This window comes from Camarhynchus parvulus, chromosome 7 (genome assembly GCF_901933205.1).
Source record: "Camarhynchus parvulus chromosome 7, STF_HiC, whole genome shotgun sequence".
Classification (NCBI taxonomy): domain Eukaryota; kingdom Metazoa; phylum Chordata; class Aves; order Passeriformes; family Thraupidae; genus Camarhynchus; species Camarhynchus parvulus.
In genome coordinates this window covers 2,312,233-2,431,007 of record NC_044577.1, presented here as the reverse complement: position 1 = coordinate 2,431,007, position 118,775 = coordinate 2,312,233, and the positions used below count along the sequence as shown (strand labels likewise).

At 44.2% G+C, this 118,775-nt stretch overlaps 2 protein-coding genes across 12 annotated transcripts; both read right to left on the bottom strand.

The window, feature by feature from the left end:
* Window positions 1–2,057: 2,057 nt before the first annotated feature.
* Window positions 2,058–8,109, bottom strand: RBM44 (RNA binding motif protein 44). The gene is made up of 11 exons (XM_030951946.1): window positions 7,366–8,109; window positions 7,222–7,250; window positions 6,506–6,682; window positions 5,959–6,133; window positions 5,846–5,871; window positions 4,905–4,977; window positions 4,510–4,600; window positions 4,021–4,152; window positions 3,316–3,389; window positions 2,320–2,465; window positions 2,058–2,199 (listed from the first exon to the last, which is right to left on the bottom strand). The coding sequence occupies exons 1-11, from the start codon at window positions 8,107–8,109 to the stop codon at window positions 2,058–2,060; spliced, it is 1,809 nt and encodes a 602-aa protein (XP_030807806.1).
* A 3,313-nt stretch (window positions 8,110–11,422) lies between these two features.
* On the bottom strand, window positions 11,423–115,564 carry LRRFIP1 (LRR binding FLII interacting protein 1). Of its 11 annotated transcripts, XM_030951848.1 has the most exons (25): window positions 115,368–115,564; window positions 70,691–70,777; window positions 64,083–64,100; window positions 60,800–60,847; window positions 59,512–59,556; window positions 58,950–59,000; window positions 55,606–55,638; window positions 54,097–54,144; window positions 50,783–50,839; window positions 46,730–46,774; window positions 45,783–45,848; window positions 42,657–42,734; window positions 35,061–35,093; window positions 34,036–34,161; window positions 33,515–33,586; window positions 31,093–31,263; window positions 30,103–30,195; window positions 29,536–29,628; window positions 28,342–28,434; window positions 27,732–27,873; window positions 17,346–17,392; window positions 16,421–16,538; window positions 15,912–15,991; window positions 15,182–15,286; window positions 11,423–14,191 (listed from the first exon to the last, which is right to left on the bottom strand). In XM_030951848.1, exons 1-25 carry the CDS (start codon window positions 115,455–115,457, stop codon window positions 14,081–14,083), a joined length of 1,950 nt encoding a protein of 649 aa, XP_030807708.1. In that variant the 5' UTR covers window positions 115,458–115,564; the 3' UTR covers window positions 11,423–14,080. The 11 variants fall into 11 exon arrangements, with proteins under 11 accessions (XP_030807708.1, XP_030807709.1, XP_030807698.1 ...); XM_030951838.1 differs by lacking the exons at window positions 11,423–14,191; window positions 15,182–15,286; window positions 15,912–15,991; ... (1 more) ...; window positions 17,346–17,392; window positions 46,730–46,774 and adding exons at window positions 21,962–26,103; window positions 47,907–47,987; XM_030951840.1 differs by lacking the exons at window positions 11,423–14,191; window positions 15,182–15,286; window positions 15,912–15,991; ... (2 more) ...; window positions 28,342–28,434; window positions 29,536–29,628 and adding exons at window positions 21,962–26,103; window positions 47,907–47,987.
* Between the last annotated feature and the right edge of the window lie 3,211 nt (window positions 115,565–118,775).

The window sequence follows — 118,775 nt, the reverse complement described above, 5'->3', positions numbered from 1 at the left end:
AGCGAGGTCACTGCCCCACAACCCGCTTCTCTCACGCCTCGAGTCAGCTCCTCCTTTCAAAGATCAATAAAAAAGGGAACATGGAGGAACACAGAGTGTGCTGACTCGAGTCTTTCACATCGTGCACGCTTCTGCTTTCCCAGGAGGAACAGAGCAGGCCAGAGAGCCAGCTCTTCCTGAACTATTAGCACCTGTCTGATCACAGAGCCGAGCTCGGGAAACAGAAACAGCAGCAGCTGCTGGGAATGAGGTGGAAAAGCAAAACCTGGGATGGCTCCCATCTTGAACAAAGCAGGAGATGCCAAAGCTGAGGCCTCACCTGCAGCACCAGGACCAAGGGAGCTGCCCAAAGCCACAGCTCTGCAGCAGCAGCAGAGGTCTGCAAACAGCACAACACTGGCCCAACTTTTTTGAAGAACAAATTTTAACCTTTATTGACAGTAAACAAGGCTGTTCTTTCCAGCAACAATTGCAGCACGGTCTAGAACAAAAAGTACAACAGAGACTGAGTTACTGTAGGTGAGCTCTGAGCAGAATCACCTTCTCTTAAACATACTACATACTTGTTCCTTACTATGGAAAATGGAGATTCTTTTTCTCCCCATTATTTACTAATGACTTGGCCATTTCATACCTCCCTCATGAGGAAAATAAAATTATTATAAGTCATCATCTCCCACACAAAACACCAGGAAAAAAATACTGTAATAGGAACAACTAGAACTGCAGAGCTCACGCACCACTGGAAAACCAAATAATCACTCCACAAGGAAAGCACAACACATTTCAAGGCTGTTAAAACCATACTGACTGAAAATGCTTCCAAACAAAAGCATTTTTAACGTTTAGGGATGAGTTTCTGTCCCTATCTACAGTCCTGTGAAAGTCAGACAGGAGATTCACAGGAAGACTTTTCCTTTTCACAGGAAAACTGGCAGTGGCACTGCTAGGAGGTACCCAAAGCAAGCAGAGTACCAAGCTGAGTAGGAGACTAAAAGCAAGGATGGATGGACACATTTTTGGGATTCTGGGCTGTGGTTTCAGCACCTTCAGCTTGCTGCAGCTTCATGCAGTGCCATAAGATCGTTCAAAGGGGTTGGTGTGAGAAAAAGGCAAGGCACAGTCTGGTTGTGTCAGGTTTCCAGCCCAGAGCTGGCCCCCAGACAGAAACCATCAGTGTTGGGATGCAGAAGGGAGCCCCCAGACAGAAACCATCCGTGCTGGGATGCAGAAGGGAGCCAGGGCTGGGAATTCTGGATGGATCAGAGGCTACACAAGGCCTGGCCGTTAGGTGTCAGCTGTGCACCGAATGTGTGTGACAGTGCCCTCCACACAGCTCAGCGGCGAAGCACTCCAGATGCTGGAATCCAAGATACAGGGAGTTCTCAGAACTTTGGGCCTGTAAGCCAAAGCTTAGAATTAAATACAGCATTTGATTTGAGACCTTGGAAAAGGCTTCCAAACTTAGGTGATAGAATCGAGAATGAGGATTTATAGTTTAAAGCAGAGACATGTTAAGAGGAGAAAATATTAGAGTTTAAGAAGCAGAAAAAATAAAAGTAGTTAGTTTAGAATGCAGTACTCTATGTTTGTGTGTCATAACATGACTGGCTAAGAAAGCTCACACTGCAGCATGAGTCCATAAGACAAAGTATTTTAAAATTGGGTCAAAACCATAAATATCCTTGCTAACAGTGTTTTATTGGTCAATAAAGCCTTAAAAGGTCTTATAATTGAAGGTCTTGTGACATTCTGAACCATGCAATAAAGATATGAGCCAAACTCACCCTTCCTATCTATATAGAAGAAAAATAAACCACATCATCTAAAAACTCAGAGGGGTCCCGTCTCTAAATCATTCAAAATTCCTTCCAAAATCCCCACATTCAGGAATTAACCACCAGTGATATACAATGCACCCTGTTTTACAGCTCCCAGTGCTTATAATGCACTGCTCCAGTGGATTCACCCTGGCACCTCCTGCAGGGCTTTAGGCTGCATTAACCTAGTCAGGCTGCAGGGTTGGTTATTCCCTCAGGCTGGAATATTCACCTTTCTCAGTGCTTCTCCTGCTGAGAGCAGGGTGTGGAACTCCTCAGAATGGCAGAGGCTTTCTCCTCAATAGAACTGATGGCCAAGCCACTCAGCACTCCTTTGTTCATTTTCCTCACTTCCTGCACAGCCCCCACAATTTCACCTCTGTGGGAATTGAGCAAATAAATGTTAACATCACATTTTGTGCCACACATTTAGTGATTAGTTAGCGTGGATGTTGTCTCCATTACAAATCAGGGCTGAAAACAACACCAAATATCTGACCTGCTAAACCCAGGATGCTTTTCTTGAAGTCTTCTTATTAACTTGGTAAAGCTGCTCAAGTTCAGTGCATAAGGAGAAACAAAGATACCAGATGACTTCACAGAGGAACAAGTGGATGTTTTCTGCAGGGAATTTTCCCCAGGATCCTAGAATTGCATCAAAATAAGGGAAAAAATGCATGGGTTAAGCATCATACAGGTAATACAACACCTCTTTCCTATGAATAAATATAAAATCCTAGACTCAGAGAATGGTTTGGGTTGGAAGGCACCTTAAAGCTCATCTTACTCCTGCTTTACTCTAATAAAGTAAAATAATTGGATCTAATTTATTTTAGCTTAGATCCAATTACCATTTCCCCAAGGACCAGCATGTTTAAAGGGAAATCCCCAAGGACAGCAAATCTGTGTGGTTTATGTGAGCAACACCAGCAATTACTGATTTGCCCTTTACTCTCCAAGGACCAGGCTTGGAGCCAACACAAAACACTGTTTGTATGTAGAGGTTTCTTAGATTTATGCCAGAAAATCCAAGAGTTTCCTTCCCATCCATTACCTCAAAATCTTTCCTGTATAAAGCCACATGACATTTACAGTAAAAAAACTGCTGGTACAAGATGAAAAATCTAGTGCAAATGAGGAAATTCCAAACTGTCCTGGGATTAAGAAAAAACAGCTGGACTGTCATAGTTTGATGCAGGGACAAAAGAATGGTGCTTTCACTCTTTTGCCACAAATTTATTACAAATTAATGTATTTTCCTATCCTGACATAACATTTAATGGATACAAAATTATGTGGCAAGACTTAAAGCTCTTAGTCTGCCACACAAAGGAGTGTTAGTAATCATTATTTCCTTTTTTATTATCTCCAAGTAAAGAATGTGCCAGCTGTTGAGTAAGTGATTTCAGATCAGGGCACTTGGTAGTAAATGCAGAGTATGAAAGAAGCCTTAAAGAGGGAAGAAATTCCCACTAATAATTAAGAACAGACCTACCTCGGGCACTGAGGGCTTTGGGCCACCAACAGGAACAGAGGAACGTTCCTTCCCACTCACCACTATCTTCACTTCTAACAATAAATGTAAGAAAGCAAAGAGTTACTAACTGTTCTCGGGCTGACATCTTCTCTGCAGATTGTGGACAGCCCAGAGAGAAAACCGTAGAACAAACTAAAGGAAAGAAGAGAAACTTCTAACAGAAAGTGAGTGTCCTGAGAAGCACAGCAGCTCAGTTTGTGGAACATCCTTTCCCTGAGTGTTTCCTGAGATTTTAACAGGAAACATAGCTCTGAATTAACAGTACCAGTGCTGAAGGCTGGTACAGAGAACCCCCAAGCTCTCTGCCTTCAACACCCTGGCACTTCTCACGACACCTATCACTCAAGTCTCCAAACACAAACCATTTGTGTCTGAAAAGTCCAGCATGGGAAGGAAACACAAAAAGAAGGAGGAGAATAAAAAATGGAAGATTTCCATCTATTTACTAATTTGAGTTCAAGCAGTGCAGGTGAAATTTTCAAGGAAAAACATGGATGGATGAAGACAGCTGAGTACAAGGATTCCACTGCCAGAGAAGGAGAAAATAAATCTGAAAACCCAGGTGGCATTTATTCCCAGTTTCCTTATGCTTGGAGAAGGAACAGAGCACTCCAATAATAAACACCATTATCTGGTTTATCACCTTAAAGCACACAACTTTACCTCTTGAGTCAATCGAGTCTTGCTTTCCTTGTTGCTTTTTCATTTCTTTGCACATTACTGAAATATCTGCCACTGACAAGTCTTCCTTAGCATCAAACCAATACTCACTTCCTTCCTCATTTTTTACACAGCCTTGGCAGTTGGGATAAAATTCAAGTGTTAAAGTTTAAATCATGGTATGCTACATGAATGAGTATCAAATTTCTGTGCTGAAGAGGATTTCAGCTACTTACATCTCTTGGTGCTACATTTCAAAGAGGTGACATTACTAGTTTGGAATTCTAATTTAAGTAGAAACTGTTTTTTAAGATGTACGTAATTAATATAGAGCTGTTATTACTTATCAATAATTTTTGATAGCTGATATATAAACATTCCATCACAGAAAGGGCAGCTGTGTTACCACACACACGTTTTACACAGGGTTTCCTTCCTCCCCTGAGAACTTAGCTCACAAATGAAGGATTATTTTACAAGGACATCACTCACCACGTTCCAGAGCCTGATCTTTAAGCAGTTCTTCCCACCTCTCAGCAGAAGCAGAGTCACTGGGCTGATCACCATCAGTCTGTGAGTTGTCCTACAAACACATTTCAGTTATATCACAGCACTCCCAGCTGATTATAAGTTATTTTTCAGAATATCAGCCCATGAAGTGGGTGAATTTAAAAAAGTTAAATCTGCCAATCGTCCCTAAGAACCCCCAAGTTATTCTATTTTGAAAGGGCAATTAAAATTGCGAACATATGAGCTGCATTTGCCATCAGTGGCAGAGGATCCCAGGCTGAGAGCCCTGAAGACTGATCACATTTGCAGGCACCTAAAAGGAGAAAATCTTTCTCAACATTACCATCTCCAAAACCCAGGAGTGAAGAATTCCCTACCATATTGACAGAAATCCCCTTTTCTTGCCGTTTTGGTTCTTCAAAGTCAGCTTTCCCTTCACCTGAAAGATCACTAAAACACATCCCAGAATTTAATATAAAATATGGGACAACAATTTAAAGTTCTACAGTAATTTAAATATTTCCAGAAGCTCACAGTAAAGTTAACATAATTAATAAATCTTGGCTTTTTTCATAACATCTTAATAGTTTTCTGTGTGATGTTCAGATGTATTCCTTACAATCTGAAATACCTGTGCAACTTTTACTAATTATTTACATAACAAAACAACTGCCTTTGCTTTTTCTTGATTAACTTCACTCATACTTAACAGGAAACTTCAAGCAGTCTCTAGTAGTTAACCCAATTCAGTAAAAACTTATTGCCAAATTTGTTTTCATCTCCACTTACAGAGAGTCACTGGATGGGGTCCCTGAACGTGTTCTGTCATGTACCTGCCTGAAATAAGAAGTTATTTTCTATCATTCTTCATATCTGAATGATAATCCTAGCAAAACAGCTTCATATTTTCCCTTAATGTTATCTATATGCTTGATATTATCTCTGCTGGCAGCAAAGTCTTTTTGGGGTTTTGTGGTGTGGGATTTTTTGGGGAGTTTTTTGTTGCTTAGTGCCATTGTAACTGTAGACAAAGATTTTTAGAAGTGAAAGCAGGGAACCAGGAAAATGACCTGCAAATTGGTAATTTTTACTATAAAGATAGTAAAGACACTCCCTGCTTTGCATACTAGACCACCACAGAGAAAAAAATGCCCTTAAAATAAAACTATTGTAACCACGGGGCAATGCTGATCGTTCAACTAAACAGCCTGAAACAACAAGATGCATCCTGAAATTAAGAAATTATAGGTTTAACATCTTATAAACTCATTCCTCAGTTAACTCGTTGTAAGTACAACAACAAATGAAAACTACTTACTCAGAGTAAAGACTCTTTCTGAAAAACTGTCAAAAAAAGGAGAAAGATTTTACTATAATTATCTTAATTATAAAACAATTTCTATTAAAAACATAAAACAGTTAAGAAGTTACCTTGGAGGGGATGTAAAAGGAAGAGAGTGGGGGAAACCTCAGCTCAACTGACAGTGGTGGAAGTTCATTTAAAGGTGTGCCCATGTTTATTTCCTTTCTCATATTGCTGTAATTATTGTCCAGTTCATCCAAAGCCAACTGCAGAGACGAATATAGCTCAGCCTTTTTCTCACAGCTATTAAAATATGGGTAAGAAAGCAACATCAGGTTAGACATTTCACTGATTTTACAGCTTCTGGAGGTGCCCAAAGATTTTACAAGGTTTAAAGATTCCTCTCTAAGATTACAGTATATACAACATGAATTAACAACTGTATTGTGCATCACTTTAGTTTTATTCCTGGAAAAAAACCCAGGATTTTGGGATTGTGAATGCTACAAAAAAAAAAAAATTAAGGCTGGAAATAAGGCTTGGGGGTCCCTCTGGATAACATCACTAATTATAAACACTCCTAGAAGCTATGGATGGAATCTACCAGCAGCATTTAGCAATTTTTGCTTGCTAACCAGTCACCCATTTTATTTTAAAGGACATTACAGCACGTGCCTTCCAAGACAGGTGTTTTCCTCCAAAGCCAGCTCATAAACCTTCAAGCAGTGCTGGTAGCACATTTCATAATGGATGGCCAGGAGCTGCAGCTCTGCTTCAGTTGCTCTCTGCAGGACATTCTGACAGCAGCTTGACGCAGAATTCTTCCCAGTTTGCTTATTAGGATGTTCTGGCCTTTGAAATAATAACAGTAACAGAATATTTATTCCAGGGCTTCAAGATTTTGTTTGTAATGTTTTATTTTGAAGCAAGGAGCTTGCCAGAAGCTATTTCTGATATGATTTAAGGAAAATCCTGTTAAGCCCACAATAATGATTGCAGCATTACAGTCAGTTTTATCTGAGAGGTGGGAACTGCTCAAGCACCATCATAATTTCTATCCAAAAAGTGAAGCCTTAAGAACAAAAAGAAACTTAGCAATGCTGTGGATCTGAAAACACAACTTATTTTGTTTCCAAAGCCATGGGATAGTTTAGGTTGTAAAGGATCTCTGGAGGTCTACAATTGCAGAACAAGGCTGCTTTGGTCTTTGTTCAACTTCAGGAAGTCTGCAGCTCACTATTCTCACCTGTCCAGGCCCCTGCAGCAGAAATTCTGCCCAGCATGCTTTCAATACCATCAGTTTTGCCAAGCCACAGACAACCTTTCAATCATGAAAAAAACCTCTGATCCAGGATCTCAAATTCCAAAACCAAGAACAACTCCTGACTCACCTGTCAGACAGATGATCTTTGGATTCCTCCTTTTCAAAAAAAAAAAAAAAAAAAGGTTAGATAAACACCCGTGCAGACAAGTTAAAAATAAACAAAAGTTCTATCAAGCTGGTCTGGTGGTCCTTCTTGTTTTGTGTCAATTACCTGCAGGTGTGAGCTGAGAGCTCCCAAGGACCATTCCGTGTTGGAAGCAGCATCCACAGAGGTCTGACCCAGCCACCCCATGGGCTGAGCTTTGCTCATCATGGTCACCTCTGTGCTCACTGCCCTGGAGCACAGACGGACCTGGGCACTGCTGCTTCTGCTCGTTGGGAATCCAGCTCTGGGATTAGAGCCAGCATCCACAGTGCCACTGGGGACACTGCTCAGGGCTTCACTACGCTCTGACTTCCCAGCCCTGGGGTTCCCAGCACAGGATTGATCTGCAGCTTCCATGCCAGCCACAGGGTTCTTGCCAGGGAGGATTGCAGGGCCTGGGAGCTGGGTTTCAGCATCCTCTGCAGTGCTGCTGGTCCCACGAGTGCACACTGCAGGCTCTTCACAGCTGCTGAAGTAGGAGGGCTCCCCGTGTTTGCAGAGCTGGGCCTCCTCCCTGGGAGGCAGGAAAGGAACGTCTGGCTCCACTGCCACGCTCTGGGTGGGCCTCTGGCTCTTTCCAGAATCTTCTTCCCCTGCTGTGATTTGGGGTGGCACCTTGTCACAAATCAGTGGCACGGCCTTCACCTCTCCAACGTCCTCCTGCTCAGAAAACTCACTCCAGTTGCTCTTCTCCTCGTCGTACTCCTCGTGAGCACTGAGATACTCCAGCTGTGAGTCTTCCCCTAAATCTGCACCCAGGCAGGAGGTCTGAGTGGAGCAGCTCCTTCTGCTGCCCTTTTCCACTTCCATGGCACCAACAGGCTCTCCCCTCCTCCTCCTCAGAGGGAATCACACAACTCACTGCCACTGCAACCTCTCAAAGTCACTGGTTTGGCTCTTCCTACCTTAATAAAAATGAAAAGAAGTTCAAGATGCCCCGTAGTATACAGAAAGACAAAAAGCATACATTAAATTAACCATCCTGTTTTCACCTACTGCATGCTACTAGAGCAGGTAGGAATTCTACAGCACCTCCCTAAAGAAATCCTAAGAGCTGATTTCTGAATTGGTGGAATCCCTGTGACATCATACAGCACACAAAGGGTTAAAATAAAGGTATTATATTAAGGAAGAGGTGAACTTTGAGCTCTGTGCCTCTCAAAAACGAAAACCCCTTGGGTGTTGGACAAGGGAGAAATCAAAGCATATTCCTCTTAATTCTGGGGAAGCAAGAAGAAACTTACCAGGGACAAAATCCTAAGAAAACCTGAGAATCTTTACAATCAGAAAGTTGTAAAGGAACACAGGAAGGTCATTTAGCAATAGAAGGAAGCTGGGCAATTCACCAGACTAAAGCAATAAACCTGCTCTGAACTTGCAGCAAACCCAGTTTGGTAACACACACCAACAAAAAGCAGAGAGAAAGCATGCAGGGATGGAAGATGCTCTTTGTGAAGCTTGTTTCTTAGAAATATTGTCAATTCTCCTCTTCCTTCCCTCAGAAGCTTCTAACAAAGATAGGAATACATAAAAACATAAGCCACGTTTCTCAATTATGTCTGCTTTCTAAACTACTTAAGTGACACATCCCAGTTCCAGTCACTGTCTCTGACAGCCCTTCTCCAGGGGGTGGGGAGGGATAAGGATTAATATTCAAATGTTCAAATATTCAAGCCTTCCACGAGCCCAGGTTGCTCCAAGCCCTCTCCAGCCTGGTATTGAACACTTCCACGGTTTAATTATACACTTCTACAGTTATTTTTGCCTCAGAAACGTTGTCCTTTTTTACTACACTAACTCTACTTTCACTCCCTAACTGAATGAAACTTGAGCACCTCTGTGGAATTAAAAAGCCAAACACTGCCAAAGCACATCCCAGATGCCTATACAGAAATCTCAACATTATTGCTACATAGAAGTGACTTTTCCCTTGACAACAAGAACCAAAACACCTCTACGCCCCAGATAAGGTACAATAACCCCCCCCTTGTCACTGCTAGTGATACAACCAAAGGCTGAACCACAGCCAAGCCCGCCCCGGCCGCAGCGCCGGCTGAGGGCGGGGGAGCCCTGACGGCAGCCCGGTGCTCCCGCTCGCCTGGGGGAACCCTCAGACCGGAGAACGGCGTCTCACCGCAGCTCCAGGGGAGGCTGAGGCGCGGTCCCGCCGCCCGCACGAAGCTCCGGGCCCGCTCCGGTCACCGCCCGCACGAAGCTCCGGGCCCACTCCGGTCACACACCACACGAAAACCCCCGGGCCCGCTCCGGTCACCGCCCGCATAAAGCCCCAGACCGCTCCGGTCACTGCCCACCCACCCGCAGCCCTCACGGCCCCGCCACACGCGCACCCAACGCCCGCCGCCGCGCCCCGCGCTCATTGGCTGCAGCGCGCAGCGCTCCGACGCCTGATTGGCCGGCGCGGAGCCCGCTCTCGCCGCGTGCACCTCCTCCCCCCTTCCCTCAGAAAGTGGGGCCGCCATATTCCCTCAAAAGCGGTACCGCTGTATTCCCTCAAAGGCGGTACCGTCATATTCCGCCAGTATCGGTACAGCTGTATCCCCTCAAAGGTGGTGCCGCCATATCCCCTCAGAGACAGTACTGCTGCATCCCCTCAAAGGCGGGGCCCCTGTGTCCCCTCACGGCTCTCCCTTCACGGACCCTTTTCTCCTCCCACGGTCCCTTATATCCCCTCACGGGACCCCTCTCTCTCCTCACGGACCCTTTTGTCCCCTCATGATCCCTTATCTCCCCTCGCAAACCCTTCTCTCTCCTCACGGTCCTTTCTCTCCCTTCATGGTCCCTTCTGTCCCCTCACGGACCGTTCTCTCCCCTCACGGTCCCTTCTCTCCCCTCACAAACCCTTCTCTCTCCTCACGGACCCTTCTCTCCCCTCACGGACCTTTCCCCTCACGGTCCCTTCTCTCTCTCCTCACGGTTCCTTCTCTCCCCCTACAGACTCTTTTGTCCCCTCACGGTCTCCTCTCTCCTCACGGTCTCTTCTCTCTCCTCATGGTCCCTTCTCTCCCCTCACGGCTCTCCCACCGCCGAGCGCTGACTGACCCAAGCGCGGCCGGCGGGGAGGGAGCACAGCAGCTCTTGTGCGGCTACTACAGACTCACAGAATTATCCTGTGCTGCAAGGGACCCACGAGGATCATGGAGCGCAACCCCCGGCCTTGCACAGGACACCCCACTAATCCCACCCTGTGCCTCAGAGCTTTGAACAAACTCTGGCAGCTCCTTGAAATCTGCTTTGGGGCCGTGAATATTCACTGGGGAGCCTGTTCAGTGCCCGACTCACACTTTGAGGGAAGAACTCCTGATATCCAGCTCTAACCTCCTCTGCCACACATTCAAACCTACCTGAAAGTTTCCAGCCTGAAGGAGCGCAGAGAAACCTACCTGCCACACAGGTCCATGTTACTTGCGCAAGGGGCTTTGCTTCTTCATTTGAACATGTGTAAAGGTTGTAATGAAGTGTGTAAAACATCACTCAGTTGCCTAAAATTAACCTTCAGAGACATACGATGGTTTAGAGCATCTAAAGTGATGACGAGCACTACCCTCCTGCTTAGTCTCTTTCATGTAAGTGACAGCTCTGGCAACACATCAGGGCAAGAGGACATTTAATACTAAAATAACATATTTTTGATGAACCAAGCTGCCTCCTGTTGTGAAGGAGTCTTCATGAAGGATTCTTCCAGGGAAAGCTACTATGTGGGTTACCTCTGTGTTCACCATAAATAAAACTGGAGAATGAATCCAATTAGCAACACCATTCAGATTTCTCCTGATTGGGGACTGTCCCTGTCCTCCCCATGCCCAAGAGCACCTGGTCATTAATATGCCAAAATTTGGAGGTGTATGTGCACTCTGCCACTAAAAATGTTGATATTTGGAGGTACATCTCATACCACATCTCATACCACATCTCATACCCTCAGTCACACAAGCCCCCGAATTTGTACATTTCCCAACCAGTGTTGCCCATGTTTTGTGTGATCCTGCAGCAATGTTTTGAAAAGGAAAATGAGCTGTTACACCCATATCACCCTGAATTTTCTGTATTTTCCAAGAGAACCTGTACTGGTAACATCAGCATGGACAGACCACTCCATAAAAACTACCCAAACAAGTGACATTTTATTGGCGAGTTCTGCTCATAATGAATTTCCTTTTCCACGCTCACATTTCCTAACAGAGCGACTGGGGGGAAAAAAAAACCCAACAAAAACAAAACTGAAAACATTTCGGGTAACATTCCATTTGCAAGCGATAAAAATCATGTAACATTTAAAAATAAAACAGAGGATAACAAATTGAAACAGAAGTTGTAGGAAAACCCGTCCTGGTTCCCCCAGGAGCTGTTCCTCGCCCGGTTGCCGCCACCTCAGCCCCACTCTCAGGGTACTGAGGTGCTCTCGTTTGGTGCTCAAATTTTAGGACTGGGACATGTGCTATTATCACCATTCAAAGCCCTGTTGTTGTACATTCTTCACAGAAAAACATAGAACAGTTTGCAGTAAACCAACCAGTTCTTTTTCTTCCCTTATTCTAATGCTAAGTCATACTGAAAGTTTGGGGGAGGGGGGGAAAATGTGGCTTCAACATTCACCTACTTTATCACACACAAAGGTTTCTACTAAGAGCATATCCAGGTTGAAATACACATCTGATTTCCGTCATGAGGTTGATGCTTATGGGGTGCGAGATGAAATCTACTTCAAAATGATAAACACATCCCTTTTTGATGAACAAAGTGTTATTTTTTGCCTTTTGGACCAACGCTGGGTTGCTGGGTTGTTTCTCCTGAGCCTTGCCAGGAGAGGCAGCTTGCACTGCTGCCACAAATGAAATGATGACTGGTGGCAATCACACACCTTACCATTGGTAAGATGTCGTATTTAGCATCTTTGTTTGCATTCTGAAAATCCCTTTCCTTGTTTTTTAGGCCCCCAAGGCTTTGTACACCAGAAATTACACAAGTCATGCACAGAAAATTGTAAATTGGTATCCACAGCCATTTTGAGGTATTCCACAAGAAACCTGGCTCTGCACCTGAATGTTCTTCTCAAAAATAATTTAAAAAAAACCCCCAAAACCAAAGCCCTAACTGGAGTGGAAATTTAATTTAAAAGGATTCCTTCCAACCCCATGTTTCACCACATTTCATCAACAAGGACATACTTAATTCCCCAGGGGCACAAAAAAAGCCTTCTTCATCCTTTTCCTGGAATAATAATTTCAGTACTTCATTCCTAAATTTTCCTTGGAAGAGATGAAGACGAGGATGTTGTTTCCTAGCCAAACCAGAGAAACACATTCAGACAGCGGTTTTGGTTTACTGAATTCTTGAAGGTGCTCGAGGAAGATACCAGAGATCCCCTTGTGTTGGAAATATCAGCGATTCCTGCTCTAACCTCCCATCTGCAAGGAGGAGGCTGGGGAAAGACCTGGATTGCAGGGTCTGATGACCAAGTTAGGAAGAAATGTGATCTCCTGGGCGTGGATTTGGCTTGGTAGAAGCTCTTGAGGCAGCCACAAGGGGACAGGAGACACTGCTCCACCACGTGAGCGGATCGCAGAGGGACCGGCTTTCCTGTTAGGGCTGAGGTGGGATGGGCAGCTTTGTTCCTGGGCTAGCTGCTGCTCTCCTTTGAGTAGTACATTCAGAATGAGTTCTGATGAACCAGAGCTGTAGTGCCGGCCGTGTGCCATTTTTACACACGCAAGGATCGCCTGCAGCATCTCACCGGGTTACGCTGCTCTGCGTGAGAAGTGGGAAACCTCCGCAGTGATCCTAGAAGAAAATAACTCGCTACTTCCGTAGCTGTAGAAAACCCATAGGCAGTAATATTTTCTAAAGTGCTTCTTTACTTAGCAGTTATTCTTTTAAAAATCAGACTTGTATTTTGTAGCGGCATCGTTTCCTAGTAGGTCATGGACCGGTAGATAGTTTCTGATGTAAAAAACCCATTACATATTTTGTTTAAGCAAATGACACTTGCTTTGATAAATGCACCAAAGAGAGTGACCCAAGTGCAAACCCCACCATTTCTGAAAACACGGCCTTATGCTGGTTTATTAATGCAACCTTACATCTTTTAAAAGTCATTTACTTCGACTCCAAGAGCAGGGATTAAATAATACAAATAAAAATTGAAAATCCAATGAAGCTATTGCCTATTTACCCTGAAATAAAAGAGTCTCATGATTCTACTGGTGCAAAAATCCCTCCAAACACATTTGTTTTATTGGCAAAGTCATTTAAGGTCACTTTTGCTTCCAAGACCATCTTCTTCCATGGTTTCCACTGAAGGAGTTTTGCTTTGTAATGGCTTGTGGTTCCACAGTGATTTGTAAATGAAAAACCTACTATGAATAACTCTACCGTAGTCACTAAATTACAGATACTGTCATGAGAAAAGTCTCAAAACTTACAGTGTTCGTTTTAAAATTTTCAGCAAGACACAAAAATTCCAGTCAAAGTGTTTTCTTTGAGTGCCATTTTAAACGGCAATAAATGGCTGCTGTGCCGTCAGGATGGAGAATTCCATGTGCTTCTTATGCGTTGTACTTCGAACGCCCCCGGAGCTCGGCGTGGGAGGGCTCCCGCGGGCACAGCCACGTGGATCGCTCCTCCTATGGATGTAGTGCAGCAGGCTGGGATCTGCGCGGGGAGGCACGGAGCAGGAGTTGGGGCGGCCTGGTCTCAGGAGGCGATGGCACCAAGCGTCCCGGGCTGCGGCGGCGTTCCGCTTCCGAGCAGCGGGAAGGGGTGGCTATTGCTGGGACAGCAGAGCGCTCCGGTTGGCCTTCATCTTCTCCAGCCTCTTCACCAGGTGGCCGTTGCTGACCTCCAGCTCCTCGGTTTTGTCCAGTGCTGAACGGAGCTGAAGGAAGGAAGGAAGCAGAAAAACACCGTGACTTTCACCGTGTTATCCCTTTGCAAAGGTACAGCAAGGTTTGTGCTTGCCAAGGCTAACTGACCATATTAACTTGGAACATAAAGCAGTTGAAAATTCCTTTAACAGAGTTAAACTGCTTTGCAGGCCACAAACACAGCTGTTTAAGCACACTGCCAAAACCCCAGAGTGTTTACAGAATGCTGAACAAAGAAGGCCAAGGTAAGAAGAAATGCGGTCTCCCAAGTCTGGATTTGGCTTGATAGAGCCATGTGTCTTGAGGCAGTCAGCATGGACAGAAGGTTACTCCTGTGGAGCAGGAGATTCCCAGAGAATCAGAGAATTTCCCTCAATCTAGAGGCATGAGGCTCTGGGTGATGTACACCTGTCTCACTGCCCAGCTTTTGTGTTTCTGGTTCCTAGAACTCTATCCACAGCCTCAGTTTCCTGTAAAACCCACCACGGGATCAGGGTAGGGAGAGAGAGCTGGACTGCACAGAACAATATTTATAGGCAGCAAAGCAGAAGGATATTTAGAACAAGCAAGGAGCCATACTGAAAAAAACAAATCAAAGAAGCACCTCTGGAGGCAGTGAGAGAGGAGCTGATAAAGGTATTCAGGCTCTAAGGAGACAGAGGCACAGTCAGAGCCTGTGCACAGCCACACTACCCCAAACAGACCTGAACAGATTGGCAGGGCAAGGCAAACAGGCTCACAAAAAACAACTCACATCCCTTTAGCAAGTCAGGTTGGGAAGGAACAGTGAAAAGGCAGTGGGAGTTCACAGCCATGGCTCTTACTCCAGTTCGAGTGCTGAAAACTTGGTTGCACATTTAGATGGAGTAACTAGAGCACTAAAGCAACTAGATGCTTATCCTTGCTGTGCCAAGAAGGGTTGTTCCTCCCCTAAAGACCCAGGGAAGCAGGTTTCCCCCACAGGAGCAGGCTGACCTGTGACAGCTCGCAGGGGGAGTTACCTCTCTCTGCAGTTTGCGTTTCTCTGCCTTCAGTTCATCTTCTATTCGCTCAGCATTCTCAGCAGCAGTTTTGTATCGGGCTACCTGGCCTTCCAGTCGTATTACCTGAGGTGAAGGCAAAGGCTGGCAGTTAGAAGCTGTGCCAAGAAGTTACTGTGAAGCTTTACTCTTCCACTAGTACTCAAGGAATAACCAGAGAGATGCTAACTCCTCTTTGATAAAATAAAGGCATATTTTCAGGGAAGAAAACAACACCAAGGAAGCCTGGCAACAGTAATTTACTGCTGACCTTTTGTACACATTCATATTTAACATGCTTCCAGCAACAAAAAATACAGTCCATTGACTAAATTTGTCTTAGCAAGAGCATTGCTGATGTACCCTGGACAAGAGCAAACAATCAAAATGGAACAGCTGTGTATAAACTCCATCTCTACCACATCATATGCTGGGAACCATTTAAAACCTGTTGACAGCTAGGCATAAGGAAATGTTCAGCAGAGTTCATCAGGTACTTTTGTTTTTGACCATTCTTCCCTCAGTACAGAGGAATAATATATTCCTTCTTCCCCATACATAAATGTCATAGTGGCCCTCAAGCTCCAACACTCCCGTTTCTTATTTTAAGGGAAAACCACAGTAAACATAATTTCATTTATCATTTATCAAAGTACACTTTCTCTTTGTATTCTCACAGTGCCTGAACAAACAGAACAAGCCAAAAACTTACATTCTGCTCCAATGCTGTTATCTCTTGCTCAGACTTTGCTAGTTTAAATTTGAGATCACTGATCTGTCTGTTGGCATCTCCTAAAAGAATCGCAGATTTATCAGAGATGTCAGAACAAGTGTGAACAGTTTCTAACAAGTCTGTGGTAAAATTTCCATGCATCAGGGATCTATGTGGGGCAGGAGAAGAGTACTTAACTCAGAAAGTGCCCAGCAGAGAGGCACCATCCCAATCCTGCCTGATTTCCTGCCAACCACTCTGAAGGCAGAATTAATCTGAACTCCCCCCAGCTCTGCTGAGGAGCAATAACAGAGATTTCCAACTGTAATCCTAAACAAAGGCTACTAATTCCCTCACCTCTGCAGAGGTGCATGGCTGCTCCCAGGACAAAGCTCCACTGGAACTGAAGGCTCATTCTTACTCACAGCCATGTGCTTATGATTGTACTGATACATTTTCTCACTCACATGCAAGGCACAAAACTCTCTTAAAATCAAAATACAGCTCACTTTGGAGGTCAATCATGTGCATATCTGTCCCATTTTCCAGAACTTCATCTTCAGACTGTGTATTTTCTATCTTGCCATTCCTTTGCTTTTCTTCCAGTTGTCCCTTTAATTTTTTAATCTGAAGGACAGAAACTAGTTATTAAAATCACTAAGGGAAATTGTGGCTCAAATTCACTCCAGTATTATAAAACAAATTATCGATTTTTAAAACATAAATTCAAAAAAATATTCTGTTACTTTGTAACATCCTAGAAATTATTTTGGCAAATGATTCACTGTATTTTACACATCAGTGCTTATATACAAGTTCAGGATTGAAACAATGAGTGAAAAATTACTGGTTTATCAGAAAAGCCATAAATCTTCTGCAGGCACATCCATATAAGTCATTCTTAAAAACTCCCAAAGCTGTGTTTGGTTGCGTGCCAAGGTCACTGAGCATAAATGAAAGCACAGAGTGTCCTGCAGGGCAACAGATCAGCTGAAGTTTTTTTTAATAAGCTTTATAGTTACTATGAAATACCATGGTACCAGCAGTAATTCCTTTAATTGCTCTTTACCCATGTGCAGTTCCTCCAACAAACCTTTCCAAAAGGCCCATTCACCCAGAAACCCAGCAAAGGGGAGGGCTTACTCTTGGAGAGAAAATTTGCTTCTACAATTTCTGAGCCATGCCCCTTTTCCCCTTGGGCTTGGCCAAGGACTATTGAAGGACTATTATTGAGAAGGACTGAAGGACTATTATTCAGAAATAAGAGGCTCATATCTTCCATGTATCCTGAGTTAACACATGGGAGGAATGTTTTGGAGGAAGAACAGAGTGGCCAGCAAGGCAGCAAGAGGAACCAGACCACAGCGCTGCTGATCTATACCTTGTGTTCCGGCTATTTTTGTTTTCTTGAGCCTTCCCTTGCCCTGTGATTACCTGGTCTAGCAAGGACTCCCGTTCATCAATGAGCTTTTTCAGCCTGTCTGGAAGAGAAAAGGGAGAGGTCAGTGCTGACCGAGCCAGGGCGCATCGGGGAGCGCATCTGAGACACGAGGCTGGCCCGCTCAGGTTAGTGACTACTGATGGGGAGTTAGGGCACGTACCACAGGACACGAGGCCCAGCGGGGCTGGGAAGGGGCTGCAGCCAGGGCACTTATGGCATTCTCACACAACATGCTTGTCCCAGCAGTAGCAGCAGCCAGCTGCATGCAAAGAGGCTAATCTTCTACGTTAGGTTAGCATGCAAGAACTCTAGGGTCAAGCACAACTGCAACACAAAATCTCACAGGTCTTGACAGTTTAACACAATGACAATACTGCAAACACCTATAATCACATTCTCAGCACTTTTAACTCTTCCCTTCTTTTACATGGCAGTGACATTTTAGCTCCAGTATTATGACCAGAAAAAAAAACAAACAAAACCATTTGCCCATCAAATGATTTGTGTTTCAAACGCAGCAGTCTGGTAAAACTCTGTTTTCTCTTCAGAGTCAGTTCTCCAGGTCAAACATCAAGAGGCAATGGACAACCTGCACCAACTGCTGTGCTACATTTAGACTTGGAAGTGCTACAGATCAGCACGTGGGTATGTGCAGCCTTCATTAATAAAGTGCACTCTACAGAACAAGACAGCTGGAAAAAAGAACTACAAAGTAAGCAAACAAATCATTTTTTTCTGTCCCCATTAAGGGCTGCAAAATGTGAAAGGACATTTTCTTACCACCCAAATGACCTAAATGATTAATTAACAAGCTCAGTTTGTTCAGGTACACCTCAGGCAGGAGTGCACTGCAACACCACATGGAAATACACTCATTAGGAGAGGATCTGTTGACCTCAGCTGGGTCTCACTGCAGGTTTGTTCAGCTGGCCTCCCTTGCCAGCAGTGCAGAGCTCAGGCTGCTCAGAGCTCAACTCCACAGCTGAGGTCTGGCCTGCTGATTAAGTGGTTAAAATCCACAGGTCACTCAAGAAAAAGATCTTTTTGTAAACTTCAGGAAAGCAAGGTAAATTACACCTAAGAGCCTGCTGGGCTTTTACCAGGTAAATTCTGTTGACAGACAGAGTTAAATATTTTTAAGAGCTTTAAAAATACAATTTCTTCTTTGTTGACAACTCCTGAACAGGCCAAAGTCTTGTAGTTCTCCATTTTTCTTGTTAGCACATGCACTTAAAGGGAATCAAGAGTCTGTATTGAATCAAATCATGGTGAAAACTGTTCTCCCAATGGAAATCCCTCTGTACAGCAGACATGTGGAGTCCATTAATGTGGTATGTCATTCCCCTGCTGGGAATACACACCCCCACACAGTCCCATTCCAGAGCATGGAATAAAATCTTTACCTTGGCTTTTGATGCAATACTCAAATACAGATCTAAGTGTGACATCCCAGTTCAGCAGATCTATGGATTGATTTTGAACCTCCTGAAGTCCTATTCTTTTTTCATCCATTTGTAACACACCCAACATTGCTACACCTGAGCACTGATATGAAAAAACAAAAGCAACCCCAAATTCTTTTGTAAATACCACCCACAAACAAAATTTCCTAGTGCAAACCCCTTTAAAGTAATAAAACAATTTCACAGATCTATATGGGAAGAAAAGAAAACTTAAGACAGAAATTCTGCAAAAGATGGAAGATATGGCAGAAAAATAAAGGTCAGTGAAGAAAGCAAGAACAGCAAACATATTGGAGATACTCGGACTCAAGAGATTGTTTTGGGATTTACAGGCCAGCAAAGACTGAGAAATGGAGTTCCAAGGATTGGAAAGAGAATGAGGACTGGTGCAGCAGGAAACCTTTAGTCTGCTTCAAAATTAGCCCAAACTTACTGAGTCCAAAAGGGCCAAGTAACACATTTTGATCCTGAAAACAATGTAATTGTGGTTTTCATTAACACAACCCCTGCTGTGGGGTGAAACCTGCCTGCCTGAAGAAAGGACGCCTCTGCCAGCTTCCACTGAGGAAGCACACTGGCTTCCCCAAAGCCCTTTTCCTGCAAAGACGATGCATTTTGGGGTGAACCTTCCAAGTTTGGTCTCACCTCCAGTTCTCTCTGCCCTCATTACAGACAGCTGTGCACCCCATTGGGACATGCAGACAGCAGGGTTTACCAGGTCAGGGAACAAATGAGTTTGCTAAAATTGCCATTCACATAGAAGAAAAGTTCTCTGCCTGTAGAGATGGGGGTCTCTTGGGTTTCACTTATCTTAAACCCCCACATTAACACAGAAACTTGCTCTGTAGGGTCACCTTAATTTTGCATTTAGGAGATATTTTCCCAACAAATCTGAGGACCTTGAGAACAGATGAGCAGGAAAGAACAGCTTATTGAATCAGGACAGGAAGCAGCTAATTAAAATTCTCATCTGTAACAGTCATTATCCTTATTCCACACAGAAAGACACTACAGTGAATAATGAGAGTGTGACATTCACCTCAGTTAACTCTGGAAAGGTGATTCCCAGGGTACTCACTGCACCAGTTCATGGCCTTCCCACACCAGAGTTTAACAGAGGGCTGAGGAGGAGATGGGGCCTGTGAGGGAGCAGGACACAGAGGGTGAGCATGGTGCTGACCAATGCCTTCTGCCACACTTTCTACATCCAGTGACTGATCTCACTGCCTTGGCACTGCAGGTGACTCTCGAGGCATTGCTTACTCAGGTGCTGCTCCAAACGTTCCCAAATCAGCCACAGATCCTCCAGGTCTCTTTCCACTTGGAGGGGAGCATGGGATGGGAAGCAGCTGGTTTTACCTGCAGGATCTACATGATGTGTGGCCCAGGAAGTAACTAACATTGATGTAAATGAAAGGGGTAAACTGCTCTTGGAAGGTGGAAAGACACCCCATGGAATCCCCGCCCCAAGCAGCTACTCAGAACAGCCTGCAAGAATCCAGCTGTCAGAGCAGCTTGGGCAATACTCCCTTGTCACAGACATATTTTATGAAAAATCCTTTTGCTAGGATTTTTCTCCTGAGAAGCTGAGAGGCCTCAGAAACCAAATGTAACCAATAATTATCTGCTGCTGTAATGCAACAGGTGCATCTTTGATTGGTCTCATGTGATTGTTTTTAATTAATGGCCAATCACTGTCCAGCTGTCTCAGACTCTCTGGTCAGTCACAAGATTTTATTATCATTCCATTCCTTTCTATTCCTTGCTAGCCTTCTGAAGAAATTCTTTCTTCTATTCTTTTAGTATAGTTTTAATATATAATTTTCTTTTAATATAATATATATCATAAAATAATAAATCAGCCTTCTGAAACATGGAGTCAAGATTCTTGTCTCTTCTCTTGTCCTGGGGCCCCTGTGAACACCACCACACTCCCTCTCCAGATCTGTCAGTTTATTTGGGGTGATGAGAAAATGTTTTCCTGTCTTTCTCACAAGAGGGGCACTGCCAGGGACAGCACAGGATTTGGAAGACATTGGCTTGCAGTACTGATTTTGAGGGGGACAGGAGACTGTTTTTCTCTATAGTAAAGAAGATATTGACCAAGACCTTTTCACTATTTATTCGCCTTTTTTATCAAGAAAGTTTCTTGAGATATTGCTTTTGAAAGCATTTCAGGCTAGCTCTGATATGCACAAACCTGGGCTACAGCATTTATGTGCCACTAAGTGATGCCCAGAAAACCCAGTGAGCATTTGGGGTTATTCTGGAAGACAGAAGTTTCATACTTGGGTCACACACTCATTTTCAACATTCCAGGATGGATTTCTGGCACAGCAGCTACTCTGCACTGCCTCTCCATGTTCTTGCTCCCAGTTACACTGGGAGTGGGATCAAAGATGGTACTTGGACAGGTAAGACTGGAGGTGTTTCTGCTCCTGTGACTTAGCTTTAAAAAGGAATTCTCTTAAAGATGCTGTGTTTTCTGAAGTGGGAAAACTAGTTAAAATCAGAAATGAACTCATAAGAAATACAGGATATAATGCCTCACTTAACTCTGATAGATCCATCTACAGTACAGGTGAAGCAAGGTAAGAACATTTAATGATCTGTTGAAATCTATTTAACAATTAAAACCCACTTTCAACATTAAACCATAAATTACTGTTGAGAGTATGGCAGAGCCAAATCTTTAAATAAACACTGCTTTTCACTGAATTTATTCATTATTCAACAAACTATTTAGAATATTATATCAACTATTCAGAGCTAAATCTTTAAATAAACACTACTACATGCTAGTAAGAAATGCTTATAAGATCTATGACTTTTTGGATTAGCATCTAGTGTAAACCCTTAGGAACAACCGCCAATACTTACAGAAACCACGGTGGATCTGCTGTAAGTTGGAGAGAAGCCACATGAAAGGAGTTACAGGGTTACAGACCTGTTAGAGCTCTACAGTTAAGGTGCCATCACATTTTCAAGGTGCTCAAACCCCGAGGCTGCCCAGTCCTAGGGAGATGGCTCCTGTAGCTACGTGGCACAAGGCAATAAATTGAACAAAAGCTGCAGAAAAATGGTGTTGAAATGACACAGGTTTAAATAACTCCTTGTGCAGGTTTAGAAACAGTGCTCTGGACAGGTACTTTAAAGTATAAAATATGTTTATTTAAATTATATACAGCAGTACATTTGGATACACATCTTCAAATTTTGCAGTCTGTCTGTGCTCTGACAACTTTGTAACATCAACACAAATACAGCCTTCCACAGCCCACACCCCCCTCGATCTGCATTCTCTTGGGACATTCATTGCTCAACACTTCAAATGAATATTTATATATGCAAAACATGCTCTTCCTCCCAAGCACTAGCAGAGCTGCAAGAGGAAATACAGCAAGGGAGTCCAAGAGCCAAATTTATGCCAGCAATTCAAAGCAATCCAGCTTTTCCAAAAGGCACAGGGGGGCTAGTACACAAAACAACAGTCATCTTTGGTCTGATATCCAGCAAGAGTTAAGACATGCAAAGTTATCTTCTTTCCAGAAGGAAAGAGATAAGATTTGTTTCAGAGATAAAAACATTCTTTCAGAATCAGAGTTTGCAAAAAAAAAAAAATGCAGTAAGCAAATGCAATTTTAAACAAAAATCTTCTTGGAAAAATAGATATTTTATATATTCATATCTAGACAGTACTTGATAGCAAACCTAAGCACACATTACAGTGTGTATTGACACTTTCTCTGGAAAAAAATAAAAACCCCATGTGAGACATGGTGTAAAAGGCCTATTGTGGTGCAAAGTGCCTAAATGAAGTAAACATGTAGATATTTATTCCTTTCAGCAAACTAAGACCTGCATCTTGCACTTTCTCCAAACTGTGTATTGCTCTTCCGAAGTGCTCAGACTAAGCAGATTCACAGTGGTCTAACTATATTTTGGAATGTGACCATATAAGAAATACACACAAAGTGGAATGAAAAGATCTTTTTTCTTCATATTAAAAAAAAATAAGAGATTGGTTCATAGGCTTTAAGCATTCTGAAAGAAGTTTCACCATCAGTGATGGCTGATCTGCTGAGTTCCTTCATGAAGAGTTCATGTACTTGCTGTAGATCTAAGTACAAGTAACCATAATGTGCATAAGTTCACAAAGGCCCAATGTACATTCACGATATTGATCAACTAGGCTAGAATAAAAAAAAATTCCTATAGAAATTCCCCAGGAGCAGCTATCCACACTAGAGGTACTTTAATTGCATAATAGTTTCAATAGTCAAGTTGTGAAGCTTCATCATCAGGTGATAAGCTTTCAACCTGAGACACAGCAAAACCAAACCCACTCACAATTTCTTGTGGCTGGGTACAAGAGTGAATAACTTAAAACTTGCATCGTTACCACATCCGTGCTTTATGCTGAGTTACCTACAAAGACAAAGCTCTAAGAGTATTCCAAGGTCTGATGTCTTGTGCAAAGTGCATGTTTGTGTCCTGGGACTGCTCACAGGGCATGGAACTCGTGCAGGTTAGAGATTCTGAACTCAGGAGATTGTACAGTCATCTCTGGATCTGCCCTTACTCCTTTTACCAACCTGCAAATCCTCCCTGCTTTCAGCCCTCTTAATGAAAGCACTTTCCAAATCCTGTTCCAAAACATCTCGATCCTGGAATTTTCCCACTTTGCTAGAATCTGACACTTTGATTTCATCTTCCTCCACATCAGCCTCCTCATCAGCTTTCCCCAGCGCTTCCCCTTGCGAGCACCCTGTTTCTTCAGGCTCATCTTTCTTATGCTGCAGGACTTCACCTTTGGCCAAGGCATCTTTGGTTTCCATTTTGTCTGTTCCCTCTCCAGCTTTGTCTGTGTGGGCAGTTTTTCCAACAGCACCATTTGCTCCATCACCCTCTTCTCCCTGTGCATCAGCTTTCTCTCCATCATATTTTTCATCGGATTCTAGTATTTGATTTGACTCTTCATCAAAATCAAATGCATCACCATCATCTTCCAGGCTTTCCTCTGCTTGGTCCTCCAATTTCACTTGTTCACTAATGTTTTCATCCTGCACAGGCTTCTGTGCAAGGGAATCATTTGCACCTTCCTCCAGTTTAACTTGTTCACTATTCTCTTTATCCTGCACAGCTTTCTGTGCCAGGGAATTATTTACACCTTCCTCCAATTTAACTTGCTCACCAATGTTTTCATCCTGCACAGGTTTCTGTAGCAGGGAATTACTTACATCTTCCTCCAATTTCACTTGTTCACTCATGTTTTCATCCTGCACAGGCTTCTGTTCCAGGAAATTATTTGCACCTTCCTCCAGTTTAACTTGTTCACTAATCTCTTCATCCTGCACAAGTTTCTGTGGCAGGGAGGTGTTTACACCTTCCTCCAATTTAACTTGCTCACCAATGTTTTCATCCTGCACAGCTTTCTGTTCCAGGGAATTATTTGCATCTTCCTCCATTTTCACTTGTTCACTAATGTTATCCTGCACAGGCTTCTGTGCCAGGGAACTATTTGCACCTTCCTCCAATTTAACTTGTTCACCAATGTTTTCATCCTGCATAAGTTTCTGTGCCAGGGAATTATTTGCATCTTCCTCCAGTTTAACTTGTTCACTGTTCTCTTCATCCTGCACAAGTTTCTGTGGCAGGGAAGTGTTTACACCTTCCTCCAGTTTAACTTGCTCACTAATGTTTTCATCCTGCACAGGCTCCTGTTCCAGGGCATTATTTGCACCTTCCTCAGAAGCAGATTCCCCACCAGGGTGGTCTGCAAGCTCTACCTCTTGCTCATTTTCTTTCAGTGTTTCTTTACTGGCTTTGTTTTCAGTAGTTACATTAACACCTACACCTGACTCCTCTTTAGATTCACCTTCTACTTGTTTAACCACCCCCTGCTCTTCACCCTCTAAAGGAACATCTTTCTCTCCCTCTGTACCTTCTGCTGTTTCTTCACTACCCTGACTTGTTTGAACCTCTGCCTTTGGATTCAGATCTTCTACCCATTCTGTCCTACTTTCCTGTGCTTCCCCAGCCTCGCCCCCTGTTTCCAATTCTGACTCCTCAATTTCATCATCTAAAAGACTCGGGTCTGAATGGGTTTCCTGGGCGATCACCTCTCTCAGAACCTCTGTTCCTGGCTGTGCCTGCTGCAGCTCACCTCCCTTTCCCTGAGGAATGGAGCCTCCTGCCTCCACAGACACCACACCTTGCTTGTCTGTTTCAGCAGAACCTGAACACTTCCCCAGCTCTTCCATCAGCTCTTCCTTCTGTCCATCCTTCTCAGCTGTAGCAGTTTCATCTTCAGTTTTACCTTGTGTACCTGGTTCCTCTGGGGATGCTGAAGGACTGTCCTCTGAAGAAGCTGGTTGGATCAATGCCTGATGTTCTCCACCTTCCTTTTCAAGTGGCTCTGCTGGGACATCCCTTTCACATGGCTCTGTCCCCTCCAAACCCACAGACTCATCTTCCCTCAGCTGACCCTGAACTGTGTTCCCAACCTCATCTTTTTCTTCAGCTCTGTCACCTGCTGTTTGATCACTTCTCCCATCAGTGCAGTCAACAAACTTTTCCTCCAAGACATTTGCAACCTTGTTTTTAGCACCTTCTTCTGAGTGCTGAGGCTCCTCTGGAGTGGAACTCTCCACATTTCCCTCTTCCCTAAGCAAGCCTGCCACTGCTCCCTCAGGTAGCCCTGCCTGGTTAGAAACCAACTCACTGCCCTCACTTGTACTGTCAGACCCTTCATCCATTCCATCATCACTCAGGGCATGGCTGGTTTCAAGATCCTCTTGTTCTTCCTGGCTGGGTGCAGCTTCTCCCAGTTCCTGCTCTGTACCCGAGTCACAAAACATTTCCTGAGGAGTCTCAAAAATTGGGTGGCCTTGCAGAGAGCCCAGCTCCAGGTTCTCATTTGTCCTTGCACTCAAGTCATGGTGTTCAGCCTCTGTACTCTCAGGCTGCTGGGCTGCTGTGCCCCTGGGCTCTGTGACCTTTCTCAAGCCATCTGTGTCACTGTCACTGTTTGAAGAAGTGCTCCCTGACACAGGCTCTGGGAGGCTTTGGGCTTGCTCTGCAAACCTACTCTCTGGTAACATCACTGCTGGCAGGGCGTCCCGTTCTTCAACCATTTGTTCTGCCTTTGCATTTTCAGCAGCATGCAATGTCTGTACTTCCTCCTCAGACTCCTCTTTGTGTTCCTCATGCTCAGTATTCTGCAAGATTTCTCTTTTCCCCACATCCTCCAAAATCTCATTTTTCATCTCCACTTCCTTGGCTTTGCCTAAAAGACCATTGAGAAAGTTGAGGGGGCCACACCACAGCACTTACCTCCCCACTCAAAACCCGAAAGACAGAATGAGAAGAGCAGGTTAATAAAAGATCAGCTTTTGCCAATTTTGTGAGGCAAAGCAGCAATTGAATTAGTAAGGATCCAGGGGGTTTGATCAGTGAAACTCACCACCACCCTCTCAAAGCAAGAAGTCTCAGGTGCTGGCTCGTGTTTTTGTAAGGGAGGAGATTTTTGCTCTTGGCTGTGGGGATGACAGCTCTGGTAGAGGAGATCAGCTGGTTGAAGCAGTGCAATTTAACAGCAATATCTGCAGATGTACCTCTAAGGACTGCTTTTCCTCAGCAATTTTCTCTGCAACCTCAACCCTGACACCCCTCTATCCGTGCAGGAGTCTGATGCCATTACAATGGAATCATGAAGGACTATTCAGTAATATTTTGCTTTTAAAATCTCAAGACAGGCATCAGCAGTGCCTGATAACAGACACTGAATGTAAAATCTGATTGGCAAGTGAATAGTTTGGCTGTTCAGACCTCCCAACACAGATCCAAGCTCAGGTAATCTGTGCCCCTTGTTTCACCCACCCAAAGGGGTGGGGATTTCTGTGGTTTTTTGAAGGTTATTTTTGTTGTAACACTTTTCCTTCAGTTTATATTTAAAAGCAACAGATATTAAAACAATAGTGTTGTTAGTTTTTAGGTCTATGCTGTACCTATTCTGAAAAAAGAAACCCCTGGATTAGGAGATGTAGAAAACATATTACATTTAAAAATACACCCTTACCTTGGTTTTTGGTGTTCCACATTGTTTCCACACAGAAACTGAGTGAGGAAAAAGCAGCCAAAAGCTCAAAGCAAGAAAACCTGCACTTGCAACAATTGGCTGCCTGCAGCTATTTATTAGTATGTTCATTTAGAACAAAAAAAAATCCAACAAAGCAAAAATATTACTTTATTTCCTTACACTAGTACAATAGTTCTCTAATAAGTTCAATACATAAAAGCATAAAGAGGTTTTGCCAACCAGATTTCTCCTTCCTAATGCTGTCCACTTCAATTACATCCTTTGAATTTAAGTGTCAATGTAACAAGTAAAAACACAGAAATGTTAATTTTAAGTGTTCAATAGCACAGGAACAAAGAATTTATCCTTTGGTGTGCTTTGGCAGAGCCCAGCACTGTTGTTCAAGCAGACACAGTTCTCAGGGATATCAATGAACCAACATACAAGCTCTTGATAGAAAACTAAAATGCCTTTTTTTTCCTGAATATTTAAGGCATGTGCTGAAAAACACTGAGCAGCAGTAGGATTATCCTGGGACAATTTTCCAATTCAGAGTTTAAATGGCAATGTGAATGACTGCTACTTATCTGTAATGTCCTATTTGCATTCCCATCCTCTGCCACCTTGCAGGGGAGGTGAAGTCTGCTGCTGGAGGAGACTGCAGGACACACTGGGAGTGATAATCAACATGAAGCAGGGAGATGCACAGGGAGTGACTGGACAAGGAGCATGCTGCGTGCTGTTAATTGTCCCACTAACAACTGCCCCATCCAAGCAGAGGTGGATGAATGAAAGACAAACAGGCAGGAGGGGCTGAGAGGACACACAGCACTTACCTAGCATCCCCTCCCCTCCTGTCTTTAATGCCTGAGTGGTGCCTGGGGCAGTTCGGGAAGAATCCAAGTGTCCTTCGTTATCCATAATGTCTGATGTGTCCCCGTTGGTGGCTACATCAGAGTCTGGGATTATTCCATGTTTCTGTGGGAAGCAAAAGCAATGCTTTAGAGCCTGCTGCTCAGCAAGGGAAGGACTGTCAAGTGCTCTTGTCCAAGATACTCTGAATAAACAATTGCTTCAATCATTCCATTAAACGTGGCTGGGAGTCAGGAAGGAGAACAGATATTGCAGTTCTCAGTTCAGCCATTCTGACAGAAAGCATGTGATCCCAGCTCTTTTACTTTTTTTAAAACGTAAATCTGCTGCATAAGATGTTCCTCAGAGAAGTGACTCCTACAAAAACAACTTCTTTATACTCCAGTCTACACTAAGAACTCACAATCAATAGGAGGGGAAAGGACTTCATATAGAAAATCCCTGAAATGGCAATTTATAGGCAACATGAAAATTGAGTTATTGCTACGGAGCTAGACCTAATATTTGTGCCCAAATGTACAAGGGAAAAGGGTCAGCAGATGAATATAAATTTATTTTATTCCTCTTGCATACCTTCAGTTGCTCCTTCAGCACAAGCACTTCGTCTCTAAGGTCATCCCGCTCACTCCTTATGGAATCAAAGAAATCTTTCTGCCTCTCTAGTGCCTGAGTTCCCAACACAGACAGAGGAGATGTGAAGAAAGGAAGGGAGACAAGTAAAGGCCATGAAAAGCAAATGTAGACAAGAATGAGCAGATTTAAGATATTCAGGGGATGGAAAGGGCACAGATGAAAAAGGTCAAGTTTACAGATTATAGGACGGAGTTTGCATACAGAGAGAGAAACCTCAAATCCAAGAAAGCTTCCTCAGTAACCAAGAATTCCTGCCAAAGACATTCAGAGCCCAATTCTTCACTGGGGACCCTTCATATGAGGGTCCACTTTTTACTTTTATCTGCTAAACAAGCTGATCCAAACCCCCATTGCTTCAGCATGCACACTGAAGACTCCATGTCATTCCCACGTGTTAATGGAAGGTCATGGAAATATGCTCACTGGATTTCAGGAGTCTTTTTATTTAACATTTTAATTAATTTGAAAGCTGCCATTAAGCCATCCTTAGTCTGGGATGCACCATGTGCAAATGCATATTTTTCTACTGAACTCCTCCCTCCCAGTATTTCTATATAGAACAATTAAAAAAAATTAGACAATTTTCAGTTTCAAGCTGCTACAAATTATTGGACATCACAAACATGGGCAGACTGCCAGATTTCTTTCTCCTACTTTCTTCAGGAAGCCTTTCAGTGTTCAGCTGGAAAAGAAAACCAGAGTGGGTTTCCATGTGGCTTTGATAAGAGGTGGTGGGAAGCGATGAGAAGCAAGGGAGACTTTCATCCCAACCTCTTATAAATAGCTCCATTACCTCTTTATCCCACTCCAGTTTCTGCTCAGTCTGCAGACTGAATCTGAATAAGAGAAAACTCAGTGCTGATGGAATTGCATTATAAATAGCACTTCCTTTCCCCATATGGCAAATGCAAATGGTGCAGCACAGCAAATCAATTGCCCTTGGTTTGAAAGCAGAGCAGCTGCTAGGTTTTCCTTGGATTTTAAGGTACTACTGGCCAAAGACAACACTTGCTATTTGCTACTTCACTGGCAACATCATAGGACAGCCACAGCAAGCAAAGGCACTACACAGGGGTTTTACAAAAGCAGGATCAGTGTCACTTTGAACACATTGCAGGAGTTGACAAGTCCTACCCCTATTTTTTTGTCTTTCCACTCTATTGTCTCCTGAAGGTCTGAAATTTCCCTGACATAGCTCTGCTGTTTCTGTTGCAGCTGTTGGATTTCCTGAGGGGCAGGAGCAAAACAAGAAGACAGAAAGCAGGTAACAGGTTAACAAGGAAGGCCAAGATTGCAGTGATGCCAAAGAATGAAAAAAGTCAGGTGCTAAAGTAAATGAGTAACTCCAATGCACAGTTCCCGACATCCCAACTGAACCTGTGCTCCTGAAGACAATTTTATTATCCACAACATCACTTAAAACAAGTTACTGTTCTTGTATTTTCCAGTTCTGTTATTTTCCTCTGCATCTCCACAAACAGCTGTCCAAAATGCAATACTTAGGAAGAATAAGGTAATACTTAGGAAGGTACTATTTGCATTAGTCAGCTCTGAACCTGTTTGGTCTGCAGCGCTAATATTTCTTCCGGTGAGAAACTTGAATAGGGAATAAAATTCTCCATGCCTCACATTCTCCACTCTACTGCTGCTTGGGAATGTACCAATCAAAGAAGCCATTAAAAGAAAAAACCAGTTACTTACTGCAAGCATTTCTTCTCTCTGCTTCAAAGCCTCTTTGATTTCCATGAACTGAAACTGCAATATGCTATGAGCATGCTTCTCCCTCTCAAATTCCTGTGAATAACGAAATATTCACAAGATTAATATTAATCAAAAATAGCATCCCATCAAAAAGAGGAAAATAAGCCCAAACACAAAGAAAATGCTTACTGCAATGTAATTCATGAATATCCCTCTAATCACAATCCCACAAGAGTGCAATTTTTATCGAGTTTGTCCTTTTTCCAAGATGCTATTATTGCACTAAATATAGAAGTGGCAGACATCATTTAGCCCATTTGACAAGCTGAGCAGCAGGCTGAAGAGCTTTTGCACTCCAGTCCTTCAGACTGCACAGATGAATGGATGGGAATTTAACCCACTCTTCCCACATGGCCATGTACTGAAAGTTAGCTGGGCTTTTAAATAAAAAGAGAAAAAAACCACACAGTATCTTTCAGGAACTGTGTTTTGAAGGGGGGGTGTAGTCAAATGCCCCAAGCTACAAGAAGGCAGTTCTGAAAACATAAGCCCCAGTTTTATTATTTAACACCAAATCACTGTCAGCTGCTGAATTAATGTAAAACTTAATTCAACATTTAACCACAGAGCTGCCTGAACTGCACAACCCTCCCACAGGCTGCCTGGAGACACCTTTGTGTGTAAAATTGCTCCAGAAATCCCTATGGACAAACCCTAGGAATTTACTTTAGAGATGAAATATAAAAGGAGATGTGATAATATCAATATAGCCTTTACCAGCTACAACACTTCTCCCCTTCTTCAGAAATGGTTTAGGGAAAATTCTCATTTGTATGATCACAAGTACACAACAAATTGGCATTTCACTTAATACTAATTAAACCAGTAATTCAAAATATTGAAAAATAATTTAGCTGCCTCCTCCCAAAGATCTCTACCCCCCTCCAAATCTCTCCCTGTTTTTTCCCCATGCCAGAGCTCTTTACATACTTTACTTTTCTCTTCATATTGCCTCCTGGATTCTGCCAGCTGTTCCTCTAACTCTAAGAGTGCATCCTTCAGGGTGTCCACCTGGTACATGAAATTGGTTTTCTCATTGTCCAGCTGAGCATTTGACACCATAGCCTTCTTGTATTTCTCCTCAACTTCAGCCAGAGAGTCCTGCAGAGAATAAGCAACTCAGTCAGAGTCAGAAATAAAGGAGGACACTTTGCCAACCAAGACCTTCAGTGAGGAAATAAAGCACCAAAGTTTGCCTAGGAAAGCAGCACAAATGCTGTGCTGGAGGCTCCAAGCTGTCCCAAGGTGAGGAAAACCTGCCCAGTCCCCAGCAGGCTTGTGCTGCCAAGCAGACAGCCTTACCTCAGCACAGATCCAATCTGCTGCTGCAGCTCCTGCCTTCCTGCTCTCCCTCCTTCTGCCTCCTCCCCCTGCCCCTGCACACTGGCAGCTCAAAGCTGCTGCTCAAGATGGCAAGTTGGGATTTTTTTTTATTTTTAAAGGTGAACTGGCCTTGATTAAAATCACTTTGGATGATTTGAGCCTGAAATTCAGGCAGCTTGACAGCCACTTCACAGTAATTTCAGAGATCCTTGCAACGTGGGAACCCTTAAACACTAACTCGGGATTCACTGTGACAGAGAAAGCTGCAGTTTTTGTGACCTGATGTGTGATTTCCCATGTCACATCCCTTCTTTACAAATTTACTCTCTAAGATACAATTCCCAGTATCCTGAAAACCCCCTCTGTCAGTTTGACCTGAATATAAGATACTGAGATATTTAGAACAACAAATGATGGTAAAATAAAGATTAGCATAATTTTTCATTTATGCAGACAAACTATGCACTACTTGATTTTAATAAAGAAATAAAAGAGTTATATAAACAAAGAGGTATATAAACAAAGGAGTGTAAATGTGCAAACAAGGGAGGACACACATCTTAGTTTGCAGATCAAACAATTTCTCTTGGAACTTGAGTAAATTTAATTATTTCAACTGAAGTATGGGTGAGTTTCATATACTTCCTTTTTCAGCTGATAACAGAACTAAGGGTGACAGTGGCAAAGTCTAAATCAGTTTAACTGACATTTCTATTAACAAATAAGATAATTTTTCTTTTAGGATATGAATTTGTCCAGTTCCAAATGCTTAAGTGTGTTTTGGGGCACTTTCCAGCTCCAGATGAGGAATGGCAAGCACAGGAAAGGCACCAGGATTTGGAAAGCTCAGAAAGGAGCTGGAAAGGAAGTATATGCAAGGAAGAATTAAGGAAGTTCTGCTCCACTCCTTCAGCATGCAATGTTTTGGTGTCTTAGCATCAAACAGTGCAACTTAGGTCCAAAATCACCCCAAAAGGCAGTCTAAGGACATGGATGGAAACACTGATTATTTCGCTCTATCTGCTACTCAGTGACCACAAAGAAAACCAAAATTTTACCAAAAAAGGCCTAACTACTCTGTTTCGATTGAAAGCTCACTTAAAATGGCAACACCTTCATCTGTCAGCATTGAGCTGCTGACACAGTCAGCAATTAATTGGCAAATGTTGAATTTATCTGTTTGCTTTTTCCAAAAAGCCACAGCTCATGTCACTGCTCACTTAGGAGGTGGGGGGTACATGGATGTGCAAGCTGGTTGTTGTATTTATGTTGCATTCATAAACAAAACAAGATTTTGTTTATACAAAATATATTTATGGCTTCATGGAAGCAGTAAGAGCTTCAGCATTCCTTCTTCACATGACAGGTTTTGATAAATGGAGTTTTGTTGCAAGAATTGGTTAAGGGGAAACCCAAATGACACCTCCCATGGCCTTATAAAAATAAAAACAGACAAGGTTCTAAACTCATATTTGTTGTTAGAACTGTAGGAGATGAGTTCTAGTTCATCTCCCAATACTGGATTAGGAAACTATATAAAAAAAAACCAAATAATTTTAATTTGCTATATATATATTATATAGTATTGTTGTTAGAATTGTAGGAGATGAGTTCTAGTTCATCTCCCAATACTGGATTAGGAAACTATATTAAAAAAACCCAAATAATTTTAATTTGCTATATATATTTTACATAGTATATTTGCTATATATATTTTATTTATATATATATATATATATATTTTATAATTTGCTATGTATATTTTATATAGTTTCCTGGATTAGGAAACCATATTAAAAAAACCCAAATAATTTTCATTTGCTAGAAAAACAATGCAAACCAGCAAAGATAACGTGCAGTTGGCAACCAGCAGCCTTTCAGGGAACACTTGGAAGCATTTCCCAACACAACCCCCCAGTCAGAAAAGCTTGCTAGTTAATGAGACACTCTGCACCCAGTTCCCAGGAGAACAGCATGCAGGGGCAGCTCTGGGCTCACACTGGGTTAATGCTCACACACCAGTCAGTACCTTCAGCTCTTTCAGCCCCTGCATGTATTTGCCTTCTACATCCTGAATCTGGTCCTTTAACTCATAGATGTCCTGAGGGAGGTGAGAAAGGTCAGTGACAGCACTAAGGGCAGAGTGCAGCTGGGAGGGACCAGCAGGGCTCAAGGTGCTGCTCCCAACACCTCTCCCACACTCCTCAAGGGCTCTGACCCTAAGCTGAGGCCTTGCCACACCACCAGATTTCATGGTCAGGGGTTTGGGCTAATTCTGATTTTATTTTTCTGGCAAAACCAGAATCTGCAGTGTTAAGGAAGAGGCACAGACCCAGGTTCAAAGGCTCCAGCAATCCCAGCCCTCCTCTGTCCCTTTCAGTGATGATCACCCTCTGTGCCAGGCTCTCCCCTCTGTGTTATCTCCACCCTCCTCCCATTCCCTGTTCCAGGCTGGGAGGTCCCATCCGAGACACATCTCCAGCAAAGCTTCTCCTTCCAGCTGCCCCTGAAGGATACTCCCTGATTTATTCTGGGTTAAGCATTCCTCACCTTGATTTCCCTGATGGAAGCCTCTGTGTCAGCTGAGATGGAGGTGTCCCCACTGCCTCTCCGTGAAGAAGTGCCTCCCAGAGAGGCCAAGGTAGCTGCTGATAAACTTGAGACAGTTCGTGCTCCCTACAATCACACAAGGATAAACTGCTCAGAACTTTCTTTTCCACATAAATTATGGGTTTGTAGCTTTCTCCTTTTCTTTTTTTTTTTTTTTAATACACACATTACACTAATCCTTGCACTTCTAAATGATGTGCTTTTGATTGAAATCAAACTTTCCAAGAAGTAAAAAATCAAAATCAAGATTTAACAAGGGAAACTAATGAGAAAAGGCAGATCAGAAGTATTTAAATAATACTGCAATAGGAGTTTGCATAATTTAGCTTCTAACTGTTAATTCTTAATTGGAGAAAGTCTTTAGGGGTTGGTATCAGCCTGCCAGACATTTTCAAAACTTGTAAAAATACATTCTGTGGAAGCTTTGGAAGCTCCTCTCCTTTATGGATATTTATTTACTCTGCAGCAGTGGCCACATGAACTGTTTGACTGTACTCAGATGATATTTTTTTACATAAAGAACTTGGGTCTTAACTGTACTCAGGGTTAATGTAGCAGCCTCCTCTTTTATTATGATGATTTATTTATTTTTTCATAAAGAACTTGGGTCTTAACTGTACTCAGGGTTAATGTAGCAGCCTCCTCTTTTATTATGATGACTTATTTATTTTTACATAAAGAACTTGGGTCTCATAATTAAGATCTAATAAACACACACAGTGTTTGTGTGGCTTAGCCTAAAGCAGTTTCAGCCAACTGCTGTTGAAGGTCAGCTACTTAGCATTGAGTAAGCAGGGGCTGAAAAGTTCATCTTCAGAAGTGCTGCAGCAGAAGGCTCCAGAAATTCAAAATTTTGCCTCACAATGGATTTTATAGGAAATTTCTGTGCACTCATGGCAAGCTGTACCCATGGAAAAGAATGAACAAAGCACTATTGTCAGAATAATTGATAAGATCCTTCTTACCTTCTCAAAGTCTTTTTCTGGCCTTTCCTCAATCTGTAAAAGAGAGGTTGAGAAGGAATTATTAATAGAATCAATAAAGGGTAAGAGAAGACAGTAATATACCAGAAATGCCACCACATCCTCCCCATCCCAAAGAGCACAAGGTAGCAAGTTAGACTTGAAATCTAAAGCTTCAAACCTGTGGTTAATATTCCCCTCTCAAGACAAACAGGGACTGCAAAGATCCTAGACTACAAAACTGACCCTCAAATCAAAAATCAGGGACCAGTCCAAAGTCTAAATAAACTCTTTTAGGGTTTCAGTACTTCACTGCAATTTACTAATTTAAAGAGAGATCCTGTACCAAAACTAGCCTAGAAGAACCCAAACAGTGAGAAAGCAGCATTTAGGAGGACAGAAAATTACCATGGATGCAAACAGCTGAAGGGTTTAAAAGTTACAGAACATCTCCATCTAAGATGGAACTAAGTGTAAAAAGGACTGAATGAAATTAAAACTCAGCAGAACTCAAAAAAACCTGAATTCTTCTTGGGACATTCAGCACAGTCAAGCTGGTTTCCCAAAAGACTCCTAGAAAAATTAATGTCTTCCCCAGAGCAAGAAGAGCGTAACTGCCAAAGGGAATAGTGTTTTTGAAACTACTGGAAAAACAATCAGGACAGAGCTGATTCAGGGGAAGACAGGGCATAATTGAGGTTAAGTTGATAATTTCCATTGAAAACACACTCAAAACCTATATCTCTTCCCAATCAGTACACATTTGGCAGAGTTGTTTGGAGCTTTTTTCTTTTATTACACAGAACAATATATGGAGATAATCTCACTCATTATTCTTCAATTTACCTATGTAACCCTATTTAAAAAAAATCTCAGAACTGTAAGGTAGCTGTTACAAATCAGCTTTTCACACTGGCATCTCACAGCTAAAATTCCCTGTGAATTAGCATTAAGAAAACTTAAGTCTGAGGTTCCAAAGTAAAATAAGCCAGACTTAAAGCACTAGATCTAAACTTGCAAAGACACTGAATAGGTAAAATCTTTAGAAAAAAAACCTCAAATCTCTGAATTTGGAGGCAATAAGAGAGGGTCATTAATGAAGGCAGACAACTTAGCTCAGACCAAATGAACAAGATGGACTGAATTGTGCAAACAGCTTTTTATTTTCATGCCAGACAGCTCCAAGTGCTGGATTTGGCAGCCTTCTAGCCTGGCCAAACACTGTGGTGTTGTTGTTTATCAAGACAGCTGTGGCAGTGTCAATAAAGGCATGTGACAAAAGATTTGTGTGTCCACACACATGTGCCTCTGGAAATCTGTGTACAGCCTTTGCAAAATCTGTCCTCAACAGGGCACAACTCAAAATATTTATGTTCCTCCAGCCATTTGCCTCTATTTTCTGGAACAAAGTGCAATCTCAGTTTTTAGCAAAATAAAGAAGGGAACAAATATTGATATTGTTTTAATGATGCATCACGTGAGTAAAATAAAATAAAATAAAATAAAATAAAATAAAATAAAATAAAATAAATAAAATAAAATAGACTCATCACATGAGTCAAACAGAAGCTTGCATTTACAAAGGGGAATGTTGAAGACAATGTGGTGAGAGTCATGACTGCAGTGAGTGTTTCTACTCAGAGCATTCCTAACCACACCTGTGAAGCCTGCTACACCTTTATTGCAAAACTATCATAAATAATGACTCTGATGGGGCACAATCTCTAATAATGAAAGCTATTAAGTAACATCTAAAATTGAGCTGGTTAAGGAAACAAACCAGATTTCATCTTCATCTTTCATCCACTCAGTGCCAGGAGCGCCATACTCAGAGCAGCTTCTCCTCAAAACCAGCAACTATCCCTAACAATTTATTTAAAAATTAACACTTAAAAACTCAATTTCAAGAAAAGCCAGTTCTTCACACCAAAATAAGATCCTTACATTACCCAGGTGCCTCCTGCTACACGACACTTTTCTAAGCAAAAAGCCAGACTGAAACAAGCAGCATTTAATTTTATGGTTACAGGGCAGTGATACACCAAAATCTGTCTTGTACAAAGAGAGAAACCTACTTTAGATTAATATTTTATACAGCTTTCATCGTGCTCATGTTTAGATTAATGTATTCACGGCACCTTTTAAAAAGATAAATTTTTCTTAAAGGAATCAGCCACCAGAGGGACCTCCAGGTTTCCAGCTTTCCCCCAGTCCCTCCCAAGCCCTCTGGCAGTTGATTCAGCAATAAATGAAACAGAGAAAGGACAGGAGAGAAATGTTTATGTTTATTTGAAGTTGTACAGAATTCTTGCCCCAATCACTTGGCTCCTGTATTAGCATTCAGTCAAGAACACTGCAATTATTAAATAGGCTGAGAAGAACTTCTCCACCTTCACATGCACTCAAGCACAGACCTTCATAAAAATATCCTGGCTTTGGGACTTTTCCACACACAAACATAAAGGACTGACAGAATACTTGCCAGAAAAGGAGATTTAAAGAGGGATTCACCTAATGGTACCTTTAATTTACACAACACTACCATTTCTCATTTGCACATGGGTCTGTCTCTAAACACGGATTAACTTTCTCTCCACCAACAACTGGGGCAATTTGTACTTCAGTGCATAAAAAAAGCAGGAAAAGGAAGTAATTTTCCAAGGAACTCCAGCAATTTTCCGAGGAACTCCAGCATGCACATCTTTGTTTTGGCTGCTCTCTGCAAACTAAGCGCAGTGGGATCAGAGTTCAGCCTCCTCTGACAGCAATTTCAGAATAAATCCAGAGCCACATTACAAAAATGTCAGCAATATCAGAGCTCAGCATAGCTGGAAACACAACATGAGCAAGATCACCCCACAAGTCTTTTTATGGCTGAAATGCTTGTTTTCCATGGATTAAAAGGGTTATTAAACCCTTTTAGGGTGAAGCTCTTTGCCACCAGTGGAGTGTCCAAAATGAATTCCTGCAGCACTAGCACAGAGCATTCAACCAAACACCTACTGCAAGTACAGGGATCTTAAATTCAGTGAAAGGCCAGGACTGAGGCACAGCTTCCAGCTTCCAGGCTCCTGAACAATCAGGGAAGGGAAGCCTGGAATTCTTCTGCCTGTGCCATGTCCCCTGCTCAGGTACCAGAAGAGCTTCAGTGTTCAGTACGTGGCTGCCCCTGCTCAGCTCCAGCTCACATCTCGCACTTAGGATCAACTTTCTCACGAAAGCAAGGGGGATTTTTGGTGACAAATCAAATTAAGATCATTTCCTGCCCTTAAAGTAGCACAGCACAGCTTGAAATAGAAATATGGCCCACAGCAGAGAAAAATTGTTAGGCTAGAGTTTAACACAGCATGGTATCTAGAAAACCAGGAATTAAGAAGAAGAAAAGAGGTACTGACTGTCAGTACAACCCCTCCAAGAACCCCCATCTTACCAGTCTGATCAGCTGTAACAGAGTTCCTGCTGCTTCTCTGAGAGCCACCTGAACTCCAGCAATTAGCAACAGTCAGCAGGGGAAAACCACTGCTGAAATCTGTCAGGTCTGAGGAGGGCTTGTGAGAAGAATCCTCTCTCAGGAATGAGTGCTATGCCAAACGTCACTGCCTAAACAAACTTATCAGTGCCAGAAATGCAAGTTAGCACTGCAGCAAATCCTCACTCCAGAGAGGCCCAAAGCACATCCAGACTGTCAGAGGCAGGGCTAGGACACAAGCTACCCTAAACAGAGAGAAGGCAAAGCTCCCCAAGTGCTTCCACCACAATTAAGTCTGTCAGTGCCTTCATTTTCTTTCTCTAAGTCTCTGCCAGTGAGCAAAGGTGTTCACAGCTGGGCACTGAGGTATGCCCTGGAGGCAGGGACACACTGGGGAGTGAGAGAGCAGCAGGGATCTGGCAGTCCTGGTGGATGGCCAGTTGGATCTGAGTCAGCAGTGCCTGGAGCCAGGAGGGACATCCCTGCCCTGGGGGATCACCCCAGCAGTGCCAGCCAGGCCAGGGAGGGCATTGTCCTGTCTGCTCTGGGCTGGGGCAGCTTTAGATAAGATCTAAAGGTCTTAGAGAGCCTCCAAAGGAGGGACAGAAGATGGGGAAAGGGCTGCAGGGGCCACACAAGGAGCAGCTGAGGGCACTTGGATTGTTCAGCTGGAGCAGAGGAGACTGAGGGCAGAGCTCAGCATGGCTGGCACCTTCCATCCCTGGGGCAGCTCCAATCTCTGCTCCCTGTGACAGGGACAGGACCCAGGGAATGGCTGGAGCTGTGTCAGGGGATGTTTAGGCTGGATTTTAGGAAAAGGTTCTCCCCCCAGAGGGTGCTGGGCACTGCCCAGGCTCCCCAGGGAATGGGCACAGCCCCAGGCTGCCAGTGGACACCGCTCCCAGGGATGCACAGGGTGGGATTGCTGGGGGGTCTGTGCAGGGCCAAGGCTTGGATTGATGATCCCTGTGGGTCCCTTCCAGCTCAGGATATTCTCCAGCTCTGTGTATGCTCAGGTTGAACTCTGACTGCTTGTGCTGCTGCCTGAGCCTCCACAAGCCAGGATGAACCATCACCATCATCATCATCATCATCTCAGCACAGCCCTCTCCTCTTGTTTCACCTGCCTTGCCTTAGAGAGCCTTCAGACAAATACTACTGCATCCTGAGCCTGTTTCAGATTTAGAAATAATTGCTTTTCACTAGTAGCTTCTTGGTTTGGAAAAGAAAAATAACAAAACTCCTGCAATTCATGTCAAAAGTCCAGCTCTGCCAAAACATGCTGAGAGCTCAGGCCCATCTGTACAGAAATATTTGATGTTTGCTCTCAGTAGTGTTAAGATCTGCACTTTCTGTGAGGATGGTTTAATATTAAACAACGTATTTGCATATCTGCAGTAACTGCAAGGACAGCAGATAATCACCAGCGGGATAACATGAAAAATGTTAGAAGAAAAATAAACAAACAGCAAACTTCTTTCAGATATACTGAATTCTTAAAACAACTACAAAGACAAATATTCACACATTGTGCTGAAGTATCTTCCTGCCTTTGACTGTATCACCAACACGGTAACACAAATGAGAACACGAGCTAGCATAGCTGTGCACAGCAGGAAAACCACTGCAGGAAAACTATTGCTGCTTTTTGCTCACTGCTCAGTGAACAGTGATAGGAGAGGGAAACAAAACTCTGAGTAAAAAATTTCAGAGCTGCAGGGACAAGCTGTTGTATGCTTCAATTTATAAAGTTCCAAGGAATCATTCTCCACTCTCAAATACCTGACTGAAAACTCTAAAAGAACACTTTGAATCTTGTCAGTAAAAGTGATCCCTCCCCCTGAGCTACAGGAAAAGCAATGTCTGTTTAATGCAGGATAAAAATATTATAATCACAAGGTGTGCTGGATTGACCCTGTGTAGCAATGAGAACTTTTAGGATCAGCTGGACTCACTCTGACATTAACTCTGCTCTTCCTCGAGGTGACAGAGATAAGGGAAGCTCTTCACAGCAGGCAATAAACCACTAATTAAACCAAAAAATGGTAATTTCAGGAGTGCCTGCTGTCTCCCTGCAGAGCAGATTCAGCCTGGTGCTGACTCAGCACAGCATCTCCAGCCACTTGCACGCCACGGGGCCAAAGTGTAAGCAGGGAATTTAAAACCCAAAACCTCCCCTGCACCTCCCAGCATCCCGTGATTCCTGTAAGGAACTTGCAGGAGTGACTCAGCTGGCACAAAGGAAACACCAACTGCACAGTGTGGGTACCCGGTTTTTAGCGTCCCTTACAGAACTGTAATGGAATCCCTGTTTATTCTGGTTGGTTCTTGCTTTGGGGGTAATTGAAATTCAGTTTGCAAAGCCATTTAAGATGTATTACTAATATAAGTTATATTCTGCAAGAACTCATAGCTCAGGGACTCAGGTTCAGGGGCTAATTAAAACACTAATTTATTTATAGCTCACCAGCTGCCATACAGTATCCAATGAAAATCCCACTGTTTTTTAACAATTTAAAAAAGGGAATGTACCCTTAGAACTTGAATGTACCAAAACTTCAGAGCACACAGCTCTGTTGTATCAGTTTTCAAATGGCAGACTCCAAAACTCACTCTCTGTGGCAAATTAATGTTGTTATATCTTAGTTTACTGTAAGCTGCATGTTTCCTCTACCAGACATCCAGCTGCACTCAGCAGCTGTCCCCATGCTTGGAAATAAATCAGAAATACCCAGAGCTGGAAACAGCCACAGAGAGGAACAGAAACCCCCTAAAAGCAGGGGATGGCCAAGCCTTTAGTGATGCCCTGTGAAGGCTGACCTGGAACAGAGGCCAGACAGAGTTAAAGAATAAAGCAGGGATTTATTAGAGGCCTCCACGGATCCACCTTGGGCAGCACAAGAGCCCAGCCAGGGCTACACCCAAGATGGACCCAACATGGTGACAAAATGGACAACTGGTCACAGAGTCTCACACTTTTGTAAGTTCTGGTCCATTTGCATATTGGAGTTAATTGTCCAGTTACAGCTTTAGGTTATGAAGTCCCATCCTTCTTGTTTTTCTCTCTTCAGCCCACATTGTTTCTGCTCTTGGGCCTGAGATTTGGATCATTTGTCCTTGGTCCCCATAGAGAAGGAATTGTTTTGTCTCCTACTCTGTGAAGAGAGCTCACCATCCCCTAATGTGAAGCCCAGACCGACACACTAAAGCAACACAGAATCTGAAAAATACAAAACCTAAACCTGAGGCATCATTAGACTTGAGCATTGCTCAGCCACAGCTTGAGCTGGGTGCTCTTTATCCCTCTAGGACTTCACCATGCTAAAGACTGCAGTGCCTGGCACTCTGCAGTCCCACAATGATCAAATCCAGCCTCTGGAGAGCCCTGCAGCTCTGCACCAAAATACTGCTCACTGGAGAGAAACTGAACTGCTTGAATGCTGCAGGAGATTTAGGGTTTCCTGCTCCCCCAAAAGCACTTCCATCAACATCCCAGTCTTTTCCACAGTGACCTTGTTGGGCTTTTTTCCCCATTTAAAGCAAACTCTCATTGTCACGAGAGTTCAAGGTGCACTTTCTATTGTAAAAACATGCATCTGCATAGAAATCACTTCAGTTTTGCAATTTCATCCTCTGGTTTCTTTGTCTTAAGCACTGCCCAGAAGGTCCAATTAACACCCTAAGAAACTCACAGGAACTCCTTTAACTCATTTTCTCCATCACTGCATTTATAAATCCAGGGATACAAGCATTGATATTTAGAGGATTCATGCTCAGATGACTGACTAGTGGTTACTATTTAACAGTGCCACTAAGGGAAATGTCTGAGGTAGATGTACCTGAATTACTAAAAAAAAAAATCTTCCTACTGTTTTATGGACTACCAGCTTGCAAATAGAATTTTATAGCTGAAATTTCTGTGCTGCTGCCATTGCTACTACTAGGGAATTTTTCACTCTGAGGTTCCAAATATTTAGGCAGATTACAGGAGAAGTGTGACAGCACTTTTAAGCAAATAATACATCCCTTAAGAATTACTCAGAGACAGTGACCTCTCTGCACAAAAAAAAAAAAAGGCCTTGAAGGAGAGAGGAATGAAACAAAGGGCAAAGAGAAATAGAGGAGCTCACCACTGGACTGGCCCGAGCAGAGCTGGCTCTGGAGGATGCTCGAGATCCTGACCCAAGGTAGCAGCTGTACTCAGAAGGCTGCAGCAGGAAATCCAGGAACAGCAGGCAGAGAAAAGAGAAAGCCATTAGAACTGGCAAGGGAAGCAGGAGAGGATGTAGAGCATCACATCTGAAATTAGTTAAAGAGATGGTTACATGCAGCTGGACAAAGGAACGGCAGTGAAAAACAGAGAATTGTTAATTTGAAAATCAAGGCAAGCAGTAATTCCACTGGCAGTTCAAGAAGAGATTTGATTCAATTCTTAGAATACTCATTTATTTATATCTCTTCAGGTACCAGTGACAAGTAAACAATTCAGTTTCTCTACAAAAGCCTCCATCCTACTACTTTCCAAGAGTTCTGAGGCTCTCTGGTGAATCATTTTCCCATGTTCCCAACATTGCGCACATATAAAATAAATTCCTTTGTGCTCCACAGGCCAAAGGAAGAAACATCCATCTGTGTGGGGATTAAAGGTAAAACTGAGCCCAGCTCAGAGACTGAGTCTCTCTCCTGGTTTTCCAGCACCTGCAGTCCTCATCTCCTGCCAAAGAAAGTCTTGTAGCTTTTTTTGAAAGGAAACATTTGAGCAGAGATGCAGGACAGGGCTGGCTGGTTGCTGACAAGGACAAGGAATGTGTGTCCATGCTCTTTTATTTCCAGAGGTTTCAATGCAGTGGAAATGGAGCAGGGAAATAAAAGTTTAAAGCATCAGGGAAACAGAACTAGAACTTACCCTGGAAACAACGAGTTTATTTCAGAGGTGATTAGGATTTCTCAGATACAAACACACAGAAATCTGAAGAATTATTACACTTTGGAGATGCTGTGTGTTTTTTCAGGGCTTTTTAAATAAGTCACCTGGCCACTACAGGGCTGCTCCATCACCATTAGTCACAGCAACACAGCAGCACAGCATCACCTGCAAATTAAGCTTGCAGCACTAATGAATGGTGAGAGGGTAAGCTGGAAATAACCCCAGCTAGAGCACAAGCACAGGGTGAGCCCACAAAACATCCTGGGCAGGGTGCACAGCCCATGGGCAGGGCAGTGCCCTCGGATGCACCCCAAGGGAGGGCCTGGCACAGTGTCCAGAGCAGCTGGGGCTGCCCCATGCCGGCAATGGTCAGTGCTGGACAGGGCTTGGAGCACCCTGGAGAGTGGAAGGTGACCCTGCCCAGGTGGCCTTTGATGTCCCTTACAACCCCAACAGTTCTGGGACTCTGTCCTACACTGGCTTTGTGCAACTGATCTTTGTTTCAGAGGTGAGAACGTGCACAATACCAAACTCTGCTGCACACTGCTTCCAACTATTGCCAGACACACAATAATTCCTAAATTAAAGGTACAAAGCACTGAAGTAAAAACACAGATTTTGTTTGGGCACTGCAGTGTTTTATGCCTAACAAAAGAAGGGTTTAACACAAATTTTAAATGTGTGACAGGGAAAAAGGTGTAAGTACTGATGAGTCCCATATTAATGTTTCCAGGCCCTATTTATCCCACAGCTGCTCCCTGTGCATTGCAGGGCTGACTGTGGAAGTGGCTGTGACCAAGCAAGGCCACTTTCAGCCTCACCCCCTGCATCCACCTGCCCTTCCAAAAACATTTTTTGGGCAACAGCCACCTGAGCTGACACTCCCAGGTTAGAAGTGCTGCAAGGTCCAGAGGCATTAAAACAACCACAGGTGCTGTGACAAGGTCGCTGCCTCTGGGGCAAACCCCTCCTGCTCCAACTCTCTCATTACTCCAGGAACTGGAAAGGCTGGGTTACACACAAATAAATACCTGTGGCTCAGGGTGGGATGGGGATGGAGGGAGGGGAAAGCACCAGGGTTTCAGTCCTCACACCACTGACAGCCCCTGAAAGACTTTCAAACAGGTTTTGGGCTGAAAGGTTTGCTGTAAATGATGTGAATCAGTGGGCTGGCAAGAAGATGGCGCAGCCCTTGAAGGACTAACAAGTGCTCAGTAAGCATTCTTGAAAGTGTTTCCTCCTCCAAGCTAATAAAAATGGGATGTTTAAAGTTAACATCAGTGCTCTGTCTCCAGGCTTTTCACTCTTATGGCCTTAGATGACGGTTGTTTACTGGGTTTTTTTTGGTTGGTTGGGTTCTGCTATCATCAGTGAAGGGATGAGAGGCAGAATAAGCAGAGGGCCCACAGAGGAGGACTGAAGAATCTAAAGAGATTGGCTTTTTTCCTTTTTTTTTTTTTGTCCAGGTGGACACAACAGCAGCAGATGGACTGCCTGCCCCAAACACCCACAGAGGAGAAAAGGTGAAGGCATTTTCTGCCTTTTAATCTGTAAACCAACTCCTGGAGTTTCTTTTTTTGCAAATACACAATTTATATGGTCATTCTTTATATAGTTGCTCTCCATCCCCATGACAGAGCCCTCCACTCTCAGGAACACACATTTTGGAAGCACTGTCACACATATGACTGTAAAATATATTTGACCATAAATCCAAGAAACAAAACCAAGCCACCCATATATTCCCAAAAATCATCCACTTCACACTGCTTGTGTGGAACGGATTTTTACATTTTTGGCTGATTATTTTTTAAACTTGTATTTTTCTCAGTTTTGACAAGAAGAATTAAATTTTAGGGAGGGAAAGGATTTCAAGTATGGCTTTTCCAAGGTGTTTTATCTGTGTGAGGCACAAGTGGATTCCCTGTCCTACAGAGGGATGAGTTCCCATTGATCACTGCTCCATGGAAGTTCGTGGGAAATCCAAGAAACAAAACCAAGCCACCCATATATTCCCAAAAATCATTCACTTCACACTGCCTACGTGGAACTGATTTTTAAATTTTTGGCTGATTATTTTTCAAAATGATATTTGACAAGAAGAATTAAGTCTCAGGGAGGGAAAGGATTTCATGCATGGCCTTTCCAAGGTGTTTGATCTGTGTGAGGCACACTCATCCCACAGAGGGACGAGTTCCCATTGATCACTACTCCATGGAAGCTGGTGGGAATGGTGCTCCCACTCCTGGATGTCACACAGCCCAGGTGGGACGCTCCCCAGGCTGGCAGAGGACAGGGACAGAGCAGGGAAAAGCAGAAAAGCTCTTACAGCACGGGAACTGGGGGCACTATAGCGCCGGCTCCCGCTGTAAACGCTCTCGTCGTACACCGACGCCTACAATGAAACACAGAGTCAGCACATCACGGCACTCAGCCTCTCTGCACACTCACACACTCACCCAGAACAGGCAGCCAGCAGCAGGGACAGGGACACCTCCTGGGGGCAAGGACAGGGCCATCTCCTGGGTGCAAGCACAAGCAGCATGCAGGGGAAGAGCCGAGGCGAGCGTACGTGTAGGATCTGACGCACCCCGAGATGGAACACCAACCCTTCTCCCAGTTCAATTTTAATGTAATGCTTTGGCTGCCTACCCATGAAATGGCTACATCAATTCTTACACTGATCCCATCTGTTTCACCTTCGTTGCTGGTGCTGGCAGTGATGAGCTTCACTTACCTCCTAATAAGCTTCACTTACCAGCCAGTTTAGTAAATTAATAAAATAGGAGGAAAATGCATATTTTAAGACAGATTATGGTTTAGCAGAGAGATATATGGCTCAGGAAACACAAGGGGAGTAGGAAACTCTACCTTTAAGCTTTGAGAAAAAAATCTGAGAAGCTCATTTTAAAGAAGAAGGCAGGAATTTGCCTAAAAGAATTATATTTGTGAACAGATTTTTGTTAGTTGTTAAGCAACCAGCAAGAATTGATGTTGCCTCTCTGTCCTGCTCCTGGAAAGACACTGAGGAAGACAATTCCCTGGCAGCATCACAACCCCATGAGCACAATCCCAGCAGGAATTAAAGGAAGGCTCAGCAAACCCAGGTGTGCACAAACAGCATCACACACGTGGCATTCAGATGGATGGGACACCAGGGGGTGAGACAAATAAATGCACCCAAGGGGGAATTACAGACAGAGGCAGGGGACAAGATGTGCATGGCTGGGGGTGGGTGGCTCTGGTGTGGGTGCTCAGAGCATCAGCACAACAAACCCTGTAACTCCTGGCTGGCAGGGCATCGCTGTACAGCAGGGAGGGCTGGGGGAGACAAGCACAACACTTTTTGGTTCGGCACAGAAAATTCAACAGGGAAAAAAAGAAAAAAGGTGCCTACAGCAGAATGAACCCTCTTGGTGAGAGATTAGGATCACTACATGACAACAGAAGGAAGCCCATCACAGAGAATATTAGTCATGTGCTCCATGAAAGCATTAGATCTCTGCTCCCAAAGACTAAGAATACCAAGCAGGCACGTGCGTTTCCTACAGGAAGGGAGGACACAGACAGTATGCAAAAGCAAAACAGCAAAATTTAATTTTAGGTTGTTAAGCTGTTATTGTCTCCCACACGTTTGTGTACAGGAGCCAGAAATGGGGTTTGTCCTCATGAAAAAGAGCCACAAAGCACACACTGTTAGTGTTTCACACAGCTCTAAGATCATCTCCTGTGTGTTTCACTATTCACAAATGCAGAGAAAACACAACCAATTCAGGAAAAAATTACAAGTGCTTCAGTCAGAGCAGGCTGAAACAAGTGTTAGTAACCATCCCCCCCGAGATGCAGAACTCACACAAACCCAGAGCACTCTGTGTGTGGCAGAGCTGGGTGCAAGAGACTCCAGCAGGCACCCCCAGCCCAGGTCCCGCTGCCAGTGCCCCATCCACACCCCTGTGCTGTGCTGTGTCCCCTGGGGCACTGCTGGAGCTCTGCTGGCACCCAGCTCTGCCACACACAGGGGACAATGCAACCTCCCAGGGGTTTCACACTCGACTGATGCTCTCCCAGCACTCTGGGAGTTGCTTCCCTGTAATTTTGTGTGGTGCAGACTGGTTTGTCTCAAGCTCACCAGGCTGACACGCTAGGCAGAGGAGCTGCCTCAAACAGAGAACTTCAGGTAATTAAGATTTCCCTTATCTTTCCAGACCAACTGAGGCCAATGGCAGACAAGGAAAGGGAGGAGCAGCAAAGGAAAACTGACTGTGCTCATTTGAAAACAGTTTTCCATGACTCATTCCAATCTTAAAAGGTCTGATTTGTTCGGGGCTTTTTTTAAAGTTTCACTAAAAAAGGCTACAGAGACTCTTGTCAATTGGTCCAATTGATTCCTAACTACAAGAGGTTGTATTTTCCAAACAAAGTCCAGGCCAGGTGAAGCCAGAGGGCAACAGACCCAATTTCCATTTTGGGAAGAAAGTTGAGATGTGGAAGCATAGCTGCTGTTGGGGAGACCCAGGTCAGAGTAGTAGGAAGCCTGCATTAACAAACAAAGCAAAAAAAAAAAGGAAAAAAAAACTCCTTGAGAAATCAGCTTCATTCTTTATTCCTTTAAATGGGAAGCAAAAAGTAAATTGAGTGAATACAAACTGCAAAGCAGCCAAAGTGGCCACGGATGCAAAAAGAAGAGAGAACTGCATTAAAGCTGTGAGGATGTGTGAAAGCTGTGGGAGCTTTGAAGCACTGGAAAAATGCACTGGTCAGAGAGCTGGCCAGGTTCCTCCTGAGATCCTGGGGAGTTTATGTCCTGTAAGCTACACCCTGAGATGCTGGGAGATGGAGAGCAAAGCCAGGGACCAAAGCTGCTGGCTGTGCCCAGCAGGAGTGTGAGCAGCCCAGTCAGACATGGTAAGACTGAGTGGAAAGAAAACTGTTCTCTAAGAAGTGAGACTTCAAGCACCTTCTTTAAATTAAACACTTTCTCTCCCTGCTTTCTGCCCTGCATCCAGTCATCCCTGCACTTCTGGTCCACTCAGGGGATCTCAAGGAGGAATGGTTGTTCTGAAAGATGTCACACTTTCACCTTCTTTGCTGCTCTCCAGAGCTCTCCTTTCACACCTATTCCCTGACACCTTTCCTCTCCAAACATTTCTCAGGGGGTCCAGACAGCCAAAGCTCTCTGATTTCAGCAGTCAGCTCCTCACAAACCCTAACTTGCCTCACCAGAGGTCCATGGAGGTGTTAATTTCCTCACAAAGGAGGGAGATCTGTGGCAAATTAAAGGAATTTGTTTGCTTTCTTCTGTCACTGCAAGCAAACAGAAATTTAGATATGTCACAACACCCACAGGTACAGGCTGAGGGCAAAGCATTGTCCAACCTCAAAAAAAACCTAACCCAAGAAACAACCAAAACCAAAACCCCCCAAACAATGCCTGTACAAGGAGACTTCGTCTGAAAGGAAACCTGAACTGAACTTTAAGAAATTACTTTCATTCCTGCTTAGAGTTTGCAATCTGCACGTGGGCTGTTTGGCACATGGCATTAATCATATTTAAGGGATCAGCCTGTGACACTGCAAGTGCAGTGTGCACATGGAGATCAGCCCATTCTGTGACTTAAAACTGGACACCTATTTTGGAAACAGCCATTGCCAGCAGGTTCACTCATCATTTCCCTGCTGTCCTGAAGAATTTTCCTGTTTTTCATTCTTCCTTGTCACTTTGTGATTCAGCTTGGGCCTTTTGGAGAGAATATTCCTAAAAAGTGAATGCCAGCCAGGCTGGCATCAATTTGGTTTGAAGTTTCAGCTATTCTGAGTTACCCCCAAACATTCCTCCCCCTCCTAATTAATGATTAATCTAAACAGCAACAGAACTACAAGGAACTAACGATGTTGCTGTAATTAAGCCCTACTCAGACTAAACCCCCACGCTGCAAACGCTAATTCCAGCATGATTTTAAATTATTTAAATGGAAACCAAACAACCTCTTCCCCCTGGATGACTTTCTTGCAGATATTTTGCTCTCCCTGCAGTCCTTGGAGCACTGGAGTATGTCAGTAAAGAGTAAGAACATCATTTATCACCAGTGCTACAGAATAAAGCTCCTTGAACTCCTCAAATGGGCCAGCAACAGGACAGGCTGTTTTTTCAGCAGTTCATGCAACAGTATTTCATTGTCTCTTATCCACATAATGCCAGCTAAATTATATGGCAGCAACAATTTTAGATGGACGTGAAATATCAGATTTCACTGTTTATCCAGGCTCCTGCTTAACTTTGTGCCTACAGAGTCACCCCCTGAACTCCCTCTCATGTTCAGCGTGTTATTGCTCAAACACTTGGATAAATGGAGGCTTAAAAGAGTTTATTTTTGGCCTAAACACTGAGCTTAAGGCTGCACAGCACTAAATTTCTTTAGAAGCCTTGATAGCACAAAGATCAACAGGCTCTGAGCTTTTGTCTGGCTTTGTTAAAATAAAGGGGGAATAAAAAACCCCAAACAGTTCCCCCTCTGCCCCCAGGCTGTGCCTGGACAACCCCTTCAAATCATTTGCACAATCTCCAATATTTAACAAAGCAGGGCCAGGAGTTGCTGTAATTGACACACAACACTTGTGCTGGAACAGGAGGGAACATTGTGACCTGCATCCTCACAATTGCATTAATTATTAAGCTTTTCTGGACTGGAAATAAAAGTCCATCAATGTTAAGTAGTTAAGTGGGAACACTTGCACTGGTTCTTCAGCTCTGTAGGTGTTTCCAGAAACCCTAGGATATGGTTTATAAAGGGAAAAAAGAAAAAAAAACCCAAAAAACCAAAGGCATTTAGTTAAACAAACTTCAAATAAACAATGTGCGTTTGGGGAAAATTCAAAATCCATTTTAACTATGCAAATTCAAAATCCAAAGCCCATTTTAACTATGCAAATCTCAAGGCATGGACTAAATTAGGAGATTCAGTACTAGAGCACAGCATGAACACCTTGTAGAGGTTGAAAAGCACTCACTCTGTTTCCAGCATGTGGAAATCCTCCCTGCCAGCACTGCCACAATGTAATTTCTAACCAATTTTGTTTACAAGTCAAAGCAGTTCTGGCTCCCAAGATCTTTCTGTACCAATTTCTGAGACTCCCCAGCTCAGGGCTTGATTTTTGATTTTTTATTTCCCAGACAGCTTCTTGCTGCACCCCCAGTGCCTGACAAACTCCAAACCCACAACGTGCAAGGCAGGTAAAACCTGCTTCGCTGCCCAAAAGAATTTGCTAATTAGCTTTAATCCCATTAAATGGAGAGATAGAATTTTATAGCAATAGAAATCATCTACTAACCCTGCTAGATTTTCTACTCTGGGATGATCCATACACGTCTTCCTCATAACCATTGGTCTGTTTGGGAAGGAAAGGAAAAACAAAAAAAGGAAAGACAAAAAAGGAGAGAAGAAAAATTGACGTAGACCCCGAAGGGAATTTTTAAGCAAATGTCATCACTTATGAAAGGCAAAGGCAGAGACAGAACTTTTCAAAGGTACACCAGGAACAGGAGCAGTGCAGGATTAGGTCATGAATTCAAACACGAGGACACGAACATTTGTGTCACTGCCTCTGGAACAGCCAAAAATGTCAAGGATACTCCTGCTTGCCCTTTTTGATCCCCCTTTTTAAAAATTTTTTTTGCCTCCCCTATTATTACTGGTCTATATTCAAACACTGTGAAGGGAATAGGACACAAAATGGGGACAAAAAGGAGATCAGAGACTACAATAAAGGCCATAAATCACTAGAGCTGTTTATACCTCAGGCAGCCAAACACCTAAAAAGCTGCAAATTGTAGCAGAGGAATTAATTCTATTTGAGAAATCCAGCTTAACAAACATGCAGTGCTGTATAAATTCTCTTCTTTTTGATTTTGAGCCTCAGAATGAAACCCAGACAGTGGCCATCTGCCTCACCCCAGGATTCTGAGGGCTAGCAGGAGATTGGGGTGGGCTCAGCTGTCCTCCCGGGGGTCAGGAGGGAAAACAAACAAGCCCAGAAGGACTGCTCCTTAAACAAGGTGAGGTGCTTCAAATCCCTATGGCAGCAGCGCTGGGAATAAAACAAAACAATCAGTGACCCAGTCCTGAGTCTGGGAATGTGGTGGTGAAGAAGAGAACCCAAAAGTCTCCTCAATGGACAGCATTAAAAGCTCAGGTTTCCCCAGCAATTCACTGTTCAGGTATCACCTCACAACCAGCCCTGGTTTAACACTGAAAACAAGGTAGCACTCTGTGTATTTGGGGTGGGGGTTTGGTGGAAATTTAATTAGAATTTCTATTAAAATTAAGTTTTGAAGTCCATGTTTTAATGAGTTCCAAAATGAAAATCCACTAGAACGAATCTGAATCAATTTCCAAGAGAAATATTTATCATCTACTATACAGCAGCTTGCATGAAAAATTAAACAAATTAACTTAGAAACCAGTTCAGAGCCAAGCTGGGAAAGCTACTTCTGGGAAAAGCTTAGAATCTCTATTGAAATGCAATACTATCACCCCAAATGGAAGGCAAACTTCCAAGTTTCTTTTATTCAAGAACTGATTTGAAATACTGCTGTAGCCTTCTCACACAGCTTGGCTTCTTTCCAATTTTTATCAGGTTGTTGTTTGTTTGTTTTTTTCCAGGCTCCTTGAATTTCTCCAAGGCTTAAGAATGGTTAAAAGGAATCTCCAGCAGCTGAAGGCAGCGCTCTGTGCAGACCAATTATCTCCACCACCCCTTTTATTGCTACACTGAGGATTTGTTTGCCTTTTTCAGCTGTGCAATATTGACTAAATGTAACCTCAGATCACTATCTGAACCATCCTATTCCTCTGTAATGGCACCTTCATTTTTCCCAGATGTGGTATTCCCCATTTGTTTTTACTGTTATTCCAATTTGACAAGCTGTCTCCTGTTTATCATCAGTATTTTCACTCTAACCTTGTATGAAACTGCCTTCACTCCCTGCACTTAGCCAGCCAGGCAATACAGACTCCTGGGGAACTGCTTTTCCCTCCTTAAAAAACCCAGATGATGCTGTCTTAGCTGGGAACAGACCAGCTGAGATCCTTCCCAGCTGTCCTGTTCTCTAACCAAGTTATTTTCCAACTGTACATTCCTTTTGCAAGAACGAGATCTGGCCCAAGGTTTTGCTTCATGTCACGCAGAGACAGCCAGGAGCCTCACAGGCAATTTACAGTAACATCCTTTGTGCCCTGAAATAATTACCCTGCTTAGGACCTCCAGCTGAATTGGCATGATGGATTCTCCACAAGCCCAGGGTAACTGGTTATCACTTCACAGTTCAGGCCCTTCTAAAGGAATCTGCCTCATTTGCCCTGTGTCTCCCAGATTTGAGCCTGAAGCCCCAGAGCTGAGGCCATTTCCCCTGGCCCTCTGACCCATCCTCTCCAGAAACCTCTCCAGTGCATATTTTTGAAGGCAAATGCTCCAGGCAGCTCTTGGAGAGCAGGGTCAGTTTTACCAGACCTCACTGGCCTTTGTTCTAGGCTACATTTACATGCAAAGCATCTGACCCTCATGAAAACTGGAACAAATAAAACTGCATGCTTGAGAGGCAAAAAAGACTCCATTTTACTTTTCTCCCTTTTGTGACCCTAATTTTCTTCTTGCTTTTGACACAGGACACCATTTCACTGCCATTGTGTCCATTTCTGCTTGTAATGTTTTTTACCTCACGCTGCGACTTGTGCTGCTCCCTCAGGCTTTCTCAATCCCAGACCCAACTTCCAGCCCTCTGAAAACTTCTCTGCTTGTTTCCAGTGTGGCAAAGAACCCCAACCCAGCCTCCACCTGTGATGAGCTAAAGGATACAGCAGGGATTTATTAAAAGGCCTCAATGGATCCACCTTAGGCAGCACAAGAGCCCAGCCAGGGCTGCACCCAAGATGAACCAAAATGGTCACAAAAATGGATGACTGGTCATGGGGTCTCTCACTTTTATAAGTTCTGCTCCATCTGTGTATTGGAGTTAATTGTCCAGTTATAGCTTTAGGTTATGAAGTCCCATCCTTCTTGTTTTTCTCTCTTCAGCCAATGTTGTTTGTGCTCTTGGGTCTGAGATTTGGATCATTTGTCCTTGGTCCCCAGCTGGAGAAGGAATTGTTTTGTCTCCCTACTCTGTGCAGAGAGCTCACCATCCCCTAATATGAAGCCCAGACCCACACACTAAAGCAGAATAGAATCTGAAAAATAGAAAAGCTCAAACCTGAGGCATCAGTGTCTTCTTTGCCTGCCTGGAATTGCTCCCCATAAGATTCACTCCTGACAGGGGGTGGAATGAGATGGGCTTTAAGGGCCTTTCTAACCAAAACCATTTGGGATTCTATGACATTATCTCAATATTGCCTATTACAGCTCAAGTTATGTAGCTCCAGTAGAGTTTTGACTTTCCCCACATGCTCTTTATGCACAGCACTGAAATAAGAGTCTGGATTACCCCACATTTTGGAGATGAACTGATGCTCATTATTGCCTAGCAAGTGCTGATAGCTGTGGTGTATCCTTGACACTGGGCTGGCAGCTCTGCCACCTGCACACACCCCTTGTCCTGCCACAGTGGCTTTGGAGGCAGAACCCTCTCTGAGACACACAGAAATACATACTGCTTTGGAGTAGTTCTTCTTTTTGGTCCTCTCACTCTCTAATCCAGCCTGCAGTGGGATGAAGAACGTGGGGTGAGATCAGTGAGTGTGTGCACCCCCATGCAGGGCCAGGCATGCACATCCCCATGCAGGCAGAGGAGCAGAGCAGGGCCCAGGGAGCAGCCAATGGAATAAAATGCTCAGTTATTGGGAATATTGCTCGGTTATTGGGAATATTGCTCAAGTGCTGATGGCACTGGTAAATTTAGCAGCTGTGCTTCCAATCAGCCACGCTGGCTGGGCTCAGTCAATGCACAGCTGTCCATCCTGACTGTATCAACAGAGCCATGCAAACACCCAAACGTGCTGGAATTATTCTGGGATGTAGGTCAGGCACAAAGGGATGCGCTGCACTGCTGGTTGGAAACAGCGCCGGGAATGAAGGAGAGGGGAAAGCAGGAGAATCTACAGGACTGCACTGCCCAGTTTGCTTCCTGCAGAATGCAGCACACCTCCAGTTGTGGAAATGTTTTAAACTGAGCTTTAGTCCTCGTTGCCCCTTTCTGTTCTTTCAGGAGCTGCTTTATCTCAGTGTTCCCAGAGCAAATACTCGCTGTCAAAACATTATTAATAATGTGATTTTGTCCTCTCAAGTGAAGGTAACACAAGCTGCAGCTTTGGTAGGCAGTGTGCTTGTCCTGTCTGTCACTGTCACATTTTCTGGAAAAATCCTCTTTGCCCAGGATTTCTTCTCCTGGGAAGCTGAGAAGCCTTAGAGAAAAATGAAAATAATAATTATCTGATTTGCTTCTCCTGTGTTTTGCAGCTTTGGAATGTGTTTGGAGATTGTTTATCCAAGAGGTGGTTGTTTGATTGGTTTCATGTGAATTGTTTTGACTTAATGACCAATCACAGACAGCTGTGTTGAGGCTCTGGGGTGTCACGAGCTTTTCATTAGTATCTTGTTAAGCCTTCTGTCTGTATCCTTTCTCTATTCTTTAGCACAGTTTAGTATAGCATTGTTTAATAGAATATAAGTACATAAAATAATAAATCAGCCTTCTGAGAACATGGAGTCAGATTCTCAATTCCTCCTTCATTCTGGGGACCCTGAAAGTACCACATCCTGTCACCTTTGCTAGATCTATTTACAGTGAGTTTATGAGAGTTTTATTCCTTTCCAGACCTGTGCTGAAATAAATCCAGATGCAGCTGGTCCAACAATGGACAGGCTTTAACAGAGACAGTGTTTCAGGGGAAATCCATTCTGCTCTGCCTGTGGTAACTACTGAGCTAAACCCAGCTCAGATCTCACTAATCATCATTTGTCACTTCTCATCTGAACTGTGTCAGAGCAGGAGGAGAGGGAAGTGGCACCCTGACATCACAGACCACAAACTGCCTCAGGATGCTTCCTGATCACGCTGATCTCAGAGCAGTTATCACAACCTGTGTTAGCTTCTTCTTCGTGATTAGTTTTTGAACACACACACACACAAACACACTCTGCAACTGGCAGACTATTCTCACCACTGGGTAGGTGCTGGCATAATCCAAATGAGACTGTAAAGGCATGAGAGGAGAGGAAAATCAGAAAACAAAGGAAAACACAAGTTATGTCAATCAAAGGAACTCCCCAAAACAAAACAAACAAACACAAAAATAGGCAGGGAGATGGAAATCTCAACAAAAGAACTTTGATAAGGCAGGATTTCTTGCACAAAGGCACAAGTTTGGAAGCTGGGAGGATACAAAACAAGGATGCACAAATTAATCGGGAGTGATTGATAAAATAAGGATGCACAAATTAATCAGGAGTGATTGATACCACAACAATATTTCATGCTGATGGTGTTGGATTAGAGACAGCCAGCTGGGAAGTGGGAGAACCAGGACAAATGACATAGAAGGGACTGAAGAAAGGCTTGAGAGCCTCAACAAGCACAGGCTGATGTTACTGAGCTCCCCTATGAAAATCTGCATGATACAGAACTGAGCTTGCAGAACTCCTGGAACAGGAGTGGCAGGAGCTGTTGATGGGCTCAGGATTATCAGGGAAGCTGCTGAAGAAGCCTCTCCATGGAGGAGCCACAGACACAACCAAGCCAGGACTCCCTGGTCCCTGTTTGCAGCACAGTCACAGCTCTGGAGCCTCAGCCCATTTGCTGGCCTGGTCTAATGAATATCTCTGGAGGTTCTGCAGTGTGCAGTGCTGCCTAGCTCTGCCAGAAGCTCCAGAAGCTCCCCAAAAGCAACCTCAGCACATCTCTGGTGCCTGCAGTCCAGGCATCCACTTCAAAACTATTCCAGGAGGAGAGTCCAGAGTGAAACCCACACAGATCAGTGGGGTGGTGAAGCCCTAGGGAAAAGTGAATGTCTGATATTGGCTCATTTCAGTGAAAACTTCCTGCACAGAAGAGAAGCACAGCTGCAAAAAGGAAGCCCTGGCACCACCAGCCCCTCACAGTGCAAGGAGCCTGAGTGCCAAAGATGGAAGAGGAATTTATCAAAAATGGCATCCTGCAGCAATGGAAGGAGAGCCTCCAAAAAGACAGCATCATTCAGAACTCTCCAAGTCATTTTAGAAACCCTTCATGGACACAAGGTATCTGGTTTTGATGCTGACTTCAGGCTAAAATAGCTCCAAAGCCAAACTGGACACAAGAATTCAGAATGATTTTTAAGGTTGGTTAAAATTTATGGGGCTTTTGGCTTTGTTATTTTGAAGACAGATGCAGCAAGAGCCAAACTTTCACGACTGGCCACAGATGTGGTCAAAGTACTAAAAAGCATCTGCTGTAAATCCACACTGGGAATGGTCAGAGAGGTGTGTACAAGGGCCTGGAGTGACAGGGAAAGGAAAGAATGGCTCCAAACTGACAAAAAATAGGTTTAAATTGGGTATTAGGAAGAAATTCTTCCCTGTGAGGGTGGTGAGGCCCTGGGACAGGGTGCCCAGAGCAGCTGTGGCTGCTCCCTGGAAGTGTTCCAGGCCAGGTTGGATGGGGCTTGGAGCAACCTGAGATAGTGGAAGGGGGTGGAACAAGATGAGTTTTAAGGTCTTTTCTGACTCAACCCATTCTGTGATTCTATCAATTAATTGTGAATAGAACAACTGCAAGATGTAGAAGGCTAAATTTCAGTTCAGACTGGCAAATATTTACGTGCTTCTACAATCCCAGTGACACAAGAACGAGGCAAGGAAGCTCTGTCAAAACTTCTCCTGTGCCTGCCAAAATGTCAGCACATCCACCACCAAATGCTGCTTTTTGAGGACAGGGCCTGTGCAACATCACTGAGAAACACCGGGGTGGAAAGTTTCAGGCAGATCCTTCTGTCAGAGAAGGACATTCCTTGCAGAACTATGAGGAATTTGGGGCCATCCCACGGAGCAGCTGGAGGCTGCTGGTTATCGCAGCCTGAGACTGCTCAGGGGAAAAAGGGCCAGAAAAGCTCCTCCAAGGCATGGTGAGGAGGCAGAATGCAGGGCTTCTGCTCTTTAAATGTATACAAACCCCAGGATTGTGTTGCAAAAGCACCTCAGAAAGAATCAGTGGTGGATTTCCATGAAGAGGAGATGTTTCAGATGAAGATGTGCTATAAACACAGAGCCGGTGTGTTTGCATCGTGCCACGTTACAGGCAGGGATAAACAACCCATCTGTGTTGTCATCACCTTCCAAACAGACAGAATTGATATTTCAACTGAACTAGAGATATTTTTGCCCCTCCAAAAAACACTTCCATATGTCAACATTTAACCCTAAGTAAAATAAACACCGCTCTTCACATTCTGCTGTGCAGAGAGGCTTTTCTTCACTGAATCTTTGGAGCTTTGAGGCATCTCCTAGCTCTGAAAAGCACTCAAGTTTGTCATCTTGAGCAAAAAAGGTTTCAACAGCATTTCATGAGAAGCAATAAGGATTCCACTAAAAAGGGAACAAGGCAGCACTTTGTATTTTTAAGCCCATTTTTGTGCAGTTTTACAGTGGGATCCCTGACAAGGCTCTGCAGCAGAATTTTTTTTTTAATGAGTCTTTTAGACAGTATGTAAAAACAGAGTTAAGGTTTATATAAATGTGTGTTATCTGGGAAAATACTGTCTGGATATTTTGAGGAAAAAACTGTTTAAACTTTTCCTACAGTACTATGAGTACTCAGTGTTTTCCTAATTCCACCTCCACAAAACTCAGGCCTGCAGATGATTTTCAAGTATTTCTAAGTATTTTTAAAGCCAGTAACCAGTGACAGGACCTGAGGGAATGCCTAGAGCTGTGTCAGAGGGATTTTTGGGTTAGATATCAGGGAAAGGATCTTTCCCCAGAGGGTGCTGGGCACTGCCAAGGGAATGGGCACAAATGGGCACAGTCCCAAGGCTGCCAGAGCTCCAGGAGAGTTTGGACAAGGCTCTCAGGGATGTCAGGATGGGATTGCTGGAGTGTCTGTTCAGGGACAGGAGCTGGATCAATGTGAGTCCCTTCCAGCTCAGGATATTCTGTTATTTTATGAGTATTCACCTGCAATTCCAAAGTGCCCAACACTTATTTCCACTGATAATCACTTCTGGTTTCCTGGGCTAATAAACACTGACCCCACCAGCACTTCCCCTTCCCAAATTTCCAGTTTCAGAGTGAAACAGGGGAGCTCACAAGGTGCATGCAGACACCAATGTCTTGGCTGAGTCCTTCCTGCAGGAGTGAAGAGCAGTGACCACAAAGGATCCTGCACGGGACACACACTGCAGACAATCAGTGATCCACTTGAAAAAAACCCAACATGGAACAAGTCCAGGACAGTCCCCTTGGAGTGTGGGGCACAGGGGGACAGTGACAGCCACACACAGACATGCACACAGAGGTTGCACAGTTTACCAACCCTCAGGCTTCCACGGCTACCCACTGACATGCGCTCATCTTCATCCGAAGCCTAGCGAGAGAAAGCGTAGAGACAAAAAAAAAAAACAGTGAAAAGAACACAGGTAACAGGCACTGATGGCTTTGATGGGACAGGAGGAAGGGAAAGATGCACAAACTCAATGTTTTTAAAAAAGGATTGCATTGAAGGTATAAGCAGAAAGTAAATGAAATCACACCCAAGAAACAGTCAAGCATTTTATTGTAGGGTGAAGGAGGAGCTTGCTCAGGTGTACCCTGCTCTATGCTCTTGACTCTTTAATGAACATTAAACATTCCAAACAGGTTATTTCCCCACTTTCCACCCCCTTTATTGTTGCACATTTGCAAAAGCTCCCTGGAGTGACTGGGGAGAGGGCAGAGAAGTCAGGAAGTGGCTTTGGGGTTTCCACTTGCTGGGCGTGGTGGGAGCTTGTTTTGGTTCCTTTTCTTTTGAGAAGGAAATGCCTTACACACTTATACAGTGTCTGTTCTCTTAACCTGAAATGTCTGGCTGAACAGAAGAAGCAAAAGCAGGTACTGACCGAGGCATTTCTTCGGGCTCTACGGGAATAACGCTCACTGTCTTCCTACCAAGGCAGCAGAGAGAAAACAGAGGGAGGTGTTGAGAGGACAGACACAGCAACAGAGCCTTCCAGAAACACACACTGAACTCCAGCCACTCTTAGGAGCCAGTAAAGTTAAACCAAACCACAGGAGGTGACACCCAGTCGAAGCAGAAAAACCCTTCCTCCCTCCCCTGAGACCCCAAATTTCCTCTCTGTGACACTGGAAACACCATCAGATGTTTCACATTTCAACCGGCTGGTTTGAACAAACTGATTTGCCACTGAATTTAGAAACAGCAGCAGAAAACAGCAAAAAAAAAAAAAGTTTTAATATTGTAGTCAACAGATTGTCACAGGTGAGCTGATTTCCGAGCAAGGGAAATGCCAGTAAGGTGGAGTTATGCTCATCCAGCAAGGATTTGAAGAGACTCAGTGTGAGTCTGGGGTGGGTGGGTGGTCCATGCAGACCAGTATTTACTGATCAATTATCAAAGACCAAGGAATCTGGGGTGTTTGGGAAGTTACCTTCCACACTGGAAGCTGGCTGTTCAGTTTTGCCTTTGCCAGTGTGCAATACTCAGTTTTGCAGGGAAAGGCCACAGTTTCAGCTGGCATGGCTGCTAACTGTTTTCATAAACTTAGGGTTGAAACACATTTGAAGCCAGTGACTTCCAGCCCATGAGCAACTTCTTTATCTCCAATCATGGGTGTTAAAACAGTCAGATGTTGCTAGTGGCCAAGTCTGTAGGTGGTATTCACTGGTTTTAGCAAATTCTAAAATCCAGGGCAGGGTATTATTGGAAAAAAGTGAGGATTGCCACATGGCAGCAATAATTTCTCTGAGGGATTCCCCTGGGCCAGTAAGTGCTAAGGGAAATGAAACAGCATGAGTGAAACTTGCCCACAATTTACCTGAAGGCAGATTTAAGAAGACTCAAGTGGTGATGAAACCCACAAAAAGTAAGATGAGCAGAAATACTCCCTGTATCCCAAGAGGCTCTAACAGGTTTTTATCCTAACCTAATCTTCCAGCGATAGCGTGGACACAGGTCTGTAAAAAGAGATGGCTCTAACCCAGTCCTTGCCAGTTTTTAAGCTGATCAAAACTCACATTTCAGTTGGAAAAGCAAGACTGTGGGATTGCTTGGAGTGGAACTCACACTCCCAATGGATGAAAATACCTACTTGGAGGGATCTCAAACTCTATAAACTACACAGAACTGCAACACGCAAAAGTTGTTGAGCTACGTTGATCAAGTCCTACCATCCATTGCTCGATGTCTCCCCACTTAGTATCCAGCCCATAATATTTCTACAGACAGAAAAGGGAAAAAAAACAGAATTTAGATGAGAAAAGCAGACACAGAACATTTAGGCATGCACTGCCAGGCCTTGGCCAAGCCACACAGCTCCACGTGACTGTGCCAGTGAGAGCTGTGCCGCGTGGCACCGGAGCCCTCTGCAGTGAGTGCCTGGGGAAAGCTGCCTGGAAAGGGGAAAGGGGAGTTTGGGCATCACCAGGGTGCTCAGCAGCTTCCTCTCCCTCAGCACTGCAAAACCCCCCGTGCTGGGGGACAGGAGCAAGGAGAGTAATGAGTCTTGAATTCCTGACCCAGTTAAGTCAAGACTCATTACAAGGGAGGCGAGCGCAGGACTCTTCCAGGATGAAAATTGCTGTCAAATCATGTTTCCTGCAAAGGTTTGTCAAACTGGGCAGACAAGTTGGGTACAACTCATCTCTGGGTACCCTGATTTGCTGGATTAGAGCTCCACAGAGCTCCTTTCAGAGCACCAGGCTTTTTGACCCACCTGAGAGCAGCGGCAGCACCAACAAGGGTACAAGAGGACAAGATCCACCAGTTCAGGCAAAGACAACACTGGGAACTTCCCCATGAACTTGAATTTCCTCCAGGCAGTGTTCAAAGATCCACAGGTTTAATGGAACTTTTCTTCCTCCCCAAAGAAGCCTGTCAAATCTGGTCTCAGGAAATTTGTGTTTTTAATGGTGTCCATTAAAATGATTCCTGTGTGAATTAATATCACTGGCCTACAGCACAGCAATAGGCAAATGGCAATCCTATTTAATTAAGGAAGAATATGTATTTTAGAGCTTTCTTACAGGCTTGAGGAGGCTGGAGCATCAACAGCCAAAACATTAGGAAATTATTTTTTAAAAAATCAGAAACCTGTTTTGTATTGCACTCTGGTTTTAGCATTCACTCAATGGTATTAATGTAATTTTATTTTCACCTTTAAAACCTCATTCACTATTTACTGATAAACCAAACCAAACAGCTGCACATCTTCCAGTGCTGTATTACTTTATTCCCACTTCAGATTCATAACCCATGCAGCAGCTTGTTATAAAAGTAACTGTTATGCACATCTCAGCCTGAGAATGACCCCTGAAAATTCCATGAACTCCCAAGAGCTGTGTGCACTATGAGAACCTACAGATTATATGCTTTGTAGTAAAGCAGGTCAGGTAAAGCCTTATTAGAGGCTTTTTAGCCATTAACAGACTGAGAACATTTTCTAACACTAGACATCAATTTAAAAAACTGAAATACACTATTAAAATGGAGAATCCTTTTTCACGCATAGGAAGGATCCATAAACACACTTGTAATTTTTGTTAGGGTTTGCTGTTTCTTTTTCATGTCCTCTCACTGTCTGACACTGGTTTATGAATTCAGCCTTGCAAAAGGCAGATAAGGAAACAGCCCTTACAAGACTTGCTATGTCACAGTTTAAGTTCCACTTACAGGCTTTTCCTTCTCCATTTCAAATTACTCAGCTACATGCTTAACATCCCCTGAAGAAAAATCTTAATGAATGAGACTGCCCAGAGACTATTTTAATTTATAATCTTTTAAAGAGCACGTGTCATACTGGACTGAACTGGCAGCTTTTGAGCTCTCAAGTATTTTGACCCCTCACAGCCACTTTTCTCAGTTCTCCCTCTACACCAGCTATTCTGTTCTGCCCCTAGGGGCCAGATTCCCATGGGTTGAAGGAGGAAATGCTGCTTTTCCATTCATTTAGTTTTCAGTTAGAGGCCCTTGCTGGACTCAAGTTCCCTTCCACCTTGAAAAGTGATATTACAATTCAATAATTAATGACATTAATACCATTGAGAGAGAATTCCAGATGCGATTTGCTCATGAGTGCCAGCGAAACTGCCGGACTCACAAACTCACCAAGGAATGTTGGGAGGACAACCCACTTATCTCCTCATCCATGTCAGGACACCAACAGTAAACAACCTCCTGGGCTCCCAGGGGGCTGCTTCTGCACCAGGAGGTTAAATTAATTCCCATAAAGAAGATTAATAAGGAGCCTGTCGATCCATGGGCAGACATTGAGTCACTCAGCGCGCAGTCAACACCAGAAATAAAACCAGGAGTGTGAGGGGCTTGTTGCCAAATTGATGGGGCCAGGATTAAATACCAGAGCACATGATTTGAGCAGCTCTTTTCATATACATACACACTCCAAGAGGAGAACAGCACTCCCAAGAAGCACATGCAGGGCTGGGTCAGGCTTTGAAACATGCAGTTAGGGCAGCTGGAATGCCAGAACAAAACCAAGCACACTGTGGTTTAGGGAGACATTCAGCACTCAGCAAGCAATAAAAACACCTCAGGGGAAAAAAAAGAGAAATATTCAATAAGGTAGAAAATGGCAGGCTTGAAGAAAAATGTGCTTTCTCCCTCCCTGTACAAATTCTTGGGAGTTATTTCTGTTTCTAGGTGCCACTTGGCTCACATGCTGAAAGTGTAGAACAGCCAGGCTGTTATATTCAGTTCTTTTCAGATGTCTGGCTGTGATTTCAGCCAGACATCACAACACAAACCCCAAAATCTCTGTTTCTACATGGCAAGTGACCTCAGTTAGAGCTACTGATACCATCCTCTTTGCCATCATCATGGAAAGGAAACTGGGAAGAGGGAAGAGATCACGACTTTAAACTGAGATGAGAGAGGATTAAACAATATAAAATCACGTTTAATGTGTGGGCTGAAGGCCATACAGTTTATTTACCCAAGGATTATGAATTCAAACACAGCACCCCTGATTTCCTTCAGTGACTTTGTGCAAATAAAGTCATCTGCAAGTCATTCTTCCTGCTGGCACCTGTTAAATGCTTGCCCAGCCTGAAACACTCCAGTGATTTTCTTGGCCTTCAGCACATGAACAGAGGTGACACAGGGAGCCACTGTGCCCTCCTGTGATTCTCTGTTATTGCTTATCCTTTGCCAAACAGGCTGTGGAAAAAAACCACATTAAGTGCCTGACCAGACACCTTGCATGGGTCATCTTCCCCCACTTCCCTTGACTGTCCACCCCACAAGATTATGGGAGGGGAGGGCAGAATTACATGGAAATTTGCATCTCCCACTCTTCAGAGGATTTCCAAGGTTGGACTCGAGGATCTTGGAGGTCTTTTGCCACCTAAATGGCTGTGTGGTTGTGAAACTGTAGCAAGACTCACAGGGTGGGAAGAAGAAGGCATGCAAACAAGAAGGAAAGCGAGCAAGCCCTACCTTCTGCACCTGATAGATCTGGGGGGAAAGGGAGAGGAAAGAAACAAGGACAAAGCTAGCATGAATGATGGATACATAGCAATGCTCCACAGCTCGTTCTGGAGGGAAAAAACCAGCATTTATAGAGAAAATACAGCAGAACATCAACACAGAGAAGAGCACAGTGAAGCCCTGTGGATTTAGGCAGGACAAAAGCAGTGTTTGCATCGTGGGCCTCCTCCATGTGACTGGCTAGAGCACAGCATTCCTGTTCCCATTCCCACCAGGCTCTGGGGTGCACATGGGACATTTTATCCCCAGGCTTTGCACCAGGCCAGAGCCCAGCCCAGCTCTGAGCCAGGACCTCTCATTTTTCCAGCCTTCCCTCCAAAACAGGAATGGATGCCCAAATATTCACCCGGGACGAGTCGTGTATCTACCAGCACAATAAAAGCAAACAGCATTAACCACAGATCAACTGTTCCTCTTTGGAGGATAGAATTTGTCCTTGAGGGATGAATCACAGTTACAAAAGCACCAACCCCACACACCTCTCACCTGTGCACAGCACAGTGCCAGTGTGTGAAAATTCCTGGAAAATTCCTTGCACATATACTGCTGGCATTAAAGGATCCCTGCAGGTTGCTCTGTCAATTTTTAATGTTCCTGTGGAGCCTCACACTGTTTTCAGGCTTTAATAAATGCCCTGCTGACACTGCTGTTCCATAGTCTTGGAGCACTGTGGTAAGACACAAAACCTTTACAGCCACTCTACTGCACCTGAATTTTGTGCTCTTGGAGAACTGCCCTTGACTGATGAGCTTTGTGAATCCACATGAAAACAGACAACAGATTTTTTCTCACATCTTTCCTGAAACCAGAAATGTTTCTGGTTACCCTAAAGAATGCTTCTTGTTCAAAACTACCTGGCTGGCTGCACAACCCTCTGGTGGCAAGGCAGTCAAGTCTCCCAGATTTTGGGGGATTTGGAGGATCCCTGGCATTCACTGCTCTCAGGGATACCCCATGGGAACCTGGATGCCAGTGCTGGGAAGCAAAGCTTATGTCTCTCAATCCCTGCCCTCCTGATCAGGCTCCCCTTCACGAAGGACAACTGCACAACCCAGATTAATACCTCAGCAGCTTTAATTCCCATTCCAGCAAGCACAGGAGGGAAAATTAGGACCTATTCAAAAACCAGCACTCCCACCACACAAGTAACCACCCCACTTCCCTTTCCCCAAGAAGGCCATGGAAAGGAAAATGAACTGGGCCCTCCCACAAGGCTGCACACAATTCCAATTTCTGGCTTCTCCAAGGCACACTCAGAGTGCCTTTCATCCACACACAGGAGCCAACCACCACAGGTTCAAATGTGGCAATTACCACACAGCTGATTAACCTCAAAGCTTTAACTTTTCCATGCTGGTTTTTTTTCCACGCATTCCTCGAGGCAGCTCCGTGGAATCCTTATTTTTCAAAGCCCAGTGCTCCAGGCCTGGCACAGCAGGTATTCATTCCCTGCTGAGTCCAAAGCAAGGCACACAAGGAGCCTCGTGCCCAGGAGCCAAATTGCCAATGGACAAGACAACAACGGGGCCCTTGTTCAGGCCAGGCACCGTGGAGGGAGATGGGGAGGCCTCAGGGATGAAGCCAAATTAATCATTTAACGATTCCAGCTTTTTATAAAACCTGGACTTCTGGAGGAACACATTAGCCAACAGGTATTACAGCTCTGCTCTGAAGTGACTGATCCCTCAGCAGTGCACGAGGGAAAGGTGTCTCTGTCCATGGCAGGGAGGTTGGAATCAGGGGATTTTTAAAAGTTTTTCCAACCCAAGCCATTTTAGGATTCTGTGATGACATCATCCTCTTTAGAAAAAACATACACTTTTAAACAATCACCTCTGTTGCAGATGTGTCCCCCCAAAAAAGAGCCAATACACATCTAAGCAGTCAAATGCTTTAAAGAGCACTTTCCTCTATTAGGGTATACATTTTTTCTGTATTAGGGTATGACTAAAAAACCCAAATGTGTTTTGTCCACAGTATTAACAGCAGATAGCTTTCCTAATTTCCTCATCAAAGGAGGCTGCCCACAAAAATAAAGTTTTTCATAGAAGTAGGTATAAAACTGGACAGAAAAAGCCAGTGTTAGATGGTGGCAGAAGAAGAGTCTGCTAAAAACATCATTTACATAATCCCTCTTCAAATTTTCCTGGGCATCTTCACAGTGAGTGTATAAGACACAGATGAACCACCACAAACCTCCTTCATTTCTTCCCTGCTTATGTAAGCCCCAAGTTTCATAGCCAGTCTCACCCCTCCCCATTCGAGCCACAAGAATCTGCTTTTCCCTTTGTGTTTTTTTTACTAGAAAGCATTGGTAGCGTTATTTTATTCCAAAGAAATATGAATCCAAAGGGGGAAAAATATGTGCAAGTGAGGTAAGGAAGGAATTTACAAAACAGCCGAGGCAAGTTTCATGCTGTGCCCTTAAAGCAAGTGCTGCAAATGAAGGCAGGAGACCAGCACAGTGCACTTGCCTGAACCAGAAGTACAGGCTCATCTGCTGTGTGAACTGGCAGGGAAGAATCTTATCCCACCGATTAAGGAGTGGGAGGAGATCAGTCTCTTTTCACTTCAGGCACTAATATCAGCTTACACTGTGGTCTCCAAGTGTCAGCCCTTGAAGAGACATTTAAAGCCTTGCCAGCAGAACACACAGAAAGCACTCCTACAGAAAGCATTCTCTACAATTAGCCCTACTGCTGCAGCTTTCACGTGGCTCAAAACTGTTACTGTTAAATATTGCTTGGGAAAAAAAGGGTTTAATACATTTCAGGTCAAACTTCCGAGAGAAAAAATAAATGCACAGGAAAAAAAAAAATTTTCTTCCTCCAATTTTACCTTGTAGCCCCTGAGAATTAACAAATTGTTACTCAGAAAAACTCGGCTGCCCACTCCTGGCTTGCTGCTCTGCATGAATTAACAATAAACCCCTGAATGCACACAGGAATTTGTCTCAGGACCAGGCACATCACAACAGTACAAGCCAAAGGGACTGGTCTCAGACTCTGCTGCTGGAAACCAAATGTTTCAAAAGCATGGCAGCATGGTATGGCAAACCAGGACCCATCACTGCTCTGACTCCCACCAGTGCTGGGAAACCAGGGAAGGGAGGAAATACCAGGTATTTTAATTGTCCTTCCAGCTCAGAACAGGTCCTGGCAATGAGAGCTGTCCTGCACTCACTGGTGTGTGGAAGCAAACCAGAGAATTTATCCAGACTTCCAGATTAATTATTTACATCTTTGGTGGGTAACTACAACAAAGCAGCTCTGAGTGAGAAGCCAGAAGCATTCAAGCTGTAACACTTGTCAGACCTGTGCCCTTCCCAAAGCCTCATCACCCAGAACACATTCTCTAATAAATAGAGAAATTGATTCACATCTCTGTGATTGAGGAGTGATCAACACCCTTATCTTCAGAGTGACTCCCCATGTCCTGGGCTGATCCCACAGTGTGGGCAGCAGGAAAGGGGGAATTCTGCCCCTCTGCCCTGCTCAGGTGAGACCCCACCTGCAGAGCTGCTGAAGAGAGTCCAGAGGAGGCACCAGGATGAGCAGAGGGATGGGGCAGCTCTGCTGTGGGGAAAGGCTGGGAGAATTGGGAATGTTCCAACAGGAGCCCCATCCAACAGGGAAGATGGTGCAACACAAAGGGACTGGAGTGACAGGACAAGGGGGAATGGCTTCCCACTGACATTGGATATTGGGAAGGAATTCTTCCCTGTGAGGGTGGGCAGGCCCTGGCACAGGGTGCCCAGAGAAGCTGTGGCTACCCCTGGATCCCTGGAAGTGTCCAAGATGTGGTTGGACAGAGCAACCTGGGCTAGTGGAGGTGTCCCTGTCCATGGCAGGGGGTGGAACAAGTTAAATTTTAAGGCCCTTTCAACTCAATACATGCTGAAATTCTGTGATCAGGTCACAATTCTTGTGCTCACTTTTTTTCTTCAGCTTCAGAAAACCCTTTTCATGTACCCAGCTTATACTTCCCTATGAAACTTGTGCTCACCTTCTCCTCTTTAGCTTCCCTTCCCTGGAGGAAAAAAAAAAAAAGCAACAAAGAAAGCAAACCAAAACAGCCAAACCACTGGCACAGCTACCCTTCTTTGTGCTGCCTGGCACGAGGAGGTGATGCAGCCTCTGGAGCACACCTGCAATCCTGCCCCACCGCAGAGCAGTCTCCCACATGAGCTTTCCCACATCTCCCCCTGCTACTGAGAGCTCTCTGCCAGAGGCCCAGCTATTCCTGCTGCACCATTTCTCAATCCTCTGTGTAGACTCTTCATGCAAAAGTCACCCAATTACTTTAAAATGAGGGAAATGAAGTGCAAGATTGAGAAATGTGATAAATATGAGGTGGTGGGCAGGAGAGGAGCCAGTTTCCAAACCCAAATCATTAAAACACTCTCTTTCACTGCCATAGTTATAGCCTGTAATGGTAGCACCTGGAAACTTTTAACACAGGGCAGCAGTGTAAATATATTTCCAAGTAATCCATGCTCCACAAGAAGCCTGCCAGGGCATGCACACGGCTTAAAGCATGAAAGACTACACGCACACGCAATAAATTCATTTATTGCTTTTTAACTCCCAGAAGGGACTTAGGGCTCTAAAAAGCCTTCTGAAGTAGTAAAGCGAGTGCTTTAACTTCTGGTTATTTAACATGGCAGCAGTGGAAGAGCGCTCTTCATGTTTCTGAAAAGTTTGCAAAGGGAAATGAAGATGGCAGAGAACCAGGTGTACAGATCCCAGTGTTGCAGCAGGTCCCCCTCCAAGGAAGGGGTAGGTGCCAAATACCTTGTGTTGATCACTGCTTGGGATTTTCTGTATTTATGTTTTATTATACCTGCAAGACACTTGTGGCAATGAAAAACTTCTTGCAGCTCTCCTTAATATCTCTACCTGGCATCTGGGGGCTAAGATGAAACTATTTCAAAAAGTTACAGAATACCCAAGCATGCAAAATATTAAATAAATGTGTCATTTATGCCAGTGAGACTGTGATGGGTATCTGGCTGAGCTTTCAATGACTGTGGTATTGCAGAGGGACATCCTGCCCTACCCAATTTCTATCTATACAAAGCTTTCACAGGTTTTCAGATGACAAGCTCTTAATTGCAGGAGCTTTAGTTTTCACACCTAAATTTCAGTTTACCAAGACACCCTTTGCAGCATCAGCTTTTAATCTGCAAAGGGGTCATCAGTTTCATTAAGTCACCTGTAAATTAGATGGTGTCAGCTGCCAGGACACCCCTATTTACTTTGCTACCCAAACAAAACACGTGGTGCCTGTTTAGCACAGCCCTCCCACGGCTGCTCCCAAGTCCCCCCACCCCAGCTGCCAGCTCAGCAGTGACAGCACCTCCCAGGCTGGGCCAGGCTGCAAGAAACATCCTTCAGAAAGCAGCAACTGCAGCAGGAGAAGGCTCCCACCTTCCCCAAGCTCTGTGTTTGCAGCAAGGGAGCTGAGACACATCCAGACCTGCCTCACCAGAAGCTGAGGGTGGGCAGCCTGCCCAGGAGCTTTTCTGTGGGCTGGCTGCTGCAGCCTGCACTGGCACTGCTCTGCTGTCACATCCTGATCCACATCCTGCTGTCACCTCCTGATTCACTGCTCCAAAGCTCAAACAGATCTTGCTCTGCACCCCAAAGCAAATGCAGAACCGCTGAATTACAGAATGGCCTGGGTTGGAAGGGACCTTAAGACCATCCAGTTCCATCCCCTGCCATGGGCAGGGACACCTTCCACTATCCCAGGTTGCTCCAAGCCCCATCCAGCCTGGCCTTGGACACTTCCAGGATGGGGCAGCCTCAGCTTCTCTGGGCACCCTGTGCCAGGACCTCACCACCCTCACAGGGAAGATGTTTTTCTAATATCCAATCCAACTCTGCCCTCTGTCAGTGTGAAGCCATTTCCCTTTTTTCCTTCCCCACATTTATTCCCACTGTGTATTCCCAGACCCTGCCCCCAGACTCCCTACTTCTTCCTTCTCCTTCAAAAATCTACTGAAAAAACTAAATTGTGATTGCTGTTGTCCCTCTTGCAGCCACTCTGCTGCTTCACTGAATGCACATCACCAAGCACCACTTTTGAGAGCTTCTGGTTCAGTTCACCAGGTAGGTAATGCTTTGGCAAGTGCAGCTTCTACCCCTGCCCCTGCCAAGAGCAGCCCATCCTTTCTACAAACTTGAGGAGGGCACTGGCACCAGCTTCACAGCAGGAAGCAGAACAACTTCCCACTGGAGTTACACAAAGAGCCAGGAATCTTCCATATTCATTGGATTTCTAACGAACTGATAAGAATCCACCACCTCCACAAAGAAGCTGCATACTTCAAAGTGTAACATTAAACAAGAATTACTAACCACCAGGATTTTCTGTGAATAATTACGCCGGCTTCACCGAGACAAAATCCTTGCATTTTTCCCAGGTTTTCTATGATCAACATTAGCTCCACGTAGATTATTTCAACAAAACACAGACAAGCCATCTATTCCAGGATCTCTGAACATCCTCCTCCCTGGATACAACCCAGGCACCCCCCAAAGCCCCGGCCTTACCTCCTTCTGCTGCCTCTCCAGCTCTTTCATCCGGATCTCCCGCGCCTCCGCCCGCGCCGCTCTCTTTGCCGCGAGTCTGGCTTCAGCCTGGGAAGGGGAACACAGGGATGGGATGAGATCAAAGCTGGGCAACCCAACGGGGAACACGCTCTGGAAGCAGGGCAGGGAATGGGGAGGTTTGACTGGGCAAGGCTGTAAACACATCTGTAGGAGTTAATTCCCTATTGCAGGTAATGGCCCTGCCTTCCCTAACTTGTTATCGTAACATCCCCGTGCAGGCACTACCCTCCCTGAGCACACTTGTGTTTAAAAGAGATCTTTAATTATTATTTGTGTGGCTGGAGAGGAAGCAGGTTGATTTATTTAAGAAAGGCAGGTTTTGCTCTTTTTGTTTTGGGTTGTTTTGGTTTGGTTTTTTTTTCCCTCCCCTGCAGCATGGATTGTTTTTTAATTGATGAATTAATTTGACCAACACCAAACACATTATGTGCCATTTTTCCTAACCACTGACACTGTGCACACATACCTGGGCACAGGATTTGGGTAAACACTGGAGTTCAGTATGCACAGCTAAGGCTGAAATTATGGAGAGAAAATGCACTAGCTCCATTATAAATCTCCAAAATTCCATATTCCAGTCCAAACCTCACTGGAGTGGAATTCTGCCAAGACCAGACCTCGAGAGATCTACAGTGCTTCCTCACTTCAGCCCAGTTGGAAGTGATGGAACATCACACAGAGTAACATTTTTAATATTTTGCTTTAAATCCCAGGCAAAGCCAGTAGGTCTGATATAGGAAAAAGTAAAATTAGCTCAGGCTTGGTACAGTACAACTACAGCATCCAAACTGAATGGAAAATCTGCCATAACATCAAGGTCAAGCACACAGAGAAATCAAAACACCAGTGTTTTCAGGAGTGCTTCTAAACACAAGGAAAACCACCAAAAAACAGAAAGGTGTAATTTCTTTTCCCTTCTGTAAGTGCAGTCACCGCTCAAACCCAGGGAAAAGGGTCACAGCCTTCAAAAACACAAACAAAACATGGAGGGAAAAAGCCCAGAAAAGGGAGTAGGATGGTTGAAACTTGCAGTTAACAGAAAGGGCTGATGAAAATCTGAAAATCAAGCACAAGCTGATGCATGGGAGGACCAGGAGCCTTGTGATGATGTAGATCTTAAAACCTCAGACTGGGGGAGACCAAGAGGGGATCTCATCAATCCATACAAATCCATACAAATATCCCAAAGGCCACCGAGAAGGTGGGGCCAGACTCTTCTTAGTGGTGCCCAGTGGCAGGATGAGGAGTAATGGCCATAAGTAAACCACAAGAAATTCCACCTCAGCACGAGGGAGAACTTCTGTTCACTGAGGGTGGCAGAGCACTGGAACAGCTGCCCAGGGAGGCTGTGGAGGCATCCCAAACCCACCTGGACATGTTTCAGTGTCACCTGCTCTAGGTGACCCAGGGGATTGGACTGGGACTCCAGAGGTCCCAGTGAAAAATTACTTCTAAAAAGGAAACAAGCCTTCTCAGAGAATTTTTAAAAAGCCCATGGCAGCAAGAGCACAGGGCTGGTTTTGCACAGAGCTGCTCTCCCTTGAGTTCTTTGCCTGAATTTCGAGGTAAGTGGCTCTGCCATGGACAGAAACTCGGAGCAGGAGCAGACCCTCCACACCTGCACCCAAAACCATCCCCTCCCATAACCTGTTACTTACAGAGCCAGGTGACAGCAGGCTCTGGGTGCAGGCATGAATCCCCAAACGTGTTTTCAACACCACCTCCCAACCTGAAGCAGTGTGTCCAGGAGAAGAAAGCCCCAGCCTTGCTGCTGCTGGGCAAAGCCTGGGTGGAATCCCTGGCAGGCGGTGCCCTGACCCACCTGCAGTGTTTGGAATTGCTGATGACACCCAATATCCAAACATGCCCTGAAATGTGTGCTGAAGGCACGAAATCACAGCTCTGGAAACAAGCCTGGTATTGATGTGATCCCTCCTGTTTATTTAAAAATAAACACTGGCAAACCCCACCTGACAGAGGTGAGGAATAACACCAGCACAAACTGGTTTTTCCTTATGGAAAACAAAGGGCCCTAAAGTCTCCATAAGGAAAACACACCAAAAATACAGGCTGTGTATCCCCAACTTCCCTCCTGACAGAAAAAGGCAGAAACAAAATTATTTGGATGTTAACATGATTGTAGCTGTCATCCTCATGAATTTCAATAACCAGCTGAGCTTTCACATCAGAACTAGGTGCCTATATGGAAAATTCAGATATTATTAAAATGATACATATTTCCCCTTGTTTTCCTTTTATGATAAGGGCCAAAGCATTTACACACTTGCTAGCTATGTAGAAGAATTATATATTCTCCCAGAAGCAAGCACAATACAATATGAAGTGAAGGAACTTGAAAAATAGGAAAAAAATTAAAAATTAACCAGTTTTTTTCAGGCCTTCCTGAGAATGAAGCTTGCCAGTTTCTAAATTACAGATACCAACTGCAGGAAGTTAAATGAATTTTACCTTGTGCAAAACCACACATTTTGTGTGACATTTCTTAGGATATAATTCTGCTTTTAGTGCCAATCCGTGGTGCATCTCTACTTTATTCTATTTCATCTTTGCAGCCCTCCAGCTGCCCATTTAAAGCCAACCTGCAAACCTTGTAAGAATAAAAACACATTTTCACTCAGCAGCTTTGACTAACAATGGCTTACATCTTGGAACAAGCATGTTGTTTATTTATGGGCTTTTTCTTTCCATGACCACATCAGCCTTAAGTATCTTTGAATAAAAAACAACAGCAACAGTATCCTGGGTTCTTGAACTCTAAGCTAAAAACCTGTGGTTATCAGAGACTGGGACCTTTGTAAGAAGTCATCAAGTGTTATTCCATCCTGAACACTCATATTTTAAAGCAACTCATTTTCATCACATTGAAACAAATAACTACAGAATTGTTTGGGCTGGAAGGGACCTCAGGAGGTCTCATCCACCCTTCTGCTCAAAGCAGGATCAGCATCACATTCAGATCACACTGCTTAGGGCTTGGTCCAGATGGCTCCTGAAAATCTCTGAGTTTGGTGGCTCTGCAGCCTCTCCAGGCTCCTGCTCCACTGCCTGACCATCCTCATGGAGTAAAGGAACAAGGCCCCACCAAATCATGCTCTTGGCTCCTTAGTAACCCCAACTTCTCTGTCAGAAGGCTGCTGTCCCTTAAGGGCTACATCAAGCACTGGGGAATATTTTCAAGCACGTTCTCAAGGATGTCTGGGTGCCATTTAGATGATTACACAGTTATTTTCACCGTGGTTCCTCACCAAACACCAGCTCATTTGTGCTGGACAAAGGAGGGTTTGTAAGAAACAGGCCATCCTTCCCTAAAGGGTTTTTGAGCCCACAGCAAAATGAGAGAAGGAGGGGACAGGAAATATGCAAAGAGGAGAAAAAAAAAGGCTTCAGTATGTGAGGCTACCCACAAATCTTGGAGGGTACTCTCCAGCTCAACAGAAATACATCGTGCTATAGAGTCAGGCCAGCCATCAAATGGTCAACCTGTGGCCTTCACAATCCCATTTCTAGCACGCTTTGGTGGATGGAATTACTTAACTCAGAATGAATTGGTTTTTAATACTCTGTAGGTGGCATTGGTGATGAAGCTGGCGTCGCCCGTGAGCTCAGAGGAAGTAAATCCATCAGGACAGGGAGGAGTCCACATCTCACTGGGCAAGAAGTTATCAAAGTCAAACCAAAGTCTGGTAGCAAGCCTAACAAATCCTGCAGTGAAGGTGGGAGCCTGTTGCACACAGGTTTTCCTGTGCCACAGCCCAGCTCAGGTACAGCGGGTGCCCTCCAGCATGGCACAGGGCAAGGACACCCAGAACAGGGCCAGCTGCTCAAGCTGTGAACCCTTAGGAGATGTAAGAATAAAAACACAGGCCAGACTCTCAGACACACACAGAGGAGTGTCAGATTTATTGTGGGCCTCTTCCTCAGCAGCACGGGCGTGATGGAACGCATCAGGGTTTGTCAGACCACACTCTCTGAGCCTCTTGGACTCTGCTCTGTGCTATAAATACCTTGAGCTCTTGCACAGCCTGCAAGCAGCAATGCTAACTTTACATTTCTCTCTCCGTGCTGACTAAACCAAAACAGGCTTTGCCTGGCTGACTTTGGTCTTTGTCCAGCCCAAGCACTTGACTGAGCCGAGTCACCTCTAAGGGCAGTAGCAGAGACACACTGCAGCCTGCAAGAGACACTGCTGAACATTAGAAAACCACCCAAAAATTCATATACTTCTGAAATTCAGCTTACTAAAAGCTGTTCTTTAGGCTGCCTAAGGCATAAATAACTATTCAAGGAATGAAAGATTAAAAAAAAAAGAAATTAGAAATCACTAAGACTGAAGAAGAAGTCCCCTTGACTTCTTAAAATCATCTAAAATTCATCAGTGACTCAGCAAGCAATACAGGCCTCAATCAAAAGTGACAGATCACTGTCAAAAACAGAAGAATAAAAATATGAAGCCTAATTGCACTCATTACCAAGCTTTTGCAACTTCCCTTTTATGAAATATTGCTCATCTGACAAGGAGAACTGGCAGCTTCAGCCATACTGAGCACGTCATACCAAAAAAACCCAAACCTCATCAGAGGCTTCTGTAAGGCCCCATGGGCAAAACGAGAGGAGATGGCTGAGATGAACACAGAACCGGGCACCAGCTGAAAATCATCACCTTAATTTATGGGACTCGCTCAAATACTACCAATATACACACTGAATTCTTGGGTTTTTATTGCAGTTGCTCAGAATGATTTACAGTCACCAAGCCCTGAAAGAAATGCACTGTTGAACTCCAAAATGCTCGTTGCTTTTGCTGGGCTACTTGCTCAGCACTTGACACTCCAGTTTTCGGGTCACTCAGCCTGAAAATAAAAACCCAGCCCTGTGCAGCAGCAAATCTTTGCCCTGGCTTAAGGAGTTCAGTATGTTTAGATCTGAAGAGGGAAGAACTAAACAGGCTGTAACAGGAGCACAACTACCTCTGAAAAAAACGCCGAACCAGGTATTGGGTGTCAGCTGGAAAGGGCGAGAAGCATCTTCTGCTGCCTGCAGCAGTGGGAGCACGGGATGTGCAGCTGCTGTGGAGAGACCCCTACCCTAGAGAGCCCCTTTTCAAGCCCCACTGGTGGGGACCAGGCCTGGCTGTGCCCCTGGCAGGGGGATGGAGCACAATGGTGACGGAAGCCGCGGCTTCCTGGCCCCGCGCGCGCGCCGGGGAAGCTGCGCTGTCATCATCGCACGATGAGAGAATTATTGAGGTGAGCTGCTAAGGTAGAGGCCAGTGACACACACACACACACATCCTGAAGGTGTGCATTCTCAGAGCCTTTCCCTCCTGAAACAGCCAGGGCTTCATTGTTCGCCTGGCAGCCCCAAGACACGGCCAACAAAGGCAGGAAGTTACGCTGCTTTTCTGAGCGGTGACAAATGACTATGTTGACTTGCCACATAGTTACATGTGTAAGAGTTTTCCAGCTATACAAAGTACCCCTCAATTCCAGTGCACTCCAAATTACCTGCTTCTAAGGCTAGTAATCAGAGCCAGTGTCATATTTGTCGTGGAGGATTGAAGTGTTAGCTTGCCAGCACCAAACCATAGCCAGAAAAGCTCTCTGATCCCACTGCCAGAGAAACCTTAAAACACAAGTCTGCCTGACTAAATTACACCTGCTCCCTGTAAGCAAGCAACCACTGCTGTGCATTGCTGCAATAACTATTCTCAGGCTGATTTAAATCTCTTGCCAACATGCTTAAGACACAGCCAGCCAGTCATTTTTGGGGCCAGCATAATTTTTCATGATGGACGCTGTCCCATTCCAGTATTCTGTATCCTCTTCCTCAAATATTATAGGACTGTTCATTCTGTTTAGCCAAGTCACACTCCATCAGTCAAAAATCTGATAAGGTTTCTTGTCCTCCTACATAATTTAAAAGTCTGTTTGGACATGCAACACCTGATTTGCAATATTCCTGTAACACAGCCGACCAGCACAGCTACCCGGTAGAAGCAGTGCTAACCCATGGGAATGTTTTTCTCCGTCTCCATTTCAGCTGCATGTGACCTAACCCAGGAGTTCCAGGAGCTCACCAGGTGAGTGGTGACTATTTAGCATAGAAACAAGAGGGACTATAACGACTTCTGTATTTAAGAGGTCAAGCCAGCATATTTATCTGACATTTTTTGCATATGAGTTATAAATACATACAACACTTTGCACCACTTACTCATATGGTAATGAACCCGTGAATCACATAGGGCTCGGTCAGTCCACATCCTGCTTTACCCCCACCTTTCTGTTAAATGCAAATCACTACTCAGAGGCAGCAGGCTGATGAACCTTAGCCTACACGTAACCATAGGGATTCCCTTCTAACACCCCGACAGCCCATCCCGGGCTGGTCTGACAGCTCCTGTCCCCCTCGCAGATGACAGCTCGTGTCCAGGGATGCCCTACCCCCCTGCGGCCACCTGACGGTCCCACGGGGCTGCTGCGACATTTACTCAGCAAGCATTTCCCAGGTGTCGCTGGCACGACGGCTCCCGCAGCAGCTCAGAGCTCACAGCTCACGTTCTGCTCAGCGATTGTGCAAAGCGATTGTGGGCGCCGGCCGCTCCCGGGCACCACACGGAGCTGTCCCGGCGGCGCTGCCCGAGCCCCCCGCAGCCCCCCGGCCTTACCTGCTGCTGGGCAGCCGGGCTGAGGCACTCGGCAGCCGCGTCCATGGCTCCCGCTGCCGCCGTCTGTCCCCGGCGGGGCCCGCCCGGACGCGCCCGGCACAGCCCGGGGGCGGAGCGGGGAGCGGGCGGGGAGCTGCACTCGGCGGCCGGGACAGCACCGAGGGAGAGCAAACACACACACAGACACACACACACCTACACACCTGCCGGGCATGGCTCCGGAACCCTCACGGAAAGCGCCTCCTCGCCTCCTCTGTGTCCCCGAGGAGGATAACCGGAGCATCCCAACAGCTGGGCGCACGCCCGCCCTCCCTCCGGGCTGCACATCCATGCTTATAAATGTATATTCCTGTTCACGCCGGGCGGCCTTTGCATGGCACAAACAAACCGCCCCACCGCTGCTAATTGCTGCAATTATATCGGTGCTGAGGATTGCGATGTGTGGAGCCGAGCTTAAAACGAGCCATCCACGCTGGATGGGCTGGTGTTGGGTTTATTCTTTCAGAAATGGCATTACGCGCTATGGAGTAATGGGGAAAAAAATTCAAACCCCAAAACGTGTAATTGAAGTCTGACAGTACTGCGGAAGAGCAATCGGGAATAGTGGCTGGCCAAAAAAAGGACACCCTGCATTTCAAAAGGTGATGAGGTGGATGAGCCGAAGGCACAGAAGGATTAGAGGGCACAAGTGGCTTTAAGTGGCACTAAACAGAACGATACCCCAAAACAATTGGAGACACGGTCAGAGCAGATATCCTGGCTCCACGGAGGTTCATGCCACCTGCTGATTCCATCGGATTTCACCCAAAGCATCTCTCGATTCCCCTTGAGTCCACCTGAAGCTCGCATACCCATCCCCTCCCAAACGCCAGGGAGAAAGAAACGCCCGGGGCTGGGAGAGCTGCGAAGCCTCAAGAGCTCATTTTACCCGCTGCTATTCCTCAGCAGCGACAGCACTCGGGGAGTCATCTCTTCCTGGCACGGGATTTTCCAGGGCCAGCCAAACAGGTTGCTCCTTAGCAACTCAGCCTGCGCCCTCCTTCCCGGTCAGGAGCCCAGCGAAGCCTCCACCCAGCGGCTGAGCTCAGTTTTTCCATGAGCTGCCTGCCCAGCACAAGGAATCTGGCTGCTCAGGCTGGCACAGTACACGCTGCCATGCTGCTGACTGTATTTTAGATCATTTGGAAGTGCTGGCACTGTATTAACATTTGGGGGCAATCACTTGGCAGTGCCTGGACCCAAGCCATGTCCCACTGTCCCTGGGAAGGCCAGTCATGCTTCCTTTAAATAAGAGGGATTAGGGATGGTCTAACTTGCACCCTGCCCCTGGGAGAAACCCTGCTTAGGTCAGGTGAAGCACTACAATTGTAAAACAGGCTGGTTTTATGTGAATCATAGAACTACAGAATGGTTTGGTAAGGAAAGGACCTTTAAGCCAATCCAGTTCCATCGTTTGCCACAGGCAGGGACACAGGGCTCCAAGCCCCGTCCAGCCTGGCCTTGGACACTGCCAGGGATCCAGGGGCAGCCACAGCTTCTCTGGGCACCCTGTGCCAGGGCCTCAGCATCCTCACAGGGAAGAATTCCTTCCCAATATCCCATCTAACCCTGCCCTCTGTCACTGTGAAGCCATTCCTCTGTGTCCTGTCACTCCCATACACTTTGTCAAAAGTCTCTGCCATTCCTATAACAATTTCTTGAAGTACTGAAAGGCTGCAATAAGATCTCCAAAGTCACATCTTTCATTAAACTCCAAAGCCACCAGTTGAGCCTACAAGTTATTTTTAACTCCTTCACCAGGTAAATGACCCAGCTTTGCTTGAACAAAATAAATCTAAACTGTCTCAAATCCACTCCAAATCTAAACTGTCTCAAATCCACTCCAGCACGTGCATAAAGAAACTAATAAATACTATAAGTTCCTGTGTAGATAATTTAAATCTTCATTTGGCAGACACTCACTTCATCCTCCAGCAGGTCTGTCTTTTGTGAATAGCCCTGAATCCAAGAGGAGTCATGCCCTAATTCCCAGAGGCTGCTCAGCATGCAGTTTTGGTGCAGGCTCCAGCAATGTTTGGTGCTCAGCTCTGAAGAAGGCACTTGTGGACTATGGCAGCTCGCCCCAAGGCAGCCAGGACCAGGCACTGGAGTCAATTCTTCAGGAAAAACACATATTGCCTTAAATGAGACATTTTAACAGAGAAGGGGAGTGATGTTAACTGTGTAAATCTGAGGCATCAGAACAGCTCAGCGTGACAAATATCTTCATCTTAGCTTGAAACAGACAATTTGTTCTGGTTCCTGGTTAACAAGAATTAACCTCCCCTTACATTCACTGGCAAATCTCTACAGGTTTTGCAGCGTCACTTGGAAAATACACTGAAAATATAAATTACCCCCCCCACCTTTTCCTATTTACTTTCCAAGCCAAGATGTTTGGTTTTACTGGGTTTACTTGAGGAAGCACTTCATACATACCCTGGGATAAATTCAAACAAACAGCTGTACTACAGACCTGCTGGGTAGGAACTGAAGGATCAAGAGGTCTTTTTAATGCTAACAAACTTCAATTTTTCAGCAATACAGAGCTCTGAGCACACACTTCAGCATTTTATAATTGATTTTATGTAAAAGGAGGCTCGGAATTCCAATCAGGTCCTGACAAATCCCCTCCAAACTGCAGTGCCTATCTCTTCACAGCTCTCTCCTATTCAGAAAAACAGCAGCATCTTCTAAAAACTGTTATTTATTTATTTATTCAGCACACAGTTCTTGTGTCCATGAATTTCCCAAGTGAAATAGGATGCTGTGGAAGAGTGACATTAATTCCAGGACATATCTAAGCAGGAAGGATGTCCCCACTTATGCACTGCATGTACTACAATGCTAAACTGAGCCTAAGAAAAACAGGTAATGGCAGATTTATAAGGAGGGGGGGAAAAAAGAGTCAGCTGACACTTCCAGAAACCTGGTGGGATAACTGTGAGCTGGGTATGTCTAAGCAGAAAGTAAAAAGGAAGTTTACTGCACTTAGGACAGCAGCTCTGATTCCAATGACACAGACTCCTTATCTCCCCGTGGGGAACATGCCTCTCCTTTGCAAACACACGCACAAAATGCATGCCTGCGCTCAGAACAAGGCAATCCTCCCCAAATGCTGGCCCAAATCCTAAAAATCAGCTTGCCAGAACTGCACTTTACCCATAACAACCAACAACCGAGGAGCTGTGTCAAAAGCAAGAGGGAAAGATCACCCAGTCAGCCTCCAGACATGTGAATATCACTGATAATTCAAATTCCAAGGAATTTGGCCCCCAGCACAGCTCATACTCAACTGATTTTTATTTTGTCTTTAAGGCATGTTATGGGCAGGTTAAGAGGCAAGCAAGTAGGCATAAAGTAGCCAAAACCTTTAGAGACAGGTTAAAAAACTGAAAAACCTGTACCTTAGAGCACTCTGGCTCCAGCTTAGCCCACCTCAGTATTAACTCCTCAGCAACACAGCCAACATTAATTAATTAATTCTTCAGCTACTTCCCAACCCTACCCATCACCACCTTATATAACTCAGATGATCTCATTTGTAGCTATAAAAGTGAAATTCTGTTCTGCATTTCCTGCATTCTCTTCAAGTGGTATCACTGTTGGTGGATTTGCCAGTGTTGGGTTATTGGTTGGACTCTGATCTTTCCCAACCCAAATGATTCTATGATTCTTGGAATTTTGGTAATGTCTGTCAGTGTCTTATACAGTCCTGGCTTTCCAAACAGTGGGAACAGAGAAAGAATGTCTTGTTTTGTGGAAAAAAAAGCTTAAAAATTTATATTATAAGAAATATTTGGTTACTCCAATTTTTTTTTTAAATAAGGTTCACAGTGTTGTTCTTCGAATGCTGAAGAAAGGCAATAAAAACCTCGGGAGTGACACCCACCCGAGGTCAGAGAGACAGGAAAAGTGACATCTGTGCCTCATCACTTCATCATCCCTGCCTGCTGGGCCATCCTGGCACGCCTGGAGCCCAGCTGGCCACGGGAACAAAACCTCCTTGTAGCCACCACCGAGGCACTGAGCTCCAGCAGCCGCAGCCAAGTGCTCCTTAGGAAAACAATGCCCGGTTTTCAGCACCACAATCCCCTGCCAGGATCAACAGATTATCTTCTGGCCAGGCTGCACTGGCGGCCGGGAGGGAGGAGGAGGAGGAGGAGGAGGAGGAGGAAGGAAACTGCTGGATCAGGCACAAGACTCAGACTGAGTCATGCTCCAGCAGGGAAGCTGGGAGGCTCTTGGGGAGCCTGTGGCACATTGGTCATTCAGCTTCTAAACACTGATGCCATCAACAGTTGGATATTTAATTGCTAGAACCCTAGAGACTGAGAATTTGAAACTTAAAACCCAAACATACCAAAAAAACCCCAAACTACATTTAACCTAAGGCTGAGAAAAAAACTTCCAAAATTAATTAATAACACTAAAATTACAAGTATATTGTTTATATTATTATTACAAGTATATATTCTATATTATTATTATAAATACATAGTTTGTATTATTATTACAAGTATATAGTTTAAATAAAATGATATACTATAGTATATGTATAATATATGTCTATATGTAAATAGATATAAACGTCTATATGCATAATATATATAATGATATAGACATATGTGTGTCTATGTATAATATCACATATATGTTTATATGTATAATATCACATATATGTCTATATGTATAATATCACATATGTCTATATGTATAATATCACATATGTCTATATGTATAACATAACATAAAGTTTTAGAATATAATAAAAGAAATGAAACAAAAGTTTTAAAACAAAAACTAATCCCTCTTCTTTACCTTCTTCTTACTTCTTCTTCATGAGTTTAAGTAGTATTTTGTAATTAGACAAAAATAATCTGCATTGTGGGCTTTGAGTAATTAGTTATTGAATTAAAAGTAAAAATAATTTGAGTGCCATTTCTTAATTAGATAGTTTAACCTTAAAAAACCTTATAACAAAAGATAATTAACCATTTTGTACCTTGTTAGTAGAATACTACAAAACTCACTACATATAAAACTATATCATAAATAAGAATAAACATTTAAACCTGAACACGAAATATTATCTCAAAAGCTTCAATCTCAACCTTAAAAAAAAGTAGTAAAAAAGTAGTAAAACAATGTAGTAGTAGTAAAAGTAGTAAAAAAAATCCAAAACCCAGCATTGAATATATTAAAGCTGGACCACTTCAGCTTCAGAAATTGGAAATATGGGTGGATGAAAGCTTCAGAAATTGGAAATGTGGGTGGATGAAAAGTTACATGAGCTTCTTGTTTTAGAAGCGCCAGATTCAAAAGTGGTTCCCATAATAAAAATTCCTGGCCAAATCTTAAGCTTTTCCACTTCTTTGCTTAATAATGAAAAAAAAAAAATAAGATCAAACCAAAAGGAAAAAAGGAGTTTTGGTTCAGATCATCTCACAGAACCTGAATGTAAAAACCCTGTGTAAAAAAATACACAAATGATCCAGCAAGAGCCTTTTACTTGTAGGAAAGTGCTTTTCTGCTGGTGTATCCAGAGCACGAGGCATTGCCACCTCCCAAGCTCTACTTCCAACCTAATAAGATTGAAGAGTTGGAATTAACCATTCCCACCACAACTGTAAATGCTGTGAATCAGAAACCCAACAGTAATTCCAAAAAAGGCAGAGGTTCTGAACTCCATCCTAGCCCCATCAGGGATATTAGGTGGGAAAGCACCACCTAATGAGCATTTGTAAGCTCTGGGAGTGCCATGGTTAAGTCACCAAGCTCTCCCACTCAGTATGCAAAAAAAAAAAAACCAAACAGACAAATCAAATTTGCAGTAAAAATCAAGTCCAAAAAGTCACATTACAGCTAAACTTCATCAGGGCTTCAACTCCAATATTTGACTGCATTCACTAGAGAGAACGAACTAGGACAGCACCTTCAATGAACAGGGATCACATCCTCTGCAAACACCACAGAATCTCATTATCCAACATTTTAGCAAAAAATTGACAGTTCCCTTTGAGGAGTGTCCAGATTTCCCACAGAAGGAGGATAATAAAGTATACCTACAGTGGAAACCTGGCCAGGAGAACTATTGTGGTGTTCCCATGAGCACCCTGAGCGCAGCCTGAACCTATTTCCCTGGTCAGGCTCATGCACACCCTGCAATCCTACAAGCCTGAAGTTTGGTGGGAGATTAAATGATGGAACGTTTTTCTTGCAAGGGCATTCCAAGAGTGATTTCCAATTTTGTTTTTTAGGGTTTCTCTGAATACCAGAGCTCTGGTTTTCTGTTTTCCTTCATTCCCAAGCACCAGGAGTGGGAACAGGCATTCCCTCTGCTCTGACACGCTGAGGGTGCTGCTGTGAGTTATCTGCGTTTAAGGGCTCAGCATTCCTGGTCCTCTTGCTCAACATTTGGAGCCCAGGACTAAGAAGGGGAGGAGGGAACGAGAGCCACGACTAATGAAGGAATTTATACATGAGCACTGTGCACTTTGGAGAAACATTTGCTGATGTGTTTGCCAGGAAACCCATCCTGGAGATAGAGCTTAGGCATGCGAGCAGAGGCTGCAAAGCCTTGTTGACACAGACCTTTCCCCCCCCCCCACGAAGGAGGAGAATGTTTATTCTGCACTGAACAGCCTGTACAATGCAAGACACAATTAGGGACTTGCATCCTACCTCGTAAATTATATTGCCCTGGAGTCCCAAGGAGCTGCTGCTAAAAATACAAAAATAAACAATATTTAGTCTAAACAATAACTGAGCTCCACCAGGATTACCAAAGCAAATCCTGCCATGAGGAATTGATCTTAAAACACCTCTTAAAACCGAGGTATCTTGTTATCATTTCCATCTTGGTGGTGGTTTAGAGGCATTTATTATCTCAGTAAATGTTTTTGTTGGTGGGGTTTTGTTTTGTTTTGGGTTTTTTTTTTTTCATAAGCATTGTAGCTCTGTTCTCCAGCACCACTCTATATATAGAGTGCACCACTTCCACTGCTATTTAGCAATCAATCACTCGTGCTGTTTCCACTCCAAAAAAGCAAAACAGGGATGAAAGAGCAACTCCAGGATAGGATGTTGGCTGGCAGCTCCTCAGTTAGTATCAACTGACCACATCTACGTCACTTCTTCAATTGGCATTTTCTCCCTAAATAGCTCTCTGGTCAGTAAGTGGTTGGTCCCACCAGGGAGGAATTTGGATACTCCTCTACAGCTGTTACCTCCGAGAACAAATCCATGTGTTTTCTACACCCTGGATAATACTGCAGCCATGGATTTACATCAAGACTGGCAACTCATGGAAATAGTTTTGGGGGAGTCCAACTGACTTTGGAAACAGCTGGATGGCTCATATAAATAAATTAATCAATCAGAAATGGTAACTAGATGGAGAAAAAAAAACCAAAACCCACTGGCAGCATTAGCAAATATGGGCTGGAATTTCACAAGGAAAGCATCAAAATCTTCCAGTTATTTGCATGAAGCTGCAGCCAGTGGTTTCTTCTGTTTTACCCAACTTCTTTATAAAAAGAGAGAAGTTTCTCTTCTGCAGTGACCACTTGTAGTTCTCTCTATGGCACCAGCAGTGTTCTGCAGCAACTGTTGTCCTCATTTAAAATTTAAATAAAACTGAACCTCAGAACACCCAAGTAGAATGGTTCTATTGCAGAATGCCACTTAAATACCGTATTTCTGTTTGATTGCAGAACTGCAATTAAAGTCACTCAGAGATCACAAATAAAAGAGTTGAGCTGTATTTCAGACTTCTGGTGTTTGAACTTCTCTTTGGAAGCAAAGCTCCAGCCAGTGTTTCCCACTGGGGACTCATCCTCAGGCACCAGCACGCAGCAGAAAGGCTTTTACCAAGGAGCACACATGCAAAATTAATTCAGCCACTGCTACACGTTCCTGAAGAGCAAACACATTTGTCATGACCATAAAGTAAAGCACAATAACCCCATTTGGAACCTGCAATGAAGTGAAATTTCTCATCTGGTTCCTTTACAGCATAAATACAGTTTGGGGAGGGCTCTGGGGCTGGGTGGGTGCCAACATCTTTTTGATGCGTGGACAGAAACAGAGGTTTTGTTGCTGACAGGTAAAAATATCTGAAGTATTAAATAAGAAGTGAAATTGAAGGACTGCTACAAGCAATGTAATCTGTGGGGATCACCCTCTGCTCCCCACTGAACTGCAAATTTCATCTGAATAAAAGGTGGCAAATCCTGAACACAGCTCTGTACTTAGAGCACATTAAAATGTAGATACAAACCCCAGCAACTGCTTAAAATAATGCTCACACTACCAGCCAAAGAAAAGAAAATCACAAGTTTTGAAGTAAAGGTTGCTGATGCTGGATTACCCAGTCTGTGACACAAAATGATATAAAGCTTTGAGAAAAGGCATAAATAGAACACTAAGTTCTGCTTTTGGTTTTTGTTTTTTTTTTTTTTCCTCAAATCAAGTGCACCTGCTTCCTGGTTTAATCTCAGCTAAAATCCCACCTTTGCCTGCATCACAGAAAGAATAAATACATTTACAGGGAATTCATTATGTGTCCAACAACAGCACTGGGTCTCCACAGAAGCACAGACTTTGCACGCAGGCACATTTAAAATTGATTTATTCTTTTAAAGCCAAGTAAAATGAAGATCAAAAGTTTCAGGTAATCCACTAAATACTCTGCAAAGCTGAGATTTAATACCCATATTGCAGTTCCTGGACAGAAACAGTTCAACATGAGTGAAGTGGTGGAAACTGCAGTGCTGAGACAAATCCTATCATTATTGTGAAATGGTGTAATATTAGCAATTACATCATGTGAACTGCTCTTGTTTCAGTGTCACACTCATGTGGCCTCTTCCCATTTTGCAATTTGTCTTTTAAGCTTCAGAGAGAAATTCCTGGAAGAGTTTCACACCAAAAGCTCGTCAGTGAAGTTGCACAGGTCTTTGCCATCAATTAGAAGCAATGAAGAAATCCACAGCACTTCTAGTTTCTTGTCCAGAGGACAGAGATTATATGTCCAGAGCTCATCTGCCTCTCTGGAGGAAAACAAACATAAGCAGTATTTCTACATCTTCAGGCACAACACATTTTAGATGTGGAGATTTTAGGCCAGCAGGACAATTGAGAAATTACAAGGAAAAAATAAATCTTTCCCCAGCTACAGCATTTGCATTTATTTGGGATACAGGAGAGCACATGGGAGGTATTTTGGGGGGTTTAATTTTCAGGAGTAACTCCCTTAAGAAGGGCAGGAGCCTGAGGAGGGTGAGTCAGAAGCACTGACCATGGGAGAGGAGGTGTCAGAGGTTTCAGTGCTGCCAGCACAGCAAGAGCTGCCAAGCCTGCCACAGCTGTGCCACTGCCTCATCTCTGCTCTGACAGAAATGCAAACCCTGACACCGATTAACAGCACAATGAATGGATCAATTCCTGAAAAAAAACTGAATTAAATTTAAGAAGTGAATTAAATGCTTTTACAGATTTAGTCCCCTTGACATAAAAGAATGTTCTGATTTGTAGAGGTACACAGAGGAGCAAGTCTTAAGGTCGTTACCCCACCCAGTGTGTCAGAGGAGAACCACTGATTAATTCCTCCATCTAAGCAGACCAAGAATGAACTCCAAGCTTGCTTGAACTGGCCTGAACCCCACAAGAGGGAGCAGCAATCAAGCAAATCAAGTAAATCAAGCAAAGCACACTTTTTTGTGTCCCTAAGGAGACACTGCTTCCACCACACAAAGCTAGACCCCTGAATTTTCAGTATAAATGTTTAATTACATGGTTATTCTCTGAAAATTACCATTAGAGGATAAGGGACACTCCTCTGTATTCCTACTGAGGACCTGGTAATTCAGCATTAAATTATTACCATCACCAGATAAATTTCAACCACTTATGTCAAGAAGCAAAGCTGGCAGGGGAGTGGGGATGTTTAGAATTTGTGTTAAGCCTCCAGACCACCCAGATTCTCAAAATAACCCACAAATCCTAGCTAGCTTGATTTTGTAAGTAATTCCTGCTCTGCATCCTCACTCTCTGCTCCATCTCCAACACTTTTGAAGGACTCAAACAAAACCTACAGGGTTTTTTATTGAAATATTTCTTTAATAACCAGCCTGTCCAAAGGTAACAGCTTCCACATTCAGCGTCACTTCAACAGCAGGGAAAAAACAAACTTGAAGAGGTTTGAAAAGATTCAGAATATTATTTCTGCAGTCTCCCAGAACCTTGTGGCTGAGTGGGAGAACAGGCAGCAATGTGCTGTGCTGACAGCTGGTTTTTAAGTAGGAGCACCTCAGAGCCCAAAGCAGAAGCTGAGGATTCAACTAAAAGCTGTTTTTAGGGGCAGAACCTCCTGCCTTGTTTTGTCTCCTACCTCCCAGGCTCAGTATTTTGGGACTCATTAATCATTTATTGCCTTCTCCTAGTTAGGAGCGGGAATTGTAAAGAGAGACCATTTAACTATAAATTACAATAGAGATGGGAAACTGGTGGAAACTTTTTGACAGAGGAATAGATCGAATTTCTTCTTTTTGTACCTCAGGGCAGTATCAGGAGGGCCAAGAGAGCACAGCTGAGCTTGGTCACTGACACAGGAACCACAGCTGAAACCCATCATTAGTTCTTCTGGCTGCTCCTGGAGGGTGTGTTTAGTCCTCTTCTCATCCCTCTGGTATTTTTTGTGCTGCTTTCCTTTCCCAGGGTTCTCCCTCTAGGATTACCCACAGTGACCTCAACAGGTATTTCATTATATGCACATCCTACTGACTGACAAAGGGAGGAAAGAAGGAATCTGAATTGGAGCCATGCCTTTGATCATTAAAAATATGAGGATTTTACATTCATCTGTAAAATCCAACACAGTGCCAATATCAGACACAAAAACCCACCAAACCACACAAGGCATTTTTACATGTTCTGGGTTCCTCTGGCAATAGACTTTGCACACATCAATCATCCCAAATACAGACTTTAATAAAAGCTCTGACTGCTCCTCTGATTTTTTAAAGCTGTCTCTTATGGATGTAGAAATACTTGGAGCTACAGACATACAAAACAACAGGTTTTAGAGGCATGTCTGCCAGAGAACAGAAGGTTTATTGTAAATTATTCAAGAATATTAATGTCAAACTTTAATCATAACAACACAGTTTACTACTAAAGATAAAGTAGGGTTTTAAGCTATATTTAAAAACCAACTCACCATACATTTGGAAGTTATACAAAGAATAACTTCCATTATCATCTCAACCCTGAAAACAATTTCATGCAGAGGTGCATTTCTGAAAAGACTCACAGCAACCTCTCCCAAGCTGTGGTGATGCTCACAGCCATGTCAGACAGCACAAGAGTTTAAACCAACTAAAATTTGGGGAGAAGACCTTAAAGCCTTCCAAAATCTCCAAATCTCCATGGCTCAACAGCTCCAATTAAGCAGGGAAGCAACAGAGCTCCTCGAAACCTGAGATGCTGCCTGAAAGGAAAAGTCTCCTTGAGGTCACTGAGAATTCCTGGTGACCTTTTGCAAACGCAGATAAACCCCTGGGTTTGTCCTCAGTGAACTCCTCCAGGAGGAGGATCTGGTGCCAGGGCACTTCATACAGTTGAGAAATTCTCCTGTGGTACGAGCAGTGAGCTGAGAAAAATGCACCCTTGCCAAGCCAATTCCAAAAAAATCAATCGGTGCGGGCTCAAGGGCGTGAATGACAAGCTTACTCAGCTGCTCCCAGCAAACACCAGGGAGGGGAGCAGCACAACCTGGCCACCTCAAATGACTCTTCCAGAGATGTAAGAGTTGTTGCTGATCAAAATATTACCTCAAAATTGCATGAATAAATTAAGATGGAGCTGCTGACAGCATGCAGCTCCAAACTGATGTTAAAGCACTTCTCTGTCTTTTAAGTCCGGCATAAATCTTTTGTTAGGAGGGCATTTTAAATACACTGCAACAAATCAGCACATATTACTTAGGGAGTAAAAGCTGCTAGGGAACCTAAGTGTGTAAATGTAGCATGCAGCTTGGATCTGCTGCATCCACAAGGAACTGAGAAAGCCTACTTTCACCTCCCCAAAGCATTTAACACTATTTTAGCTATTTCTACACAGAGATAAAGGTGCCAAAAAAAAGTTTTAAAAAACCCCCTTGAGGTCATCAAGCCTCACTCTATCCAGGAGATGCAATTTTCTGCTATCCAGCCACTCCTTCATACAGTTCCTAGCAGAGAATGAAGTAAAAAAGGGAACTCTTTCTCTGAAAAAGACATTGAAGTGAAGACAGAAGCTCAGAGTGCTGAGGATTGGGCCAGCAGATGAATACACCCAGCTTACACCGTGCATCAGCTACCTGCAGGTTTAAGGTTTCCTCTGAATAAAACATGTGGAGCTGCAGATTTCACACCAGCACTCAATTAATGGAGCTGTCACTTCAGTGGGCAGCAATATCACAAAATCAGTCCCTGCTCCATTCATACAGCAGGGGAAAAGGCTGTGGAGTTCTACTCTTATTAACCTGACAGGGCTTTTGAAGTGCTGGCAATGCCAAGGTTATCTAGAAACCACCTTGAGCATTCAGAGGACAGTCCCCAGCTCAGTTAATGGCCCGACAAGAGCTGCAGTCAGCAAAGCCTGCTTCCCTGCAAGCCTCTAGTACAGAGCCTGGAAAAGCCACTGGAGTGTGTAACTGCAGCTTATGCAAATCCCAGGCCTGGGAAAAGCAAGGCTAAATCCCTTCAAACGGGAGAAGCTCTGCCACAAATCCAGCTGTATACTAGGAATAAGCATGATAAACAGCCCAGGTCTTTATAAAAATGCCTTTGTAACTGTTCTGCTGCAAAAACTGCTTGGAAACGCTCACATGCTTAAAAGAGTACCTTGTCACATCACACCAAGGTGTTACAGCTCATATCCCAGCACAGGGAGAAGTTACACACAAGAATGGGTCACAGGGCAATCCATTTCAAAGGCCTCACTTTGCATTTAGAAATTGGGATGTGTGAGAATATTGCTACGTGTTATTTTTCATGAAAAATTTCCACTATGTTATTTTTCAACTGAGCAGCAGGATAAAAAAGTGATCCACAGAATATTTAAGAGGCAAGTAAGTGTAGAGTATCATCCCAAGGATGATATATACAAAGATACATCTGAAACAGCTCTTTGGCTATGCAAGAAAGACTTAATTGGCTTCTTTCTGAAGAATTTAGGCAATGTACAATTCAGGAGGAACAAGCCACTTCACACTAGGGACATACCTGCATTTGCTTTATGGCAGATTGAAAGCTGAGCACTGATACTGAAAATTAGGTAAGGAGCAGCCAGGACAGGGCCCCAGCCCAGCCTCCACTCCTCACTGGCCAGTTCTGCCACCCCAATTTAAGAATAATTCTTCTCCAAACGCTGCCTTGAGGGGTGGCAGGGAAGGATGCCCAGCAGGAGCAGAGACCTGCAGGGGTTTCACTGGGGAACACCCACGGAACTCCATCACTAAGGAATACCTTGGGGATGCGTGCAAGCCTTCCAGGGCCCTGGCAGCCAGCCCAGCAGCTGGCTCAGCCCTGTCCCACTTCCCAATGCCAGGCACAGAATGCCAGCCCACCCAGCCCTGTCCCATTTCCCAACACAGAATGCCAGCCCAGCAGCTCCTGGGATTTCACTGACAGGATTTCAGACACGGGACCCTGCCGAGCTTATCTCAGGCAGCAAAACAAACACTGGCTCTGCAGAGCCAGGCCCAAGGCTGGCTTGGGAGGTGCCAAAAGGAGAGCCCAGCTGCCCCACTGCAAAGGACACAGCACACACTCGCTGATGCTTTAAGTCCGCCTCTCTGGTGGCCACTTGTGAACCACTTTTGATGATCTGATCTCCTCCGACTGATTCTCCCACCAAAAACACAACCAGGATGATTCATTTCAAGAGATTGATACAAAATTAATATTGATGCTCTTCAACTAATTAATTGATACTTTTCATGTGTTTTCACTAGGTATCACCTTTGGTAACAAATTATCCACTCAAATGTAACAGAACATCATTGCAGCTAGGTTGTAACATTTACTCTTCACAAATAAGGATTTTCCATCTCTTATTTATAAAACATCCTTTTGCATGTTGATGTTCTGGTAACACTCAGCTGAGACCACAGCTTGCCTGCCTAAATATTTGACTATATAAGGGTTCTAGCTGCGATGGACAATGCAAGTACAACACTGATACCATTACAGGGTCAGCAGTACCTGATTTATCTGGCCAATACCATCACCCACCATATAACAAACCCCTCAGCCGATCAGGGTTAAACATGGAGTTTGCTCTGTATCAGATGTTTCACATGGTTTAGCTTTTGTTCTCAAAATGGCACATAATTAGCAAAGTAGGTGACAGGTTTAGTGTGCTACTCCTAGAATACATTCCTGACTTTCATGCAGATTCCCGTGGATTAAATACACTCTGGAAAAGGAAAGCTTTATCACAGTCACAGTAAAGTCATACACTCCCACCTCCTTACAGCAAAACATTGCACAGCTTTCACTCCAGCCATCTCTTTTATGAGGAAATTTAAGTGTTTATCCTATTTCCCTCTTTGTGCATTGTTTTTTATTAGTCCTGTAAATCCCACAGAACTGCACCGCTGGGAGTATTGATCATTCTCCCTGCATCTGTTTGAGCTTTTAAATCTTGCTGTGACATTGCAATAACAACCAATTCTCACCACCACCAAGCCAACATGAAGGGCTTGTTTTCCTTTGATGATGTCCAGGATTGAGCCTCTGCCACGTCCTTCCACCAACAGCAGCAGGTGGAACCAAACACTGCCAGGGCCACCAAACCCTCCTGGGGGCCACCAAACCCTCCTGGGGACCACCAAACACTGCCAGGGCCACCAAACCCTCCTGGGGGCCACCAAACACTGCCAGGGCCACCAAACCCTCCTGGGGGTCACTAAACCCTCATGGGGGTCACCAAACCTTGCCAGGGCCACCAAACCCTCCTGGGGGCCAACAAACCCCGCCAGGGCCACCAAACCTTCACCAAATCCTCCTGGGGGCCACCAAACCCTGCCAGGACCACCAAACCTTCACCAAATCCTTCTGGGGGCCACCAAACCCTGCCAGGACCACCAAACATTCCCACTCCGCAGGCACGGCTTGATCCGATCTCCTCAGGGAATTAATGCCCGGAGCAGGCACGGCAGCTGCCACCCAGCCCCAGCCCGTTTGTCCCCTGCAGCAGTGACAGCCCCGGCCGCGGTCACACGGATCCAAGCGACAGGGGACAGATGGCACTGGCACTGCAGCCACGCTGCTCCAAGGAATCAGCCCGGCTCGGATGCCAAGGTGTGAATGAGAAATGTGTATTTTATGATTGGCTTTTCACAAATATTGAAATGAATATTATGTGTGTTGCATTAGAAACTAATGCTGTATTAATTCTCTTAAGTAGTGTGTTAAATATAGTTTTAGGTTATAACAAAATGTTAAAATAGCAACTGTGCTGTGCAGGATACTTTTTTTCTAAAGAAAGGACTTGCAATGAGATAGCAGCCACAGGACAGCTAAATCTTTCAGAGAAAGAGAATTTATTGCTCCATTATCAGAACAAACAAATTTCTTCCTCCCTCGCTCAGCCCTGAAGACACCATTAAGATTAAGAGGAAGAAGTTGCCAATGACCAGACAGAATTCTGTGTTTGAATGGAATTTCTGTATCATGTATGAGGTGTATGAATATGCAACAGGTTATTGTTTTTAAGGGTTAATCCTCTGTTAACGAGTGTCTTTTTTGGGCTTATGTTGCCCCAGAAAAGGTACCTGGACTGTCCATAACTCTTCGTTTCTATTGTCTCATATTGTCCTCATCCAAATTGTCCAAATTATTATTACTCTATTTATACTGCTATTTTTATAACCATATCATGAAACTAAAATTTTTTAAAAACATTTGATTGGCATTTTCCACACAAGGGATACTCCGAGAGTCCCCCTGCTTCAGCCCAGCTGAACCAACCAGCCCAGTGCTCCCTGTCCAGCCACAGGCTGGAAAATCATAGGAAATCAGTGATTTAACTGCTCATCCCTCTGTGGTGTGTCAGTGCAGAAAGAGAAATAAAAAAAGGAGAGAAAACTGGCCATTTTCCACCACATTCACGCTGCGATGTCTCCTCATGACAGCGCTGCTGATTTGCGCAACCGCTATTTCTGTCGCTAACAAAAGAAATAAAGGAGAGGGAACAAAGGGAAAATTGAGTAAGAAAGGGGGGGAAAAGCACCACCCCAGCGCTGGAAATATGATTCAAGTGTTAAAAAATGGAATCTGACTTAGAAAGGGTACAAAACTGGCGACAACTGTGTTCTTTCGTTTGTGTGAAAGGCAGCCCTGGCACAGGGAGAAGGAATGAGACCTGGAAGTCCTGTTTGTTATAAAATTTAGGGCCTGATCTAGCTGTGAGACTAACAAGGAGAAAACAAATTTAAGTGCTGACCTGTAGTTCTAAAATTAGTTTCATTAAATGCATTTACTACGAGCAAATGCCTTTCTGATGACAGGAAAGCCAGGAAAGGACTCTGGAAAAGCTGCATGTTCCTCACAGCACACATCACTCTCCAAAACTGGATTCCTGCCTGTCTGCTGGCAACAATGCTCTTTATAAATACAATTATTAGTGGGTTTTTATGGGCTTTTCTATGCTGTCTTAACATGAAGAGTACTTAAAACTCCACCTTTGCAGCCCCTCAGGGTCAAAAAGCACCAGCACTGCTCTGAACCCCACGGAGCTGCCAGAGCCTTTACAAAAAGAACAAATGTTCAAGCGTTCACACAGAGCCATAGTTCTGCTAAATATAAGTGGAATATTATATTCCTGATCTTAAAGAAGCATCAGAACTGACAGTTATGTGACCACGTTTTTTTCTAGCACACAAGCTGTATAAAAATAGTCTTTTCTCCTCAAACCAAGACTTTCATGCCTCACAGTGACATTTAAACCCTTTGTGCTACAGGGGTGTTTCATCGTGGATTCAGCACAGTTCTTGTGCTGGTTTTATCTTTAAAATGTGTTCACTAAAGCACTCAAAGACCACTCCATTGGACTCACACTGCACTTCCCCCAGGCATTCTCACTCCTAGCTTCCCAAGCAATGGTCCATCGACACATCACCAGGCTTTCCAGGAAACCATTTCCAAGAGAAACTGGAATACGAAAACTTATTGAGAAATTCCTTTTTTCCATTACTTTAAAATGTACTTTAAAATTATTTTTTCCCTTCTTGTCACCATCATTACCAACCACTGCTCAGACTGGAAATGATGAAAATCAACCTTTTAAATATGAACCTTTTTCCCCAAATACTCGTAAACAGGTTTTCAGTTTCATGGATTCAAACCTACTTCAAGCATTCAGAGAACACAAGATCAGGATCTCTGCAATGTCCACATCAGCCCTGATGTGACAAAGCCACAGTGGAGGGAGACCACTCCAAGTCTCTGAGTTGACCCTTAACTGCATGACCATGATGTTAAAAAATGCACACAACTACAGAGATGGAGCTTTTAAGTCACTGAGACATACATACTAAAAAAAAAAATATTTTCACAGATCTGAGCCTTAGGCTTTTAATTTCAAATTCACTGGTAGCTGACAGGTTTCAAAGTGTTCAAGTTGCCCCAGAGGACTTAGGGATGAAGTGGTTTTAAGTAAAAGGTTACTAAGCTTTGTTAACACACAGGTATTTACAGAATACTGCATTTAAAAATAGACAGTGTCTTGATTTTTCCAAATCTAAATTTAAACCAACATCAACAACAGCCTACATAAAAATCTGGAATAACCATCAGCTGCACCATTAGTACAGCAGGGTCTATCATGGTTTTAGTTTTGCAATTTTTAAAACTCAACATTCCAGCAAATTCAACCAGACAGGAACCTTGGCACATGATACAGTGAATTTCTAACCCAGTTCTCCAGCAAAATCCTGGTTAATCCAGTCCCAATCCCTTTATTCTCACCCCGTGTTTAGCATTCGTTTTTATTTTTGCCAGCTGACACTTAGTCTGTTCATGCACCTGAGCAGAGTGTTTATTACAAACAGGAAAAGGACAAGTTCATGAAAACAACCAACTAAAGTCACCCCCACTGCCTAAGCATCCACAGCCCTGGGAGCAATGCAAGTTCAGTCCTACAGAGCACAATCTAGACAGGCTAAATTCTTCATGAACACTTGATTTCACCTGAAAGAATGTTTTTAATCCCAACTTCAGGGTTGGAAGCGATGAAAGCCACACAAGCTGTAAAAAGCTGCCTGGAAACACAGCAAGGAATTCTTGCTTCACCAGGAGAGCAAGAGCATCCACGTAAACTTTGCTTCCTTTGAACAGAAAGGAGACTCAGCCACACCAGACACAAACAGCTCAGTTTGTGGCTAAAGTCTAGGAATGAACATCCTGCATTCTGATGATTAAGATATTAAAGTCATCTTTAAGCTTTAACTGAAGAAATGCCTAAGGAACAGGACCAAGAAGACGCACCATCCTGAATTTTAGCACTTTCTTAGCTATGCCAATCAGAGGAAGTTGTAAAATACTCTCCCTTTCTTGCTTCCACAGGATTTGTGGGAAGTGGGTGGTATTAACTTTTCATTAACAGGAAAAGCACTGAGAGTGCTCCCAAATCTGCCTGGGAGAGTGAGATTACTGAGTGCAGAGATTACTGTTTGCACTTTTGGGCACCACAATATAAGGAGGATAGAAAGTTATTAGGAAGTGCCCCAAGGAGCCTCCAGCAGCAAACCATGCCCAGATTAACAGCTGAGTTTCCTTTCTGCATCTCTTCCATCCTAATTGTTATCACAGGCATCCAATTGCAACAGCAATTCCTTATCAATACAGACCTGACAGCTGCACATGAGAGTTTACAGATCCCACCAGCGACAGCCTAAGGCATTAACTCCCCTCCACAGTGTCATTTTAAGATTATTAGAAGTGCTCAGGTGACTCATTCATGCTCTCAGGCAGTCCCAGATTAAGTCAGGAATTCTCTGTGTCAACGCTGCAATGTAAGGAGAAGCAAGTGGAACACAAAGAGTGAAAAAGCAACGTAAATTACCTAATTTGGCACACTTTTGGTTGCAAAATGTCAGCTGCTGGAAATTGTTCAAGCCCTCAGACAAACACTTCCTCTGAAATACTACTTAGGAACTGTCATCTCAGTGCCAGCACTAGCTTGCTCATTTCCAGAAATCTGCCCAAAACCTGGATGTTTGTGTTCAGGGAATTGTTACTAATTTAAGAGGTCCCCGCCTAGTGCCTCAAACAGTCTGATTCTTTTAATTTCTGATGTGCTAGCAACAGGAGAGGTATTTTTCCATGCGCTCAGATATTTTTACAGCCTTATTTTTGGTGTGGTGAGCTGTTTGAGGATTTATGTGCAACCTATGGCAGAGGAAAAGGAAAATATGCTGCACCATATATTCCCAGTAAGCTTTGGATGCCATCCTTCATATATTAAATTCAGGCAGAAGCAACTTTACCTGAGCAAGCTGAGGCTAAAAAATAAGTCTTATTAACAAATCTAAGTTATTTTTCTTATTTCTGTTTTGATTCTGCTTCCTTATTTCTGTTTTAAAAGAAGTTCTTTGATTTCAGATGGAATTTTCCTTAAAATAATCCCACTCTGTATTTCTTTTGTCATATTTGTCTTGGTAAGAGGTTGAAGGGTAGGACATCGAGTTTCTACACCAATATCTGAGTAAAACCAGAGATTCCAGAAAAAAAGATTACTTTCCAGTGCAGGAAAATCCCAAATGGTAAGCCACTATCATCATGACTTTTGGAGGGGAAGAAAAATAAGAAAAAATTAAAACCAAATGACAAAAAAAACCCCCAGGGAGTTCACTACAAAATAAATTTTGCAGGTTATGAGCTCATTTTCATATCCAGCTTTCATGTGCAACCTGATAGACTGGACAACTCATGGCATGCACAGTGCATCCACAGGGATCATGAGCTGCTGTCTGTGCAGATGGAGTTCATTAAAATAAGCACTGTGACAAAAAGGAAACCATTCACACGAGAGCAGAGGGCTGCAGCTGTCGAGCAAGTCCAAATAACTCCCATAACTCCCTCATGCAACACAGCCCTTCCTTATTTGTGCCTCCCTGCCTGGGAATCACTCTGGGGAAGATTCTCTCACCCTCCCCATCCAATGGGAAAAAGGGTAAGGGGAGTAGATTCAAGCTGAACTTACCTTTCAAGCCTTCAAAAATCCAAGCACAGATTGGTGATATTAATGTTGACCAGTCTTAAATTATCCAATATAATTATTAATATTGATGCACAAGGTGTATAAACAACACTATCTCCTCGAATTAGAAGCGTCAACAAAATCCCTGCCAGACAGCTGCCACTTTCTCTGTGAGGTCTTGTTTGTAAATCACAGCTCTGCTAGGGCCTATTAGTCCTCACCAACACAGCCACTTAATCTTTATTTCCCTAACATGTAATTTCCCTTAATTATATTTGCAGAATATTTATGAGGTTATTAAAGTTAATTGTAACTCAGAGAGGTCTTTAGCCATAATTACCAGTACAAATCAAAGCTTTGAGCAATTTTTTGAGTTTTGTTTTTTTTTTTTTTTTAAGAATCAATTTGATCATCTGTCATCCTGAACTGCTCAGGATGATGGAACTGCTTCACTCAGTACAATGAGCAGCTGAAACTGATAAACATGAATATCTCTGTGGACAAGATTTAGCATCCAACTATGAGTCTGCAACAGCCCTTTCAAAATTCACTTGGAGACACAAAACAGGCTTCACATTTTGAGAGGAAGTGTTGAAAAGAATTGATGCTCTCCTCTTAAGCTTTCATATAAATCTTTTTACTTTCATGCCTGTTTGGAGTGCCATGCTTCATAAATTAAAAATCAGGGATATATATTTAGGCTCAGACCTCAACTGGTATTTTGCAGCAATTGGGAAATCTGGTTTTTAGTTAAGGAGTGACAGTCCCAATGGGAAAAGCAGACACTGCCACCTTTGAGGAGCAGAAATAGGGGGGAATTGGAGCTGCCAAGCTGGGAGAGCACAGGGAGGTGTCCAGCAGAGGCTGGTTCAGTTGGAGTTGTCCCACAGAGATTTCTGTCCCTCAAACCCCACTCTCACACACCATATGGGAAGGTTAATATTGCATCTGCAGCATCTTCAGAGAAGCCTGCACAGAATCTGAGCAGCAACAAGTGTGACAAGTCCCTTCCCTTTTAGGCGTGCCAGTTCTTCAGCTCTCAGCTGTCATCTTCAATGTCTTTTTTGACAAAGCTTGGCTTCACATGGCAAGTGATTGCAACATAATCTCGTAAAAGAAATGAGCTAAGCTTTCAGCCCTCCTGCATGGGAGAAATCCTCAGCCACAGCCAGAAGGCAAAGGTCTCTATATGAGATTTTTTCACATTTTTACCAGAAGTAGGTGAACACGAGCACTCCCAGCCCATTCAGAGGTGTCATTTGTTGCCCCTTTGCTTGCACAAACATCACTTGGTTGCTCTGAGGGTGGGAGGAGCAGATGAAGGGACAGCTCTTCTCCTGAACTTTAGCAGGATACTTTTCCAGCTCTTCTCCTCAAAAAGTTCTTCGAGGTTACTGCTAAGCAATCGTGGTCTAACACTGCTGCAGCTACATTAAGAGAAGAGCCAGGATGCCAAAAATCTTGGATCTGAGGAAGTGACTCCAGTCCAAAAGCAGTGATGAAAGGTGAAGTACATACAAAAGTAGTCAGAACTTTTAAGAATCTCTTGGCTTGTCCTGTCTATTCTTTCACCTCATTCATAAATCCCACTAAGTCTCTTCTCCAGAATTAAATATTTAAAGTTATATGGTTTGAACTTGCCAAACTTTGGGGACACACAGACAGAACTTCTCAAATTTGCACTGGAAAAAAGGTGAATTAGAGGAGGAGAAGAACTGCCAAGCACAAAAGGTCATTTTCTCTAGATTCTGCTAGTAAACCAGAGCTGCTTTTAAATACATCTTTGTCTTTTAGAAGTACCCTAAGACAACATCCATTGCATCAGGGAGCTTTTACTCACAAAAGAAGGTCCAGTGCAATTACTGCTGAACTCAGGCTGTGGTTTCTGAAGTGCAATTCCACCCAGTGTAATCACTTTATAACAGATTTCAGATGCTAGAGACCAGCACTACATTAAAACCATCCTGACATGGAGATAGTGAAGGACTATCAACAGCCAGGTTAACCTTCCAGTCAATTCATCTCAATAATCAATTCTGGCTTCCTACCTTGCCAAATCCAGGCAGGAAAAGACAGGTCTTCTTCAAGAAACAAACAAACAAAAAAAAGCATTTCCTGCAATGGTTTCACTAATACCCAAGATGCTGTATCCAAAAAAAGCTGCCAACGACCTCTAATCTGTTTCAGAATGGAATTGAAAGTTAGCCAGCAAGCAGAAAAGCTCTGTGACACCTGAACCAGAGAGACTGAGACAGTTCACACTCTGACCTACTTCAGCCTGCAGAACTGCTCAGTACATTTCCAGCCCTGAGGCAAAATCCAAACTCCAAAGGAAAATAAAAAAGGAAAGGACGGCAGTTTTCCTGCACTGTGCATTCCCAGAAGAGTTATTTTTGCTCCTCTAAGGGGTTAACTTTGCCATTGGGGTGCAAATGTGAGTCAGCAGCAGGGAGGGGAAGACAGAACCTTAGGGTGACACCATCCCAGAGCCAGCACTGCTTCACCTCTCCAAAAACAGGAAAAGTGAGGGAAGCAAGTGTTTGGGAATTAAAAAAGGAGGATAAAGATGCACCATAAACTGGGTTCCGCTCTCATTCTTTACTGGTGCCCTGGATGGACTCACAGGATCACATCCCCTCCCTTAATTATGGCACAACTTCCAAGCAGCTGGTAAAATCAACACCAACATTTGCTTTCAAAGATATTTTAAGGTATAACAACACCTCTATCCTTTTTCTCCTCCTTTTCTTCCCCCACAATAAATTCATTTTTCCCTTTTTTTTCTTCTTTTGAATAAGTGTTACAGTGCGCAGTGTGGCATTTGAAGATTTTCCCAGAGTTCTCTGCCAGGATCACTCTGCTCCTGGTTTGAATCCATGTCCAAGTGAGGGAAGTTCATTCTCCATTTCCATTCCAGCCATAGCCCCTTCCCCTGGAATTTCAAGCTATGGTAGAATAAACCACCAGACAACAGAACAAACCAGGCTCTTGTTTTCTGCCCTGCACTTAAGAGTAACCAAAAAAGAAGACTGAAACTTCTGGATTTGATGAGCTTGGAACATTCCATAATGGAGACAGCTGATGCCAGCATGGGATGCATGAAAGTGAGCAAGCAGAACATTATCTTCTAAAAGCAGCAACATTAAATGGCATTCAAGCAAAATAAACGCAGAGTGCTTTGACATCTGACTACTGAAGCATTTAGTGGCATTACCATAATTTTCTCTCATGCCCCTGAACTAGCCCATTTCTAAAATAAGCACTGACTGACAAAACTTCTAGGAAGCTGTAAGTGTGTGGGGTTTGGGGCTTTTTTTTTTTTTTTCTGTCTTGGGATTTCATTTTTATGCAGCATAATCTCCCAGCATAAGCAACCAAGCAGGATGAGGAGATAAACCAACACAGTGAAAATTCCTTGCTGTGCTCAGATCCAGCCCCCACTTTGGATATCTTTTATTTAAGAGAGACCTTTATGCTGGAAGTTTGATTTCATTTATTTTTTATGGGGGGGAGGGAAAAAAATGTATCACACTGAGCATTGCCAGCCATACAATCTTTCAAGGGACTCCATCTTCAATAAAACTTAGGAAAACACAAGGACACTTTGAAGCCAACATCTCTATTGATTGAGCTGCACAGTGTCACACAGGGCAGTGGCACAGCCAGGCCCCTGAATGAACTCCTTTCAAGAACTGTGGAATCACAGCATCTCATTAATGAAACAACACTCAGGAGCAGGAATCATGCATCAATAATTATTCCTGCTTCTCAGAGATAAAAAAAAAAAAAAAAGTTTGAATTCAGCAGAATTAAGAGCAGCAGCTGATAAGTAAGAGCACAGAAATTGGCCAAGAGCCACCACTTTAGGGAATAAAAATATTTATTGCTGACTCCCACCCTGCCTAAGTATTTTCATGTACTATAAAAATAGGACTGGTTTTAAAACTATTGTGCAAGAAAAGCTGTATCAAATAAATAACTAAGCATAGAAGATTATCAACTAGGCCCATTATGTTAAATTAAAAAAATCTCATTTCTGTACTTCCCAAGGTGTTCCCTGCACAATCAGGTCACACTTCACAAAGAACCCCCTGAAACACTACAGAATTGGAAATGAAATCCATTTATATAATTGTCCTGGTTTGGCAGCATTGGGATATTTCATCTCACTGCATCCCATGCCTGCTTTCCTGTTGTACAACTGAGGCAAAAGCAAAGTGAAGAGCATGACGATAAATAAATCAATAAATCACATAACTGCTTTATTGACCTTTTTGAAAGCATATATAATATTTTGAAGGAAACAATTTGATGTATGATGTTAATTATGTGCATTTCCCTTATTTAACAGGGCACACTTTCCCTCTTTCCCCCAGTCTCCATCAGCAAGCAAATCCAGCCAGAGCAACCACTTATTGCATCTCAGATGGAATTCTGTCAAGCTTAGCACATTAAAGACAGTACTAGAAGTGTGTTGCTTCTATATATAAACTGCCTGTCTGGTGCACAGTATGTCTGAATTATACAGCCTGCCTGACGCCAAATCCAAACTCTCCTGGATGAAGGGGGGGGAAAAAAATTCCCCCTTTGGAGTTATTTTCAAAGCACCCCATAATTCTCAAGGAGCAGGAGCACAGAGAGTCTGAAAAAAACCCATCACACCTACCACTTACACTTCATTATGGAGTTTCTTTCAGTTTGCAAAGCCTTTTGTAAAGAACATCATTCAAGGCAGTAGAAACAAAGATTTGAGGCCAGGAGCAGACAAAACCCTGCAGGAGTGACAAAGCTGCACCACTGCTGCCAGAACTTATCAGCTGCTCCTTACCAGCATCTCACCTTTCCCCCAGGCCTCTGTTTTCTCCCCTCTGCCTCCCCATCCTTTTTTTTTTAATATTAAAAATACATCCAAGAAACCATCGTGCATTTTCTCACATAAGAGTGTTTTATCCCATGCAGGAATAAAACCACTTAAGGTTTTCAGCAGTAACACAACACAGGTGTAACACAGTTACCCTTAAGCAAATTTATAAAACTCTGCACACAGAAATAAAAACACCTGAGGTTTTCAGGAGAAACTTATACACAGGTATAACACAGGCATAACAAATGATCAAATTTATAAAACCCTGCAGGCCTTCCCAAGGTGACACGGAGACTTTTGGCTGCCAGGCAGGATTTCCTGCCATGCCCATGGTGTCAGCTCGTGGAACTTCCTGGAGTCTAATGTAATAAATACAAGTGAAATTAATTTTTCTAATGACTGCTGAAGGATTTTTAACCTGTCCAGTTCCCAGAACTCCTGCTCTCTGCTCCAGCACGTGTCTCCCCAGTGTTTGGGCAGCACTGACTGCTCAGCACTCCTCCCCTCAGGTGCATTTCTTTAAAGTCTGTGATCAGACTGCACAATCAAACCAGGTTACACAGACCCCACATTATCTGTTGCTATCAGCACTATTTAAACTGTTAAGGAGTCAAAATAATTTTTATTTTATCTCTGCTAAGCCCTCATTGCAACAGTTATGATCCTCAATCCCACAGCTCATTGACAGCAGGACAAAAATCAAGTGTGCTGGAACACTCTCATGATAAGGCAGATGTCCAAAGCCTTCTTCCAAAATTTAATATAAAAATGTCCAAACAATGCTGCAGAAGCCATTCAGAAATGTGGACACAATACTGTTTGAGCATCCTTTAAAAAAATAAGTCCAAGACAACTTTTCAGTAGTGAAAAAGGCTTCATATCTGCACTGAGTGGCATTTTCCTTTCCCAGCCATGTATCTGAAAATAGATATTCTCCTTTTTCCTCATTTAAGAACCTTTTGCCCTGGAAAGGATTGCCCTAAAATTCAAGATATTTAAAAAACAAATTACTATTTAGAGTTAAGTACTTTAATAAGCAGGAGTTCAAAACAGAAACATTCAAGTATCAGAACAAAAGGTTCCATCTCCTTTTACTTTCCTTTCAAAAAGTGTTGAATACCTACAACTACATCTAATAGACAAAGTTCTTCCTCATGCCTTACAGGTATATTCCTAATTTCTCTCACAAAAAGGCAGGGAGACAAAACCTCTTCAAATAATTAATATTAATAAACCCTTAAAGGCACATCCCTGCCTGACCTCAAGCAAATGAGAGACAAAACAAACTTTCACATGCAAACATTAAGATTCAAAACAGGAGATGACCTTTAGTGCACCCTTCCATGAGTGGAATGTTCTCATCCACAAGCAGATTTAATTAAATTTAGCTCTTTAGACTGATTAGAGTTAATAAAGCAATTTGTTAACAGACCATTTTATTATGTTTACAATGTGCTGTTTTGTTGGATATTGTGCAACGGTTACAAGCTGCAAGGCACTGGTTTTTCACCCTCTCCAACTGCACTGATTTATATGAAATCTAAAAGAAGGGCCCAGAGTCATCACAAGCACTGGATAAGATCAGAAGTGCAGTATATAAAATATATTGCATGAAGGATCCTACAAGAGATGTCACCAGGGGTGACTGTTTTTATTTTATACATAAAACAAGCCATGTTTCAAATCTGCCATATGAGAGAAACTCCTGTAAAACAAAAATCATCATATACAAGTGAATTATTGTAAAAATTGTGATTTTTCATGCCCCTCACTGCTACACATTTTTGTTAAGCTCTGGACCACTTCTTTGTGTAACAAGTTTGGAGAGATCCAGGTGGGAAAGAATTACATGGAATTCTTCCAACTGTACCACCTTCCTGCACAGGGACTGTGCTTCTGGTTAATTTAGATATTCTGCTACAGGAAATAGCCCACAGCTCTCCCTCAGGCTAACTCATATCCTCAAGGGAAAGGCAGAACACTTCAAACACAGGCTGCAAGTCTCCATTTGTAACATCCACCAAGGGAACGCCACAACCTGCTCGAGCAAATCTGATGTAAGGGAAAGTGTCTAAATCCAGAGAAACCACCTTAAAAAAGCTGGGCTTTTCTTGTTAGTACAGCTGGATGCTGCAGAGGATGGATAACAGCTTCCACTACACCATGCTGGACTGGATTTTCTGTCCTTCAAGCACAAATATCAAACTTCAAACATTTAGCAACGGCGCTGAAACCATGGCTCTCCAGGAGAGGAGCCAAGTCCTACACTCAGTTTGCAGAAAAAGCACACAGGGGATATTTCACAGGGAACCAGGTTTTCTTTAAAAAAATCACACTTTTCCAGCAATTTTTAGAGACCTGTCAAAAAAATAAATTTAAAAAAAATTGAAAACCACACTGTTCTCTGTAATCAGAAATGTGTGAGATGATCTTACCTGGCTGGTGGACGGGAGTTGTTACCCTCTCATGCTGCTATCATTCCACAATCCCCTCCCTCCTGGGAAGGGGAATTCCCCGAGAGAGAGCCAGGACATGTCAGGAGAACTTGCCCAGAGTTCAGTGATGGCGCTGAACCACCCTTCAACTGGGATTAGGGCTAAAAAAACAGCATTGTTTGAGAAACGATTGGACAGCTTTTGTGTGGGGGTGGGAGGGGATTACTGCCTCCAAACTGGGGCTGAGCACTAATGGATTACCTGGAGAATCTGTGCCCTAACCCTCTCACCAACAAATTAATTCAGTTTGAAATGTGCTACTGGGCTACACACACCTTGTCTGGGGGGTACAGCAAGAGGGACCTCCACAGCTGTTTTTACTGGAATTTTACTGGGATTCTGGAAATCACAGAATGCCACTCGGAATGCACCAGCAGCACAAGGCAGCTCCTTCCTTTGCCTGCTCCATTTTTCCCTAGCAGCCTCTACCCCCCAGCAGATAGAATTATAAATTGTATCCTCAGTCACACAAACGATTTAACACTCAAATTGTGCAGACCCGTGCAGCTGTGTCTGAAAAATGGCAAAGAAACAACAAGTGGTAAGAGAATGGGACAGGCAAGCAGCAAAAGCTGAGCCCTTGGAGAATCACATTCTATTAGAGGAAATTACAATGAAACCCCAAGTCCCTTAAGGTTTTCTACCAGTTCCTGAGGTGCAGCAAGGAAATCTTAGAAAGGTTGTTCCTAAGGGGTTTATACCTGATTGCTGTAACTCACAGAGCAAAAAGACTTTTTTTGGGTGCATTGTATTGATTTTATAGTGGGAAGACTGAGAGAGGAGCCTTGTGCAGCCAGCAGCACAGGCAGCAGATCCCAGAGAAGCATCTCTGGATAATTCAGATCTCTAAAAAAGCTTGTTTCTGTTCTAGCAGGTTCAGTTTCCCCTAAGAAATCAGGCTAGGTTTTTGTAACAGCCCTGCAAACCCACTGATCTTTATTTTCTAATGCTAAATGTTTAGGTTGGTTAGACAGAAAGTTCTGAGTTACCTCTTGACTGAAAATTATTGCTCAATTTGACAGGATGTGCTTATCCCATCAGTGACACAAAAGCATTTCACCAGCACACACAGAGAACCTTTCTTCACTTGCTCCAGTTCACCAAATAATGATTTTTTCCCCCCCTAGGGTAATTAAACAAGAATGCACAAATATTCCTAAAAACACATTGTAACCCTCTATAAATAAAACAGTGACATTCTCCACATACACCAACATTATCTCTTGTATCACAGTATTTCCCAGAGCCCCTGGATTCCTCCACAGTTCATGTAAAGGTTAGGTCACATCACTGCTCCAACGCACTCATTCCACATCGGGGCAGATTTCAATTTCATATGCAAGAGACAATGGAGCAGAGTGACCTTTGGGTATCACACAACATGTCCCAAAAGCCCACTTTCATTTTCAACAGATGTTGGTTCAACATATTTGTCAGTGTAAATCCTCTTAGAGCCCCAGCAGCACATGCAGCAAAGGAAGCAAACCAAGACCAACACACACATTTTTTCCATATGGGAGAATGGACATTTTAAGGAAAACAGCTTATGGGAAATGCACAGTTGCACAGCAAAGAAATAGGGGTCGTAGAACATCAAAAAATTGACTTGTTTCCTAAGAGCACATAAAGTTGTATCTACTATTTTCCAGGCAAGTCTGTTGAAAGAACTTCAAGTTTGCAATTAGAGAGAAACAAAACATAAATACAGATTTAAAAAACCAAAAACCCAAAGCAGTAGGCTGTTTCCTCTGTTTATAGTGAGCAGAAGCAAAGACAATTTCATGGGTTTGTGTGAAGACTGCAGCACTTTGGCACTGATAAAAACAGACATATCTCAACTATCTGACTCTGAAGCAACGTGTGTTTTAAAAGGGAAAAAATGTGAAGCTACAAGAGTCCGATAGGAGACCAGAGCCCAGGGATTTTTCTGCATGTGAGGCACACCAAGAGCCTTTCCTTGCTCTCCTGTCATCCCAGCATGTTAGCTGATAAATGCTCCATAATTAGAAGACCCAAGTGGGGATGCCTGAAATCCATCTGACCTGAGGGAATGAGTTTAAAGACCTGACCCAGCTTTTAGCGTGCCAGATCCTCCTGTATTCCATTTCTGCCTACTGGAAAGGGCTGGCAAAGGCACACACGAGAGACAGACTCAACTAAACATGGTATTCAGTGGGATTAGAGAAAGGTTATTTTGGGACGTAGGAAGTACTCAAAAGAGGAGGGCAAAGGGGAAAAAAAGGAATATTAAATTTAAAGCAGATGCTGGCGAAGGGAAAGGTCAGAAGATACGCACAAGCAGAAACCAGGAGGGAAGAAATATTACTCCTTTACATTCCCTGTCTGAGCAGAGCATCTGTTGGACTGGGGAATGGTTTGCAGAGACTCATCAGGGGGACAGAGGCATCACCACTGCACTGCAGGCAACATTAACACACAAGTCACTGCCCAAACAGCTGCACCAGCAAACACACAAATAAACTCCTTTTGTGGAACTCTCTTCCAGTAAACTCGGCCGCTCTGGGAGAGATAAATCAATCTGACACTAATTACATCCAAAAACTGCAAGTTATAACATCATGTAGGAAAAGCCCAGCTCTATTTTTGAGGAAGCCAGTTGGAGATACCATCTTGCTATTTCTTTGACAGAAGTTTGGATGCAAATTGAATATTCCAGTCTCGTTCACATAAACCTTCCAAGAGCTAAAAGGAAAGCAAACTGCAGCCCTGAGACCCAACTACTGTCTTTGCATTTCTTCCCATGCCAAAGACAACAAGCACTCTCATACCTGATTACCAGTTATTAAAAAGAGGAACATGGCCACGGTGGTGCACCTGGCAATTACGGCGTACCAAAGCCTCAGATTTCTAGTACAGCAACACATAACACAAAAATAAAATCCAAATATTGCCTCCAAGAGCTCACAAAGTGTTGGAGAACCAGAGGGCACATGGTGTTTTAGCAAGCCTAATGTGAGGGTTAAGCTGTATGGCAGAAGAATCTCCACTCTTGCAGAGGAAAGCAGTGTGCAGGAAGGAGGAAAGAGAGGTGATAAACCAGCCAGGAGTAGAAGCAATGAGAAATGAAGAGGCTTCCTCACTCCTCACCAAATCTGAGACAGGAACACAGCTCAGATTTGGCACTTTCAGATCACTTTCCTTGTCTCCAGCTCGACTGTGAGAAGCTGCAGGAGTGTTTAGGTGGATAAACCCACAGCCCATGCCAAGCTGCCTCACAGAAGGGCAAGGCAGATGCCACTGAGCAAATCCACCTCTCCCCCTATCACGCCCAGACGATTTCCTACTGAAAGCACTCCCCAAAGCAATCAACTTTCCACTTCTAGGTCAGACATTTTTAATGAGTAATTAGCTCAGACACTCATTTTTCTTGGCATCGAAGAGGATCTCAAGTCCTTAAATTAACAAAAGTTATTTCAATGTATTCAGTGAAACTTTCAAGTCAGAACTAGTCACTTGAAGTTTTAGACCAGAGCTGTGCCCTTTATGTTCAAGTATATCCAAACCCCAAAACAACCACCCTTCCTCAACCCAGAAATAGACGATTTTAATTTCAGACATAAAAATGCGCAAGTTCTAGCAAAACTAACATCTTTTCAAACAATTTGAAGACAAGCATGTCTCCTTTCAGAATTCCACACCCTGAAGCAGCACACAGTGAATCAGAACTTCACTTGCAGGAAAACATGAACCATTGAGGCGATGGGGGAACAAAGCACAGAACTGCAGGATGGATGCTCAAGTGCAAGTCAAATCCATACCTAGAGGACACTGTTCCATTTAGCCAGGGGCCCACCCATTTCTGCCCAGCTTTTGGTTCAGGCACACATCCACACCCCAAAACAAGCAATGCTCAGTTTTGGAAACAGCAGCATTAGTCAGAGTTTGAGTCTTCTCCTCTCTCAACACTCAAAATTCTCAGCTGGTTGGGCCAGAAAAGTGCTCCTAGCTCTGCTCACTGGGAAATGCTTCCCAGCCTTGCCCTTCACACCTCATGCCACTTAGCTAAGTTTGTTTAAAGGCAGAAGGAGAAACCACCCAAATATTAATCAGAAATGCCTTTGGTGCTGAGGTCTAGGTGAGGAGAGAGAGTTGCAAACTCTCCAACTGGGCAGAGTTCTGGCACATTCCTGCCAGCACCAAAGTGGTATTTCTGTGTTTTCCCAGACTTCTGTACCCTCTCTACAGACCCCCAAAACCCTGAGTTTTTAACAGCATGAGCAGAACTTCCTCTCTTCATAAAAGAAAATTAATTCAGCTACCTGAAGACGTTTGCACACTGCAAGCACTGCAGGGCTCTTCCTGCCTATCTGAAACCATCACATGCCTTCCACTGAAGTACTGCTTTATTTAGTATTTATTGTGCCACACCAAGCTTTAATTCCAACAGATAAATCTTCTGCAGCCAGGCCTTTGAGAGCTGCCTTACATTTCTTGCAACCTACTGCTTCTACACCAAGCCTGCCCATAAGGATGCTTTGGAAATTTATTTTTGCCTGATGCAATGTCCTCATTTCAGTGCCAGTTTATTTTCCCAGCATTAGCCAGGAAAGTTCTTCAGCCTACTTCTTGTTCCATAAGTAAAATAAGGTGAAGGAAAGGAGAGTTAAAGGGTACAAATGTCTTCTGACAAGAAGCCCTTAAGCGCTTCCCTCATCTTTACTGTGTGATGAAGCCCAAAAATCAGCTATTTTTCTACTCCATGCAAAGCCAGCTGTGCCACTGGTGGATTCAGAGGTGCAAGAGCACCAGTTATGAGGGACCCTTCTCTGCTTCTGGTATTGGAGTGACCATGCACCTCCCCTTCTCTGGGGTTTAATATAAACCCTCAAAGTCACCTTTCTCAAGGAAAATTTGGTTTACTGCAGCTCCCTCACCTCCTCCCCCCCCCATACCCCACATTCCAGTGGGCAGCTTCTCCCCAAAAAGTATTTCAGCACCAGCGAGACAACAGCTGATATTTCAGAGCTGCTATTTTAAGGATTGCCTACGAGTGCTCCAGTCTAGCTAGACAGATTCACTGCTCTTGGCAACCTGCTGACTTGACATGAGGGACACATACCTCGCTCCACAAACCCAAAATACTACCTGGATTATGCTCCTTGCAAGCAAAGGATGAAAAAAATAAAACATCCCAGTGTTGAAAGCCTTGCAAGCACATTTGAGCTCCAACTTTATCCAGCAACGGGCCTGGAAAAACATCCTTCTAGATGAGGTAATGATTAGTGTTACATCCTGCAGCCAAGCTCAGCATCTGGGCTCACAGGGACAGAGGCTGGGCTTCCCATGCTGTTAATCCTACCAGTAGTCCCTTGCTTGACTGAAACAGGAATCACAGTTCCTAAACAGCTGCTTCCTCAGACAGCAAGGGAACAGCTGAAGGGGACTCAGGCCAGGCACGGACACAAAAAAAAGGCAACTGATTATTTCAAGTTGAGAGGCAGACTGTAAGACAGGCTCCAGTCATCCATTTAACCAACATGAGATGGGTCTTGAGATTTTTATCTCACTTCTTTAAACTGCTCCTTCCCACATTTACCTTGGGGGAGAGAGACTGTAAGTGATGCCAACACCATTTGTTGGATATATGGATGCAAAGCATTAGGGGAAAAAAGGAGAGTTTGATGAAGAGCATATTTGCCACATAAAATCATCTCAAATCTGGAACAATTCCCCACGCCCTACTGGCAAGCCTCGCCCACAGAGTCCTCCTTCCTTCCTATATTTAGGTCAGGCAGGCTGAGTCAAGGCCTCCAAGAGCATCCCTTGCTTTCGTAACTTTCTGTTCTAGAACAGAAAAGCCAGACATGCTTTTCTCAGATCATTTGTTTGGATCATCCATTAACACTCCTAAAGGCACAAAGTAATGCAATAAAAAAAATAAGTCAAGTACTGGGGCTACATAAGCCAGGCTGTTTCTAAGGGATTCTCTTGGAACATCCACCCAGCTTGCAAAAGCCTCCACACATCTGTAATGCCAAATACTGCTCCAAAAAGTTCCACCCCTGCCCTACCCAGATCTTATAGGGAATATACCCTAAGGGAGTATATGCTTAGGGAACACACTGCTTTAAATGCTCTGCTTTGCATAACAGTTCAATAAAGTTCGTGTGGCTTGTGCAGCCACTCTGCTGGCTTTAGCTTCAACTTGTAGCAAATTGTTTCCATCTCTATTTATGGATGTCACCCAAAGTGCTGTACAAAACAGTTTTCTCCCCCAAATTAACCCCTCCGTTTAACAGATTCCACATCCAACCATCATAGCATCTCTTCACTAGTCTCTAAACTCCAATTTAGCCTGTTGGAGTGAGTTTGTGCCTTCTTACTGTAACCATTAAGCCTGGCTGGCCGGTTCCATTTGCATTTTGAGCTTTTTCTAATTAGCAACACTTTCTGCTCCTTCATAGCAGTGTAACATCCCAATTTTTGAATCTCTAAGAATACAAGCCAACGCCCAAACTGATTACTTCAGTGAAACAATCAAATGCATGGTCCATAAATGGATCGTGCTAGTTTTTCACAAAGTAATAATTATGTATGTACAAAGATGTAGGTGACATCTTGAAAGTGACAAAGTGTAAAAAGAGTGATGGCACAACCCTCGCAACATTACTTTCTCTAACAATAAAAAATAAATTATGCTGCTTGAATTACTAATTGCAAATTAATTATTACCTAAAGAGCTCTGCTCTGTAAAATGGTGGATGAAGAAGATTTCTAGCAGAGAGAGGACACACGGCAGGATCATATTTCTGAACAGTGTAACACACATCTGCCTGCAAAACTGTGGCAAAACAAGGTGTCAATTACATTCCTAATACAAACAAGAAATTGACCTTGTCCTTCCTCATTCAAGAAAATGAAAAACAGTAACCAACACTATCTGCCTACAAGAGAAATATCTCATTTACACAGCTCCTTGCTGGATTTGCAGCACGGAACAATTATTACTGTGGCTAACGGAGTGGAAGTTAGCAAAAAAAAAATTCCTTTAAGAAACAATGTCTCGAGTAATCACATCAAAGCCATCTAATCCAAGCAGGAAGGCAGCTCCTGGAAGGTTCAGCCAGGCAGGACTGTGCCTTCCCGAGCCACACAGGAGCGCGCAGCACGCGGCTCCCGCCGGCTCTGCTGGCACAGACCTTGAGCAGTATCAAAGTGCTGGATTCTGCAGACGCTGCTGGCATGTGCTCACCGAGGGCAATGAAAGAGCCCAAAAGTTTCCATTGGCCAAAACACGGAATAATCTGCTGGTGTGGAGGCCGGCCTGAAAGCGGAGAAGCCGATCATCGATCGGCTGCGCTGCCGCCCGGGAAAAAACAAGCTCAGCAGCACAGGGCAGGTGTGTGGACAGCAAATCCTGTGAGTGGCAGCCTGTGAGTCTGTCAGGAACTCAGAACACCGTGTTTCGTGTTAATTATATTTACATATTTGCCATCCACTTAATTATCCTGCCTGTCAAACCCTGCAGCTGGATCTGGTGGTACAGCACTACCTTTTCCTGATGGAAGGGATCTGCACCTTCCACTCTGCTCTGAATAGCTCCAGACAAGGTGATAAAAACTACTTCAGAAAGTGCCTCAATCATTAAAACTACTACTGATTAACATGACTAATACTGCCACTAAACCCTTGTCACCACAAGATGCTTCACTCTCACAATTTCCTTCCTCTTGCTCAGTTACTTCCCCTCACGCTCGCTCTCCTGCCCTCTTCACCATGCCAGGCTCTCTCCTGGGCTGTGCAGGACACAGAGCAAGACATCCGAACTGCAAATCCAAACAAATTTAATATTCAAATGGCAGGAGTTTCACAAAGTCCTTGCAAGTCTTGCTGTCTTCTTACAGGAGCACATAGCAAAGTGGGAACGGTGGGTTTGCCAAAATAACCACAAAATAAAAAGTACCTCTGGGAATCAGTCTGGTTTGGATGCTCTCTTGGGCCATCCCATATGGAATATATATACTTCCCATAGGGAAAATGAGACTCTAAGATCTGCAAATAACTTGCCATCACCTCTGGCTTCTGGATAACAAAGGACCAAAGCCAAGAGAGGAGTGAAAATTTATGTGCAAAAGCCAAGTGTCTGTGTCCCAGCTTTGTCTAAACACCTGTGAGGAAAGCTGGAAGAGCCAAAATATCAGCAACCCTCCCACCTTCCTAACATGGAGGCTCTCAACATCCTTGCTAAGGAGAGACAAAAGGTTTAGTTGATGTATTCTGGATCATACAGAAGGATTCATCTGGGATCCTTTGTGTGGAGAACAGGCAGTTAAACAACAAAACAATTAAAGTGCTCCGAGACAGGGTAATGCAAATAGATAAAATAATATGGGAAAATGCTGAACCTTGAACTTGGCAGTTCACAGTTTTAGCACTCAAGGGAAAAGATAAAAGACATGCTTGTGTTGGGCTTTTTGAGCAAACGGAGTTGTCCTTTAAACAAACCCCAGGAGAAGGAAAAAAAAACCAAACACAAACCAGCACAATATTTGAGTCCTCAAACCATTACACAATGGAGTGAAAAGCAGATCTAAGATAAAGAAGAGAAAGTGTGAGAAAAACGTGCAACAGAAAAGAGCAGCTGGGTTCCTTGTTAGAGACTGATGCCTTCCTTGATCAAGTGACAGCACAGACAGGACACATCTGTGGAATTCACACCCTCGTCCCAAAACAATTCTTAGGATATTATCATGACTCCAACAGACAGCACAATCACTCTTACTTGCTATCTCATGTCCAGGACATGAGACATTCTTGTCCTCCTACCTCAAACTCCATCCTTGGGAATCTTCTCATCACCCGGCCACAAAAATCTGCCTTCAGAGAACACACTATCTGAATCACTCACACAAAACTCTGCTGGATGCACTCCAAAGATGCTACAAACCACCAGAAAATGGTGCACACCAACTGGAAAGGCATTGGTGGTAATGAGGAGGGAGCACAATGCCACAGCTAACTCAACCCACCAGGCAGTGCCACCAGAAATAAGCCATACATTAGCATTCACCTGATCCTGCTGCAGCTCTGAATCAGGAAAGGAAACCAAGACAGACCCAAAAGTCTTCCAGAAGAGCAATTCATCTTGTAACCCATCTTGGGGTCACACCACCACCAGGTGGGCTGACACACATAACCCACACTAGGGGAAGAGGATGGCCACCATCAGCAGTTTAAACACTGAATCACAGAATGGTTTGGGGTGGAAGGGACCTCAGATCAACCCCGTGCCATGGGCAGGGACACCTTCCACCAGACCAGGTTCCTCAGAGCTCCATCCAACCTGAGCTTGGACCCTTCCAGGGATGGGGCAGCCACAGCTTCTCGGGGCAACCTGTGCCAGGGCCTCACCACCTTCACAGGGAAGAATTTCTCTGTAATATCCAATCTAACTCTGGTCTTATTCAGCCTGAATCCATTCCCCCTAGTCCTGTCCTGTAAACTGTCCCTTTCCATCTTTTTCGTAGGTTTCCTACTGGAGAAGAACCCCAGGGCTGTTTATCCATCCCCCTTTCCCCCACTGGAGGATGGCCACAGCAAGGACGGAGAACGGGCTTTGTCAGATTTAGGAAACATAAAAAACAAATTTACATTATCTTGGTTACCACTGCACCAATGTAAGAAGAAAAAGGAGGCAGGAAGCATCAGCAATCAGCTGGTTTAGAAGGTTAAAGTCACATTGAGCACAATGCAGCATCTGGTGGGCAGCAATACAAAAACCAGTTTCCAAGTGAGAGGGGTCACTTATGCCCACACCCATCATCACCTTGCAGTATTCTGGTTTTCATTTTTCACCCCCATCCCTGGAAGTCTTCCAGGCCAGCTTGGATGGGGCTCAGAGCAACCTGGTCCAGTGGAAGGTGTTTCACGGCAGGGAGCTTGGAAGGAGATGATCTTCGGGATCCCTTCCAACCCAAACCACGCTGCCATTCTATGATTTATACCTATCCATAACACACCCGAGCGGCCTATTTTCAGTGCTTAACACCAACCCCAGCGGTCCTCATCAGCAGCGGCCGATGGACATGCCCTGCGGCGGGGCTGGAGCGGGGCGGCTCCGGCACCGCACGCCCTTCCCTCACGGAGCCCGGGCACGGTGAAGCACAGGCGGGGGTGAAGCAGGGCTTCCACCTCGCCCTTGAGCCGCCGCGGTGCCGGTGGCCGGGGGCGCCTGCGCGGCGCTCGGGGGAGCCCGTGGGGGAAGGCGAGGGGAGGAGGATGGAGCAGGGAGAAGGGGGGATGCCGCCTCCCGCCGCTTACCTCGCGGGCGATCTGGTTGAGCGCATCGTCCTCCGCCGTCAGGCGCTCCCGGTTCGGCAGCCGCTTGCGTCCGGCGCCCGGCGTCCCCATGGCGGGGCGGTCCCGACCGGCCCGACCCGGCCCGGCCCGGTTCGGAGCGCAGCCGAACCCGGAGCCGCTGCCGCCGGCCCCGAGCGACCCTCCCGCTCCCTCCGCCGCCTCCGCCGGCGCGGCCGTCACCGCCCCCCGCCCCGCGCATGCGCGGCCGCCCCCCGCCCTGGGGGGACGGGCCGCCTCACGCCCGCCCGAAAGCGGGCTGGGGGTGTCCGCTCTCTGCCTTCGCACCGAGCCCGGGTTATGTTTGGGGCTCGCTGCCCTCACACCGAACTTGGGGTGTGTTTGGGGCTCCCTCTCCGCTGCCCCCGAACCCGGCCTGTGTCTGGGGCTCGCTGCCCTCACACCGAACCGGGGCTGTGTTTGGGGCTCCTGCTCTCTGCCCTCACACCGAACCTGGGTTGTGTTTGGGGCTCGCTGCCCTCACACCGAGCCCGGGCTGTGTTTGGGGCTCGCTGCCCTCACACCGAAATCGGGCTGTGTTTGGGGCTCCCTCTCCGCTGCCCCCGAACCCGGGCTGTGTTTGGGGCTCCCTGCCCTCACACGGAGCCCGGGCTGTGTTTGGGGCTCCTGCTCTCTGCCCTCACCACCCGAGATCGCGTGTGGGTCCATGCTCGCTGCCCTCACACCTGAAACCGGCGTGCATGTGGGATTCCTCCTCACTCCCATCACCACCCAAAATCGGGGTGTGTCTGGGGGGTCTCTGCTCTTGCCACCTAAAATTTGCAGGGGTTGTTTGAGGGACCCTGCTCGCTGTCCTTGCCATCCAAAGTTGATGTGAATGTGTGTTTGTGGGATGGTCCCTGCTCACTCTCCTCCTCACCACCCAAAATCGGGATGTGTGGGGTCCCCTTCCTGCTCCCCCAGCCCCACTGTGGACCAACCCCCTTCCTGCTGGGATGCCTGGGCTCCCTGCCAAGCTGTAGGAAATTACAGAATCCCAGAATGTGTCAAGTTGGACGGGACCACAAAGGATCATCTGGTCCAACCTCCCTGCTCCAGCAGGGTCATCCCAGAGCACAGGGTACACGATTGTGTCTGGATGGCTCTGGAATATTCCCAGTGAGGGAGACTCCACAGCCTCCCTGGACACTCTGTTCACTGCTCAGTCACTGCCCAGGGAACAATTTCTGCCTCCTGCTCAGGTGGAACTCCTGGGCATCAGCATCTGCCTGTTCCTCGTGTCCCATTGCTGGGCCCCATGGAGCAGAGCCTGGTCCACGCTCTGGAATATCCAGATATATAAATATCCACCCTTTGGATATTTATACACATTACAGAGGTCCCCTCTCAGCTGTGGCTACTCTTGAGGAGCCCCAGCTCCCTCAGTCTTTCCTCCTCAGAGATGCTCCAATCCCTTCATCAGCTCTGCAGCCTCCGCTGGACCCCTCCAGGAGCTCTGCCTCTCTTGTCCTGAGGAGCCCAGAACTGGGCACAGTAAATTTACCAGAGATCATAGAAATGGGCATCAAAACCTTGCCAGTTGTAAAGCTGGGGGGTTCCACTGCCCCAAATAGAGGGGGAGCAGGACAGAAACAAGACTCCCTGTGCCCTGACACCGTACACATCTTCATAGCCCTGTGGGGTCTCTTCAACAATGAATTTTCCTAACAAGTGTAAGTGGACGGGATTAATTTTAGTTTCAAGTACATCAGTGCTTAATTAACTCACATTGACAAGGAACATGTATTTGCTGGGATTCCTATAACAGCCCTTACACCTCAATTTTCATGCTAATTCCCTAAATATGAATTAAAGTGGCTCAAGCTCATATTATTACATAGACAGAGAAAAGGACTAGAAAAAGGGCTACAAAACCCACCCACTCCCTTCTGACCAGAAAGCTGCTTTTAATCATTATTATTTAATTTTAGCATCGATTTAAACCTGATTGAGGTAAAAGGCAACACCTGCCTGCTCAATATTTATTGGCAGTTTTCATGTACAACACCTGAGATCTGAGTCATCCTCAGACTGACTGGGTAGTGATACTGCATCGACGCTGCTCCTTGCACCTGGGACCGTTTATCTTTGCAAGAATCAAATTATTATTTTGTCAGCAGAAGCAGGTGGATGAGTCCCCCACCTTGCTTGGGCAGCAGAACGTGCGTCACACCCTCAGGTTTGGTGTCAGGTTTACTCTGACCCCACACAAGTGGATTAAGAGGGACCTGCTTTGCAAGGCAGCACAGGGGCTTTAAACTGAGCTCTCACCCCGGAGGCAAAGCTTTGCTGGGTCTGGCTTTCCTAGATATCCCTCAGGCTTCCCATTTCCACCTCCCCAAGCCCTGGCTTAGCACTACCACCCTTTCAGGCTCTGCATAACTCATTCCCTGAGCCCTTATCCTCACATTTGCCCCTGCCCTTTGAGGAATTCTGGCTGGAGAGGCGGGGCAGTGCCTTATTTTTAGGTCCCCGTTACCCAGGGATTTCAGCCACCTGTGCAGCTGCATCAGGGTATCCATGCAAGGAATTTCCCTGTTCAGGGGTGCAGGAGGATTTGCATCAGTGCTGTTTGCCTGCCTGGCTGAAAGCCTTGCAGAGCCTTGGGCTAGGCAGGTTTTTTTGTCCAAAAACCAAATATTGAAGTTTCAAAGGAAAGGCAGAAGGGAAGGGGAGGAAGAAATAGAGGGGAAATAGAAATCTAAGGGGGCAAAGGGGGAAGAGAGAGGGGAAGAGAAGTACAAGAGAAGGAGGAAAGAAATGGGTGGGAGAAAGGGAGAGGGAAGAAACAGAGAGAAAAAGAAATGCAGTGGAAAGATGGGAAAGGGGGAGAAGAGAGAAACAGAGCAGAGGAGAAAGGAAGAAATAGAGTAAGGAAATACAGGGGAAGGGGGAAAGAAAGGTGGAGGAGGGAAGGAAGAATTCGAAGAGTAAAGCAGAGAAATTGGAAGAGAACATGCTGGTGGGTGACTGCAGTCAGATTTCAAATCACTCACTGAATGTGCTCTGCAGTATAATACATCCTTCTCTTTCCCTGCATTCCAGACATGCACAGTAATTTTTTATTTCTTTGAATATAGACAAAATAAGCCATCTCGTTATAAAAATACTATACATAGATAATTTGTCCAGATAAATTTGAAATAGTGGTTCAAACCACGTTGGTTTTGGCTGCGCTGTGGAGTGCAGTGAGTGAAAATGAAACACTGAGCATACATTCCTTATTTTAACAAGCAACACAAGGGCGAGGCTGGTTTTGTCTGAAAGTCATGACTGTGATGAATGACAGTCGGACAACACCGAGTATCCCTTGCCAACTTTAAAGGGCTCTGTTATAGATGCATAATAAACCCCTCATTCTCCAGTTTCCTG

Excerpts from the sequence above, each read along its gene's own strand:
- LRRFIP1 (XM_030951838.1), bottom strand. The coding sequence starts at position 115,457 with ATGGGGACGCCGGGCGCCGGACGCAAGCGGCTGCCGAACCGGGAGCGC. Across the intron at positions 45,849-47,906 it reads CTTCCCAAAATGGAAATTGG|GCGTCGGTGTACGACGAGAG; the intron begins GTCTGTTGCCCT and ends GTTTCATTGTAG. Across the intron at positions 33,587-34,035 it reads CTTCCATCAGGGAAATCAAG|GACATCTATGAGTTAAAGGA; the intron begins GTGAGGAATGCT and ends CACCTCCCTCAG.
- RBM44 (XM_030951946.1), bottom strand. The coding sequence starts at position 8,109 with ATGGAAGTGGAAAAGGGCAGCAGAAGGAGCTGCTCCACTCAGACCTCC. Across the intron at positions 4,601-4,904 it reads AGGGGATTTCTGTCAATATG|GACAACTCACAGACTGATGG; the intron begins GTAGGGAATTCT and ends ATGTGTTTGTAG. Across the intron at positions 2,200-2,319 it reads AAGCATCCTGGGTTTAGCAG|AGGTGAAATTGTGGGGGCTG; the intron begins GTCAGATATTTG and ends CAATTCCCACAG.